General features: G+C 42.3%; 7 protein-coding genes across 10 annotated transcripts; 1 reads left to right on the plus strand and 6 right to left on the minus strand.

Moving 5' to 3' along the window:
* Positions 1-4,179: 4,179 nt before the first annotated feature.
* Positions 4,180-6,971, minus strand: LOC115665098 (uncharacterized). Of its 4 annotated transcripts, XM_056310903.1 has the most exons (7): positions 6,345-6,971; positions 5,886-5,947; positions 5,738-5,774; positions 5,556-5,633; positions 5,398-5,470; positions 4,667-4,706; positions 4,180-4,411 (listed from the first exon to the last, which is right to left on the minus strand). In XM_056310903.1, the coding sequence occupies exons 1-7, from the start codon at positions 6,788-6,790 to the stop codon at positions 4,362-4,364; spliced, it is 786 nt and encodes a 261-aa protein (XP_056166878.1). In that variant the 5' UTR covers positions 6,791-6,971; the 3' UTR covers positions 4,180-4,361. The 4 variants fall into 4 exon arrangements, 2 of the variants coding, with proteins under 2 accessions (XP_056166878.1, XP_056166877.1); XM_056310902.1 differs by lacking the exons at positions 5,738-5,774; positions 5,886-5,947 and having other exon boundaries at positions 5,548-5,633; positions 6,344-6,971; XR_008816451.1 differs by lacking the exons at positions 5,738-5,774; positions 5,886-5,947 and having other exon boundaries at positions 4,180-4,706; positions 6,344-6,971.
* An 891-nt stretch (positions 6,972-7,862) lies between these two features.
* On the minus strand, positions 7,863-13,872 carry LOC115665099 (protein unc-13 homolog). Its single transcript, XM_030586990.2, has 5 exons — positions 13,190-13,872; positions 11,314-12,180; positions 10,465-10,920; positions 9,422-9,611; positions 7,863-9,337 (listed from the first exon to the last, which is right to left on the minus strand). Exons 1-5 carry the CDS (start codon positions 13,763-13,765, stop codon positions 8,403-8,405), a joined length of 3,024 nt encoding a protein of 1,007 aa, XP_030442850.2. The 5' UTR covers positions 13,766-13,872; the 3' UTR covers positions 7,863-8,402.
* Positions 13,873-23,648: 9,776 nt separating this feature from the next.
* On the plus strand, positions 23,649-24,743 carry LOC115674477 (uncharacterized). The gene has a single exon (XM_030596868.1). The coding sequence runs from the start codon at positions 23,649-23,651 to the stop codon at positions 24,741-24,743; it is 1,095 nt and encodes a 364-aa protein (XP_030452728.1).
* A 3,580-nt stretch (positions 24,744-28,323) lies between these two features.
* On the minus strand, positions 28,324-72,333 carry LOC115674318 (carotenoid cleavage dioxygenase 8 homolog B, chloroplastic-like). The gene is made up of 8 exons (XM_056310802.1): positions 72,028-72,333; positions 53,672-54,415; positions 53,215-53,408; positions 51,917-52,067; positions 31,499-31,537; positions 31,235-31,337; positions 30,833-30,893; positions 28,324-28,432 (listed from the first exon to the last, which is right to left on the minus strand). Exons 1-8 carry the CDS (start codon positions 72,331-72,333, stop codon positions 28,324-28,326), a joined length of 1,707 nt encoding a protein of 568 aa, XP_056166777.1.
* Positions 72,334-90,328: 17,995 nt separating this feature from the next.
* LOC115674321 (uncharacterized) lies at positions 90,329-92,310 on the minus strand. The gene is made up of 5 exons (XM_056310759.1): positions 92,283-92,310; positions 91,813-92,007; positions 91,612-91,728; positions 91,450-91,516; positions 90,329-90,441 (listed from the first exon to the last, which is right to left on the minus strand). Exons 1-5 carry the CDS (start codon positions 92,308-92,310, stop codon positions 90,432-90,434), a joined length of 417 nt encoding a protein of 138 aa, XP_056166734.1. The 3' UTR covers positions 90,329-90,431.
* Positions 92,311-94,748: 2,438 nt separating this feature from the next.
* Positions 94,749-100,163, minus strand: LOC115674319 (carotenoid cleavage dioxygenase 8 homolog B, chloroplastic-like). Its single transcript, XM_030596677.2, has 6 exons — positions 99,858-100,163; positions 98,139-98,882; positions 97,653-97,846; positions 95,437-95,626; positions 95,198-95,300; positions 94,749-94,894 (listed from the first exon to the last, which is right to left on the minus strand). The coding sequence occupies exons 1-6, from the start codon at positions 100,161-100,163 to the stop codon at positions 94,749-94,751; spliced, it is 1,683 nt and encodes a 560-aa protein (XP_030452537.1).
* Positions 100,164-134,211: 34,048 nt separating this feature from the next.
* LOC115664313 (carotenoid cleavage dioxygenase 8 homolog B, chloroplastic-like) lies at positions 134,212-139,240 on the minus strand. The gene is made up of 6 exons (XM_030586257.2): positions 138,935-139,240; positions 137,185-137,928; positions 136,699-136,892; positions 134,901-135,090; positions 134,662-134,764; positions 134,212-134,357 (listed from the first exon to the last, which is right to left on the minus strand). The coding sequence occupies exons 1-6, from the start codon at positions 139,238-139,240 to the stop codon at positions 134,212-134,214; spliced, it is 1,683 nt and encodes a 560-aa protein (XP_030442117.1).
* Between the last annotated feature and the right edge of the window lie 4,939 nt (positions 139,241-144,179).

The raw sequence follows: 144,179 nt of genomic DNA on the forward strand, positions 1-144,179 counted from the left end.
AACGATTACGGTATTAAATTCACAACTAACCTAGACAATCATGGACCGACCGGGATATATAAAAATAAATAAATTGCAAAGTGCATGAATAGAAAACTTACTTTACCATGAACCATGGCAATCACAGAGACATACGCATGAGGAGTGAGGTTCGATTTCTATTTAGACTGGTTCAGCAAAATGAAATTAAAAGGGTGCCTGACCGTCGCAGTCTCGCGTTGGTGTCAAGTCCTTTTAACCTCGGCCAAATCGAAAGGAATATCTTATAGTCACGCGAATAGCGGCTAAAGATACTTCTTTACGATTTTTAGAAATAAATTTCGGGAAAAAGAAAGGCAACCTCTACATCGCGGGCTCGCGTTCGAGGTCGTATCTTTCTTAACACCATCCTAACATGCCTTATCGCGGCCCAGGTCCGGCAGCGTGGTTGTGTGTGCAACGGTGTAGTGCTAAATCATTAAAGCATGCACAACAAATTATAAACAATCAATTTGAACCTGCAAAAACAAATAACACCTTAATGTCAGGTTCATACCTGGAGTCCTTGCTGCCAAACAAAAATCATTTTGAACAGGATAAAATTTTTGGCCTAAGCCCACTTTTTTTTTTATAAAAAAACAACAAGTCCCCAGCGGAGTCGCCAGTCTGTCGCGACCGAACTCCCGAGCCCTCTTTTATCGAACATGCAAAGAGAAGGGGGGCTCGCCTGGTACGTGCTAAGTCTAGGTTCGGGACTTAACTCGGGCTCTCCCAAGCCCATACCATATCGCGACTTAGGGTTTAAGTTTTTAACATGCAAGTGGTTTATATCGAGGAGTCGCCACTAATCGATTTGGGGTGGGCCGATTAGAAACCCAAATAGGGTGATGGGAGAATCACCCTATTCCTACGAACCAGTGATTAACTAAATTCGGGGACTTGGTTACACTAGTTGGATAACTAATGCCCTTCCGGTACCATTTTACCCTATTCATTTCTGAAAACATTTGTCAGGCAATTTGGATTGATTTTAGGACCTTTCTCCTAATATGTGAGGTGATCAAGCGAGTGCATAATCAGGAACGATCAGCAGTCAGGAACACAGCAATTCATGCAGCCTAAGGTTCTAACCTTAACTAAGTCAGATGACATTCAAAAACACAACATTCATGCAATTGTATTAAAAACATGCATAATAATACAACGGTAATAAAAACTAACATGCAAATACTACAGCGCAACCTCAGGCTTGTCTAATTTAAATAAGACAAAAACTTACAAAATAATATCACATTAGATTAAAACAACAACAATATATCACATAAAATAAAAAAAAAAAAATTTTAAAAAAAAAATAAAAAATAAAAAAAATAAAAAAAAATAAAATAAAATACGAAATATTTTTTAAATAAAAAAAAAAATAAAAAAGAAGAAAGAAAAAGAAAGAAAAGAAAAAAAACTTTTTTTTTTTGAAATTTTTTTAAATTTTTTTTTTTAAAAAGCAGTAAAATAAAATAAAATAAAAATAAATAAAAAAAAAGGGATCCGGACCGGGTCGGAACCGACCCGGGTCAACGGATCCGACTCTGGCGTGCTGACTGGGTTGGATCGGCTGAACCGGCCTACTGGACCGACCCGGTCAATCTGATCCGACTCCTGTTGTTGACTCGGGCCTGATCGCCGAACCGGCCTACTGGACCGACCCGGTCAATCTGATCCGATTCTGCCGTTGTTGACCCGGGTCGGCTGGACCGACCCGAGTCAACAGATCCGACCCGGGGCGTTGACCGGGTCGGGTCAACTGAACCGGGTCAGGCCGAACCGGTGGGAGCAGCCCCCGTCGAAGCCAAAAACGGCCTCTCACCGGCCGACCTGCACGGCGCCGCCCCCAAATCGGCCTCCCGGGAGTAAAACCAAGCCTCTCCACCCACCGGGTCACCGTCCGACCGCTGTTCGCCGGCCGGCGACCAAAACAAAAACCGGTTTCATTGAGGACTTTTGTCGAACAGATGGTGTGCGCTTCCAAAAACAACAAATCCTGACCTGTTCCGGCGAACCGGAGGATTCGGGCGAATCAACCTACCTTCGGTGAGGACACACGGACGGCGGGGATGACGGTATGGGCGGGATTCGCGCGAAACGGCCGGCGCGAGTCCCGGCCATACCGAGCAGAAAAACAGAGCAAAACAGAGGCGGTTCGGGCCGGACTAAGAGCTCACCGTCGACGGCGCGTCTGGGGCTTTCCGGTTGATCGGGGGGCGACGGCGACGCGGCTGGGAACCTGCAAAAACCGACTTTCCCTTCTTTCTCTCTCAATTTTCTCTCTTTCTCTCTCAATTTTTCTCTCTCTGTTTCTCTCTCAATTTCGCCGACCGGGGCTCTCTCTCTCCCTCTGGCTATTTATAGCCGGACGACGGACGATGGCTTCCCTCTCCGTGGCGTCTGCGTGACGATGGCCTGCACCGGCCTAGGCTCCGCGAATTCCGCGGCCATAGGCCGGTGCAGAGGGGGTGTCAGTTCCGGGATGCAGAGGAGAGAACAGATAACCGAGAGAGAGGAGGGGATAAGGGCGAGCCGGGAAGATGGCGAGGACGGGACTGGCAATTAATGCCGGTCCGTCAGCGTGCCTCATCCGGCCCCGGTGCAGCCGGATAGCGACGCCGAGGAGGCGCCGCCGTGCGTCACGCCGGCTGCCGTCGAGCACGGTAGGCGAACAGGGGCGGCGAGAGCGACGGGGAAGAAGGAAGGAGGAGGGCCGGGCCAGGCCAGGCCCAGCCGGCGCGGAAGAAAGAAGAAAAAAAGAATGGGCTGGGCCGCGCGGGGAGGAAGAAAAGAAAAAGAAAAGGGAGCGGGCCGGGCCCGTGCGAAAGGGAAAAAAAGAAAAGGAAAAGGGGCCGGGCCCGGGGGGGGAAAAAGGAAAAAAAAAGAAATGGGCCGGGTCGGCCCAGCTCCGACCCGGCCCGACTCGATTTTTTTTTTTTTTAAATAAACTCTATAATAGACTCTATTAGTGCAAATGTACCTAATTTCTATATGCAATGCATTTAAATTGAAATATTTTTGTTTTAGGAATTAAAGAAAATTAATTCCTAAATTTTGTGCAATTAATTTTGGGCAAATTAAAAATAGGTGTCAACAGCGAGCAAGTACCTCTAGGCTAGCAGTGGCACTTCAATGCCATTGCTGTCCCGGGGGGACGCGAGAACCTCCCAACGTGCCCGCTCCACCCGAGCAACGGCAAGGATTCCATGACAACAATGACGAGACACAATAACCAGATGATTATTCGGAAACGCATATGGGCCGCCTTCCCTCTCCCCCAGGCAACGCCGACACCCCTCTCCACAATAAAACCCCTATAATGATGCCGCGCAAACTTCACAGGGACGAACATCCACTGTTTGGAAGACATTCGAAAACGAGTTCTCCCCGATGATACGAAATTGGCAGTGTGCACGATCTGCGAGACTAGGTAATTCGCCAAATTCAGTTGAATTTCCCTCTTTTTATGCTCACCTTATTCATTCTTTATAAAGACGGACTTTTGAATCCGTTGTCCACCCCTGAAATTTCCAATATATCAATCTCTTGTAATACTATCTCAATGAGTAAGGGTGAAGTAAAATTGCAATCTAACACGGAGATGGAGGGAATTGCTTTCTTCCGCCAGCATGCGCACCGCTATCATAATGAAATATCCGGATTCCACTTCAGTATTTATGGAAATATCCGGATGTCACACCATAGTCTCTCTTGCTCGAGTCGGCTTCATTAACAGTTCAACATCTACAAAGCCAAGAAGGCACAAAGAAAACTTCGTGCTTGAGCAGCCAAGAAAAGTAATCACTTGTCCGGGCTTACTGAGTTGCGATCTTTAAATAATGAGAACCCGATGCAACCCAGTCCTGGCTGACCCGTCCTAACAAAGTCATATGCCAATGAAGCCAACCTGAATGGTGGACGAGCATATCCGGCATACCATGCCCGTGATCGGCTCTAGATCGGAGTCGGTGGGTTTCGTTCTCCACCAACAGTTGTACCACGTTCAGGGCAATGCAATATTTCCTAATGAGTGACTCTGGCTGGTCACATCACTCACAACTTCACATTCAAGTGCCACAAGCATATACATTGAAGGAAGTTCTTGTCAAAGCTCATTTTCATATCAATTTTCATATCATTTTCATATCAATTTCTAACTGGTCGTCACAAAATAATGTGCAGAATGCAACAGTATGGACTGATGGAGGCTAGCCAAGACTCGTATTATCATGACCCATGCCAAATGCGACATGGATCAGAACCTCGAGACCATAATGGAGTGATGATCGAATCAGCCAACGAGTCAGAATTAGTTGTGTACTCCTCAGTTCTTCGGTACATCAAAGCAGGCGCAATTTTCCGGTAATCGAATCAACTGATGCCTTTGGTCCTGCTCAGAATCAGCAACAAATATACAGAGTGACAAAAAGGAAGAAAACAGGCTACTCTCTGGAGTCTAACTTTTATCATTTCCACCCTCTGGTTTTCGAAATTTTAATTGTATTGAAATTGGTCCCAATTGCTTCCTATGCCATATGCTCAGCATAAAACGGGCCGTTGCATCCAATTAGTAGCCTTTGGAGTACATTATAATAGAATGCCGTGGAACAAAGAGAGCTTTAAAAAATAAAATTGATGAGCATACCAGGTCCTATCGCAAGCACAGTCCTTGAACCAGCAGCTACCTGAACAACATATAGTGATGAGGACCTGATTCCTATATGCATCTTTGATGGAGATAAACTGTAATCCAGTATGAAAATTAAGTTGCAAGCGACGAAATGATATGAGCTTGAAGCAATTAGTTTAACCAACTTCAGAATATCAGAATCACGAAAGAGACATGATATTTCCTAAATTAAAGTGCTTTTGCACAACCTTGTATTTGCTTCCTTTCTTCTATTGAGGATAAAAGGCATGGAACAATAATATGCAGCCTTCGCTTCTATTGCCTATGTCCAAACTAGCAGATAAATTTGAAGGTATCTAGATTCAGCAACTCAGCCATATTCCTTAAAATACAGGGCATTAGCCTCCAAAACAAACGAGAAAAAACTTCAAGAGAAGATAAGCGGGAAATAAGAAATCAAAATTTTCAACATAAAAGGTACAGATGCATAATGGTGAAGTTGAACAATCCCACTAACCCATTATCACTTCTAGGTGAGATCCTTTGCATCAAATACCCTACTTGAGAAAACATCAAAAACTTAAAGGAGCTGAAACTATCGAATAATATGACTGCAGTAGTACAATATTTTGAGTATATTTATATGCTGAGCTCGTCTTTCAGAATATTTTGCAGTTGCCATCATGAAGCAGGTTATTAAGAAAGGTTCTTACACATGCCATAAGCAAGAACATGCATATGCATACCTGAGTTCTTCCAGCATCAGTGACTACAAAAGTTGGAAGGCCAGTGCTCTCAGCGGCTTCCCTTAGCTGATTCCTGGTGAAGAGCAAACCTCAATATTGAATAGCTCCAGCTTATAAGAGCAGTCTTTTGAGTACGAGAGAAAAATTCACCTGCTTACATTTCTTGTTGATTCTTGCATGTACAGACGATCTTGGGCTGCCCGCTTTGCTCCCACTGTCTTAAAAGAAACTGATCGCTACAAAAGAGAATGAATCATTAAAACCAACTTGTTGGCATTAAACAAAAATAGAAGTATTATTTGAGAGCAATTCTCCATAAAGTAAATTCTTCACAACCAACCTCTGCATCAGTTCTGCACACATCCCCATGGCAGCATCTATAAATTAGTCAGAAAAACAAGAGAAAAGACCGTTTTACGATTTCAATAACATCATCTGAAGGAGCACAAGTCCATTTCCCAGCATATTGTGAAATTAAGGTAACTCACGAGCACATTGAGATGCCACTTTTCCTGGTCCCATCTTCAGATCTTGCCTAACAACCAAAACCCGCCACAAGCATTTCAACCGAATTAGAGCAGACTATGTATAGACCAATCTTCGAGCTAGAATAAGTTTCCCCATTATCTCCGATTTTCCTTTTCCTTCATTGATAAACGAAAAAGTAGCGCCCCCGGACGACGTGCCCCCCCTCCCAACCAAACACCCACACATGACCCAAAAAAAAATTCAGCAAATTCTTTGAATGAATCAAAATTTATAGCAGCAATTCTATATCTTTCAAGCTTGGTGACCAAGATTTCAGAATCTCCTTAATCAACTTCCTGACATATCGAAGACTTTGATAATCTTTAGCCGCAAGAGACTACAGTACTAGCTTTTTTAGCTGGAACAAAAGAGAAGCTGTTGCAGCAATGTCTGATCACTAGAAGACTCAAATTACTACCATTTTAAGCTCTTGCTCGCTGTCACTCGAGACCAAAGACACCTCCTTGTGCTTTCCACGCAAAAGATTTCTCCTTCTAACGGGGTTTTTGGCAGGCTTTGTCAAATCCACGATCCACCCAAGAATGAAACCCATCACAAGGCCAGGAATGTAATTCTGGGGTCTGAAACTCGATCCCAACCATTCTTCCTCTTGCTTCTGCTTCTGCTGCTGCTCCAGTACGACACTTCTAAAATCATCAATCAGATACACCCAGAAAAAAAGAAAACATAATAAGAAGAAAACGAAAGCTTTGTCTAATTTGCAAAGGATGTGCATGAAACCCAGTCCAGTTTTGCTTAAAAAGATTAATGCTTTTGGCTGCATGGGAACTAATGAACACTGGGTTACGAAGAAAGACACCATCTGTTTTTTTTTTGCGTGGACTGGGTCTTGCTTCGTCTTCATGGAACTTCTCAGGACCAAAAAAACACTTTGGATGCTTCACCTTTGGCTGAGGTTGAGTAGAAGAGTCCAGCATTTGATTCCTCCGCGAGGTTGTCGACAGTAATAAGCGACAGGACAGTGAGTGATCAAACCGAAAGTGGAAGAGGAGAGATCGCAGGTCGAAGGTGAAGAAAGACTGAAGTCCGAGGACAGCCGAAACGACCTACCAACTAGTCGTTTTTTCGGTTTCTGCATGCCAGTAGATCTGGCGGCCCGACGGGCTTGGACAGTTCTTTTGAGCCCAATTCCAACTACCATATTTTATGGCAAATATGAATTTACTTTTAAATAAATAGAATTTTATAAGCATTTCCCTAATGATGGATAGCTTTCCATTTATCCATCTTATTCTCTAATTTTGAAATCTATGTAAGATTTTTTGTATATGTACATCTAAACGCATGATGCCCATGTTGGCAATATCGGGCCCGGTCCATGCTTTCATCCTAGGCAAGCCTAGGAAGGCTTGGGTTCAAAGAAGCACGCCCAACAATCAGGTCTACATATTTTAGATTCGAATCAAGAAACTTCATCATTTGATTGGTAACTTTCTAAAAGGCGTAAGCGCAAATTAGTAGTGTCATCAGCTTTGAAAGACCTTAAGATGTCTAAGTTCGTTCGTGTAACTCGAGAGGCTCAGAGATGCCATGATCACTCTTTAGTTTACTTGGTTGCGATTAGAGAATTTGATTCCACTCAGTGTTGCTGAATCAATTCACGTTTGAATATTTTCTCCATTTCACAAGCATTTAGTACGTAGGTGCACAAAAGTCCAACCACCAGCCATTTAAAATAAGACAGTTACACAAGCATGAACGATGTCTTCGGCCTAGGCAAAGACACAGGGAAACTGCACTTAAATTCAGTGTTATAATCACCTACACGAAGGACCTCACCTTAAGAAGATGAATATCACTTCGACTAGCAATTAGAATGCTTGGAATTGGAGCTAAATCAACTTTTTTAACGTTAATAATCACACATAAGATACAACTAGGACAGCAAAAACAAATGTGTCATTTGCACATGAGTCTGAAAATAAAGGCACTCATATTTACTATCACCAAGTAAAATGTTTCTAGTCTTCACATCAAGCATATTCAAAAGCTGCTTTACATACATATCAGTAACAAGCCCTAATCCATACTTGTCTTCGTCTTATACAGGTAAAATGGCTTAACACAGGAAATAAATGCTAAAATGAAGTAGGCTAGATAGAAAAGGGGCACCAAAGGGATACAACTCTCTCTTTTTTTCAATTTAACTTATACAAAAATGAATGATAAAGAATAATCCACCCCCACCTTCCCACGAATAGCCTCCCTCAGGTCAGTCCTCAGTCCTCCCAGTTGAATTCAGCAAAACAACCACTGCACCTGAACAAGGGCACTTCTTTCTAACATACATAGCTAACTTCAGAATATAACTCATCTGCTTGCTCAAGCATGACAGGTGGGACTCGAGCCAGAGTCGAGCGAAGCCATGATCGCAGCAAAAGAGGCATATGCTCTTCGGCCTGCCACCTGTTCAAAGAAAGACCGGGCTTTGATATCTTGCATTCGATTTATGGCGACTAGAGTTTCTTTGGAAGATTATAGGTTTTCTTCAGAAACTTGGAAGCTGCTTCATCGTTTCGGTAGCACAGAACACGAAGAAGCGTGTTTGGTTCGGTGGGGTTCCACTGTCCTGAAGTTGCTGGTAGTGGAAGCCTAGACCTAGCAGAAGACCCATAACTCTCGAGAGTGGCACGCCTGAAACGCTCAATAAGACTCTCTGTATCTGTTCGGAAAAGAAGTAGAATGCTTCTTGCAATGGTGGAAGCCTTATCGATCAATTCAGCAGGTAAACCATCCCCATTTGCCCAGAACAAGTCCTTCAGAGCTTTGAAATCGTCCTCTATTATAGGAGACTCCTGCTTAGAGAAAGCACGAGATGGACCTCCAGCAAGCAATACTAACAAGAACCCATCAAAAGAAGCTTTCATAACGCACGTTATAATGCGTGTCCGAACTCTTTCATGCACTGTGTCTGAGATGATCATCAAGTATTTCTCCAGCTCCTGAAGGAATGGCTCAATTCTAGAAGATGAAACTTCACCAACATAAAGACCATCCCAAAGGACATGGCTTAGATCATGGAATACGATTTTGTAGGCAACCGCTTCACAAAGCTGTTGGATGCCCTCCAGACAGGCAGGAGGCGAGAGTTCAAATTTCTTCCCAAGACCATTTGAAAAATCCTCTGTATTAGCAGACTCGGAGTTCCTTAGATGGGTGATTACTCTTTTTTCCACAACTTCCAACTGTAGCCATATTTGCTGCAAGGTATTTACGCGAAGACATAGCTGAGAAACTCCAAAAGAATTGTCACCATTCATTGTCGCGACCTGAGAGTTCCTCTTCTGGATACTCGGTGACTTGTCTTTCTTCTTCCCAAATCCTTGAAACTTGGATCCCATAGTACATCTGGTTAGTGCTGGCATTGTGGGAACATATGTATTTCTCGATCCTAAGAAGAAACGATAGACAATGGTCATGTTATAATATATCCTAATAATAAAGAACGTTATTTGTGAACTTGAGGTTTACTAACCACATCCAGATTTTGCCTTGGTTACATAATACTGAAGACATCTGTCAAGGCCAGTCATCAAGTCAGGAAGCAGTGCCGGATGCATCGGGATCGGAAGCTGGAAATATGCATCTAAAGTTTCGTCTATTAGCCGCAGCACTTCAACAGCAGACGGAGCAAATCCCTCTTTATTTGCTTGTGGAGTCCATGTCTACATCATCATCGGAAAGCAAGGCAAAACATGACATTAGAAGATGAAAAATGAACAAGAATGAAAGAATGCCAATGTTGGAATTTCAGTGTGTAGCAGGAAGCAATGAGTGGGGGAAAACTTTAATGCACATAATATATGAGGTTTAAAATGCTTGTGATAAATCTACAATAATAAATCACGTGATCCTAACAGTGAAATAGACACGTATCCATCGACACTCTCCTTGTTTCCCCTATTCCGGGTACCAGATGGGAGGGTAGGCAAGGGACTTAGGTTCATCACTCTTTTACTTTGAAAACTCTAAATGCACATATATGAGGTTTAAGCTGCTCGTGATAAATCTACAATAATAATAGATCACATGATCCTAACAGCAGTTAGACGCATCCATCTACACTCCCTCTTTCCCCTTTTACGGGTACCAGAGGGAAGGGTAGGGAAAGGACTTAGGTTCATAACTCATTTACCTAGTTGTTATTAAGTTGTCATCACTCGACAGTTACAACGCATTTATGCTTCTAAGAGATTGACAAAACATATCAAATTTAACGACTCGTACGAGATTGACAAATTCCCAGGCAACAGCAAATCACCTTTGGATAAGCCACTCATACGAGATTAACAGAACATATTAAAATTAACCTATATATAGAAGGAGAAAATTAGCGAAGTGCTGCTTCACATAGCAACAGTATGTCATATCTTCTACCAAGCAGTGATCTTACAAAATTGCGGCAATATTGAAGGAAGCAGCATCTTGCCATTCAAATGAACATTGTAAAGTCAAGATTCATCATTACTGATAATAGACCTAGCATCTGACAAGACTGATCCAAACTGCAAAGCATACCTCTTGTTGCAAATTCCTATCCACCCATTCCTTCAATCTGTCTATTCTTGTCTTGATCCATGCTTTGACCAGATTGGCTATTGCAGCTTCAGCCTCAAAAGGAGGCATCTCTCGGATTATTGCCTTCCCACCATCATCACAGTCCACAGAATCTTCAACAGCAATTTGCACCAGATCCTTTTCCAGCTTATCCGCTTCTCTCAGCACTAGAACGGCATCTGGGGTCAATTCAGTTAAACCAGATATCAATTGCTTTAGCTCATTTCCATAACAAGCATGAAGTGTGGCAACCGCAACCCCTGCTGCAAAAGGATGCCACTTCTTCAGTATGGGACTGAAAATCTTCTTCTCATTAAGTGCCAGTTCACCCACATCTTTTGCCAGGATTGCAAGCACTGGAAGAGGATTAGATTGGCCTTTTGAGGCTCTCCTGCTTGAATCTGCTTTCTCCATTATCTGTAATAGAATCAACACAGTTCATGTCACAGATGCACAAGAATACAGCCCTCCAAGTCAAAAGATTAAATATAAGCTCTGCGAAGATTTTCTTTTGTCTGACTCCATTTTTTAGCAATCAATATATATTGCTTCCAGGGGACGGTACAATTAGACTCTCTATGACTTCCTCTTACTATTGATATAATAAATTTCATCAATATCAAACAGCCAGCATCTCAAGCATGTGTGGTCAAAGTATCCTGAACTTAAGTCCAAGGTCTCCATGCCATGTCAGGTGACAACATAGTATAACTTTAGAACAATGGAAGATGATAGATTTTTATCAAATATCAGCCTTCTATGTATTGGAAATGCCCTGAAGCAGATTATAATTTATGTTATGAAACTTGCCTGAGCAAAAGCAGTGCGCAATGATGACCTAATGTAAGTATCGATCCTGCTGCGAGCTACATCAACTTCGGCTTTCCTCCTCCGGCGATACTCATTTGAAATATCTTCAACTAAAATTCTAGCTGCCACGACACCAAGAGAAACAATACCCTGCATTGTCTCAATGTTACCACTATCAAATGTGTCGTGATAAGCAAGAAGTCTTTTCTCTGCCCAGCCTAATATTGATGTCAATGTAGAGCTCAAAATCTTGGAATACTCTGGATCCTTTGTTGCTTTGGCATCTTTAGCAACTTCAGCAAGCACACTATCAGCAGCATAAAGCAGGTCCATTTCCACCTGTTCAGTTGCCACAAAACGGTGAAACAGAACCCACGTAAAGCAAATATTGTGCAGCATTTGATCGATTCCAAGGATTCCCCATGTCTTTTTTATCTGCTCCATAAGCTCATCCACTTCCTCTATGATAGAAGTTTCATCATTAACATCAAAGCAGGCTTCTAGAAGCATTTCATACAGTCGAAGATTCAGAGGAATCCCATCTGCCCAGTGACAAGAATCAAGAGACCCATCAATGGTTCTTGCAGCAAGAGAAGTCACAGCGCTACGAAGAACTTGCATAGATTCATTATTCCTCCCTGTTTCTAAGGGCCTATCAAATGCTGCATTAATTATTTGTCGGAGACGCTGTGCAGTCATGTTTGACTTGTCCAGTGGAACACGGGGATAAATAAGGAGACCAGCCTCAAGAACTTTAAGGGTTCTCTTCTGCCAGGCATCATATTCCTGTTGATCAGTAAAATCCGAATTCTTGAGCTGCTGCAATAATTCTAATGGTACAACCACTGACTCAATTCGCCGTCCGACCTGCAACAGAAAATAGATGCTTCAATATACGAGAATGTCGCTGGTCACATCGAAATATGGATGGAAAAGAGCTGTCCATATATCATTTGAAAAATACGCCCTATAGTCATAGATATGCATGTGCATGCCCATCTCTCCCAAGGAAAGGAAATCAAGATGAAGAGGATGGAAATAAATTATGGCTAAGTGACCAGAAATTATGAGCAATTATCATGCCCACATAATCACACTATGACAGCCAAAGCAATAGAAGATAAACAATTGATCAATCACCAAAGGAGCACATGTGACGCAACTTATCTTCCAATTAAAAAACCAGGACAAAGTCATGACAGACTAGAAGCAAACAAGAAGGCATTTGGTAAAACGCCGTCATATAGGACAAGAATTTTTCAACTGTTATTCTGTTAAACTATGTTTTTTCTTCCTTGAACAGTAGCTAAGCCTACATTACACGAAATAGTAATTAGTACCTAAGTAAATGAAAGAACGTTCAAAGAAAACCGGTGAAATACACAGATTCACAATGAGAAAAAAATCTGGTCTTCTAGTTTGTCAAAAAGGATGCTTGCTGAAACCGGAATATAGAAGCAAGCCCTCACACATTCTGTCTCGCCCGATGCAAAATCGAGTCTTTCTGCAAAATTTCAATTCCAACCGAAAGATCAGAGTACAAAACGATCGCAATCAAAATTGATGGACTCTTAAACCGACACCGGATCATCATATTCAATATTTCCACAAAACTACATGAGTAGCATGAGATAGTTACCAACGATCTCCATCACACCAAGTTCGCTAATTCAAGATTATCGCCGTAGTTTGACCAAAACAAAGAAGAACCATCAAAACTCCGGCCTATCACTAAAGACACCGAACACCAGATCAACCCAATTAAGCACAATCACACTCAAATCAGCCGCTGAAAAACACAATTCACACATCACTATCACCCACGAGCACACATTCAGAAAAAATGGCTGAAATTTCGAAAAATCCAAATTTTCACCTGCCCAGCTGATATCCTCAGAAGCGCTCTCCGAACCCTAGAATCCACACTCTCCGGGACCCTCATCTGATTCCTCATGAGCTCACCCACCGTCACCGCCCTCCTCGCCTTCGCGTGGCCCGAGCCCGAGCCAGAGCCAGAGCCAGAGCCAGAGCCCGACCCGGGGCTCTTCCTGGAGCCCGAGCCCGGGGACTTCAGCCCCAGCGCCCTCTTCATCTTGCTCGCGGCGGCCGAGGTGAGCGATCGCTGAAGCGCGGGGGAGCTCGGCGAGTTCGACGTGTTGCTGTGGGCCGGCGGCGAATCGGCGTGGGCCGCGGCGGCCGCGGAGGCGTGGGCGTGGGCGAGGGGCTTGGAGGCGGAGGTGCGGCACGCGGCGGCGAAGATCTCGAAAGCGGCGAGGCGGAGGTCGGCGTCGGTGAGGCGGGCGGCGTCGAGCTGGCCGAGCGGGGAGGGCAATGCGGCGGGGACGAATGCGGCGGCGGGGGCGGCGGCGGCGGGGGCGGTGATGAGGGGAGGGGGCTTGGAGTGCTCCCTCTTGGAGTGGCCGAGGGAGAGATCTCTGAAGAGGTGAGCCATTGTGGGCTGTAGAGAGAGAAAGAGAAGAGAGAGAGAGAGAGAGAGAGAGACAAGGAAGAAAGGAAGGTGGACTATTTACACAGACAGAAGAGTGAACAGGTCTAGAGATAGAGAGAGAGAGATGGGGGGAAGATGACGATGATCGAGGGTGTTTCCGTAATTTCGCTCGAATTTTAGATTATTCAGTTTTATAAAAAAAAAAATTGTTTTTTGTTTTTGGGGTGGTAGGATAGGACAGATTGAATCATGCAGAAATTTTGTTTATAATTTAGGCACATAAGAATTAGATAAATAAGGGATTAAAAGTCCAGATTTAAGGATATATTTAGAGGACGTCTATTTATTTATTTTTGATCTTTTACTCTCTCTTTTTTTCAAACGTCACGTTTTTTTTTTTCCAATTTGACTTTTATCTACCGCCAAACATCTAGAACTATTCAATATTTACAAAAGGGATGTATAAGGTTATACATTAATTTTTTGTTATTTTTCATTTAATTTTGAATAATGATATAGATTTCGATAGAAAGTCGATAAATCTGATTATTATTGTGCTTTCCTTTTCGTTCTCGTGCGATCAAATTCTCCGCTCCCTCGATCCGTGGAATTACACTTTTCTCTCTTATGATTTCTAATTTCGCTAAGTTGCCGAGATTGCACCTCTACCGTGCCGAATTTCGACATTTGATGTTGATTTAATGCCCTATTTACCAACTGAGCCCCACAGAGCAAAAGGGAAAAAGCGAAATGCAGTTGCTTTCGAGCTTGTCCAACTAGTCCATAAAACTATTCCATGACGACTTAAATGAAATTTCTTTTCCAAGTGTAGGAAATTGAAAAAAAAAAATAAGTGATTGAAGAGTGTTGATTGATTCCTCTATATTTATTTTAAACTTTGGTCTGCAAAAATCTCGGTCGTATTCAATTTCCTCGGTGGTGATAGGTTTCCATTCAATTTTCCTTTTTCATTCGGGACTATCGAAGCTCGTCCGGTGCGATGAAGCATCGTGTCATCAAAATTACATCTGAACACAAAGTAATTCACGAAGTGAAACCGCCTTACATCATTAAGAAACAAAAGGCACCTCTCTTGACCCATTACCACCCTAATTAGGTGATAAATCACAGTCAAAACATCTCTTAATTAATTTGCTTAATTTCCCTAAACTCTATCTTCGCCAAGACACTGTGATCACCTCACCAAGTTACCTTCCCATGGAAAATAATAGCTTAATAGTCACATCATATGATGAGATGGTGATGCTTGAGACACAAGGAACCAAAGAGCTCATTCGACAATTCATATCCCTAGGTTTATCTAGTTGCCTAAGTAGGTTCGGCACGCAATGAAAGTCAATCAAACAATGGAGATATCGGGGACATCTGATCCGACGTTCGAATAAAAGGGATTATGTCGATCACGTCCCCGAGACTCGCTCAAGGACGATTACTGATTACCCAATTAGAAGCGACCGGGCAATTCTCGAATTACATATCCGGCCAAAAAGCGAGACAGAAAAAAAAAAAAAAAAAAACCCAATTCGAAGACTTTCTTACCGTGGTAAAAGGTCAAGAGCATGAGAGGAAGTTCACCAGCTTGACACTCTCTCATCATGTGGACAAGACTTAGTGGGGCATTCAAGAGTGGGAATGAAAGCTGGAAATTCAAGGCTGCAGGCTGGTTGGGCAGATGTAAAAACTCCCTTGATTGGTGGGGACCAAAAGGACATTCTAAAATTATATATATTTATTGGAATTTAAATAAATATTAATCAATGACTCAATGGAATGGAGAGAGAGGGATTAAATTGGGATTCATTAATGAATTAATTAAGGGATTAAGTGAGAGATTAAGGAATGGGATTAAAAGGTCAAGAGCCTTCAGCTACAAGCAAAGTGGCTGTGAGAAGCAAAGAAACAGTCAATTCCTGGGAAATCATCAGCTCCTATATTTTATTTTTTTTATTTTTGTGTATTTTTACGTGAAGGAAAGGGAAATTATTGTTAACTTATTTTAATCGTTTTTTAAATTGAAAAAGAAAATCGCGGAACTTTGTTTTGGTGACGCTTGTCCTTTTGGGTGAACTGGAGAATCAGACGCGACAAGAGAAGATGGGAAGCTTCCCCACCCGTTCACTGTATTGTCGGCTCTCCTGTGCAAATAAAATGCATTGGTTAAAGCAAAACGTGTAATATAAATAATAATGTTAAAAAAAAAAATTCCCAAAATGGTACTACGTGATACATTCATCTCGAACTAATTTTTATCTCACAAAAAATATATATATGAAAAGATACTCCACGGCACATTTAAGCCGAATTAATTTTCTTTTCTTGAAAATTCTCAAACTAGTACCCACGACACGTTTACCCAACTAATTTTCGTTTCACAAAAAAATTCAAAATTAGTTACCTCGATGTAGAGTTACCCTCCATGAAAATGCGTACGTGTCAGCGCACGTGGATTTTCCATGTCATCCATTTTGCAGTCGTCTACCATGTGTATTAATGTGATTGCATTTTAACGGGATATTAGGTGGAATGTTAGCGAAGGGTGGATTTGGGTTGGGGTACCAGTGTAGATGTTTTTGTAAGATGAAAAATAATTTGGGGTAGACGTATCATGGGGTACCAATTGAAGATTTTGTGGAGAAGAAAATTAGCTTGGAGAAAATGTATCATGAAGGTACTAATTTGAGATTTTTATTAAGATAAAAATTAATTTTTGGGTAAAATTTTAAGCGGGAGTACCGGTTTTAAATTTTCTTGTGGTATTAAACCTAAAGAAAAAAAGTGTTTTCTATAAAATAAAATAAAAAGGTTCATCATTTTTTTTTTCGATTAGTGAAAACTTCGATAGTTAAACACATGTTAATTTACATGTTCAATGACAATTAAAGATTAACAAAAACAAAACCTTTCCACACATTGACAATTTCTCCATCCCTTCCTAGCATTTAAGCTGGCCAATACATTAATACTTCTAGATGATTAGCCATGTTTAATCACAAGAGAAAACGATAAAAAAAAAAAGAAATGCAAGATTAATTTAAATTAATCAAAGAACAAGTGTGTGCTCAAATTTACTAATATACCATTGAGCATGTGTATCCGATCGCGAGCCAATAGGTGGTATATTTAGGCCCCGTTTGGTTCAGCTTTCGGCCTAACATTGGTCAAATGTTAGCATTTGGAATGCCGAAAGCCTAAAGCTGGTTCTAACCAGATTTTGGGCTTTTGGCATTCCCCAAATGCTAAAAAAAAAATTTCCCTTCCCAAACGACCCTCACTCAAACTTTAATATTCCAGTTTTGCCCCCTTGTTATTGTTCATCTTCTTCACGAAAGAGTGCTCGGCGAGGACGGCCGACGACACCGGATCTGGACGGCGAAGGGCCGGCGAGGTCGTGCGATCCAGGCGATGGGCGCCTGAGGTCGCGCTACCGCCCAGGCGCCGTTGGCCTAGGTCGCACAACCCTAGGCGACTAGGCAAAGGCCGCCCGGGGTCGCGCGATCTAGGCCGACGACGCTTAGGCGGTCGCGCGACCTCAACCAACCGTCGCTAGATCTGGCTCGCCGGCGGTCGCTCGACCTCGGGCAATGGCCACCGGCGAGCCAGATCTGGCGCCGGCAGCCATAGCTTTTTTTTTTTTTAAATAAAAAAGGGTCCCAAAGCCTTTTGCAAGAAAAAATTAGCCAAATACTACTTTGGCCAAAGTAGCTTTATAAAGAATTTTTTACCAAACACAATTTATATTTCCTTAATGAATTTTAACTGAAAGATATTTACATTTCTCAAAATCCCTTCTCAAAATTGAACCAAACGGCACTTATAATGACCAACAAAGTTATGTAAACCGACATTATTGGCGTGGATAGTTTTTGCATAGTTAATGCACTGACAGTCGAATGATTTGGACAGCTGACTTTTGTGCATTTTCGTATAATTTAATGTTTGGAGATATTGAAATCGAAAGACAACGCACCCCCACATTATTGTCTTTCGACGACATTCGCATCGGCCAAAAACTCAAGGCGCATGTCGTTTTTGACGTGGCCTTTGTTGAATTGTCGTTTCGGGGTTTCCCCCTTGTCGTATGAGAGACGGCAACCCCGTGTTCGGACTCGGTCGGCGATCGAGACCGGCCGGGGCGATCGGCTCCTGCCCGCGTGCCTAAATAAGTGCTCGACGGGAGAATTGTCCGATTGGAAGATTGTGTCGGGTCTGTGTTGGTTACATTTGACATATAAGGAGTTTTTTTTTTTTACGTGTAGACATGGAGTCAATTCAGTCATTTTGGAATGGTTGTACCGAATGAGCTATCATGATCTAATATTGCAGTAGTTTGCGTCTCATTTGTAAACCAATCCACACAAAAAATTTCAAGTTGAACCAAAAGGGATCCGTTTATTGGAAGGAAAACTGTTTTCGAGAAATCATTTTTCGACTTTTCAGTGTTTTGATAAACGGAAAACTAAAGCGATTTACAGAAAATGTTTTTCGTGAATGTCGACACCTGAATTTTAGCAATCCGTTTAATCATTCAACGCATTAAAAACTAGGGGTCGATCGTGACCCCTCAACAAAAAAAAAAAGAAAATCGTATTTACATATTATGAGTATTTTTCATTATATAATAATAAGCCTAAATGAATTGCATTCCAATTGGACTCCAGATAATGGACCAACTCGAGCAAGGGAGGCTCCGATCTTAATTAGATTTTTAGGATTGAGCACACAAGTAACCCATCATGTTGGCCGAAAATTGCACTTGCGAGTTGCTACGCACGTGAGGTGTTCTGAACGAAGAAAGATTTACGAGCAATAAAAGCTATTATTCTTGAAAATTTTCAATTACACGAGGATTTGGTGTCATGGTCTTCATATTAGGCAAGGATCTTCTCTTAAGAAAACGAGAAGCACTAATCTTGGCCTCAATCTTTCCCCTACCGAATCATCCAATCTTCCGTCCACATCTATGCTTTCCGGCGCCGGTAATATTCCCGCAAGACGCCGGCATCCCCGACTAGACATGCTCCTCGCCGCGACGCCGACAGCAACAAGTCCCTGCTGCTGTCCCGGTGACGTTGCCCGCTTCTTGCCCATCACCTCTCGACGCACCGAGACGTTCCGCAAGCTCTGACCGATGTGATTGCCACGGTGTCGGGCGTGCTACAACACGGGCGTGCTAGAACGCGTCCAGCTAGCCCCTGCTCTTAATGCTGCAGCGGCCTTGGATGCAGCCCCAATTCATCCCCGGCAACACCCAGCAGCCACCGCGTCCGGCGTGCAACAGCGCACGACTTAACAGGTTCCTGGCTAGCACCGACGACCGTCACAACGCCGTCACGAAGTCCCGTGCTTGTTCGGCGATCCGGGCGAAGCTTTTTTTGCAGTCCCAACAGCGTCACGACCACCATCAACAACCCCGGAAATCTCCTGCACTCCTACCACCAGGTCGCTTCTATTAAGATTTAGAGCCGATTTGCATGTTCAGATTTCCTCCATTGGTTTATTCTTGTGCTCTGGATCTGCGCATTTTCTCAAATGGCGTCATGAAATATGCCGAGCCAAGTTGGAAAGATGAAGACTTTGATGTGATAGGGAAAGATGAAGACGCTGTTGCTCTTTTCAGCAACAAAAAATGACGAACAGGAGAGGAGAGATAAGGCTGTAGAAAATCGAGACAAGTAATTTGGACTTTCGTATACGAGAAACGTCACACGAATCCGATGGTGTGGTGCTCGGTAGCAATAGCTTTGACACTTAATAAAGGTACGAGTAAGGCGATACTGGTACATGCGTGTTGGATTGAGTCCAAATGTTGGGTCACTAAAATCGAATGTTTTTGTCTTCCCCGTTAATATTTTGCGAATATCAAGTCGCTTTAGATCGAATGGTCACACGTGATTTCATACTTGCATTTAGATCGCGTTGTTAATAAACCTGAAAGGATGCAAAAAATCACATCTTGGACATTGGCAATTCTAGATTGCTTTAATATTCAATAGTTACATTTGCATAGATCACGTCATTATTGCAACATCATCACATGCCCTATCATCATAATTTTCCATGTCATGTTAGATTGGTTCACAACAATTTTACTCGTCATTAGAACGTAGGTGCTTCCACGAGTTAGGGCTTTCATGTTTAGAATAATGTATATAATTCATATAGACTTAGATAGTTTATAATGTTCATCAATTATAAAAATCAAGTAAAAATGTCATCTGGGTCATATAGATTGCATATAGTTTTTATTAATACAATAATGAGCATGTTACACGTAACACATCATTTAGTGAGCAATTCAATTTAGTATTAATGTTTTGAAATCACATCATAGTTGCATCTCATGCATTGCATATAAATTAATTTTTATTAGAAAAGAAAAACCCAAAAAAAATTGAATGTCATCACATTTAGAAATAATGTTTAGATCATGCATACATCACATCATTGTTTGCTTGTTTAGTTAACATTTTGTAGAACTCATGTTTTTTTTGGTCGGAAAAACCCATGTTGCATTGGACGATAACAAATGCTTTGTTTTTGCTTACTCAACGCATCAAGGTTCTTTGAATCCCTTCGTAATTTATTTATTGCTTTGACTATTGAGTGTTAAATTCTTGACTAAGTACCCGCATGATCATTCTTCTCATGTTAGTGGCTTAAGGCTAAAATTGACCAAGACTGCTTGCAGAAAATATTTTTTGAGATAAAGATAATAGGTGCCGAAAGAGTGTTAGATTTATCTAGCGCAACCCATATCCATGAATCTTTGGTTTGCAGAAGTAGAGTGTTTTCCCACACTTTACTTGTGTTTATAGATTAGTGGATGCTCATAATTGAATTGAATTGCCAAGACCCGAAAGTTGTGCTTGGTATGGATTTTGGAGAGTCTGCACTAAGTCTTAGGGCTTATTAATCCATTAGTTTTCCTATTGGTGGTTTACCTATAGAAAGGTGGCAACAATGGACTGAAAATAATAAATTTAGATTAGAGGAAAATAACTTTTCCTTCGGGCAAGAATGAAATCACTTTCATTTAACCACATAACAAATGAAAACTAAGCATTTTCCTTAAAAACGATTTCCATGAAAATTATTTTCCTTTATCATGAAATTTTCAATGAAACATGAGTGTTTGTTTTGAGGAAAACTTCATGGTAAAGGAAAATATTTTTCAGGATATCATTTTTCCAGGAAACTGTTTTCCCTTTTCTGGTTAAGGAATTCATTTTCTTAACTTCGAGAATGCATATTTTCTTTGACCGTAAATGGTTTTTCATTGACTCATCATTTTCAGCAAACCAAACGCGTGAAAGTCCATACAACTAATTTGCAAAAAATTCTTTTTACTCAAATAAACACGCCCACTAACATGTTTCTTAATGTTCAAAACCCTGTTGTTTTATTATTTAGTTACTCTTGGGATCAAACCACAAATCCTCACTATAATCTAAGTATCAAGTAGAGGGGAGCATGATTTTAAGGTAGAACCTGAAACTTGAGAACCAGATCGGTGGGAACCTATTAGTTTCAAGGTGTGCAGAGTAGGTTCCGGGTTCTAAAGGGGTAATTATTTCGAGGGGTAGGTTTCAGGTTCTAAATAAATGGAACCTAGAACTTGAAATAAGTTTTTGTATTTCTCTTGGTATATATCTTTGCGTGATTTTGCGGTATTCCATGACGTTGGATGATAAGTGTATAATCTGGAATCACTAGTTTGAAATTCCATTTTATGACTGAGATTTTTACTCGTTAATGTTTCAGGTTCTTCGAGTGTCTAAATATAAGTTATGGTCAGTGGATTGTAGCGGCAAGTGACGGTCATTAAATGTGATGATTCATTGCAATCGTTCAATTAATAATATAAGTAGAATTGAGTAAATCCTGTAACCTATGACAGAGCAGGTTTCAAGTTGTAGGATATGCATGGTAGGTTTCAGGTTAAAAAAAAATTAAGAACCTGTTCCAATAAATAGGTTCCAGGCGAATCTGTACAAAACCTGAAATCGCTCCTCCCTAATATCAAGTAGAAGAGGATTGTGATTAGACCCAGCCGCATGATAGTTGATTATTTGTGCTTTGGGCCAAATCTACCTCTAGCTAATAGTGACACCTCTGCCTAATCCCACCTTGACCTTCTCGATTATTTTACCAGGTAAAGCCCTGCCCTTCATTAACCCGTATCCAACATTCCCATCTCAAAAGTGAATTTTTTTATCGTCTTCCATCCTGCTCTTTAACTGCAGCTGTCCACCAATCTTCTCATCCAGCCCCTTGATATCGCTCAAATCTCCAATGCACATCCAAGGGTAAGCACTGATTGTGGCCATACTTCTTAACCAATGCCAGAGTCTTCTTGAAGTTTCAGGGTTCGCATGCACCCCTTTAACTCTGTATTCAGCAGCACAGCTAGAGATTCGTATGTAGGTGTCAATGGAACTCTGATCGGCGTAAAGTCATTATTCCACCAAAGGACCAATCCTCGACTCAACCCAACAGGATCAACATAAAACATATTAGCGAATCTCATTATTCTTCTCACCATTTCCAACATTTTTTTGTTTACTATTTGTTTCCAGCAAACAAATGATGCTGGGATGATGTGTTTTGTCAAGGTAAAAAAGGTACCAAACTGTCGAGGACGTCCCCAATTCTTGGCAGTTCCGACAGAGGCCTATCATGGCCCTTGGGTGGCTGTACTAGGCCGGCCACCAGATCCACTCGCAGCAAATATAGCATCATCCAGGACAACTATATCAATCGAGTTCTCCTCATCCGTCGACAGTACGTGCTTCTTGCCTCTCCTCTCATTAGTACCCACACATTTTCTGGCCCTCCTTGCATACCCTTTTCTTTCCACGCTCTTACCTTCAAGCTCAACTTCCATCTTTTCTTCTTTTACAGCCTTCCTGTCTCTTCAGGGATAGGTCTTTGCATAGCTCTGATGAATGGAACAACGGCTCTCTCTCCCCCTTTTCCTTCCACTTCCTCCACTCTGCCAACTTCTTCCTTAGGTAGGAACTCTCCAATATACACTTGACCTGCACTCTCCACGCCCCCAGAACTACCGCAAAAATTTTAGATGAACGGCCGGATGAATGGATAGATTTATGGGCAGAAGGTGAGACAGCTGAGACATGCGAATGAGTTGAAGTGAGGGAATGAGTGCGTAGGGGATTTGATCAAAAGGAGGAGCCATGTGTTAGTATTTTTAGTGAGGAGGACCGAGTCAACAGCATCGGAATTGCACACCGGTTTATCATAAGATGGGAGCTCGTGGGGCTTGAGTTTTTTTCAGATGGAAGTGAAGAACATGGGGGAACCCACTTCTCATCTGAGACATGAGCCCACTTTTCAATGGAGCATGCACGGAAGGAGGCCGTCCACAGAAACGCTCAGGGTGGCGCCAAAGGGGCAAACTTCCCCATATGCTAGCTAGCGAGAGAGAGAGAGAGAGAGAGAGAGAGAGAGAGAGAGAGAGAGAGATGTGTGGTCAATACTCAAGAACTCAATAGGCAGAGAGCTGAACAGACTGTTTTCATTCACTTATGGTCTGGCTCGATGCGGTGGATTGCTTTTCAGAAAGATCAACTTTTCTTGGACGATGAACGTGCAAAGCTTTTTGGGTTTCTTGGCCTACAAGTGTATTTGTCTGCCCATTGCGGGTAGCGCTTCGTCGATACGCTAAGAGAGAAAAGGCGAAGGCCAGAAATGTTTTCGGTAACTATTCAGATTACTACGAGCAGAAAGGAGGGCACCACCCATATAAGAGCCTTTGCGAGAGCGCGCAATTCACCTTCTCGCTCGCTCTCGCTCAAGAATCCAGGAGGAGGGGGTGGAAAAAGCTACAGTACCAAGAAACCCAAGAATGTCCGTACTGGGTTTCGACGAGTTGAGCCTGATCCTTCAAAGGGTCCCCGACCCCAACGACCGGAAGGCGTTCTCCGAGGTCTGCAAGCAGTGGCTGCGGGTGGAGGGCCTGAATCGGTTCGCGATTAGGGTTCTTGAGCCCGATCTCCTGCGCCGATTCCTGCCCAGGTTCCCGAATTTGGTGCAGTTCGAGTGCTCCAAGCTGCTCACGGACGCCGATGCCGATTTCGTCTCGAGGACGTGCCGAAAGATCGAATCGTTCAACCTCAGCTACAAGCAGCCGCGCCACGCGTGCTGCGATTTCGGGGAGGCCTCTTCGGGTGTCGAGGACGTCGGGAGTGATGGGCTGTGCGCCGTGGCGAGCGGCTGCCCGAGGGTGTCGAAGGTCTTGTTGAGGAGGAGGAAGAATGTTGAGGACTCGGGGGTTGTATCGCTGGTCGAGCGTGCGAAGAATTTGAGGACTTTGGATTTGGGTTGGTGTAGTTTGATTACCGATCAATCTCTAGAGGCGATCGGGCGAGCGAATTGTATTCGCACCTTGAATTTGGAACATTGTTCGATGATTTCGGATTCCGGGTTGGCTTATTTGGCGAACGGGTCTTTGGCAAGAACTCTGAAGAAGTTGGTTCTTGCCGAATGTGACCAGATTACGGACAGTGGGGCTTCGGTGTTGCCGCGGTTCTGCTGTCTGGAGGAGTTGAATATCGCAGAATGCGGGCCGAAGGTCACCGATGATGGAGGAATGGCAATTGCTGCTATTAAATCCTTGAGGACGCTAAATTTGGCGTGGCTGATAAATGTATCTGACATCACTCTCTTTGCACTTGCTGAGAACTGTGAAAATTTGGTGTCGATTGATTTAACTGGCTGTGAGCTGATTAGTGGAGCTGGAATTCGTGCTTTCGAGAATCATTCTTGTTTGGAATCTCTGGTTTTGGCTAATTGTTATGGCGTTAACGTGCATGACATAGAGCAGACGGTGCTTGGATGCCAGTCTCTGCAGCATATTGTGCTTCAAAAAGGATTGGGAATGTGGATGCCGGAAGCAATGCGAGAGAACATCTGTAGACTATGCACGGTTGACTGGAAATGATGGAGATCTCATGATTCCGTAGATTAGCATAGTTCAATTGCTTATTTGCTAGTTCAAATCGATGCTGATTTCTTTTTTTGGACTATGTGAGCAAGCAACTGTACCATATGCGAGACTTTTCCTCCTTGTCTGCAATATACCTGCATAAAGTAATAGTAAATCTTTCCTATGTTAGTGCCCCGTCTTTTTGTGTGCTTGGGATGCATGAATTGTTTTCTGCGGGATAATGAAATGCTCCAAGACTTTGCAGAGTTGCTAACTATGTTGAAAAAAGTTTTCGTTGAGCATCGCGTGGTTGAATTGCTAAACGAAGATTATCCGTTCGTCTTTTCAGTTACATGAAGAGTTTGAACATATGCCAACTCCTTTTTATTTTTCACCGAATTTCACAGGTTTGCCTCTAGGCACAAGTTGGGAATTTTTAAGACTGTTCTACTTCGTGTAGTATGATCTTAACGCGTTTAAGAGTTTCTTTGGAAGAGTTTATAACTAACTTTGAGGAATTTGTTCCATGAGTTTTCAGGGAGCTTCTATCATTTCTTTACTTAAGCATTTAGTCATTTCTATCAACCAGATCAACATGTTACATCATACTGCTTCATTTCATCTCTGATTCAACAGTGGAAACAGTGACATAATAATACCGTTGATTGTATCAGAGAAATTCCTGAGTTTTCGTTGTTCGTGGAACTTGTCATGTGTCCAGATCCTTTGAATGATAAAATCCTGGAAAGCAGATTGGTAAATGTAGAATGTCTGTTTGTCTACCTCTTCAGACAGTTTCTTGATCTCCATGGATGTCCTTATCTGTTATTATGTGTTGGCTCTTTTGTCCAGTAAAGCTGTTGTAAATTGGTTTCTTTCTTATCCTCATTTGATCAATTCTTGTTTTACTTCTTTCTGGGTTGCGCACTAAACGAAATAGTTCCTTAGAGCACATCCTAAATTCAAATTAGAGAAGAGCTCAAATCTTTCTTATTGGTAAAGAGAGTTTAGGTCGGCAATGTATGGAGAGCCTTGTGATTTGTCATTGACATGTGTACATGCATCATTTTCTATTAACCAAAACACAAGCAATTGACTGTATACATCTTTCAGATGGAAATAAGTTTTCTTGCCTCTGCTGTGTGATGTTGGTATGCGAACTCTCGTGAATCATAAGTTTGTTTTGCGTGCTCTGTATTGCCTTTAGTTTTTGTTTTGCGTGCTCTGTATTGCCTTTAGTTTTTCTAGAGCATCTCATTATCATCGCAGATATAATCAAATTATGATGTACTTTGACATGGATGTCAGCCAGAAGAATCTTCTCTCTCTTTTTCCTTATTTTTCTTCCGTTGAATATAATGAGATTCCTGTTAGCACCAAAAGTTTTCATCTTCAGTATGTATGATGGTTATGGTTATGGATCAGTAAGCATTAGGGTTGAGAAATGATTTGTTAATCATTGAAGGGATGGATGAAAACCAAGGACAGCAATTTCGGTCTAATGTCCAATTTTCATTCACATTGTTAACAGTAACCACGATCAAGCTGATTACAGTAGGTTCAATTCATATAATGGTGCTGAAGATGTTGTGGAACCTTCTCCAATCTGAAGTTGTAGTGTGAAGATGGCAGAAGCTGACCAATGTTCAAGCTGGTTGTGTGATATTACTTCATGTGTCTGCTCGAAGGCGCTGGCTTGATTTTGCAGTAGCTTTTTTTGTACAATTTTGCAGAAGCTGACCACTAGTTGCACTGCTGACTGAAGTACAATTCTTCCTGCTATTCTAGCGGTCTCTTATAGATATGAGCTTTTCCTATCAATCTGATCCTTTGGCTTTGAAGATTCTATTTATCGTATTCTTTAAAGGAATAAGAAGTTGGAACTGATGGAGAGAATCACCGGGCAATTCAATCAAAGCAGCAGGAGGAGAAAAGACTGACTGTAACTAGTGGTGTGGGTGAGTTAGCTTTATTTTGTTTTTCCAGTTTTTTCAGTTTCCTCTGCCTTTGGTGACTCCTTGCTTTGGTTATTGTACTTTTAATGGTTTGAAACCTGGACCCTGAGCTTGTTGCGACTTCAGTATTAGCCTTTATCAATTCAAATTAGACTGCCAGATCAAGCATTGACATATTGGTGAACATGACACAAGTTGTTGCCGTTAATAACCTCAAGCATTTTGTTTTGCTAAAGGATTAGTGAAGAGTATAATTAGCTAAGAGGTCTATGGATTGAAAAATCTGAGGCATGGTCGAATCAGGCACTTTCTAAATCTAGCGCCCCCCATCCCCCCCGGCCTTGACCACTAGACCGACCTCTTAGGGTCAACTTGGCTCCTCTTGAAAGCAGAAAAACTTTTCCAAATGAAACAGTGCCTCGTTTTAAAATAAAGTTACGGTCAATTGCTTTTTTCCTTTTGTTGTATTGCACCATTTTTGAGTAGAATATCAAGATGTGCGTATTGTTGGGTTTCGGTGCAGGTAGATGATTGGTTTAATAGATTCCAACATTGAACTCATGTCCTGATTTTCCTTGAATGAGACGATACCATTTCGGTGTTCATGAACTAGAAGAGATGAAATCTGCATTTTCTCTTCACCTCCTCAAGATTCTCAGCATTAAATGGAGGCTTTTGCGGGTGTAAAAACTATTTCTCATAAGCTCGAGCCATCCATGCCAGATTCACGCTTGCTCTCATGAATGAAACTGAGACTAAAAGTTCAAGGGCGGCACTTGGCGTAAGCTGGCCCACTTGAAGGTGTGCTCAAACTGCTCCATGTCAAGGTAAACGCGTTACTGTTCTACAATAGCATAGTGTAGTATCAGCAACAGTAATAACAACAATCGTCATGCAACTATAATCTTGTCTGCTTCTTTTTTTCTTTTAATCGTATTGACTGAGAGAGATCCACTGCGCCTTGTTGACAGCCATGACTCTCTGTTTCTTCTTTTTTAATGTTTGGGGCTTCTTTCTCTGGGTTCATTCTGGGTTTCTTCTCCTCTTTCTTTCCTGTCTGTGCAGTACCAGAGAGAGAGAGAGAGAGAGAGAGAGAGAGAGAGAGAGAGAGAGAGAGAGAGGACTCAGCGTATTTTAGACTTTAGAGAGTTGGTTTGGTTGGTTTAAGGTTGCATGGAGAGGATCCGTTTCTGCCTTAGCGAAGACTTTTCGTGCCTCTTTGGCACCAACTAAGTTACAAGGTAGTGGAGTCTTCCTTAATTCTTCTGCAATGTTATGTTCATGCGTGGGAGATCTTGCGGGTGAAATTTGCTGGAGACAAAGATGCTAGGAGTTGGCTCTTCATGGCCATGGGTTGAGGACGATCTTGGAAAGTGATCTTTAAAGATTTGTCATCTTTCCTTCTTTCACGAGAATTGATACTTTTAGAACGAGAATATGAGTCAAGGGGTTCAGAGATTTATATGAACACAATTCAAATCTGCATCAACACTAGCAAGAATCATTTCCATAGATCTCAAGCTTTACGTCCATAGAATGAACTCACCACTAAGCAAATTCTACACGAACATATAGAACACAGATCGCCACCACTTCATCCTTGATCTTCACTCATAAACCAACACCCTCATGGAAGATCTTTACTTCTTTGGAGCCCAGCAACCATGGAAACCATAAGGAAGGCCATAAGGGAACTTCGCTCTAGCAATCTTCTCAAAAGTGGAGCCATTAAGGGCGCGTTTGGTAACGCTTCTGTTTCTCTATTTTTCTGTTCTTTTGTTCCCTGGAACAAAAAAAGAACAGAAATTCGTTTGGTAACGCATTTTATTTTTCTATTTCCCGGAATAGAAAAGTGGCCAAGAAATAGATTTGGAGCAGAAATAAGAAGTAGAAAAAATTTACTTCTTTGTTCCTAGAAATAGAAATAGAAATAGAAAGGTCCGGTCCTCAAGCTGCGACCTCAGCTCCTCCTCCATCCTCCGTCGTCTGCAAACCGTCTCAAAGCACCGGCCCGGTCCATTCTCGGCGGAAATAATAAAAAAATTACAAATAATTAATTAAATTATAAAAAATTCCAAAAATTCATAAAAATCAGAAAAATTCTCAGAAAATCCATAAAAATTTGCAAAATTCCGAAATTGAAAAAATTAAAAAAAAAATCATAAAAAGCTTTCTGGAAAATAAAACGAGAAATTTCGGGAAAGTAAAAAGTTTTAATAAACTTTTCCCCAAAAAAAAAAATAAAAAATTCACATAATGGCTTAGAATAAATTAAAAAATTCCGAAAATTCATAAAAATTAGAAAAATTTCAGAAAAATCCAATAAAAAATTAGAAAATTAAAAAATTCCCAAAATTCATATAAATCAGAAAAATTCTCAGAAAATCCATAAAAATCAGAAAAACTCAGAAAACCCTTAAATATTTGCAAAATTTCGAAATTGAAAAAATTAAAAAAATTTCATAAAAAATTTTCGGAAAAATAAAAAGAAACAGATTTAGGGAAAGTAAAAAATTTTAATAAATTTTACCCCAAAAAATATATAAAAATTCACATAATGGCTTAGAATACCTGTAGTCACCCACTTTGAGTGAAATTTAAATTTTTGAGATGACCAAGTGGTATTTTTGAAGATTCCTTAGTTTAGGGATTAAAAGGGGTTTTAAACCACTAAAAAGGATTAGACAAACCAATAAATCATGCTTATTGATTTTTTTTCACTTATAACTTGTACTTATAGTTAAATAAAAGATATAGATTTGAATGCAAAAAATTAGGAATAGAAATTTTGTGCAGTTACCAAACGCATTTCTGTTCTTTTTCTATTCCAGGATTATAAATTTTGTGCAGTTACCAAACACATTTCTGTTCTAGAAATAGAAATTTTGTGCAGTTACCAAACGCATTATTTTGCTCAGAAACTCTTCCAGGAAATAGAAATAGAAAAAACTATTTCTGAAAAGAAATTGTTCCCAGAAATAGAAACGTTACCATACGCACCCGCCGTATTTCTGTTTTTCCCATAAAAACTAAGGCTGTGAATGATAATTATTCTGTTTTTCTATTTCTGTTCCAGAAATAGGTTGGAACAGAAATCCGTTTGGTATCGCAATTCTATTTTCTATTTCTGGAACAAATTTTGGTTTCAGAAATAGATTTGAAACAAAAATCATAAGTTAAAATTTTTTACTTTTCTATTTCTGGAACAGAAATAAGAAGTTAAAATTCTTCTCATTGCTCGTCCTCGCTATTAGCTGGTCATCCACCCGCCGCCCATCGCCGCCTACTTGCCGGCCGTGGCCACCTGCCGCCATCGCCCGCCTCCGACTGCCGCTCGCCTCCCACTGTCAGCCGCCGTCCACCGGCCACCGTCTCTCGCTGCCGCCCGCCTCCCATCGCTCGCCACCGTCTCGTGCCGCCGACCTCCCTCCTCTCACAGCCACTTGCCTTCGACTGCCACCCACCTCCCACCATTGGCCATTGTAGGCTGTCGCTTGCTGTCCACCAGCCACCGCTCCCACCTCCCGCCGCCCTCCTCCTACCACCGCCCGCTTCCCGCCGCCGACTACTGCCTCACACCGCCGGCCGCACTCTTCCCGCCTCCCACCGCCGGCCACCATCTCCCACCACCAGCCTCCCTCCTCCCGTCGCCGCTTGCCTTCGACCGTCGCCCACCATCGGCCGCTGTGGGCCGCCACCCGTTGTTCACCGACCACTGCTCTCACCTCCTGCCGTTGCTTGCCTCTTGCCGCCGCTCGCCTCCTGCTGCTGTGAGCCACTGCCCGCCATCCAGCGGCCACCGTCTCATGCCACCAGTTGCCCTCCTCCCGCTGCTGCCTTCCTCCCATCGCAGGCCGCCTCCAGCTGCCATCCTCCGCATTGGCCGCATCGCCGTCCGCCGCCGCCTCCCCCCGCCATCCGCCTCTTGCCATTCGCTGTCACCGTCCGCCGCCTGCCCGCCGTCCACTCTCCAGCCACCCAAGAGGGAGAAATTTTGTGCCGTTATCAAACAAATTTCTGTTTCTGGAATAGAAATTTTATGTCGTTATCAAACGTGTTTTTTTGCTTAGAAACTCCTCTAGAAATAGAAATAGAAAAATCAATTTTTGGCCAAAAATTGATTTCTGAAACAGAATGATTGTCATTCACAGCCTAAGCAGCAATGCATACCCACCCCCTTTTTTCTCACTAATCATTGAGATCACCACACCTGCAAGTGCAACCCCAGCACACAGTTCTTCACAAAAGAGACTCGAGAAATTCTTTTTATGGAAAAAGTTTGCAAAATAGGAGAGTCAACTACAATGTGAGGTATGACCAAAAAAGAAAAAAAGAACTACAATGTGAGGCACTATAAAGGAAATTATTCAAGAAAAATCATTTCCCAGAATTGTGGGGAGACAGAATGTTATACATGTGTTAACCAAATATTTCGAGCAAGAGATATTGATGCCACCTCACTTCAAATGATGCAAAGAGATTTCGAATGTTTTGTCCTCAATTAAAGGCATTACGAGCATATGTTGCGATTTGGATTTTCTAAATTCTTACCATCATCTTCCTCGGTAGCCCTTGGCCTTGCAACGAAGAATGGTTCCGAGGGCACGGCGCCATCTACATGCCAATTCTTTGCCTTCTTCTGCACTAGATCTACCTGCCGAAACCTTTCACTTTCATTAACTTCTCATCATGAAAATCACTTGAAGATCATCTTCTACTTGCAAGTACGTAATGCAGCAGCTATATCTCCTTTGCACGACATCAGCTCATAATTATGCTATGGAAGCATGAATTTTGGGGACATGAACATAAAACCTTGGTGAGGGTGTTCGGGAAATTGCAAGGACGTCGGGCCTTACAAGCGTAGACAAATCTGTATTTTTTGCCCAAAAAGGCACTGTTGATATTGCAAAATTCGATGCCTCTCCCTTGTTCATTTGGGTCCAATGCTGTCTCCAACTTCCCATATGGACTCCCATCTAATGGTTATGTGAACCTCCCAACCCTGCCCAAATTGACCATCATCATCAAGGCTAACTTGAAAAGGGAAAGTAAATATGTTGATTCTGCAAATTGGCCTTTAGTGTGCCTCTCTTCCTTTGTTCATTAGGTGGGGTTTTGCAAATGGGGAGTTTGGAAAAGACCACTTTGTTCTGCTACGGAATGATTTTGAAGGTGATGGTGCAATTTGAATTTTTTTTTCCTTTTCTGTTTGTGAGCGATGATTCTATTCTCTTTCTTGCATAGGGCAGACTTCTAGAATCATTGTGGGGGATATAGATACCAATTTTTGCAAATTTAATGTTTATTTCAACTTAAAAAATACCCATTACTTTCCCTTCAAAACTTTGAAAGAAAAAAATAACAAACATTAAGTTTAAATTTCTATAATTATGAGATAACTATATATATGATTCTGCATTTGAATATTTGTTTTTTTTTACAAAATATTTCAAGGGAATCAATAAATATAACGTGCTACAAAAAAAGAAAGAAAGAAAAAGTAAAGTTGGTATCTAACAAAAAAGAACAAAAGGGCTATTATTGAAACTCATCAAATAGAAATGAGATATACATTAAAGAAAACGGGGTACCTTCTTTTAAAGAACCACTATACTACTTTCCTATGCATTAAAAACATATCGTGTGTATGTGAACAGGTATTATGAAGATAAAAAATTTGGCCCGGAATATCCAAATAATCATATATTTAATCGACCACTAATTTCCTTAAATCTACTTGCAGCTTCGATTTTCCTTCTATGTATATAGTATTTTCATTCTATATACGATTATCCTTATTTCAATAATCGAACGAAAATAAGCATATATGCGTAATTTTATGCGTGCACGGATTCTAAAGCTGTTTACAAAATACAAAACTAATTTCGGGAAGTATGTCTTGGCCTGCAAAGGAGGGAAGGTTTCGGAGGGTGAGCTTGTTGAGGATGAACCATGGAATATAGAGACACATAGTTTCTTATAATTCTCTCCCGAAAAAGGTACTATTGTTCATTGTTCTTGCCCAGGAACTTCTCAACAAAATGGTCAAGCAGAATGTAAACATAGACACATTTTAGAAGATATTACTCGCACTCTTAAAGTATCCTCCTCTCGTCTAGAGCAGTTTTGGGGAAAAGCTTGTCTCATTGCTGCATACTCTATCAACCATACCCCATCACCTGGGTAACATTTCTCCTTAAGAGCATTTATATGGTAGTGTCCCCAGTTATAGTCTTCTTCGAGTGTTTGGTCGTCCATGTTTTGTCCATCTTCTTCCACTTGAACACACGAAATTAGAACCTAATGAACGTTTATGTTGCTTCCTCCAGTATGGCATTGGGCGCAAAGGTTATAAATGTTGGGATCCTATCTCTAACCGTCTTTGTGTGTCTCATCATATTAATTTTGGGAACACAAGATGCTTTCATCTCTTCATCCTTTCAAATCATTGACTCATGTTCCTTTCTTCACCAACACTTCAGTTGATTTACTCCCCGGAAAAACCCAGAACTCCGTCCACTTGTGAACCTTTCTCTCCATCTTATTCTAACATTGATGCACGTCCTTCTGGCGATACCATCTCAGCAACTTTTGACATGTCTGCTCCATTTGTGGATTTTCCAGCAACAGACATTCCGTCATCCTCTGTCCGTAGTTCTACAAAATTAAGTCAACCTTCCGTCCGACTTTGCGATTACCATTGTTACTCTACCATTGCTTCTTTTTCAGAACCTCGCACTTATAGAGAAACTGGTACTAATCCTCTCTGGCAATAAGCAATGATAGATGAGTTGCAGGCCTTAAACAAATCTCATACATGGGATTTGGTTGATTTGCCTCTTGGTAAGTCTGCTGTCAGCCGTAGATTTGTATATAAGATCAAAACAAAGGCAGTTGTTAACATGGACCATTACAAAGCTCAGCTAGTAGCGAATTCCTTAATCAGGAATATAGAATTGATTATGAAGAGATTTTTGCTCCTGTTGCGCGTCTTACTTCTATCCACAGTCTTATTGCTGTTGCCATCGTTAAGCGTTGGTCTCTCTTCTAGATGGATGTTAAAAATGCATTCTTGAATGGAGATTTAATTGAGGAAGTTTATATGGTGCCTCCCCTTGGATAATCTCATCCTTCAAACAAAGTGTGCCGGTTACGTCGAGCATTATGTGGCTTGAAACAAGCTTCCCATGCTTGGTATTTCAAGTTTAGCTCAATCATGAAATCTCTTGACTTCAAATCTAGTCACTATGATCATGCTCTTTTTGTTCAACGCACTTTTTGCGGATGATGTGGTTATTACTGGCGATGAGCATATTGACATTTCAAAGCTCAAGCAATGTCTTAGTCAACAGTTTGAAATGAAATGTCTTGGGCGACTCAGTTACTTTTCAGGCTTGGAGATTACTTCAGACATTTCCCGGTTATTATCTTTCTAAAACCAAATATGCTATTAATCTTCTTTATCGAGTAGAACTCATTAACAACAAGCTCATTGTTTTTCATGAGCTCACCAAACACATTGAAATCGACTGTCATTTCATTTGGAATCATGTCTCTAATGGCACTATATGGCCCATCTCCACTTCATCTACTGATAGTTTCGTGAAGGCACATCTACCTGGGTATTCTAATCTCTTCTCCAAACTCCAGTTGACTTCTTCTAAGTCTCCTTGAGTTTGAGAGAGAATGTTAGAAATCATTGACAGATATCAGGAGATGTCCTTGATTAATTGTGATTGATTGTCTCAATATTATAGTATCTTATTACCTTTCTTATTACCCTAGATAATTATTCTGTAAAGCCTATAAGAAGGGTCTTGTACTTTTTGTTTAGTAACGAGTAGAATATTATTTTTCTCTTGTCCACAAATCTCAACGTTGGTGCATCGGGTGCAATTCTCACCTAGTGCACCCAATGGACCCCGTAGCAAAATAAATCCATCTCGCCATTCGCTAGTGTTCACCCAAGTGCCTCATTCGCGTCTGACCAAGCGCCACAATGGTTGAATTACGATGTTGTTGACACGTCGCAATGTCAAGCTTTTCTTTTTCATGGAGGTATTTTTTCTACGATGCGTGGACGCTTCTTCGAATAGTAACTTTCGATTAGCAAAGTCTGGCTTATTCCACTTGTTATAGCCATGTTAGCCATATCGGCTGCGTTTGTTCGGTTACTGTTTTAACAACAAAGTCAACCGTAAAGGATGCATGATGTTTGGCTCCAACAGCAAAGTCAACCGCAAAGGACGCATATTGTTGGCCTCCAATTCTTAACTATGCACTTCTCGTTTTGAGAAGACCATCACCAAACTCGCCGTTCTTAGACGAGTAACATACTAAAACCTTCTTGTCAATGGAAGCTTGGAACCACCACATTCGCCGCCTTGCCTCGGATCCGTTGAGCTCAATTTAATCGAAGATTTTGTGACATTGTTCAGATTATTTTTCAAACTGAAGTTGATTTGTTTCAACTCACCTTGCGTTTGAGGGGGAATGTTGGCGATATTAGGATATCTATTTGATTATACACATCTCTCAGGTTTATGCATATACTTCCTGTCGCGACCGACATCTCCCCGCTTTTTATCGGCAACATGCAAAAAAGGGGGTTTCGCCTGGTACGTGCTAAGTCTAGGTTCGGGACTTAACTCGGGCTCTCCCAAGCTCATACCATATCACGACTTAGGGTTTAAGTTTTTTAACATGCAAGTGGTTTATATCAAGGAGTCGCCACTAATCGATTAGGGGTGGGTCGATTAGAAACCCAAATAAGGTGATGGGAGAATCACCATATTCCTACGAATCAGAGATTAAATGAGTTCGGCGACTTGGTTACACTAGTTGGATAACTAATGCCCTTTCGGTACCATTTTACCCTGTGCATTTCTGAAACATTTGTCAGGCAATTTGGATTGATTTTAGGACCTTTCTCCTAACATGTGGGGTGATCAAGCAAGTGCATAATCATAGACGATCAGCAGTCAAGATAAATATGCAGCCTTAGGTTCTAATCTTAACTAAGTCAGATGACATTCAAAACACAACTCATGCAATTGTATTAAAACATGCATAAAAATACCACAATAAAATAAAACAACAAATATATCACATACTAAAAAAAAAATACGAAAAAGAAAAGAAAAATATTTTTTTAAATTTAAAAAAACAAATACGGAAGAAAAATAAAAAGAAAAAAATATTATTTTATTATTTTTTTAAATTTTTTTTAAAAAATAAAATAAAATAAAAATCGGGTTGGTCGGATCTGACCCGGGTCAACGGATCTGACCCGGGACGTTGACCCGGGTCAACAGACCCAACCCAGGGCGTTGACCAGGGTCGGGTCGGTTGATTCGGTTCGGGTCACCCCTGCGTGTACAAACACGCGGGGACGCCGGCGGAGCCAAAATTGGCCTTCCGCCGGCCGACCCAGGCCGCCGCCGACCGAGAACCGACTCCTGGAGAACATCACCAAGTCCCGCCGCCCACCTGGGTCGCCGTCTGACCGCCACTCGCCGGCCGGCGACCGAATTAAAAAACGGCATCTTTGAGGCATTTTGTCGAGCAAATGGCGTGCGTGACCAAAATAAATGGTTTTCGACCTACCTCGGGGATCCGGCGCACTCCGGCGACCTACCTTACTTTCGACGGTGACACACAGACCATAGGGGACGACGGTATGGGCCGGGATTCGTGCGAAACGGCCGGCACGAGTCCCGGCCAAACCGGGCATAGAAACAGGGGCGAACAGGGGACCCGAGGGGCTCACCGGTCGGCGGCGATTCTGGCGAGTCTCCGGCTGATCTGCGGGCGACGGCGTGACTACAGGGACCTGCAAACGCTCAAATCTCCTCTCTTTCTCTCTTTATTCTCTCTGTTTTCTCTCGGTTTCTCTCGGACTCTCTCTCTATTTCTCTCTATCTCTGTTTTTGCTTCAAATGGCCGACCCTCTCTCTCCTCTCTCTCTCTCTCTCTCTCTCTCTCTCTCTCTCTCTCTCTCTCTCTCTCTCTCTTTCTCTCTGGTTTTTATAGCCGGACGACGGAGCGTCTCGCTCCGTCACGTCGGCATGATGACTTGCACGCACTCGCCTACTTTGGCGGCGACTTTCGTGGCCACTTAGGCCGGTGCAGAGCAGGGGGGAGCTGGTCTGAGACGGGCAGAGAGGAACAGGGAGCTGAGAGGGAGGAGGAGATAAGGGAAGCCGGGAAAACGGGGAGGACGGGACTAGCCATTAATGCCAGTCCCGTTGGCGTGCTCATCCGGCCCTGCTCTGGCCGGATAGCGACAGTGAGGACCGGCGCCGCCGTGCGTCACGCTGCCGTCGCGAACAGGGGAGAACAGGGGAAAAGAAAGCGACCGGCGCGGGGGGAGAGAAAGGAAAAAAGAAAAAGCGGGCTGGGCCGGCGGGGGGAGGGGGAAAGAAAAGAAAAAGAAAGAAGAGTGGGCCGGGGCCCATGCAAGAAAAAGAAAGAAAAAAGAAAAAGGGCCGGGTCGGCCCGGCCCCGACTAGGCTCAACTCGAATTTTTTTGATTTTTTAAAAAACTCTAATAGGCCCTATTAATACAAATATGCCTAAATTCTATATGCAATGTATTTAAATAGAAATATTTTTTGTTTTAGGAATTAAAGAAAATTAACTCCTAAATTTTGTGTAATTAATTTTTGGGTCAATTAAAATAGGTGTCAACAGCTGCTCCTATTTGAAGGTGAGCTCGTAGAGTTTGAGCTCGCAGAGGTTACGTTCAAAGATAAAATAGCACCTAAATTTGGCCCATGCATGCTCAATGAATGTTATTTTTGGCGAGACTGGAGTCCCATTTTTATGTTGCGATATAAGATGATGCATGCTAAAGCAAATAAAAACATACCTGGGGCTACTTACCTTGCTGAAGGGTAGAGTAATTTCAGATAGTTGATATTGTGTGTCGAGGACCCGAACCTATCTTCGGTCGCCTTGACGTGGGGAAATGGTTTGTCTAGGACCCGAACCTTTCTTCGGTTGCCTTGATTGGGGAAATCGTTTGCCTAAAACCCGAACCTATCTTCGGTCGCCTTGACTGGATTTTGCTTTACCAAAGTACCTGCATCTCATAAGGGGTACCTAAAAAGACTTGATGTGAACAGAGGGGATTAATTCTATGCTCAGGAGGTGAACAAAGGGGTCAATCCAATGTTCAAAGGATGAACAAAAAGGTCAATCCAATATTCAGAGGGTGAACAAATGGGTCAATCCAATGTTCAGAGGGTGAACAAATGGGTCAATCCAATGTTCAGAGGGTGAACAAAGGGGTCAATCCAATGTTCAGAGGTTGAACAAAGGGGTCAATCCGATGTTCAAAGGGTGAACAAATGGGTCAATCCGATGTTCAGTTAGTGAACAAAGGGGTCAATCCGATGTTCAGAGGGTGAACAAATGGGTCAATCCGATGTTCAGAGGGTGAACAAAAGGGTCAATCCGATGTTCAGTTGGTGAACAAAGGGGTCAATCCGATGTTTAAAGGGTGAACAAATGGGTCAATTCGATGTTCAAAGGGTACCATAATAATCGTAGGTACATGGATTTTTGGAATCGGGCATAGGTAAAATGTACTTACCTGGGCACGTTCCTGCCTCTTAAGGGCATGTCTCCTGTCAGACAAGTTTTTTTGTGCAAAGACATACGCATTCATCGGAGAAATAGACAATTGAGGCTATTCTGGAATATCGTATGAAATATCTTGACCAACTAGTCAAGATGCTTTTCTTTTTCAAAGAAACACCATGTTTACCTTCTGGGTAGTTTGAAAAGAAATCTGATGAAATACCTGGGATTTCTTACCCGGAGGTTTAATGCATCATCTGCTGAATACCCGACCTTTTTCGGGGCATCTCTTTTGGGATGATAATGAGGGCTTCTCCAGCACCCGGACTTTCGTGTCCTATCACTGGGGGATTAAAACTCTGAGCTGTCAAAGACGATTAGCGCAAACATGCATGCATTCATCAATGATAAACAAGCTAGGCTATTTCAGAATGTGTATTTGAAAGTTCACGCATAATGATTTTTGCCATGTTTGCATCACCAAACATCCACCGAGGGTAATTATCAATTAAGACAATTTTCGCTTGCAAGGTGGTCTTCTCGAGATGTTGAACGAGGGACGTTCAGTCAGAAAGGACTTTCCACTCACTCTCATTGAAAAGGATTGTTTGTCCCGTCCATTAATGCGGGAACATCGAAAACACTCAGTCCGACCGCTATCATATCAACAAGAGTATGAGTTTTCTCGCAAGCGGTACGACGCTGTCAATCTGAGAGGTCTTCTTCAAGGTCGTAATATAGGCTTGGTCAATGGCTTAACAAAGGAGACTGTCCGAGTCAAGGTCATGAAAGAAAATATTTTGCAATTATCATCAGGTTTACAAGTCAAGAACCCTGCAAAACGAGATAGAAGTAGTCTTGCTCGCACTTCCTCGAGCATTGTTTATAAACATTTGAAATTCCACGTTAATTCAAGTACCCTAGTCAGAAGAGACTTCATGAGGGATGTAACGTGGGCTTGGTTTACAGGTTGAGGAACGAAATGATCGTTGGGCTCAAAAATGTGTGTGAGAGTGAGAATTGGTGATCATCTAGCATTGTCACCAGTCTTCTTCTCCACCGTCAGGATACTTCTGGAAAACTCCCTGGGTAATCTTGTGTTTTAGCTTCTTTGACAACTTTTTCTTAAGGAGCTTCTGTGTCAAGCATTTTCCTGGATACCATGCGATCTCTGTCCCAGTTGCTTTCTCAAGAATAGGTTCGTCTTCATCTATCATGTAGCAGATCTTTATCAAGACAGAGTTCTTAAAGTAGGAATTTGTATCGAAGAAGAACTCAAGTTTAAACCCTTTAGGGTCATCTATTCTACACCACTTAATAACTTTGAGGTATTTGAGAGCGCCTTTATCACGCTTAGAGATCTCCTCAGCTAAAACTTCATTGTTTTTCATAGCAGTTACCCATAAATTAGGGACTCCTTTCTCTTCATCTTTTTCATCGTTTTTCTTCTTCTCCTTCATGGGCATCGGCCTTGCTTTTACCAGGCACACTGCTTTTTCATGCCCCTAGTTTTCAACATTTTTTGCTGTTCTTTTGGTGTTGTCAGGACTAGCCTAAACAAGTTTGAGCAGAACAATATTATTAGGCTCTTGGAGTCTTCATCTTCATTTGGTACTTTGGACCATGATGCTCAAACTGTGGTGACTTTTGCCTTGCCCCGGTATGGGGGATGATCACCAACTGGGTTCGTACGAAATGAAATCGCCGGTTCAATTGGGCTAGCAAGGGATATAAGTGTATGAAATAGAAGAAGAATTGCTCTTCGTCATCTTAGGGTACTTAAATTATCGCGAGAGTTCATCTGCAATAAAAACATTCAAAGATTAATGCAAATGAGAGCAAGAAAATTTCTATTCATCTTTTCACCTTGTGCGAGCTGCAAGGTGAGCTGTTGCAGCTGATGATCATAAAATTTTTTAGATATTACGAACTCCTCATCCTTCTTGTCTTGCTCAGTTCCTAGGTGAAAACATCACTGTTATCAATAAGATGTTGGCATTTTGAATAGGCTTTAGTTTGCTGTTTCTCTCTTGAAAAAGCCCTTTTAGCCTCGACTGTTCAGCCGTCGATGGTGTGCTTGTCTTGGAGGACTCTGTTGAGGACCGCCGGATCCGTAAAGACGACGAGGTCGAAGCCAAGGGGGCGGTGACCGAAAAGGGGGGGACGCTCTTCTTGCTCCCTCTGAATTTGAATCCTCCCTGTGATGCTAATTTATCTCAAGCTGCCCCAATGTAGGGTGGTTCTTGACAGGGGTAATTTAAAAGGAACCTCCAAGTGTATGGGCTCAAATGGTCAAGCAAAGGATTAATGGTAGTGTATGGGGCAGAGAAATGAACTGCCTCTCGTCATTTTGGCTATCGTACCTTATGCGAGAAATCTCTTTACCTTATAGAAGTGAAACCTTTTCGCTCATCTTGCAAGAGTTTGGTATGTGAGAATGTGTATAGACTAAGGATTGCCTCTCATCATCCTGACACACCTCGTTCAATACATCGGAGCAGTTCGACACCATTCGTCAAATTGTCAAAATTTTCACAGGGAATTGGTGAATTAAACGGGTAAAATTACCATGCGAAATTCTTTCCAAAAGACATGCAATGCACTTGGGGGAGGGTTAAGCATTTATTTGCTTTAACATGCTTCATCTTTCTCTGTTTCTTTGTACTCTTATGAGAAAAGTTTTTAGGGAAAGAGATACTTACCTATGCTGCAATAGTAGGATAAACCTGCATGGTAATAAGAAAGACCGTGTTAATGAACGGCTCTTTGAGGGACAGGAATTGGGAACGATACAACAATACCCTTTGTGATTCCCTTCATTTGAAATTAAATTGACAACTCCTTGAGTTTCCTCGGATGTCGATAATTCCCTTCTGACAAAAAACATGAGCTTATGTTAGAAATGAGATAATTGAGGGTAAATTGAGAACGATACCAATTACCCTTCTTCCATTTTGCCTTCAAAGCTAGCAGAGTCTTTTCTCCTCTTTACTTTGTTCAGCCTTCTTTGTCTCAGTTTGCTCCTCCATACTCTTGGTCACGAAGCTCGAATGAAATCCTCTATAATTAGGGGTGCTTCCAAATAGAGGGTTCTATTGTCAGTGCATGCTGTGTCAATGCGGTTCCAGCATGTTGAGGAGTTTCTCGTGAATGCTCCGATTCTTGACTGCACAGGCATGTGCAATTGCTTGCATGGGGATCTTCACAGCAAAGCTAATTTCTGCTTTAAAGGTCTTTGACGGATATGGGCGTGACTGCCATCGAGACTTCCATGGTTGTCAGGATCGGCCTTGGCGCCATTTTGTCATGTGCGAAAACCTTTCCGGTTAGACTTGCCACTATGAGTGTTCTTTACTCAATTTTGTCCTATGTAAAAGGAAAAGATATGTCATTTCTATGCTAAAGTGGATGAACTTTAGGAACGAAATACATCCTTTTTGATGGACTGGGAGATCGCATGCCCCCTAGTCTACTCTTCCAATTAAGCACCTCTTCGTCATATTTCATTCGAGAGGTCCCAACATTGGTGCTCTATCCGGCTTGCTAGCACGTCAGAGTCTAGCATGCTCCCCAGTTCATTATCATGGAGTCAAGGAATGTTCAGCATTCTCTTTGACTCTCTGGGGCTGATATCACCCACTGGTAGTAATGAGATTTGCCCCATGTTTCATTTGAAGGTTGGATGCTCTTCGCTCGGACTGCCTCTATCAGATGAGTTGGTTCGTTATCATCACCAGGGTCTGATGTGCTCTTTAGTTTGTGTCATTTTCAAATGTCCCTTTCGTAATAATAAATCAAAAGGGAGGGCAAAAGGACACTATAAGTGCCATAACTTGTGTACGGAGATCACTTTGGTGCCATAACCTTTTTTCGGATCACTTTGGTGCCAAGTCGGAGGAAAAACGATCACTTAAGTGTCATAAGTTTTTTTTGGATCACTTCAGTACTAAAATTTTTGAAAAACGATCACTTAAGTGCTAAAATTTTTTAAAAACGATCATTTAAGTGCTAAAAATTTTGAAAAACGATCACTTAAGTGCCAATCTCCGGCGAGCCACGTCAGCTTCAGAAATTAATAAAAAAAACGCCACGTTGGATTTCCGACGAAAAATTGTGTACGGCACTGGAGTTGGCACTTAAGTGATCGTTTTTTTAAAAATTTTAGCACTTAAGTGATCGTTTTTCAAAAATTTTAGCACTAAAGTGATCCAAAAAAAACTTATGGCACCAAAGTGAGCGCCGTACACAAGTTATGGCACTTGTAGTGTTCTTTTGCCCAAAAGGGAGTATGCTCTGAGACACGAAGTGAGCGAGTTAGAAAGACAAACAGGGCTATGAGCATGCATGCTTTTTCACCACCGTTCTTTTTCGGTCCTTTTGAAAAATGATAAAACGTTTGTTTTATTTTCAAAAGCTTAGAGACAAGGAAGCATGAGGAAGCTCGGGCCTCAGAACACTTCCTTTACATGGCTGGATATCATCAATGGGCCGGTTTGGTATACTACCTCATGCCCTCAAAATATTATTTATTTACAATACACGGATTTACAACCTCAAAAGAGGGAGAGTTCAAAAAGACATTTCTTCCAGCAGAAATGACGACAAAAAACAAAACACAAGGATAGCCCATTTTCTAGGGATTCATGCAGAAAGGAAAAGAGGAATTCTACTCAAGCGGGCTTGCGCCCATTCCCTCCACCGGTCCTTCGTCTATTGCGCCGACGAAGAAATCTTCGAAATCATCATTCCAGGAATCCAGCTCATCAGCTCTTCTCTTTACTGGTGTTAGCTTTTCCATGTTGTCCCATCCACTAGGAATGCTATTCTGCTGGTCTTCATAAAAACTTGATGGCATCTGGTAGTCAACGTAATAGTCGAACTTGCCACCGGGCAGGCCCAGGGTATCCATAATTGCCTTTCCCTTGCGTGTCTTATCAGAAAGCTCAGGGGCAGCGGCACGAAGGCTAGGTACCACCAAGAGGTCATCTTCACCATGACACAACCATGGGGCATGAAAAGTAAATGCCCTAGCGTCCAGTAGGTCTTGAATTTTATTCTTCAGAGCGTCACAATCATCCAACGAGTGCCCGACCTCTCCTGAGTGAAAGTCACAAGATCTGGAGGGATCATAATTAATGAAGTACTCAGGAGTAGGGTGTTTTGGTCTCCTCGTGATCAGCCCCTTCTACAAAAGGATAGGGAATATCACATCCATGGATTTGGGAACTGGCGAGTATCGTCGTACATTGCCCTGCCACTGTAAGAGTTGGACGTCTCGCCAAGTCATGTCGAGAAGGGCTCCCGACGGCGGGTTTTCTTTGGGACGATTTACTTGGGTCATCTGCTCTTGATCGGGAAACGGTAGTGACACATCCGAGATTTGGCCAATGGTATCCATTAACGACGTAAGCAAATCCCGTAGCTCGTCTAACTGATACTGCAAACGTACAAGCAAATCAGGCGGGTTTGCACTGGCTTCTGAGGTCGAGTCTTCGTGTATGGCCCCTATAAAGATGTCGTCAAATAGGGTGACCACACTATCCAGCGTTTCTTCTCGTCCACAATCTTCCTCAATCGGTAGCTCATCTGGGTTCCGATGTCGGTCAACAACAACATTTACGGGAAGCAACGAGGAGCTCGGCTGACTTGAACATTCGGTAGGATGCTTAAACCCCTCAGCGGATTGTCCTTTCACGTGCCCCTTGTTGGCCTGCGGGTTTCTTTCGCGATACCCTAGACCAGCGTCAAAAGCGGATATGGCATTGATTCTGTTTTCATGTTCGGGCAGCGGGTTGTTTTGGACATTTGGCTTGGATGTCTGGAATGAAAATGCTTTGGTGTCAAGCAAGTTTTGGATTCGGTGTTTGAGGGTATAGTAGTCGTCCGTCGAATGTCCTATCTTGCCCATGTGATAGTCACATTTTTTGGACAGATCATAATTCGAAAAGCTTTCTGAGTTGGGACGTTTTGGCTCGGTAGAAAGCAGGTTTATCTTCTGGAGTATGGCCAGGATTTGAGAAGGGGATCCAGGCAACGGAGTGAATTGCCTTTTCTTATATTGCTTCGGAAGCTGGCGACTTGAAGTCGTCTGCTGCTCACTATTCACTTGGACCGTTCGGGAAGGATGAATAGTCTGGGTGTATGCAACGTTCTCATCTGTCAGGGATTCCTTCTCTTTTCTCGTGTTGAGTCTCCTGCTTGTGGAAGCGGGGTCTGTGAACCATCCGTCACGCAGTCCCATTTCAATTCGTTCGCCCACAGGAACAAGACGATTAAGAGATTCAACAGTGGCACCAACCAGGCGGTGTCTGTATTCATACGGAAGAGACTTAATGAACAACTTTACTTGTTCATGATCAGTGAGTTGTGGGGTAACCTGGACGGCCAAGTTTCTCCATCTGGTGGCATACTCCTTGAAGGACTCACTCTTCTTCTTTTCAGTGCGTTCCAGATCGTCACGAGTAAAGGTGACGTCAAGGTTGAATTGATATTGCTTGAGGAATGCATGAGCGGCATCATCCCAAGACTTAAAAGCATCCACATCTTTCGACATATACCATGTCAAGGCTGGTCCAGTCAAACTCGCTCGAAAGGTCTGAATCATGAGGGGTTCATTATCAACGTACTGGGTCATCTGCACATGATACATGTGCAAATGATGTATGGGGCATGAGGTACCATCATACTTCTCGAATTCCGGCATCTTGAACTTTTCTGGTACTTTGACCCGTTTGTATATAGACAGGTCAAGTGGGATAGCATGTTGCGGGCCTTGTAGCTGTTTCAGCATCTCCTCGACCTTTGCAAGACGTTTGTCCTGTTCTGTCATCGGTACAGCTTCAAGTTCAGGCTTTTTGACGGCAAGGGGAAGCGGATCGTCCTCTAGCGGGGGCATTTTGCTGTCGTTGACGGAGGCTTTGTCTTTTCCAGTAGACGGTGGTGGTAACACCACCTCAATTGCTGCAGGCGTGGGCGTGAGCTTGCCCTGAATGGATTCCACCTGCTTTGTGAGATTTTGGATTGCGTTGAGGACCAGCTTCATCTCGTCTTCCATGTTACTGAGACGGACGGTTTCTTCGGTTATTTTTTTGTAACTACCTGTGAAAACGCTGATATGAATGAGTATAATGCCCAATAAAGAATCATTCTATGACCTAGTCATATTATTATTACATATTTTCTTTATTTGCAAAGAAAAAAAACGAGAAAAAAGGTTTTTATTAATATTAACATTACAGGCGACGTCCCCGGGGTTCGAACCTCGGTCACCTCGGACCGTTACGCTGCATCCCCGGATACCACTGGGCCGAAGGCCACGGTGGTGTCATTAAGGGGCGAAAAAATTTATTTATATACTAAAAAGCGGTCCGAGTTATATTAACATTAGTACAACCCATAAACACTTTTAAAGAATAAAAACAAAGCCCCTAAACATAAATACTAGGAAAAAAAAAAGACATGGGCTTTTAACAAAAAAGGCGCCCTTCCTGGATGCTCATTCTATAAACGATGGGGAAGCTATAGTCTCTCGGAGCCGTTTATTTTCACGGACAAGCTCCGCAATAAGTGTATCTTTCGTCCCCACAGTCCTTTCGAGCTGGTCGATCTGTGTTTGGCGACTGGGCTTGTTGGGTACATCCGGGACTTTTGGCTGTAGATTTGCCGGGATTTGGTGATGTATGATGTAGAACAGAGAAGCATGGTGGACCTTTTCCTGCCCTTTCAATAGTCTAGGTACAAGTACATTCTCAGGTTGACATTCAATCCATATCCCCTGGATGGCATGGATTTCGCCAGAGTAATTGTAATTCAAGCGAGTGAATCGAACTCGAAACAAGTCTGTATTGAGAGGTGGCGGGATCTCCTGGAGGGCCCTATACTGGCGGGCTACCCGGTAGGGATAGTACGAAGTGACGCCTGATAATCCGAGTAGTGGAACAGGATCGTGAAACTGATGAGCATACCGAGCTTGACCCTCATGGAACCATTTAGCATGCCATAAGAAAGCTTTGAGATCGGGGTCTTTCAAAAAATTTACCCAGGTAGAGTAATCCTTATGAGGGGAATTATTTTTTAAAACCTCGAACCTTTGAATCGGATGCATAAAGTCATCAATTTCAAAAAGTTGCATGAGGTGCCCAAATCCTCTTAAATGAGATAAAAACCAGATTTGCAAAATTTCTAGGACGGCCCGCATGATTTTATCATCATTTTGTTTAAAACGGTTTAGAGACAAAAATGTTTCTGCCAGAACCGAATTAACATAACCCAAGCCGGTGTAAATTTGTATGGCCATATACGCAATCGAGGGGTTTATTGAATTTCTGCGATGGGGGAAAATGACACACCCAACAAAAGCAAGGATAAAAATTTTAGCTTTTTGGCTCATGGGTTGACTTTCAAAACGCTCATTTAAGAAAAATCAGGGGTAGGCATTGCAATGAGCTTTAACGACTCTTTTCACGGTGTTGCTATCGGTTCGCAAAAACTGGGATAATTCGGGTAGAGGGGACACACCCAAAAGTGGTTTGATGAGTTCAGATCCCAAAGGCTTTCCAATGACAACACTATACTCTTCCAGGGTCGGGGTCATCTCAAGCTTACCAAATATGAAAGTGGATGTTTGTGGGCACCAGAAATGTGCTAATGCTTGCATCATGCCAGAATGGATGTTGATTTTGAGCAAGGGGAGTAGGCGACCAATTCTTGCTTTGACATACTGTTGGCCATTTTGATCGAGTCGGTCCCACCATGCCAGAAGCTCTTTTTTAGGAGTAGGGATGAATTGGACATCAGCTCTTCCTATCGTATGTAGAATGCAATCAACGGGTGGCCTAACATTAACAAATCAAATGAATAAGTAGGCTGAATAATAAAATGAGAAGGGACAGAATATATACCTTTCCTTGAACCATGGCAATCACAATGACATGCACATGAGGAGCGAGGTTCGATTTCTATCTAGACTGGCTCAGCAAAATGAAGTTAAAAGGGTGCTTGTCCGTCGCAGTCTCGCGTTGGTGTCAAGTCCTTTTAACCTCGGCCAAATCGAAAGGAATATCTTATAGTCACGCGAATAGTGGCTAAAGATATTTCTTTACAATTTTTCAGAAATAAATTTCGGGGAAAAGAAAGGCAACCTCTACATCGCGGGCTCGCGTTCGAGGTCGTATCTTTCTTAACACCATCCTAAAATGCCCTATTGCGGCCCAGATCCGACAGCGTGGTTGTGTGTGCAATAATGTAGTGCTAAATCATTAGAGCATGCACAACAATTTATAAACAATCAATTCGCACCTGCAAGAACAAATAATACCTTAATGTCAGGATCATACCCGGAGTCTTTACTGCCAAACAAAAATCATTTTGAACAGGATAAAATATTTTGGCCTAAGTCCACTTAAAAAAATGCAAGTCACCAGCGGAGTCGCCAGTCTGTCGCGACAGACATCTCCCCGCTTTTTATCGGCAACATGCAAAAAAGGGGGTTTCGCCTGGTACGTGCTAAGTCTAGGTTCAGGACTTAACTCGGACTCTCCCAAGCCCATACCATATCGCAACTTAGGGTTTAAGTTTTTTAACATGCAAGTGGTTTATATCAAGGAGTCGCCACTAATCGATTTGGGGTGGGTCGATTAGAAACCCAAATAAGGTGATGGGAGAATCACCCTATTCCTACGAACTAGAGATTAAATGAGTTCGGGGACTTGGTTACACTAGTTGGATAACTAATGCCCTTTCGGTACCATTTTACCCTGTGCATTTCTGAAAATATTTGTTAGGCAATTTGGATTGATTTTAGGACCTTTCTCCTAACATGTGGGGTGATCAAGCGAGTGCATAATCATAGACGATCAGCAGTCAAGATAAATATGCAGCCTTAGGTTCTAATCTTAACTAAGTCAGATGACATTCAAAACACAACAACTCATGCAATTGTATTAAAACATGCATAATAAAAATAACATGCAAAATACTACCGCACAACCTCAGGCTTGTCTAATTTAAACAAGAAAAAAACATGCATAATAATACCACAATAAAATAAAACAACAAATATATCACATACTAAAAAAAAAAATTTCTTACAAAAAAAATAATAATAAATAAATAAATACGAAAAAGAAAAGAAAAATATTTTTTTTAAATTTAAAAAAAATACGGAAGAAAAAGAAAAAGAAAAAGAAAAAAATATTATTTATTATTTTTTTAAAATTTTTTTAAAAAAAAATAAAATAAAATAAAAACCGGGTTGGTTGGATACGAGTCGGGTCGGATCCGACCCGGGTCAACGGATCTGACCCGGGTCAACGGACCCGACCCAGGGCGTTGACCTGGGTTGGGTCGGTTGATTCGGGTTGGGTCACCCCCGTGTGTACAAACACGAGGGGACGCCGGCGGAGCCAAAATTGGCCTTCCGCCGACCGACCCAGGCCGCCGCCGACCGAGAACCGACTCCTGGAGAACATCACCAAGTCCCGCCGCCCACCTGGGTCGCCGTCCAATCGTCGCTCGCCGGCCGGCGACCGAATTAAAAAACGGCATCTTTGAGGCATTTTGTCGAGTAGATGGCGTGCGTGACCAAAATAAACGGTTTTCGACCTACCTCGGGGATCCGGCACACTCCGGCGACCTACCTTACTTTCGACGGCGATACACAGACCATAGGGGACGACGGTATGGGCCGAGATTCGTGCGAAACGGCCGGCACGAGTCCCGGTCAAACCGGGCATAGAAACAGGGGCGAACAGGGGACCCGACGGGCTCACCGGTCGGCGGCGATTCTGGCGAGTCTCCGGCTGATCTGCGGGCGACGGCGCGACTACAGGGACCTGCAAACGCTCAAATCTCCTCTCTTTCTCTCTTTTTTCTCTCTGTTTTCTCTCGGTTTCTCTCGGACTCTCTCTCTGTTTCTCTCTATCTCTGTTTTTGCTTCAAATGGCCGACCCTCTCTCTCTCTCTCTCTCTCTCTCTCTCTCTCTCTCTCTCTCTCTCTTTCTCTCTGGTTTTTATAGCCGGACGACGGAGCGTCTTTGCTCCGTCACGTCGGCATGACGACGGCCTGCACCTGCCTACTTTGGCCAGCGACTTTCGTGGCCACTTAGGCCGGTGCAGAGCAGGGGGGAGCTGGTCTGAGACGGGCAGAGAGGAACATGGAGCTGAGAGGGAAGAGGAGATAAGGGAAGCCGGGAAAACGGGGAGGACGGGACTGGCCATTAATGCCAGTCCCGTCGGCGTGCTCATCCGGCCCTGCTCTGGCCGGATAGCGACGGTGAGGAGCGGCGCCGCCGTGCGTCACGCTGCCGTCGCGAACGAACAGGGGAAAAGAAAGCGACCGGCGCGGAGGGAGAGAAAGGAAAAAAGAAAAAGCGGGCTGGGCCCGCGGGGGGGGGGGGAAAGAAAAGAAAAAGAAAGAAGAGTGGGTCGGGGTCCATGCGGGAAAAAGAAAGATAAAAGAAAAAGGGCCGGGTCGGCCGGGCCGACCCGACCCAACTCGAATTTTTTTGATTTTTTTAATATTTATTTTTGATTTTTTTAAACTCTAATAGGCTCTATTAATACAAATGTGCCTAAATTCTATATGCAATGTATTTAAATAGAAATATTTTTTGTTTTAGGAATTAAAGAAAATTAACTCTTAAATTTTGTGTAATTAATTCTTGGGCCAATTAAAATAGGTGTCAACACTTCCTTTGATAGTTCATATCCTTGATTGATTATATTTGAAATTATATTTATCTTAAATAGTTATCTAGTAAAACCTATAAATAGGCTTGTGTACTATTTATCAATATATTGAAATTCCTCTCTTCTGCGTATTATTATTATTCTTAACTGTTGTATTTCTAATTATTTTATACGGTGAAATAGCTGAGTGAAGAATTCAAAGATTTGATCACACGTAATCTTCATCTATTGGTACATTACAAATCGCACTCTTTGAAGATTATGTTTGGAAGGTATCTAGAGGAAGTCAAGATTAATCCTGATAATTTATAGTTTGTGAATTCTTCTCCTTGTATCACGAGAATTGATACTTTTAGTACAAGAATGAGTCAAGGGGTTCAAAGATTTAGGCTCCGTTCGTTTGCCGGAAAATATTCTCCTTTTGGAAAATATTTTCCCGGAAGTCATTTTCCTGAAAAATGTTTTCCTGGAACACAATTTTCTGGTGTTCGGCGACCGCCGATCCGGCGGCGTCCGGCGCGGCGGCGATCGGCGATCGGCGGCGGTCGCCCGAGGTCGGCGGCGGCGGCCGGCGACCGCGGCGACGGCGGCGCAGCGGCGGCCAGCGACCGGCAGCGGCGGCGGGCGGCGCGGTCGGGGCGGCGGCCGGCGGCGGTGGCGGCCGGCGACGGCGGCGGCGGCCGGCGGCGGTGACCGGCGATCCACTTCCTCTCCCACGGAAAACATTTTCCCTCCCATGGGCAATTTTGCCTTCACTTTGGGGGAAAATGATTTCCTCTTTGTGAAAAGAGGAAAATCATTTTCCTCAAAACAATTAAGGATTTGGGGGTGGGGAAGGAAAATGTTTTCCCACGGAAAACATTTTCCGCCCCCGAACACCGGAAAATGCGGAAAATGTTTTCCAGAAAAATATTTTTCCGGAAACGAACACAGCCTTATATAAACTTGACATAGTGTGGATCATGATGAAATATATCTACTCGAAGTCTTGAACCATAAATACACAACTCAAATCTGCATCAATACTAGCAAGAATCATTTCCATAGATCTCAAGCTTTGCGTGCATAGGATGAAGTCACCACTAAGCAAATTCTACAATATACATCACTGACCACCACCACTTCATCCATGATCTTCACTTCTTGACCAATTCCCCCATTGAAGATCTTCACTTCTTTGGGAGCCGGCGACCATGGAGACCATAAGAAAGGCCATAAGGGAACTTTGCTCTGGTAATCTCCTCAAAAGTGGAGCCATCAAGCAGCAATGCACACCCACCTCCAATTTTTCTCACTAATCATTGATATCACCACACCTGCAAGTGCAACCCCAGAACACAATTCTTCACAAAAGAGAATTGAGAAATTCTTTTTATGGAAAGTTTTCAAAATAGGAGAGTCAACTACAACTTGAGGTATGACAAAAACAAAACTACAATGTGAGGCACTAGAAAGGTAATTCTACAAGAAAAATCATTTTCCATAATTGTGGGGAGACAGAATGTTATACATGTGTTAACCAGACATTTCGAGCAAGAGATATTCATGTCACCTCTCACTTCAAATGATACAAAGATATTTTGAATGTTTTGTCCTCAAATAAGGCATAATGAGCATATGTTGCGATTTTAATTTTCTAAATTCTTACCGTCATCTTCCTCGGTCGCCCCTGGCCTAGCAACGAAGAATGGTTCCGAGGGCACAACGCCATCTTCGTGCCAATTCTTTGCCTTCTTCTCCACTAGATCGACTTGCCAAAACCTCTCACTTCATCAACTTCTCATCAAGAAAATCACTTGAAATCAACTTCTTCTTGCAAGTAAATAATGCAACAACCATACTCCCTAGCACTGGCACCACATCCCTATAATGCTATAAAAGCATGAATTTGAGGGACAAGAATATAAACCTTGGTGAGGGTGGGGGGGGGGGAGGAGAGGAATTGCAAGGGCGTTGAGCTCCACAAGCATAGACAAATCTGTATTTTTTGCCCAAGAAGGCATTGTTGATCTTGCAAACGTCGATGCCTCTCCCATGTTCATTTGGGTCCAATGCTGTCTCCAACTTCCCATATGGACTCCCATCTAATGGTATCGTGAACCTTCCAACCCTGCCCAAATTTACCAACATCACCATCACCACCATCATCAAGGCTTACTTGAAAAGGAAAGTAAATATACTGATTCTGCAAATTGGCCTTTAGTGTGCCTCTCTTCCTTTGTTAATTAGGTGGGATTTTGCAAATCGGGAGTTCAAAAAAAGACCACTTCCATTGTTGATCTTGCAAACGTCGATGCCTCTCCCATGTTCATTTGGGTCCAATGCTGTCTCCAACTTCCCATATGGACTCCCATCTAATGGTATCGTGAACCTTCCAACCCTGCCCAAATTTACCAACATCACCATCACCACCATCATCAAGGCTTACTTGAAAAGGAAAGTAAATATACTGATTCTGCAAATTGGCCTTTAGTGTGCCTCTCTTCCTTTGTTAATTAGGTGGGATTTTGCAAATCGGGAGTTCAAAAAAAGACCACTTGGTTTCTGCTAGAGAATGACTTTGAAGGTGATGGTGCAATTTGAAATTTTTGTCTGATTGTGAGCGATGATTCTAGGCTCTTTATTGCATCGGGCAGGCTTCTACCATCATTGTGAGGGATACAGTCACCAATTTTTGCAAATTTAATGTTTAGTTCAACTTAAAAATACTCGTTACTTTCCCTTCAAAACTTTGAAAGAAAAAATAATAAACATTAAGTTTAATTTCTATAGTTATGAAATAACTACACATATGATTCTGCATTTTAATATTTGTTTCTTTTGCAAAATATTTCAAGTGATTAAATAAAAGTCAAACATAATGTGCTACAAATAAAGAAAGAAAAAAGTAAATTTGGTACCAAACACAAAAGGGCCATTAATGAAACTCGTCATATAGAAACGAGATATATATTAAAGAAAACGGGGTTCCTTCTTTTAAAGAACTACTATATTATTTTCTTATGCATTGAAAACGTATTGTGTGTGCGTGAACAAGTATTATGAAGATAAAAAATTTGGCCTGAAATATCCAAATAATCACATATTTGATCTACCACTAATTTCCTTACATCTGCTCGCAGCTTCGATTTTCCTTCTATGTATTTAATATTTTCATTCTTTACAAGATTATCCTTATCTCAAAAAATTGACCGAAGATAAATATAAGCGCAATTTTAGGCGTGCGTGGACTCTAAAGTGGTGTACGAAAAACACACCTAGCATTGGGAAGTACTTCTTGCCCGGCAAAGGAGTGAAAGTTTTGGAGCCTGAGTTTCTCGAGGATGGTTCTGTCCGCGTTATGCTCGCAACAATCGGCGATCACGGCCACGACTCGCCCATCTTCGTCCGTCTCTTCGTATGCATTGATGAAGTGAAACGTCACGTACAAAGGAACCTCCACACTTGCCACCTTTTTCATGCAAGAGAAGAAAGATAAAAAATTCTTGTAATATTCATTTTTTATATACAAAAAGGGCATGTCTGGACCGTAAAATTAGTAAAAACGCATATCAATGATAATTAGAAAAGAACATACTTCGAGAAAGTTACATATTTCGAATAGAAATATGCATATTTTCGAAAGCACGGACAATGATTCTAAGTTATTGCCTCTACGGCACTCTTCAACATTGTGTTGCACGAAATGAATTTTGAGAGATATAGGAAACTTACGATTTTGCCACTGGCTTTACACATAACTTGCACGCACCCTTTGGATTCTGGGTGCCACTCGAACGCGTACAACGGACTGGGCTCGGCCTTGGGGATGCTTTTGACGTTGTACCTCAAGGGCATCTCCGGCACGACGATGTAGTGCTCGGTGATGGCAAACGAGTGGACCCAACCGGGTGTGGGGCCGCCCCGGCACTCCACCCTTCCGATCACCTTCCGCTCATTCGATCCCCGCTCCATCCTCACTACAGTGTACCCCGGGTTGATCAGGTCGGGCAACACCGCCAGAAATTCGGTATCAGTCGCGATCGGATGAGCGGATTGTAACAGATCCCCCACGGAGTCGGTGTACTCGAACTTCCCTAAGGTCTCAAGTGTGGTTGGGTCGATCATTATCGACCCCTTTTGCGTCTCGGTTAGACAACTCACTTGTCCATCTCCAAGCTTGATGATTCCTGTATTGACATTATCAGTCAGTGACGCCCCAGAAATCAAGCCAGCAAGTTCGCCAATGTAGGATAGGAAATTGTCTGCCTTAGGGAACTCGGAGAATTCTTGGTAGATTAGCTTATTATGCTTCATTGCGGCCTTGTATGCTTCGGATTCGATCTGGCGGTGGCCTGCGATTAATCTTCCGTTCTCGAACTGCAGCTTTACCACCATGGCGTAGCCATCAAAGAGGTGGCCGAAGTTGTAGTCTCCGACATGCCATAGACCGGGACCATTCCTTAGATAAATTCCGTTCTACATATGATTAAATCAACTAATCAGATTCTCTAATCAATAGAAAACACCGGAGCTACTAATTCCAATGCATTTGTCATGTACAATAAGTATACATGAGACTGTAGTGTTAATGATATTATACTCTGAATTGTTGGGGTGTGATTCATACTCTCCAGCGACTAAACAACACAGTGAGCGGGCAGGGGTCCGAGGGGGCCGCCCCGGCGAGGGTTGTAGGGGCAGCGCCCCCGAGCCGCTGGGGCAACACCCTCGAGCCGTTAGAGGGTTTTTATTATTTGAGCCCAAAAGTTTCCTATTTTGAATAGATTTCCTAATTGAATGATTTCATAATTGGAGTAGGTTTCTTAGAAAGAGGTTTCTTATTTTGAATCAAACTATTGCCTATTATATTATCTTTCTCTTGTAATCGAGAGATGTAACAGTGATGTGCGATGTGCTAATTATAGTGGAATCTTGAGCTGAACGTAGCCCTAATTTAAGGGTGAACCAGCATAAAATATCGCGTCTCAAATTCTCTTTCTCGCTTTTACTCTATATTTTTTTCGTGATTGTGTGACGAATCCTAACACGAACAATGTATAAAAAACCTTTAAACGTTGTATTTATAATTATTTTATATGGTGGAATAGCTGAAAAGAATTTTCAAAGATGTAAGATCACACGTAATCTTCATCTATTGGTACATTACAAATCGCACTCTTTGAACATTATGTTTGGAAGGTATCTAGAGGAAGTCAAGATAAATCCCGATAATTTACAGTTTGTGACTTCTTCTTTTTCTCTTTTTTGTGCTAGGTAAGTCGGCGACTTCTATTCGAAAATGGAAAAATTTCTCCAGAAATAGTGTTATTCATTTAAGTAAAAGGAAAATCATTTCATATGTGGAAGTAAATTCAAAAAATAGAACGTCATGATGTAAACACTATTTATGGAGATCTTTCACAGGCAGTGCTGACACAACAAAGTTCCTTAATCTTCTATGTCTAGCGTAATCGATTAATAAGATTTACAATTAACATAATTTGGTTAGTGCAACATGAAAAGAAAATAACATTTATACATTTACGTCAAAGGGATATCGTTTCAAATGTGGAAGTAAATTTGAAAATTAGAATGCCTAATCTAAATGCTCTTTATGGAGCTTTTTTTTTGGGCAGTGCGAACACAAAAAAAAGTTCCTTAATCTTTAGCGTCTAGCATAATTTACTAATAAGATGTACAATTAACGCAAATCAACCGGGGGTACTATATTGCCTTGCGGGTTGATTCGCATTAGCGGTTGTACAGTAGGAGTTTGACCTCCTTTTCGTCATCCCAGGTGCGGGAGGCTACTATACCTGTCTACCCGGAAATAGCCGGCCGAAACCGACGTGGAGTTTACCTTCCCTACCCGGAAGCCCCCATGTTCCCTCCATATATTTTTCTTCCTTGGAGAGAGGGAATACGGAGGAGTTTGTGAGAGATCACTCCAGTTGAAATGAGAAGTCACAAACTTCCCACCTCCACTGAGGTGTTCCCTCCCTTTATCCCCCTTGAGCCTTTCAAGGTCCTGTTCAGAGACCTATGATCTAAACACTATTTATGGAGATCTATCATAGGCAGTGCCGACACAACAAAGTTCCTTAATCTTTGATGTCTAGCATAATCGATTAATAAGATGTACAATTAACATAATTTGGTTAGTGCAACATTGTTGACACCTATTTTTAATTTGCCCAAAATTAATTGCACAAAATTTAGGAGTTAATTTTCTTTAATTCCTAAAACAAAAATATTTCAATTTAAATGCATTGCATATAGAAATTAGGCACATTTTGCATTAATAGGGTCTATTAGAGAAGATTAATTAAAAAAAAAAAAAATTTCGAGTCGGGCCGGGTCGGGCTGACTCGGCCCTTTTCTTCTTTTTGTTTTTTCTTCTTTTCCTCCCCGCGGGCCCAGCCCGCTTCTTTCTTCTTCCTTTTCTTCCGCCCGCGCGGCTGGGCCTAACCTGGCCGGGCCCCTTCTTCTTCCTTCTCCCCCCGTCGCTCTCCTTCCCCTGTTCGCCTCTGTTCGCGACGTCACGCCGACGCACGGCGGCGCCGCTCCTCGCCGTCGCTATCTGGCCAGAGGAAGGCCGAGAGAGCACGCCGACGGGATTGTCATTAATTTCCAGTCCCGTCCTTTCTGTTTTCCCGGCCTCTCTCTCCCCCCTGTTTGCCTCTGTTGCCTCGCTGAACCGGACCCCCCTGCTCTGCTCTGCACCGGCCTGCCATGGCCACGAAAGTCGTGGGGTGGCGTAGGCCGGTGCAGGCCATCGTCATTGCCGATGCAACGGAGCCGGGGGACGCCGCCTATAAAAGCCGAAGAGAGAGAGAGAGAGAGGCCCCGATCGGCCGTTTTGAGATATAGAGAGAAAAACAGAGAAAGGGCGAGACGGAGCGAAACAGAAGAAACTGAGAGCTCTTCCGGCGGCCACCGCGCCTCAGCCATCCATCCCCGCCGCCGAGCCGACGGCGGCGATACAGAGCGAGAGAGAGAGAGAGAGAGAGCCCCCGGTCGGCGAAACAGTGAGAGAGAGAACAGAGAGAGAGTGAGAATATAGAGAGAGAGAGAAAGAGCAAACCGAGTGTTCGTTGGAGCAAGAAGGAGAACCAGCAGCGTCGCCGTCGCCCACGGAGCAGCCGGAAGGACACCCAGACGCGCCGTCGACCGGTGAGCCCCCGGCCGAGAAGCCCCTCTGTTTTCCCCTGTTTTTTAGCGTGGTTAGGCCGGGACTTGCGCCGGCCGTTTCGCGCGAATCTCGGCCCATACTGATAACTCTATAAAAATAGAGTTATTTTATCTACTCTAGGTAATAAATAATGCAATATTTGTTAGAATATATTTGGATTTCCTTTTATTTACTTAATTTTTCCTTGTTTATGCAGAATATTGAGATATGGAGAAAATAAGGAAAATATGGCAAAAAGAAGGAAAGGAATATGCAACCCAGAGAAGAGTTAGAAGGTGGATATCACATTGGGAATTCTGCGATTTATTCCCTAATTTTATACGAAAAAGAAGCAATTGCCTTGTGAGAGGAGTCTTGGATGTTATCATATAAATATGATAACTTGGGGGAACATGGAGTTTTTTTAGATCGTTTTTGTTTTCAGTGTTCTGAGAGTTTTTCAAGTATTTTGAAGAGAAGACAAAAGTGGTGACAGAATTCTTGTTCTTTGATTCAAGATGTTTGGTTTAATTTCTATTGTCGTTTCTTCTTCTATTATGTTCTAATTTTCTTTGTTAGAGCTACGATGTAGCCTAACCATGATGATATGAATTTCATGCTTTTTATGCTTTGCAAGTAATTTCATTCATGTGAGTTATATATTATTGTGCTTAATGCGTTTAGGTGACTGGCCACCACTTGAATGATCCGATGTGCATGTTTGAGACTGAAAAGTAATAATATGCAATTGCCCCTTATAATATATAACCATGAATTAAATGTGGATAGAAATATACCATGTTATTTGTGTAGCTTTCGGTGATAAGGTGGTCTAAAAGATTCATTGTAAACCGGGAATATTCACAGATTTTAATGCGCTTATGTTTATTTAAATTCACATAGAAATATAGTGAATTGATAAACTGAGTAGGTTTGCTATACCTAGAGATAGGATAGTAAATAGACTAGGAAATTCCGCTATCACATGTTTGATATTGTTCTTGTATGCATAATGATCCGAAATTCATATCTAGTGGTTATGGTGAAATCGGATGCTCTAACATATTTTACGATTGATTATCGCCTTTAGTTTATAAAATTTCGTTTTTAAAAATTGTCAATTTTTATTTGTTCTCAATTATATTTTGATCAGTTAGATAAATTTTAGAATTAGTCCATTTTTAATATTTAATTGGTTTATTATCATCAATCTCTGTGGGACGATACTCTTCTCATCATTATATTACTTGTTCAACATGTTCGTTGACACGTGCAGAATTTTACGAACACATACCGTCGTCGGTCCGGATCCCTAGTCGCCGTCGAAGGTGAACCCAAGCCGCCGGAGTCGACCGGATCGCCGGAGGAGGTCGGAATCCCTCGTTTTTCCACGCACCCGCCAGGCGTTCGACGAAATGCCTCAACCAGGCTGGTTTTTGTTTCATCGCCGGCCGGCGAATGATGGTCCGACGGTGGCTCAGGTGAGTGGCACAGCCCACAGGCGGTCCTAGTCGGGCGATTTGGGGGCGGCGCTGGCCTGGGTCAGCCGGCGGACGGCCAATTTTGGCCTCTCCGGCGCCCCCCTCCCCGCGGGTCTGTATGTTCGGGTCGGATTCGACCCGAATCAACAGATCCGACCCGGGTCAACGCACGGGTCGGATCCGTTGACTCGGGTCGACTCCGACCGACCTGGATTAACAGATCCGACCCGGGTCAACGCCCGGGTCGGATCGGTTAACCAGGGTCGGTTCCGACCCGATCCGGCGCCCGGGTCGGATCTGTTGACCCGGGTCGGTTCCGACCCGATCCGGATTGACCGATCTGACCCGGGTCGGTTCCGACCCGGTCTGGATCCGCGACCCAACCCGTTTTCATTATTTATTATTATTTATTAAATTTTTTTTATTAAACAAAATTTTAAAAAAAATTTTTAGAAATTTTTTTTCCGTATTATTATTATTATTATTTTTCCTTAAAAAAATCAAAAAAAATAATAATAAAATATTTTAAAAAAAATTTGTGTGATATATTCTAAAATTTTAATTTATTGTAGTATTATTATGCATATTTTTGTCTTGTTTAAATTAGACAAGCCTGAGATTGCGCGGTAATATTTCGCATGTTATTTTTATTACCGTTGTATTGTTATGCATGTTTTTAATATAATTGCATGAGCTGTTGTGTTTTTGAATGTCATCTGACTTAGTTAAGATTAGAACCTTAGGCTTCATGAATTGTTGTGTTCCTCACTGCTAATCATTTCTGATTATGCACTCGCTTGATCACCTCACATGTTAGGAGAAAGGTCCTAAAATCAATCCAAATTGTCTGACAAATGTTTTCATGAAATGAACAGGATAAAAAGGTACCGAAAGGGCATTAGTTATCTAACTAGTGTAACCAAGTCCTCGAATTCAGTTAATCTCTGGTTCGTAGGAATAGAGTGATTCTCCCATCACCCTATTTGGGTTTCTAATCGACCCACCCCAAATCGATTAGTGGCAACTCCTTGGTATAAACCACTTGCATGTTAAATACTTAAACCCTAAGTCGCGATATGGTATGGGCTTGGGAGGGCCCGAGTTAAGTCCTGAACCTAGACTTAGCATGTACCAGGCGAGCCCCCTCTTTTTTGCATGTTCGATAAAAAAAGGGCTTGGGAGTTCGGTCGCGACAGACTGGCGACTCCACTGGGGACTTGTTTTTTTTTAAAGTGGACTTAGGCCAAAATTTTTATCCTGTTCAAAAATAATTTTTGTTTGACAGCAAGGACTCCAGGTATGATCCTGATATTAAGGTGTTATTTGTCTTGCAGGTTCAAATTGATTGTTTATAAATTGTTGTGCATGCTTTAATAATTTAGCACTACACTATTGCATACACAACCACGCTGCCGGACCTGGGCCGCAATAGGACATTTTAGGCTGGTGTTAAGAAAGATACGACCTCGAACGCGAGCCCGCGATGTAGAGGTTGCCTTTCTTTTCCCCGATATTTATTCCTAAAAATCGTAAAGAAGTATCTTTAGCCGCTATTCACGTGACTATAAGATATTCCTTTCGATTTGGCCGAGGTTAAAAGGACTTGACACCAACGCGAGGCTGCGACGGTCAGGCACCCTTTTAATTTCATTTTGCTGAGCCAGTCTAGATAGAAATCGAACCCCACTCCTCATGTGTATGTCATTGTGATTGCCATGGTTCAAGGAAAGGTATATATTCTGTCCTTTCTCATTTTATTATTCAGTCTACTTATTTATTTGATTTGTTAATGTTAGGCCACCCGTTGATTGCATTCTACATACGATGGGAGGAGCTGATGTCCAATCCGTCCCCGCTCCTAAGAAAGAGTTTCTAGCATGGTGGGATCGACGAGACGAGGGATACGCTTATTGCAGAACTTATCCGTGAAAATAAGCGGCTCCGAGAGACTGTAGCTTCCCCATCGTTTATAGAATGAGCATCCGGGAATGCCGCCATTTTTATTAAAAACCCCGTCTTTTATATTTCCCTGTATTTATGTTTAGGGGGTTTGGTTATCTCCTGTAAAAATGTTTATGGGTTGTACAAATGTTAATATAACTCGGGCCGTTTTTTATGCTTTAAATAAAATTTTTTGCCCCTTAATGACACCATCGCGGCCTTCGGCCCAGTGGTATCCGGGGATGTAGCGTCACGGTCCGAGGCGACCGGGGTTTGAACCCCGGGGATGCCGCCTGTAATACTAATATTAATAAAAACCCTTTTTGCTTATTTTTTCTTTGCAAATAAAGAAAATATGCAATAATAATATGACTAAGTCATAGAATGATTCTTTATTGGGCATTATACTCATTCATATACGCGTTTTCGCAGGTAGTTACAAAAAATGGCCGAAGAAAACGTCCGCCTCAATAACATGGAAGACGAGATGAAGATGGTCCTCAATGCGATCCAAAATCTCACAAAGCAGGTGGAATCCATTCAGGGCAAGCTCACGCCCACGCCTGCAGCTGTTGAGGTGGTGTTATCACCACAGTTTACTGGAAAAGACAAGGCCCTCACCAGCGATAGCAACATGCCCCCGCTAGAGGACGATCCGCTTCCCCTTGCTGTCAGGAAACCTGAACTTGAAGCTGTACCAATGACAGAACAGGATAAACGCCTTGCAAAGGTCGAGGAGATGCTGAAACAGCTACAAGGCCCGCAACATGCTGTCCCACTTGACCTGTCTATATACAAACGGGTCAAAGTACCAGAAAAATTCAAGATGCCGGAATTCGAGAAGTATGATGGTACCCCATGCCCTAGACATCATTTGCACATGTATCATGTGCGGATGACTCAGTATGTTGATAATGAACCCCTCATGATTCAGACCTTCCAAGCGAGTTTGACGGGGCCAGCCTTGATATGGTATATGTCGAAGGATGTGGATACTTTTAAGTCTTGGGATGATGCCGCTGATGCATTCCTCAAGCATTATCAATTCAACATCGACGTCACCTTTACTCGTGACGATCTGGAACGCGCTGAGAAGAAGAAGAGTGAGTCTTTCAAAGAGTATGCCACCAGATGGAGAAACTTGGCCGCCCAGGTTACCCCACAACTCACTGATCATGAACAAGTGAAATTGTTCATAAAGTCTCTTCCATATGAATACAGACACCGCCTGGTTGGTGCCACTGCTGAATCCCTTAATCGTCTTGTTCCTGTGGGTGAACGAATTGAAATGGGATTGAAATGGGATTGCGTGAGGGGTGGTTTACAGACCCCACTTCCACAAGCAAGAAACTCGGCATGAAGAAGGAGAAAGAACCCCTGACAGATGCGGATGTTGCATACACCCAAACCGTTCGTCCTTCCCCAATGATTCAGATGAGTAGTGGACAGCAACTGGCCTCAGGCCTCAAGCCGCCCCAAAGGCGAAATAACAAAAAGCAGTTCATGCCACTCCCTTTGCCTATGTCTCAGATCCTGCCTATTCTTCTGGAAAAGAGGTTGCTTGCTAAAAAGCCAAAGCGTGAAAATCCTGAGCGTTTCCCCAACTACGATCCCTCCAAGGCATGTAACTATCATTTGGGTGAAATGGGACATTCCGTCAATGACTGTGCTGTCTTGAAAAATAAGGTCCAGAAATTGCTGGATGCAAAGATGTTTTCATTCCGCAACGCACCACCTAATCAAGCAGAAGGCACATATGTTGTCATTGAGTAAACTGTAGACTCAATTTTCCTTCTTTAGCATAGAGGCATATTTAATAGTTTGAATCCTCCTATGTAGGAGCTTTTCTTGCTTTCTAAAGTCCTAGTTGTTTTCTAAGATTCCTAGTTTTCTGAATTTGTAATTATGCTTGGAATTTTAGTATTGCAATTTCCATTCCAACAAATGTAATTCGCCTGAACTATTCAAAAGAATTACAAATGTTTTGTTTTGAGGGCCTGAGGAAGTATTCCAAACCGGCCCGTTGATGATATCCAGCCACGAAAAGGAAAGTGTTCTGAGGCCCGGGCTTCCTCATGCTTCCTTGTCTCTAAGCTTTTGAAAATAAAACAAACGTTTTATCATTTTTCAAAAGGACCGAAAAAGAACGGTGGTGAAAAAGCATGCATGCTCATAGCCCTGTTTGTCTTTCTAACTCGCTCACTTCGTGTCTCAGAGCATACTCCCTTTTGATTTATTATTACGAAAGGGACATTTGGAAATGACACAAACTGAAGAGTACATCAGACCCTAGTGATGCTAGCGGACCAACTCATCTGATAGGGGCAGTCCGAGCGAAGATCATCCAATCTTCAAATGAAGCATGGGGCAAATCTCATTATTACCAGTGGGTGATATCAGCCCCAGAGAGTCAAAGAGAATGCTGAGCATTCCTTGACTCCATGATGAGCGAAACATCATTTCGTACAAAATTCGGGGGCAGATCAAGAAAAGATTACTCCTTTTGAACAAAAAAGGTATGTCTTATTCCTTAACAAATTTTGAAAATGACATTCTATCCCTTTTCTTTTGCAGATAATGAACTGGGGACCATGCTAGACTCTGACGTGCTAGCGAGCCGGATAGAGCACCAATGTCGGGACCTCTCGAATGAAACATGACGAAGAAGTGCTTAATTGGAAGAGTAGACTAGGGGGCATGCGATCTCTCAGTCCATTAAAAAGGGTGTAATTCGTTCCTAAAGTTCATCCACTTTAGTATAGAAATGACATATCTTTTCCTTTTACAAAGGACAAAATTGAGTAAAGAACACTCATGATACAAGCAGCTGGAAAGGACTTTGCATATGACAAAATGGCGTCAAGGCAGATCCTGACAACCACAGAAGTCTCAATGGTAGTCATGCCCATGTTCGTCAAAGACCTTTAAAGTAGAGATTAGCTTTGCTGCGAAGATCCCCATGCAAGCAATTGCACATACCCTGTGCATGTCAGGAATCATATGATTCCCGAGAAACTCCCCGACGTACCGGAGCCGCATTGACACAGCATCCGCTGACAATAGAACCCTCTATTCGGGAGCACCCCTAATTATAGAGGATTTCATTCGAGCTTCGAGACCGAGAATATGGAGGAGCAGACTGAGACAGAGAAGGCTTAACAAAGTAAAGAAGAGAAAAGACTCTGCTAGCTTTGAAGGCAAAATGGAAGAAGGGTAATTTGTATCGTTCTCAATTTACCCTCAATCCTCTCATTTCTAACATAGGCTCCTGTTTTTGTCAGAAGGGAATTATCAACATCCGAGGAAACTCAAGGAGTTGTCAATTTAATTTCAAATGAAGGGAATCACGAAGGGTAATGTTGTATCGTTCCCAATTCCTGTTCCTCAAAGATCCGTTCATTAACACGGCCATTCTTATTGCCTTGCAGGTTTGCCTCGCCGCTACTGCAGCGTAGGTAAGTATCTCTTTCCCTTAAAACTCTTTTTTAAGAGTTGAATGAATCAAAAGAAAGGAAACATGTTAAAGCAAATAAACGCTTAACCTTCCTCCAAGTGTATCGCATGCCTTTTGGAAAGAATTTTGCATGGTAATTTTACCTGTTTAATTCACCAATTCCCTGTGAAAATTTTGACAATTCGACGAATGGTGTCGAACTGCTCCGATGTATTGAACGAGGTATGTCAGGATGATGAGAGGCAATCCTTAGCCTATACACATTCTCAAGTACCAAATCCATGTAAGATGAGCGAAAAGGTTCCACTTCTACAAGGTAAAGGGGCTTCTCGCATAAGGTACGGTAGCTAAAATGACGAGAGGCAGTTCATTTCTCTGCCCCATACACTACCATTAATCCTTTGCTTGACCATTTGAGCCCATACACTTGGAGGTTCTTTTTAAATCACCCTTGTCAAGAACCACCCCACATTGGGGCAGTTTGAGGTAAATCAGCATCACAGGGAGAATTCAAATTCAGAGGGAGCAAGAAGAGCGTCCCTCCCTTTTGATTACTGCCCCTGTGACTTCGGCCTCGTCGTTTTCACGGATCCGGTGGTTCTCGAAAGAGTCTTCCAAGACAAGCACACCATCGACGGCCGGACAGTCGAGGTTAAGAGGGTTTTGTCAAGAGAGGAGCAGCAAACTAAAGCCTGTCCAAAATGTCAATATCTTATTATAACAGTGATGTTGTCACTGAGCAAGACAGGAAGGATGAAGAGTTTATAATATCTAAAATTTTCTATGATCATCACCTGCAGCAGCTCGCACAAAGTGAAAAGATGAATAGAAATTTTCTTGCTCTCATTTGTATTAATCTTTTAGTGTTTTTATTGCAGATGAACTCTTACAATAATTTAAGTGCCCTAGGATGACGAAGAGCGGTTCTTCTTCTATCCTATACACTTATATCCCTTGCTAGCCCAATTGAGCCGGCGATTTTATTTCGTACCAACCCAGTTGGTGATCATCCCCCACACCGGGGCGAGGCAAAAGTCACCACAATTTGAGCATCAGGGTCCAAAGTACCGAATCAAGATGAAGACTCCAAGAGCCTAATAACATTGTTCTGCTCAAACTTGTTTAGGCTAGTCCTGACAACACCAAAAGAGCAGCAAAAAAATGCTGAAAACTAGGGGCATGAAAAAGCAGTGTGCCTGGTAAAAGCAAGGCCAATGCCCATGAATAAAAAAACAAAGAAAAAGAAAAAGGAGAAAAAGAAAAACGATGGAAAAGACGACCCCAAAGGGTTAAACTTGAGTTCTTCTTCGATACAAATTCCTACTTTAGGAACTCTGTCTTGACAAAGATCTGTCACATGATAGATGAAGACAAACCTATTCTTGAGAAAGCAATTGGAACAGAGATAGAATGGTATCCAGGAAAATGCTTGACGCAGAAGCTCCTCAAGAAAAAGTTGTCAAAGAAGCTAAAACACGGGATTACCCAGGGAGTTTTCCAAAAGAGTCCCGACGGTGGAGAAGAAGGCTGGTGACAACGCTAAAATGATCACCAATTTTCACCCTTACACACATTTTTTAGCCTAACGATCCTTTCGTTTCTCAACCTGTAAATCAAGCCCACGTTACATTCCTCATGAAGTCTTTTCTGACTAGGGCACATGAATTAACGTGGAATTTCAAATGTTTATAAACAACACTTGAGAAAGTGCGAGCAAGACTATTTCTATCTCGTTTTGAAGGGTTCTTGACTTGTAAACCCGGAGATGATTGCAGAATATTTTCTTTCATGGCCTTGACTCGGACAGTCTCCTTCGTTAAGCCATTGACCAAGCCTACATTACGACCTTGAAGAAGACCTCTCAGATTGGCAGCGTCGTACCGCTTGCGAGAAAACTTATACCCTTGCGGATGTGATAACGGTCAGATTGAGTGTTTTCGATGTTCCCGCATTAATGGACGGGATAAATAGCCCTTTTCAATGAGAGCGAGTGGAAAGTCCTTTCTGACTGAGGATCCCTTGTTCAGCATTTTGAGAAGTCCACATCCCAAGCAAAAATTGTCTTGATTGACCCTCGGTGGATGTTTGGTGATGCAAACATGGTAAAATCATTATACATGAACTTTCAAATACACATTCTGGGATAGCCTAGCTTGTCTATCCTTGATGAATGCATGCATTGCGCTAACCCTCTTTGACAGGTAAAATATCCTCAAAGACTCAAAGAACATATGACCTTTGGAGCGTCTCCAAAGATGTCACAAAAAATTTCTTCCGTTCCCCAAGTGGAATTGACACAGCATGCTTTTGCAGCTCAGAGTTCTAATCCCCAATGATAGAACACGAAAATTCGGGCGCTGGAGAAGCTCTCATTATCATCACAAAAGAGATGCCCTGAAAAAGGTCGGGTATTCAGCAGATGATATATCAAACCTCCGGGTGAGAAATCCCAGGTATTTCATCAGATTTCTTTTCAAACTACCCAGAAGGTAAACATGGTGTTTCTTTGAAAAAGAAAGGCATCTTGGCTAGCTGGTCAAGATATTTCATACGATATTCAAGAATAGCCTCAATTGTCTATTTCTCCGATGAATACGTATGTCTTTGCACAAAAAACTTATATGACAGGAGACACGCCCTTAAGAGGCACGAACGTGCCCAGGTAAGTACATTTTACCCATGCCCGGTTCAAAAAATCCATGTACCTACGATTGTTATGGTACCTCTTGAACATTGGATTGACCCTCTATTCACCATGTACCTACGATTGTTATGGTACCCCTCCTGAGCATGGGACTGACCCCCCATGTTCACATCAAATCCTCGGGCGAGGACCCCCAGGTGCTCATCGTTTGAGCATTTTCAAAACCTGCTGGCGAGGACCCACTAGGCAAACCAACAAATCCTCGGGCGAGGACCCCCAGGTGCTCATCGTTTGAGCCTTTTCAAGACCTGCTGGCGAGGACCCACCAGGCAAACCAACAAATCCTCGGGCGAGGACCCCCAGGTGCTCATCGTTTGAGCCTTTTCAAGATCTGCTGGCGAGGACCCACCAGGCAAACCAACAAATCCTCGGGCGAGGACCCCCAGGTGCTCATCGTTTGAGCTTTTTCAAGACCTGCTGGCGAGGACCCACCAGGCAAACAATCAAATCCTCAGGCGAGGACCCCTAGGTGCTCATTGTTTGAGCTTTTTCAAGACCTGCTGGCGAGGACCCACCAGGCAAACAATCAAATCCTCGGGCGAGGACCCCCAGGTGCTCATCGTTTGAGCCTTTTCAAGACCTGCTGGCGAGGACCCACCAGGCAAACCATCAAATCCTCGGGCGAGGACCCCCAGGTACTTTGTCAAAGCAATCTCTAGTCAAGGCGACCGAAGAAAGGTTCGGGTCCTAGACAAACAAAATCCAGTCAAGGCGACCGAAGAAAGGTTCGGGTCCTAGACAAACCATTTTTCCCGTCAAGGCGACCGAAGATAGGTTCGGGTCCTCGACACACAATATCAACTATCTGGAATTACGCTACCCTTCGGCAAGGTAAGTAGCCCCAGGTATGTTTTTATTTGCTTTAGCATGCATCATCTTATATCGCATCATAAAAATGGGATTCACGATCTCGCAAAAAATAGCATTCATTGAGCATGTATGGGCCAAATTTAGGTGCCATTTTATCTTTGAACGTAATCTCTGCGAGCTCACCTTCAAAGAGGGGCAGCTGTTGACACCTATTTTTAATTTGCCCAAAATTAATTGCACAAGATTTAAGAGTTAATTTTCTTTAATTCCTAAAATAAAAATATTTCAATTTAAATGCATTGCATATAGAAATTAGGCACATTTTGCATTAATAGGGTCTATTAGAGAAGATTAATTAAAAAAAAAAAATTTCGAGTCGGGCCGGGTCGGGGCCGGGCCGACCCGGCCCTTTTCTTTTTCTTTTTCTTTCTTCCCCGCGGGCCTCGGCCGTTTTCTTCTTTTTGTTTTTTCTTCTTCCCCTCCCCGCGGGCCCAGCCCGCTTCTTTCTTCTTCCTTTTCTTCCGCCCGCGCAGCTGGGCCTAACCCGGCCCGGCCCCTTCTTCTTCCTTCTCCCCGTCGCCGTCCTTCCCCTGTTCGCTCTATTCGCGACGTCACGCCGACGCAGGCGGCGCCGCTCCTCGCCGTCGCTTATCTCGGCCGAGAGGAAGGCCGAGAGAGCACGCCTGACGGACCGGCATTAATTGCCGCTCCCGTCTCTCTATTTTCCCGGCCTCTCTCTCCCTCCCTGTTCGCCTCTGCTGCCTCGCTGAACCGGACCCCCCTGCTCTGCTCTGCTCTACACCGCCCTGCCATGGCCACGAAAGTCGTGGGGTGGCGTAGGCCGGTGCAGGCCGTCGTCATTGCCGACGCAACGGAGCCGGGGGACGCCGCCTATAAAAGCCGAAGAGAGAGAGAGAGGCCCCGATCGGCCGTTTTGAGATGTAGAGAGAAAAACAGAGAAAGAGGGAGACGGAGCGAAACAGAAGAAACTGAGAGCTCTTCTAGCAACCACCGCGCCTCAGCCATCCATCCCCGCCGCCGAGCCGACGGCGGCGATACAGAGAGAGAGATAGAGAGCCCCCTGTCGGCGAAACAGTGAGAGAGAGAACAGAGAGAGAGTGAGAATATAGAGAGAGAGAAAGAGCAAACCGAGTGTTCGTCGGAGCAAGAAGGAGAACCAGCAGCGTCGCCGTCGCCCATGGAGCAGCCGGAAGGCCACCCAGACGCGCCGTCGACCGGTGAGCCCTCGGCCGAGAAGCCCCTTTGTTTTCCCCTGTTTTTTAGCGTAGTTAGGCCGGGACTTGCGCCGGCCGTTTCGCGCAAATCTCGGCCCATACCGTCGTCGGTCTCGATCCCTAGTCGCCGTCGGAGGTGAACCCAAGCCGCCGGAGTCGACTGGATTGCCGGAGGAGGTCGGAATCCCTCGTTTTTCCACGCACCCGCCAGGCGTTCGACGAAATGCCTCAACCAGGCTGGTTTTTGTTTGATCGCCGGCCGGCGAACGGTGGTCCGACGGCGGCTCAGGTGAGTGGCACAGCCCACAGGCAGTCCTAGTAGGGCGATTTGGGGGCGGCGCTAGCCTGGGTCAGCCGGCGGATGGCCAATTTTGGCCTCTCCGGCGCCCCCTCCCCGCGGGTCTGTATGTTCAGGTCGGATTCGACCCGATTCAACAGATCCGACCCGGGTCAACGCACGGGTCGGATCCGTTGACTCGGGTCGGTTCCGACCGACTCGGATTAACAGATCTGACCCGGGTCAACGCCCGGGTCGGATCCATTGACCCGGGTCGGTTCCGACCCGATCCGGATTGACCGATCTGACCCGGGTCAACGCCCGGGTCGGATCCGTTGACCCGGGTCGGTTCCGACCCGGTCCGAATCCGCGACCCGACCCATTTTCATTATTTTATTATTATTTTTAAAATTTTTTTAAAATTTTTTGTATTAAACAAAAATAAAAAAAAAATTTAGAAATTTTTTTTTCCGTATTATTATTATTATTATTATTATTATTATTATTATTATTATTATTATTATTATTTTTCCTTAAAAAAATCAAAAAAAATAATAAAAAAATATATTTTTTAAAAAATTTGTGTGATATATTCTAAATGTTTAATTTATTGTAGTATTATTATGCACATTTTTGTCTTGTTTAAATTAGACAAGCCTAAGATTGCGCGGTAATATTTTGCATGTTATTTTTATTACCGTTGTATTGTTATGCATGTTTTTAATACAATTGCATGAGCTGTTGTGTTTTTGAATGTCATCTGACTTAGTTAAGATTAGAACCTTAGGCTGCATGAATTGTTGTGTTCCTGACTGCTAATCGTTTCTGATTATGCACTCGCTTGATCACCTCACATGTTAGGAGAAAGGTCCTAAAATCAATCCAAATTATCTGACAAATGTTTTCATAAAATGAACAGGATAAAAAGGTACCGAAAGGGCATTAGTTATCTAACTAGTGTAACCAAGTCCCCGAATTCAGTTAATCTCTGGTTCGTAGGAATAGAGTGATTCTCCCATCACCCTATTTGGATTTCTAATCGACCCACCCCAAATCGATTAGTGGCAACTCCTTGGTATAAACCACTTGCATGTTAAATACTTAAACCCTAAGTCGCGATATGGTATGGGCTTGGGAGGGCCCAAGTTAAGTCCTGAACCTAGACTTAGCACGTACCAGGCGAGCCCCCCTTTTTTGCATGTTCGATAAAAAAAGGGCTCGGGAGTTTGGTCGCGACAAACATGAAAAGAAAATAGCATATATACATTTACGTCAAAGGGATATCACTTCAAATGTGGAAGTAAATTCAAAAATTAGAATGTCTAATCTAAACGCTCTTTATGGAGATTTTTTCGGGTAGTGCGAACACAAAAAAGTTCCTTAATCTTTAGCGTCTAGCTAGCGTAATTTACAAATAAGATGTACAATTAATGTAATTTGGTTAGTGCAACATGAAAAGAGAACTAGCATATGTATTTATAGTTAGTGGCGGAGAGACAAAACAGCTTTGATTAGTTTTGTCTACACGCACAAACCCAGTAAAATGATAACTTTAAGTGATGTTCATAATTAATCATAATGGAGGGTGTTCCATCATCTAATGAATTGTGATAGGCTTAACTTACACCAAGGGTAAGTTTAGGGGAAAAGTGCCAAAAAAGTCCTAAACCTTTTGTATTTGTGCCAATTTAGTCCTAAACCTTTTTTTGGTGCCAATTCAGTCCTAAACCTTTTGCATTTGTGCCAATTTAGTCCTAAACCTTTTTTTGGTGCCAATTGAGTCCTAAACCTTTTGCATTGATGCCAATTCAGTCATAAACTTTTTGTCTTTGTGCCAATTCAGTCCTTCCTGTCAATTTTGGCCGGATTTTGATGATGTGGATGTCGACCGGCTAGTGGCCGGTCACCGACGCTGACGTGGACAACTTTAATAATATTTTAATATATTTTTTGAATTTTTATTAATTTTTTTCTTTTCTTTTTCTTTCCTCTCCCCTCCCTCCAGCCGGTCGCCGAACCGGCGACCGGCCAGAGGCCAGAGGTCGGCGCCGGCGAGGCTCGCCCACGCTGGCCACTGGCAAGGGTCGCCCTCGCCGGAGGCCGCTAGCGAGGGCTTGAACCTCGCCATGGCTAGGCGAGGCTCGACCTCGCCGGATCTAGCGAGGTTGAGCCTCGTCGGCGGCTGGGCGAGGCACCACCTTGCCAGATCTGGCGAGGTCGGGCCTCGTCCAGACATGGCAAGGCTCACCTTCGCCGCCGCTGGCGAGGGAGAGCCTCGCCGGCGGTTGGGCGAGGCCCGACCTCACTAGCTGGCAAGGTCGGGCCTCGACCAGAGCGAGGCCGCCCTCGCCAGTGGCTGGCATGAGCGAACCTCGCCGGCGTCGGCCTCTAGCCTCTGGCTGGTCGTTGGTCCGACGACCGGTTGGAAGGAGGGGAGAGAAAAAAAATTAATAAAATTTCAAAAAAATATTAAAATATTATTAAAGTTGTCCAAGTCAGCGTCGGTGACCGGCCGCCGACCGGTCGGCGTCCACGTCAGTAAATCCGGCCAAAATTGACCAGAAGGACTGAATTGACACAAAGAAAAAAGGTTTAGGACTGAATTAGTACTAATGCAAAAGGTTTAGGACTGAATTGGCACCAAAAAAAGGTTTAGGACTAAATTGGCACCAATACAAAAGGTTTAGGACTTTTTTGGCACATTTCCCGTAAGTTTAGATAATATATGAAAAGAACTTAGTGACAAAGATCTTTCAATCATTTCCTCGTACTTCTTCCTTGTCGTTTGTTTGATTGAAACAAAAGAAAATTGGATAAAGCTGCCCTTTTATTTAGCTAGACTTTGGACAAACAAATAAACAATTTTCCTTTTCAATTCAAATTCTGGCATATGGAAAGATTAAAACTAGCAGAATGGACAAGAAACATGATTAGGGGATGTGAAAAGATATGATTCTTATCACATGCATGCAAAAACATGACTGAGAGATTACAGAAAATCACACACAAACTCACCAGCCAGAGAGGTATCTCTCCTTCGACTCCCAACTCGCCCTCCCACCAGTGTTGCGGGATGCTCGTCCACGAGATGTGATTCCGGCCGCCCATTGCTTCTTTCCCCGTTGACGGTTTAGAGACGATCGGGGCCTGGTTTGCAACGTTCGCGATGGTTAGTTCTCGAAGGTCGCCTCGTGCGTTCCTCCCGGGCAAATTCTTATTTCCAAGACCAAACCAGTCTTTCAAATGATCAAAGCTTTTGGAAGATGCTTTGATAGAGTGCGAAACATAGTTTGGCCTAGCTATGAAGTTTATCGAAGCCATAGTAGAACAAACAGAGGGCGAAAGGAGTTGAGAGAGAGAGAGAGAGAGAGAGAGAGAGAGAGAGAGAGAGAGAGAGAGAGAGAGAGAGAGAGAGAGAGAGAGAGAGAGAGAGTTTATTCGACGGCTTATCTAAGAGAAGTGAGTGCGAAGACGTGCATATATTGTGTGTCGGCGTCCGAGGAGCCATACATATAAATATGCATTATTGATGTGGGAATCTTGATCAGTGGAATACCATTCCACTAGACGACGTGGTGTTGCGTTTTTACGGGCGGACACAATTTCTTCTCGTGGGTTAAACACAGAAATGAGGAAAGACATTTGCATTAGGTAGCTAGTTTACGATGACAAGGGCAATGGCACAAGCCTAGAGGTGTTCAATGTAAAAGGTCATGACCTGAGAATAGTGGGTGGCTGAGAGAGAGAGAGAGATTGGCAGTGGAGATGGAGACGCCCTTGACGCAATGAAGGAGAAGGGTAATGGACTAAGGGGGTGTTTGGTTCAGCTTTGGGAAGGGGCTTTGAGCCTCGAAAGCCCCTTCCCAAAATGCTGGGGTGTTTGGTTCAGCATTTGGCCAATGCTAGCATTTCAAATGCTGAAAGCCCAAAACTGGTCCGGACCAGCCTTGGGCTTTCAGCCTTTGCCAAATGCTACTGTTCATCTTCTTCAGCGAGGGAGGGCGACCGGCACCTGGATCGCGCCTGCGAGAGGCCGGCGAGGTCGCACGACCCAGGCGACGGCTGCCGGAGGTCGCGCGATTGCCCAGGCGCCGCCGGCCTGGGTCGCGCGACCCAGGCGACGGTCGCCTGAGGGCGCATGACCTCAGGCGGCCGTCGCTTGGGTCGTGCGACCCCCGCCGAGGGTCGCCTGGCCTCGGGCAACCGCCGGCGATGGCAGATCTGGCTCGCCGAGGGTCGCCTGACCTTGGGCGACGGCCGCCGATGCCAGATCTATCTCCGGCTCCGGCGATAGGTAGGTTAGTTTTTTTTTTAATAAATAAGATAATTCTCAAAGTCCATTTGCAAAAAAATTCACCAAACACTATATTTTGGCCAAAGTAGCTTTACAAAATATTTTTACCAAACATCATTTGCATTTTCCCAATGAGCTTTTACCCAAAGGTATTTGCATTCCCCCAAGTAGCATTTTCAAAGTTGAAACAAACAGGCCCTAAGTGCTACGATCATGGAAGAGAAGGGCCAAAATTCAAGGATCAAATTGGACATTGAGCCAAAGTTTTGAATGATAACTGGGTTTGATCCAAGACACTTTAAGATAAAAATTTTATTTTCATAAGAGTTAATACAACGAAAAACCCCAAACTAGTACACTTGTGACAAATTTATCTCAAACTAATTTTTTTATCACAAAAAACTCCAAATTGGTATACCCCTGATAATTTTACCCTCTGTTAATTTTCGTTAAATTTTACCGTCAAATTTCTGAGTTGGATGACACGTGACAGTCGATGGGTTTACTGGTTTGGGGTTTTAGCCTCCATCTATCACAGGTGTACCATTTTGTAGTTTTTCGTGATATTAATCCAATTTAATAGAGGATAAATTTGTTATAAATGTACCAATTTAGGATTTTTGGTGGTCAAAAAATTAGTTTAAGGTAAATCTGCCACATGTATACTAGTTTGAGATTTTTTATGATAAAAAGAATTAATTTTGGATAAATTTATCACAAGTGTATTAATTTGAAGTTTTTTGTGATATTAACCATTTTCATAAATCAATTATTTTGATTTCGAGTCAACGATCAGACCACCATTGGGGATAGAAAATTTTCAACTTGAATGGTTTCTCACCACTACAAAAAAACAAGGGATTAGCGACGAATTTTGCGACGAAAAATTTGGCAAAATCCGTCGCTAATCGAATTTGCGACGAAGTTAGCGACGGAAAAAATTCCGTCGCTAATACGACGTCGCAAAATTTTGCGACGGAAAATTTCAATTTTCGTCGCTAAATTGTGACGGAAAAAAATTCGTCGCAAATTAGCCACGAACTTTATTCGTCGCAAATTAGCCACGAACACTATCCGTCGCAAAATTCGCCGCAAATTAGCCACAAACTTTATTCGTCAAAAAATTCGTCGGAAATTTCGTCTCAAATAATTCGTCGCAAATTAGCCACAAACTTTATTCGTTGCAAAATTCATTGCAAATTAGCCACGAACTTTATTCGTCCCAAAATTCGTCGCAAATTAGCCACGAGCTTTATTCATCGCAAAATTTATTAGTCGCAAATTAGCCACAAACTTTATTCGTCGCAAAATTCGTCACTACTTATTCGTCGTAAATTAGCCACGAACTGTAATGGTCGCAAAATTTGTCTCTAAATATTCGTCGCAAATTTTATACCATTTGGGCCATCAAATCTTGTCCATAGCAATAGCTACGCATTAATGAACATCATGTAATATATTCAAAACAATCAAAGGACACGAGACAACCATAGATTCCGCTTCAGAAATAGAAAACGAACAAACCAGACACAATGTCATATAATTGAAAAATATAACTGAAGGAAAGACGCTAGTCCGCAAAAAATAATGATATATGCAAAGTTGCAAAGTTTGACATGATTCTATTTGATATTCAATCTTATAATACATTCAAAACATTCAAAGGAGGAGGGACAATCATAGATTCTGCTTCAAAAACGAAAAATCAACAAGCCAGACACAAGATTGGGCAGCTTTGGTACTTGGCAGGACACCAGAAGCAGTCACTTTTGTCGACACCTGATGAAATGTGGATACATAAATAAAGATATTCAATCAGTCCAGAATATAAAAGAAGCGTTTATGCATGGATGTGGAACTAGGTATAAAAAAACAAGTAAGAGGGTTAACAAAAAAACGTTTCAGGACGAACATCAATGTTCTTACATATGAATATGAGTCAACTTTGATATCTACTGTAGTTTTTCACCCTTGTAAACCGTATTTCTGTCACCTAGGAAAAATTAGATCATTCTCCAAACAACATTCAATAGTTTAATGACTTAGAGAGGTGAATTACCAACACCAATTCCTAGGAAGAGAGGACTCAAAGTCAATTAAGGCATATATTTCTACAATGTTCAAATATCATGATTTTTTGTAACAAGCATGTCATCCTAGGATCTCTAAATTTTCAGTTTTTCGCAAGCAAAGAACCTAGTTGTAAGAAAGTTGTGCACAAAAAGTAATTGTAGGGCAGGAACATATTGGGTGAAACTGCACTTATGGCACAAAAGATTGTGAAGCAAGCTTACCTCTGATTTTGGGAATTTTAACTAGAAAGGACTGAGAAAATCATTATCATCATAATCAATCTTAGCATCATTGTGTCGCTCATCATTGTGCCCATCACCTATTGGATTGGCTGGAGGTACAGGCGGAACCTCATCGTGATGGAGGTTGAGGTGTCGCATAACGATTTGCATTTGTTGTTTCAAGTCATTTATTTCTTCGTCCTTCTCTACAAGTACATTTTTCAGTTGGTTCAATTCTTGGGTCATTTGCTGCTCAAGTCGTGTCCTCCTTGGGACAGCCGTATTGGATGATGAAGTTGCAGCATGATTCGTCATGTATACCCTTGACAAGGATCTCATCCCAAATATTTTTCCTTTTTTCATCCCACCCGTTGCCTCCACCCATAATGCCATACTGTCAACTGATGGCTCAGATGCAGCAACACCATCACCACCACTAGCATTGCTCATTAAAAGTTCATCATATTTTTCCTACATTAACAATATAAATGAAAATAAAATAACTTCATATATATAACTACCATAAATATTAAAAGCATTCACGATTTTCATTCTAGTTTCTATAAAGTCCAAAGTATAACCTTACGTACCTTAATAGCTTTTGCTCGATCGCTAGTCCATGTCTTATCTTTTTTTTGAAATGTGCGTTCAAATATAGCTGCAAATGTCGGTTCCGTCCCCAATTCATGTGCCTACAAAATGTGAACATGAGTAATTGAATTAAATTAACTTATAACTTATTTAACAGACTTACCATTCGTTTTCGATGCTCTCCAATGTTGATAGAGCCCTCAGCATATGTGGCAGACCCTTCACTAGAACTAGAAGATCGATTCTTTTTATTTTGCTCACTGATTTTCTGATTCTTTTCAGTTTCCCAAATTCTGTTAATTTCCGTCCAATTGTCAGCTGTAATGAAAGCCGGCTTCACTTGCTTGATCTTCGCTCTATTCATCACATTTCGTATGTGATCACTGACTTTCTTCTTAAAAATTCTTCTCACTTCATTCTCTTCCTCTTCATCCCACCTGAACTTCCGCTGCAATCAATACAAAAACAACTGAAAGTTATTATGATGGTCACATATCCATTACCATGCACCAAACAATTCGGCGATAGATTTTGTAAAGTTCATCTCGGGGAAAATATCTGGTCCCTTTAGTACCTAAAACTAAAGAGTTGTTCTGGTCCCTTTACATCATTCTTGACCATCAATATACTACACCGAACTTAGTTGGTGAGAAAATAGAATATCTAAAACTTACCTTGAACTCATTCCACCACAAATCTTTCACTTCTTGTGGAGCATTGCTGTAATTAATATACTGCCCCATCCAATAGTTTTTAACTATTTTATTCAGTTCCCTCACAACAAACGTAGCATCCGTGAATCTGCAAACATACGGTTATTGTGCAACATCGACAATTCAGTTGACATCCATATCTAAAATCATAAATATTACATATACTTAAAAAAATGAAGTACTTACGAATCTCCAAATGGACATATCATGAATCAGTTATCTTCTTCACCTGTGTTTCCTCATTATTCGATTGTTGCGCTGAATAATAAGGTGGAACGGAAGGATATGGATCTAAAGGAGATGGAACTGAAGGAGATTCAGTTCGCATGTGTCCAAGTCTCCTAACATGTTCTTGAGTGTTGGAGGAAGGGCCAACGTGTCCATATTGTCCATCAGCATATAATGGTTGAGGGTTAGATGAAAAGGCATGGGAAGAGGAAAGGGACGGGGACGAGGACGAGGAAGGGGTTGGTCTTCTATGCATGCGACCTCCACGTTTATACTGTCAAGTAGGAAGGTTAGGCAAATATGTAAAAAAATATGAACACATATTACGGACACATAATAACGTACATGACGAAGCTTACCATTTTACTTCAAAAGCAGAAAATGTATCCTCTTAATTAGCCAATGCCGAGTGTTTATGACGTGCAATTTCCTACGAACAAATATACTATGAATCGCACTCATTTTGATATCAAACATCAATATATGATCACGATATGCCATGCTAAGCCAACAATAGCCATAATTAACCACACGATCCACTTTCAAACCACACGATCATTCATCAAGTACAAGATCAACCATGAAACATCAATTTCAGCCACATGATCTTCGTTCTCGGGCACATGATCATCAATCAACCCACACGATCGGGCCATAGTTAACCAATCAGCCACAATTAAGCAAATCAATCACACGATTAAACTAATTAACCATACGATTGGCATTAAACAACTAAGGGTGCGAATGATAACCATTCTGCTCCAGAAATCAAATTGTTGCCAGAAATTGATTTCTGAAGGAGAAATATGTTGGTAAAACATGACTAATTCTATTCCAGAAATTGCTTTCTGGAACAGAACTCTGTTTTGATTTATTGATTTTTTTTGCACTTAAAAAATTTTAAATTTTACTCAAAGTCGGTGGCCAAAGGTATTATAAGCCATTCTGTGAAGTTTTGAAATTTTCGAATTTTTTAATTTTTTTTGGGCACCTAAAAAAAGTAAAATTTCTGCCTAAAAGTGAGTGGTCACAGGTATTCTAAACTATTATATGAAGTTTTGAAATTTTTGATTTTTTAAATTTTTTTGGGCACCTAAAAAAATTTAAATTTCACTCAAAGTGGGTGACCACAGGTATTCTAAGCCATTCTGTGAAGTTTTGAAATTTTTTATTATTTTTTAATTTTTTAATTTTTTTGGGCACCTAAAAAAATTTAAATTTTACCCAAAGTGGGTGGCTACAGGTATTCTAAGCCATTCTGTGAAGTTTTGAAATTTTTTATTTTATTATTATTTTTTTGGGCATCTAAAAAAATTTAAATTTCACTCAAAGTGGGTGGCCACATGTATTTTAAGCCATTTTGTAAAGTTTTGAAAATTTTGATTTTTTATTATTATTATTATTTTTTGAGCATCTCAAAAAATTTAAATTTCACTCAAAGTGGGTGGCCACAGGTATTTTAAGCCATTTTGTATAAAAAAAAATTCACCAAATTTCATATTTTCCCAAAATCTGACTTTTTTTTTATTTTCTGGAAATTTTTATGAATTTTTCTAGAATTTTTCAATTTTTATGCATTTTCTGAAAAAACGCTTAATCAACCATACGATCGTCATTCTGTTCCGGAATGCATTCCATGCACACCCTAATCAACCACACGATCGTTATTGAACGCTTAATCGACAACATAATCGACAAATTAACCAGGCGAATATCGATCAAAGCCACATGCAATCCTGAAATCGGCCATAACTTAGCCAACCAATCCGACACTAAACAATCCCTAAACAAGTCCGATTAATACCCATTATACTAGGTAATGTTTAGGGAGTCGCTTACTTGGTTCAAGGCCAAGAAAAATCAAACAATAATAATATTTTGGCCGGTCGGCCAGTGGCGGGCTTGGTGCGGGTGCAAGTGGCTGCTAGTCGGCTAGGCGCTCGGCACGGCGCTCGGCCACGGCCGGGTGAACGACGGTGAAGCCGGGCGGCGACGGCGTCGGGCGGCGGCTGGACGGTGACGGCTTCGGGCGGCTACTGAGTGGTGACGGCGACGACTACGAGCTCGGGCGAGGCTGGGCGGTGACGGCGTCGGGCGGTTGCTGGGCAGCGACGGCGACGGCTACGAGCTCAGGCGACTGCTGGGCGGCGACGGTGTTAGGCGGCTACTGGGCAGCGACGGCGTCGGGCGGCTGCGAAGTCGGTGACGGCGTTGGGCAGCTGCTAGTCGCCGACGACGTCGAGCGGCTGCTCGGCGACGACGGCGACGGCGACGGCTACGAGCTCGGGTGGCTGCTCGGCGGCGATGGCGTCGGGCGGCTACTGGGCGGCGACGGCTACGAGCTCGGGCGAGGCGCGCGGTAATAACAACAACAATAATGATAATAACAATAACAATAATAACAAGAACAATAATAATAATTATGACAACCAAAATAACACATGTCGCAATAATAATTACACATCATTAGTGTTTTGTCACAAAAATTTTAATCTTCATGTTCGTCTACGTCTTCGTCTTGATCTGCATTTTCGTTCTCGTCTTGATCTTGATCTTCTTCATGAGCATCATCTTCATCATCTGTCTCAAAATCAGATTCTGTACCATCTTCTATATTTAATTCGCAAATTTCAGTTGGATCCACATCTGTCATTGCTCCACATGGATCTCGTAAAGTTGGAATGTTATATTCCTCAGTTTCAACCGTGTTACGAACTTACTCTTGTTGATAGGCTCTATCCTTCCGGTGTTCCTCGATTTTTCTCCGTGCTTTGATTTTACATACAGCCCACCAATCAGCTTTGTCACGTTTCAAACTAGGATATGATGCATAACATACTTAAATTGCTTATTGTGCCAAGACAAATGGTTCATATTTCATATATCTTTTCTTGTGATTTATTTCAACCAAATTAAACTTCGTATGCACCTTCATTTCTTTGACGGGGTCGAACCACTTGCACTTAAATAACACAACCCACATCATTAATGGTCCAGGATACTCTATCTCTATGATTTCATCCAACAAGCCATAAAAATCATTTTTTGAACTGCCACTATTGAATGACCGAACAGACACACTACTATTCATTGTGGCTTTTCCCATTCCATATTCATGAGTGTGAAAATTATATCCATTTATGAAATATGCTGGCCAACTTCGTACTCTTAACTGTGGACCCCATGACAGATGATATAGCAATCCTTGCTCTCCAAGTTCATCATGATTATTGTGAACCTAAGGTTACACACGCAAAGTCAATAATATATATTTTAATAAATGATGTATAAAATATTAATAATTTGGTTTTGGTCCATAGGCAACTTACATATGTTTTGAACCATGCTGCAAATTGTTCATCGCACAAACGGTCAAACTCATTTGGTGGTAGTCCATACATTGAAGTTTGGAAAATCCTAGTAATAAATACCATTTATATATTAGCAAATATTTGCACACAATACATATATTTGCAAATTTACACTTACTCGAAGTATGGCTCGACTTCTGGGCAATTCAGTAAAATATATGTATGGGCTGCATGCCATTCTTCGCCTGTTAAGTAACGAAACTTACATGCGCTGCTTGGTCGACCCAGATAATTGAAAATAGAGAATACTTTGCAATTGGGATCAATGGGGCCCTCATCATTTCTGCGTGCTCTCCGCCTCTTGCACTGCACGTGCGGCTCAAAATAGTATGATGCAAATGTTGTCACTTCTTCCACAATATATGCATTACAAATTGAAGCTTCAACACATGCCTTAGTCTTCACTTTTTTCTTCAAATGATATAAGAATCTAGTTGCAATAGAAAGAAGCTTTTCGGAACATAATATATAATAAAGTAATTTGAACTTTATTTTAAAAAAAAAATTTACCTCTCAAATGGATACATCCATCGAAATTGGACGGGACCTGCAACTTTGGCCTCATAAGGCAAGTGAAATAAGAGATGCTCCATCGAATAAAAAAACGATGGAGGAAATATCATTTCTAAGTTGCAAAGAATAATTGGAATATCTCTCTCTAGTTTCTCCATGTGTGATGCTTTTAACACTGTCGAGCAAATATCATGCAGGAAATTGCTTAACTCTGTAATGGCGCCCCATACAAAGCTCGGTAGAACTTCCTTGAAAGCTATTGGAATTAGTCTTTCCATAAATATGTGACAATCATGACTCTTCAAATCTGTCAACTTGCATTCATTCAAATCAACACATCTCCCGAGGTTCGAAGCATATCCATCAGGAAACCGTACAGATTTCAACCATTGACAAACAACTCGCCTCTGCTCCTTTTCCAATGTATAAACTGCTTTTGGTTTTAGTCCCCTGCTGCTTGCATCCACATCCAGTGTTGGCCGATCACAAATATCTCTTATATCTTTTCTTGCGTTCAAGTTGTCTTTTATTTTTCCGGTGACATCCATCACAGTATTTATGACATTGTCGAAAACATTCTTTTCTATATGCATGACGTCAAGATTATGATGAATAAGATGGGCCTTCCAATATGGTAGATCCCAAAATATACTGCGTTTTGTCCACTTATGTGTACTTCTGTACGCAATAGTCATGCCGTGAGGATTCTGAACAACCGACGGAAAGTCCTGCACCCGCTCCCAAATTTGATCGCCGGTCAACCTCAATGGTGGAGGTGTTCTTTCAGTCCTATTCTTGATGAACTCTTTTTTATTCCTTCTGAATGTATGATTTATCGGTAAAAATTGTCTGTGACAGTCAAAATAGCTGGGCTTCTTTCCATGTTTTAATCTAAATGACTTTGATCTCTCGAAACATATCGGACATCCTAAGATCCCAGCTGTACTCCATCCAAATAACATTCCGTAAGCTGGAAAGTCATTTATCATCCAAAGAAGAGCAGCCTTCATTACAAATGTTTGATCGGTAGAAACATCATATGTAAGGACACCTTTATCCCATAGCCGTTGTAACTCTTCAATCAATGGTTGCATATAAACATCTATTAACTTTTTCGGATTTTGCGGGCCAGTCACGATCAATGTCAAAAATATATAAGGTGTCTTCATGCATATACCAGGTGGAAGATTGTATGGCGTTAAGATAACTTGCCAACATGAATAACTTTTTCATGATTTCCCAAATGGGGCAAATCCATCAGCACAGAGACTTAACCTGATGTTTCGAAACTCTATCGCAAACTCAGGGTATGTTTTATCAGAATGTTTCCATGCCTCTGCATCTGAAGGATGACACATTAGACCCTTTTCTGTTTCATGATTTGCATGCCAAGTCATGTGTTCAGCAGTGGCTTGAGACGCATAAAGCCTTTGCAATCTGGGGATTAAGGGCAGAGAAAATATTTGATTGCATGGTCTACGCTTTTGATTACGACCTTGCCTCCTGTTAATCTTGTACCTAGGTTGGCTATAGAATTTGCAAGATTATGCATTTTCATCATCTCTCCAATATAACATACAACCCCTACTACATACATCAATCCTTACAACCGGAAGACCTACGTTATCCACTAGCTTTTTCATATCGTAATAATCACTTGGCATGATGTTATTACGAGGCATTGTTTCCCGCATTACTTCAACAAAAGAGTTGAAGCAATCCGCAGACACATTATGCTCTGCCTTGATATTTAACAGTCTTGCTGTCACTGATAACTTAGTGTGGTTGTCACAACGTGCCCATAAAGGTTCATCTGCTGCTTTCAATACTTCCCAGAACTGATTAGATGAAAAAGTTCAATTACACACATTCTCATCAAAATCCGTTACTCCTATCTTTTCCAATTGTGATGCATGACTAGTACCCACTTGTTCAAGTGTAGGAGTAAAATTAGTACTTGCATGGTTCGATTCTGAAACAAAATTCTGACCAGCTGCATTAATCACCATCCTCTCTTATGGGTTCAATTGGTCATAATAGCTACATTCTTCCCTAACTAAAAATTGGTCACTTCTTCTATATCCTTCATCAGATATAAATGGTTCACCATGGTAAGTCCAATTATAATAATTCGGAGCAAACCCAAAGCTACAAAGATGTTCTCTAACTTTATCACACACATTAAATTTACCATTACTGCACTTTTTATACGGACACCTTAACTTATTTCCATCCATGAACTCATATTTACTACTAGCAAAGTCTAAAAATAGTTTCAACCCAGTACGAAACTCATCGGTCAATCCTCGACGTCTAGATAAGTTCTTATTATACATCCAAGCCCTGTCTCTTTGCATTGTGTCTGTATAAAATAAAAAAATCTCGTAAAATATTAAAACTATCATATCTACTGTTCTTAATTAAAACCATAAAATTATGAAAATTAAAATTTTGTTTTTGACGCAACAATTACTTTGAAATTGAAAAAAATGAAAAAATTACCATGTAAAGAAGACTTACCCAAATATTTGACTAAAATTTTTGTAATAGAAAGTGGTCAATTTGATGAGAATTGCAACGTTCACTTGGATTGCGAGACCTTAAAATGGACACGTACCTAAAAAAAAGAAAAATCACTTAAGATTCATTTTTTAATATATTTTTATTTTTTTCAAATTTTTTTAATTTTTTTCCCCTTATATTTTTCTCCGGTCGTCGGTCCGGCGACCGTCGACCAACTGAGGCCGGCGAGTTTGACCTCGCCGGCCATGGGCGAGGCCGCCAAGTGTGGCGGTCGACCTCGCCGTCGCCCATATCTGGGTGACGACGAGATCTGGGCGACGGCCATGGGGGGAGGCCGAGCGGCCTCGTCGACCATGGGGCGAGGCCGCTCGGCCTCGCCCAGATCTAGGGGAGGCCGAGCGACCTCCCCCAGGCGTGGCAGTCGACCTCGCTGGCCATGGGGCGAGGCACCCGGTCGACCTCGCCGTCGCCCAGATCTTGGCGACGGCGAGGTCGACGGCCATGGAGGGAGGCCGAGCGCCTCGCCCCATGGCCGGCGAGGTCTCGCCGGTTGCCGGACCGGCGAAGATGTTACAAAAAACTAGTCAATAAAATAAAAAAATTCGAATCCAGCGATGAATAGTTTTGCGACGAACCGTATTCGTCGCTAATTAGTCACGAAATTAGCTACGATACTTACCGGTAGAAAAGCTTTACCGAAATTGATTTCTGCGCGCACGGATAGGTTTATTGAGAGAAACGAAAGAGGGAGAAGGCGGGAGAAAAGCGGGGGGAGGGGGGAGATATGAGGAATCAGTACAGAGAGTGAGAAATTGACGGGTGGGGTGGATATCACGAAAGTTATTTTCCGTCATAAATTACAAATTAGCGACGAATCCGTTTTCGTCACAAAATCCGTCGCAAATTAGCGATAAATTTTTTATTCGTCGCAAATTAGCGACGAATTTTTTATTCGTCGCAAATTAGCGACGGTAAAAAAATCCGTCGCTACTTTCGTCACATAATGGTAAATTTCGTTGCATAAATTAGCGACGGAAAATAACTCCGTCGCTAATTCCGTCGCTAATTTGCGATGGAATTAGCGACGGATTAATTTTCCGTCGCTAATTTGCGACGAATTTTCATTTCGTGGCAAATTCCATCGCAAATTAGCGATGGAAAATTTTCGTCGCTAATTTGCGACGGATTTATAAATCCGTCACAAATTAGCAACGAAAAATTCCCCATCGCAAATTTCCGTGGCAAAATCCATGTTTTTTTGTAGTGCACGTATGCTGTCTTTTTCTTTTCGAAGTACGATTCAAAGCCCTTGCGCCGAGTCTCGAATGGTTTCTTACGTTGTTTGGAATTTTTTTTTCTTTGTTTGGAATTTGGTTGGATACTAGTTTGCTTGGCTGGGCTTCGGGTTTATTGCATTGCAATTTTAGGGTTTCTATTAAAATTGGTTTTGAGAATTACTATTTCTTTGAACTTTTCATCATATCCTACTCTCTATAGGGTTTTCTCTTTATCATGTCGTATGCTTGGTGCCTCGAAAGGAACTGAAGGTCATGAATCAAAGGGAAAAACAGCAAGCGGCCGATACGGCTGGCTTTGCCAACTAAAAGAGTAACTAGAAGAACACGGCCAATGCGGCTGGCGTTGTAATAGCAAGTAACCAATGCAACTGACTTTGCTTTCAAAATAGTTACTGGATGACGCGGCCTATATGGCTGGCGCTGTAATAACCAAGCTGAGAATTGGAGGAAAACATCAAGCGACTAATACGACTCGCTTTGCTGATGGAACAACAACTCAATGGTGCGTCATCAGATGACAAGGCTCTGCAGACTATGCAACAACATTGCAATCCGAAATTGGCGATCAGACGGGATGAATGATGTTGAAATCAACGTTGACTGGAGAATATTACGACTTATTGAAAAAAAAAAAAGACAAGAAGCAAAATTAGCTTCAGATCTGCACTTGGGGGTACACCGATGCACTTCGGTATCGACTAGCTTTGATACCAAGTTAAGAATAAGAATGTGGAACAAATAATTGTGAAACTTTCTATATCTTTTCGTATATCATGCTGATGATTGTATCAATTTGTTTATAAGTTTTATGAGTTGACTATCCAAACTAACATATATTAATCAAGACATGCATTCGACCAAAAAAAAAAATCAAGACGTGCACAATAAAAAGTATCCACACAATTTTGAGAGATACAAAAAATCAAAAGAAATATTCTAATTATCTCTAATATAGAAAAATATCTTGAAGAATTATCTTATTTATCTCTAACATAGATGACATATTTTGCACTATTGCAACAGTGTAGGCGGCCTGATTAGTTAGTCACAATCACCTAGTTACAGAAAATACTTAATTTCCTGCTAATCAGAAATTTACAGCTTCATTAGCGTATGAATGCGCAGGGGCAGGTTCTTTTTCATCGAGTATTGCTGATGTCGATATGTCAAGAGAGGAGAGATTCAGCTGCGCAAAAATATATATTGAACATGCATTATCATGTGAAAATGTCATTTCAGCCTCTACGGTTTTTAATGGCAAATGAATCCAAAAAGGACACATCATCGTTATGATTTCGAAGCACACACGTAGAACAGGTGAATATGTTTTAATGGTTTCATACTCAAAACTGTTCCAACGTCCAAATCGAATTTAAAAAACTTAATTAAGCATGTGTGCCATGTGACTTGTTCCAATTTTTGTAATGAATGTGTGCTTCTTCGAGCTACTTGACTGAATACATACTAATGGAAATTTGTCATTTTAACTGTGCCAAATACTTTGCTCTGATCTCTCTGTCTGGTAAGAGTTTTCGTCTATCCATGGTGATAGCAATCCTCAAGAAACCCTAAAAGACTCACCTTTTCCTTTCCAATGAAGAAACCCCGCGAATCTGGTCTCTTCCTATACCACTCTCACCTCAAGAAACCCTAATACCACTCCTACAAACACCCAACTCTAAGAGAAGAACTCCATGTTTCTTCTTCCCCAACTCTACGATCCCATCCCCCACCCAAAAACTAAAACCTCTAGAAAACAGAACAAAAATCCTCATAGATCAGTAGCAATCCGTCTCACACACAGCATTTACTCAACCTACTTCTTAGGTAACCCACAAATGACGTAAAACCCTGTGGATTCTGCCCTCTCCTCCACTCAACTTGCGTTTGGAAAGCTAGAGCTCCCTTCATCCTGTAAAGTCCAGATCGCAGTAAAAACAACGTGTTTGGTAGCAGGATTATGCCGCAAGCTGGTGAAATCTACTGAACCAACCCATTCAGGTCAGTTGCAGGGATCTTGGGCCTCTCCTTTGGCTGTGCTAGTGTGTCTTCTTCTTGGCTGAGCTGGTGTCTTGAAGGGCGGTAATGAGTGCGAAACAGCTGCATATTAACACAAGAATGGAAAAGGAGTTAGAAAAGGAGCGTAGGATGGCGATGCTGTGCAAAAGAATGGGGCAAATGTGGACTGAAAAGTTCGTAGCTAACGTGTTTGAAGAAATTCCTGAGGAGAAATGGAGAGCTTGTAATCGGATTTTGCTGGGGAAAATCTACTCGAGGCCTACTGTGAACTTGCAGGCCCTCTTATCCACAATGAAGAAGGCATGGAAAACGGAACATGTGGTGTGCGAACCACTACAATCGAGTATCTTATCGTTCACATTCAAAACAGAAGCGGATTTGGAAAAAGTGCTCGAAGCTAGCCCATGGTGCTTCTCCGGCAACTTTGCTTATCCTACAAAAACTTCAACCTAAGTTACCTATACATCGACATGTCTTTACCCACTGTGAATTCTGGGTGCAAGTGCATGGACTACCGATACTTCGCATCACGGAAAAAACTATGATGGAGGTGGTAGGAAAGATAGGCAATGTGGTGGAGTTGAGAATTGATAACAAAGAGGAAAGCCCATGCAAGGTGGGTAGAGCGCGAGTGCTTTTAGAACTAGCCAGTCCTTTATGGCCAGGAGCTATTGTAAATTTTGATGATGGTGATCAAGTGTGGGTAGATTTTAAGTACGAACGGCTTCCCTACTACTGCTATTCTTGCGGAAGGATAGGTCATTTCGCCACAAACTGCGAGGAAATTCCCTATAAAGAACCAAGACCAGGGGAAGACGGATGCGGGAATTTCGGCTATTGGTTGAAAGCAGAAGCACGGGAAAATAGCCCGTTCTGGAAGTTATACAATGAGGAAGTAGATAAACTAGAGGAGGAGGAAACAGCCCCAGAAACACCAATATTGGATGTAAACAGGGAGATCCCAACCCCTACTGAAGACTATGGTATGCAAAGGGTAAACCCTATGGATTGTCAACTGTCAAAATTCTCCAAAGCAAAAGGAAAATGGATAATTGAGGAGTTGACAACAGAAAAAGGTAAAAGTGCTAAAGTTACCCAGCCTCTACTATTAGAATCACCAGGGTTGGTAGCTTATTCCAGAGGTACATCCACCTCATATAAGAATGGTCGGAAAGGCCGTATTCCCTCAGCAACCAAGAAAATCAAGAAGGCGAAACAGCTGAATCTACAGAGGATTGACGCGAAGGCTATAGATGAGACACTTCTCCTTGATGCCCCCATTCAGGTTGATGTGGGAACCCAAGAATGGGCTTTGGTGGCTAGCCCTAATAAGCCACCGAGGGATAGATGAAAGTATTGAGCTGGACCTGTCGGGGACTGGGCTCTACCCCGACGTTCCAGCACCTCTGAGCCTTAATGGCTCTTGATAGGCCCAATTTGGTGTTCCTCATGGAAACCAAGAATAAAAGAACAGTAGTGGATAGGTTGAAACAGCAGCTCCAGTTCAGCAAAGCAGTTATTATTGATCCTATTGGCACAGCAGGGGGTTTGGCTCTTATGTGGGAAGAGGAGATATCGGTGGAAATACAGGACTACTCGAAGGAATTGATTGACATAACATGTAGGGACCCCACTTGTGGAATCCGAATGAGAATATCATTTCTTCATGCATCTACTGAGTTCCAGGAACGATTACAATTATGGCAAAAGTTACGGGCTATTCATCGCAATAACACTCTTCCATGGATTTGTATGGGTGATTTTAATGAGGTCTGTTATTACTGGGAAAAGGCTGGTGGACGAGGGGCTGAGAATCATAGAATGGTGGCCTTTCGGGAAATGATGGACGATTGTTCTTTAATGGATATGGAAAGCAAGGGATGCGCATATACATGGTCAAACAATAGAGAAGGGGATGCATTGGTGAGAGAACGACTAGATAGGGCAGTCTGCAACCTAGAATGGCGAGTAGAATTCCCAAGTGCAGAGGCCTATGCTTTACCAGCCATAGGTTCTGATCATAGTCCGTTACTTATAACAATGCACCCAAATAACAACAAGAGGAAAAAGGAGTTTCGGTTTGAGGCTTTTTGGGTAGAAGACCCGGAATGTAAGAAGGTGGTTAGAAAGGCTTGGCATGATAGGTCCTGCCCCCATGGAGACCTAAGGGGGAAATCGAGGAAGGTGGCTAGTGCATTGGGGACTTGGAGCAAAAGAAAATTTTCCAATGCTCGCAAGCAAGTTGAGTGCTTAATGAAGAGACTAACCGAGATAACAAATAACCCTAGCGGGTCTGGCTTTAGGGAGGAATCGCAGCAACTCAAAGAATGCATAGAGAGTTTATGGAGGCAAGAAGAGATGTACTGGAGCATGAGATCCCAGATAAATTGGCTAAAGTGGGGGGACAAAAATACCAAATATTTTCATGCCACAACGATACAAAGAAGAATACGTAACCGAATATCAATGCTGAAAATAGAAGAAAATCAGTGGTGCCGTGACCCTGAAGTCTTAAAGCAGCACATTGGGCAATTCTACCGCTCCTTATACACAACTGTGGGGCCCAGAAACTACCAACCGGTGCTTGATCAATGTCCCAACCTTATCCATGATGAGATGAACATGGCCTTAATGAAAAAGGTGACAAAAGAGGAAGTGCAAGAAGCAGTGTTTCAAATGGGAGCAACTAAGGCACCTGGTCCGGATGGTCTAAACGGGCATTTCTATCATCAATACTGGTCTGAAATCCAGCAAGATGTAGTCGACATGGTGGACGGCTTCTTCACTACAGGCACTTTCGACCCCTCCCTTAACTTGACCCAAATTGTATTAATTCCAAAAATAGCCAGCCCGGAGAATATTTCATAATTCAGGCCAATAAGCTTGTGCAACTTCAGTTACAAGATTATTGCAAAAGTTATGGCCAATCGTCTCAAACCATGGCTCCCTGAGATTATTGCGATAGAACAAAGTGCTTTTGTGGGTGGCAGACAAATACAGGATAATATCCTGATCGTCCAGGAGATGCTACACCAACTCCGAATCCGAAAGAGAGAAAAGAAAGTCCAGGCGGTTCTCAAACTTGATATGCAAAAGGCCTACGATAGAGTTGAATGGGACTTCCTATGTGACTGCATGAGGACAATGGGATTCTGCGAAGAATGGGTACAACGGGTAAAACAATGTATCTCTACAGTGACTTTCAGCGTGAAAATGAATGGAGAACCACTCCAACAATTTCAGCCATCCCGAGGGATAAGACAGGGAGACCCACTATCACCATATCTCTTTATCATAATGGCTAATGTATTATCTTCACTTATGAACAGGGCAATTTCAAATGGCAGCCTGCGAGGAATCAAACTAAATAGATGGTGCCCTACGATCTCCCATCTACTACTTTCGCAGATGATGCAATCTTCTTCCTTGATGGCACAATTAAAGAATGCCAAAGCCTGTCCAATATTTTAAACCAATACTGCTATGCTTCGGGGCAGGCAATAAATCTAAACAAATTGGGCATCTTCTTTGGACCAAACTGTCCGCTGCTATTAAAGGAGAAGATGGCGGATGAGCTACGGGTCCCTATTATTGACAAAACAGGTAAATACTTGGGAATTCCTTCCGACTGGGGACAATCAAAGAAACAGATGTTTGCTTGGGTCTTAGCGCGTGTCAACTCGAAGCTGGAGGGTTGGAAAGAGAAACTGATTTCTAAAGCGGGAAAGGAGATCCTCATCAAGACAGTGGTCCAAGCACTTACACAGTATGCGATGTCTGTTTTCAAAATTCCGATTTCAATTTGCAGATCAATTGAGAGAAGAATCGCTTGTTTCAAGTGGAAACAAAATGTTGAGCGTAAAGGAATCCAATGGAGGAAATGGGAGTCACTAAAAACAAGGAAAGATGAGGGAGGACTAGGATTCAGGGACTTAGTGGAGTTCAATAAGGCGATGCTAGGGAGACAAGCGTGGAAACTAATACAAGCACCTCAAAACCTATGGAGCCAAGTTATGAAGGGAATATATTATCCACAGGGTGAATTCTGGCATGCTGGAAGGGGCAGCCGCCCTTCATGGGGGTGGCAAAGCATATTAACTGGGAGAGAGGTAATTGAATCGGATGTGAGATGGAGAGTGGGAGATGGCAAAAGTATCCGAATCAGGGAGGACCTTTGGCTACCTAGTGGCCGCATCGGCGGCCCGGCGAATCAACATGACCCTAAATATGTAGAGGAACTAATTGAACCAGTGACTCAAGACTGGAACCTAGTGAAGCTAAATGAACTTTTTGAGCAAAGGATAGTCCAGGAGATCCTCGCCATCCCGCTAAGCATCGATTCACATAGGGACAGTCAAGTGTGGACAGGTAACAGCACGGGCTTATACTCGGTCAAAAGTGGCTATAACAGATTGTGCTCCCAGTCAAAAAAATTTAACGCCAACCTGGCGTCAACATCATATCAGCCTCCTAAGAACCTATGGACTCGCATATGGCAGATTCAGCACTACCCGAAAATTCGCTTCTTCATATGGAGTGTATGCAACAACGCTCTCCCAACGAAGGAAAACCTTTACAAAAGAAGACTCGTACCCGATCCATTGTGTCCGATGTGTAAGAACGCTCCTGAAACGCTCGAACATCTCCTCCTTCTGTGTGACTGGACAAGGGAAATATGGTTAGATTCAAACATTAAGCTGAAGACATCAACGGAAGCAGTCACTCGAATGGATAAATGGCTCGCAGAGAACCTACCTTCCCAAGTAGGGTCAAAATCGGGTGGAATTCTGGCCGGAGTGCTCTGGCTCATCTGGAAAGAACGGAACGCGAAGGTTTTCCGGAACAGTAAACCACGACCACGGGGAGTAATAACTGAAGCAATTAGCGACCTCAATCTATATGAACACTGGAACCAAAAGGAGGGGAAACAGAGGGAAAGTGAAGAGAGAGGCTTACCAATTGAGGGATGGTCACCACCTCCATCGAGCTCGTGGAAATTGAACGTCGATGGATCGTGGTGCAGTGAATCGCGGCAAGGAGCGGTGGCTGGAATCTGCAGAGACCATCTTGGGCGACTGGTAGGAGGCTTCGCGAAGAAAATCGTCGCTTCGTCCGCCCTCGCCGCCGAAACACTAGCCTTGAGGCGGGGCGCTGTTCATGAAAAGTCGAGAGGAAGCTTCGCCACGCATCGAACGAAGGAAGCGTGCGATAGAACGAAGAAATCTAGTGAAAAATTGAGTCAGACTGTACTTTGCTGGAGAGATACATCACGGGTTGGGCCGAAGCTCCATGGGCCATCCAAACATTAATCAAAGATTGCACAAACCTCTTGGGCTGCTTAGAGGGTGTCTCAGTAACTTCTTGTTCGAGAGAAGAAAACCGGGCTGCGGATTGGGTAGCGAAAGCCCACCGGAACGATTCATTACCTATGAACTGGCTATCTACTATCCCCATTTCTCTATTTTCTTTGTTATGTAATGACATGGGACCATGCTATGGTAAACTTACTTTTTAGTAATGAAAGAAGTATTTATCGACCAAAAAAATACTTTGTATAATTCAGTATGTGACTAGATTTTTTTCATAAGTTACTCCGTCAATTTTTTTTTTTATATTATGCTTCGAGTTTGAGCCCGTGTGTGAGATTTGACTTGAGTAGAGGGTGTACCCTTTTTTTATTTAATAAATACATATATTTACTTGTGGAGTTAGGAGGTTGGTCGGAGGTTCCGACTCCCTTCAGCCGTAGTCACACAAAAGGAAAAGAAAAAGGTGGAGTTCTGTTAGCCACACACATGAACGGGAACAAATGGTGATCTTTTTGTGCAGAGACTTTACGGGGAAATTATGAAGAAAGTCTTAAACATATTAGACTCGTGTCAATTCATTTTAAGCCTTTCAATTTGATTAATCAAGTTCTAAACCTTTTGATCATTTATCAATGTAGTCCATTTGGCTAATTTTGGCTGGAAATCCTGATGTGGACACTAATGGTCCTACGTGGCATAATCAATACTAACGTGTATAATTTTTAAAATTTCTTATAATTGTTTCCTTTCACTTATGGCTAGTCGCTGGCCATCGCGTCTGCAAGCAATGGCTGGTGAGGACAAGCGCTAGTGAGGCCCCCCTCCCCAGATCTGGCGAGGGGAGCCCTCGCCGGCACTCACCCCCACCCAGGCCAAGGCGGCCTCATCCTCGCTAGAGGGCTCTCATCGGTGCTTGCCATCACTCACGCGGTGCCAGCCATCGTTAAAAAAACAGAAGAAGAAGAAAGAAATCGAAAGAAATCCCATCTCTGTCTCTATCTCTTCTCTCTCTTGCTTTTCGATTTGCTGCAGATATCCACTTAAAATAAATCCACCGAATTTGTTGCTCCCTTCAAGCCTTATCCGAATTTTGCAAATAACCGTGATTTTGGCTTTTACAAATTGGTGAATCTTTTCCAACATCCCACGGAATCCTATTTCAAGATTGAGATTATGGCCCATTATATTCAAACTCTTTGCCCATTGGATTGTTAATATGTAAAAGAGCAAGCCTTAAATGCCATCAGCATGCGAATGCAATATCCATGGACTGACATCGAACCCAGGTCCGATTTTTTCTTTAATGAAAGCTGCATTTTCTGGCCACCTCCTCAAGATTCATAGCATTAAAATGGAGGCTTTTGCGGATGTTGAACTATTATTTCTCATGTACACGTATCGTAGTCAAGCCACCCATGCCGATTTCACCCTCGCTCTCATGGACGGAGGCTAAAGTCCATGAGTGGAACTCGGCGTAAGCTGACCCACCTGAAGGTGTGCTCAAACTTCTCCGAGTCAGGGCAACATCGTTGCTGGTCTACAGTAGCATGATGAAGAGGGGAAGAAGCTCTAACGGAAGCATCCAATCGACCATTAGCAACAGTAATAACAACAACTGTCATGCAAGTGTAATCATGTACGCTTCTTTTCGGAGTTGATCCGTTTCTGCCGTAGCGAAGATGCTTCGTGCCTCATGCTCGATCCCCGATGTGAGTTAAATCATGGACACCAGCTAAGTTACGACATAGTTGGCAAAAGAAAAGGGACAAAAAATGTAGCGGGGTCTTTCTTAATTCTTCTGCTATTACATGTTTATGCGAGGAGATCTCGCAGGTGACATTTGCTACAGAACATTTTAGGAGTTGGCGCTACATGGCCAGGGGTTGAGGAGGATCTTGGGAAGTCATCTTTAAATGTTCCGTCACATTCCCTTCTTTCACGAGAATCGAATCTTTTAGGACAAGAACATGAGTCAAAAGTGTCCAAAGAATATGTTAAAAAACTGCAGATGAGGTTTCCACATTTTGTATGGTTTGTTTAGGTCGCGCGATTTGGTTTTGGCTTGCGTGTTACATAGTCCAGGAGGTTAGTAATTTGAGAAGAATCTTTGCTAGCAGGACAGCCTAGTTGTTAAAAAAAGGAGACTTCCCTGCTTCACCAAATCATTCAAATTTTCGTTTAGCCCCGATAGGAAGAACAACCACAAATAAGTTCTCTTTTGTTTATAGGTACATTTTTCTATATAAATACAATTTCACATCTGGTATAAACAGGATTTGCAACACTGAAGCTATTATAACCATCATAGCACTAGCAAGAACCATTTCACATATCTCAAGCTTAACATGCATAGAATGAATTCTACTTCTCTCACCACTAAGGAATTCTACACAAGACATAGAGAACACTGACCACCACTTCATCCATGGTCTTCACTATGTCTACGAGACTTATCCATCAACGTTGTACCCACAGAGGGTGGACTTCAAATGACCAACCTTAAGTCAAGACACAACGAGTGAAATAATAGGTTGATCAAAGTGTTTTGATCAATTAATTAAACAATACCCTGATGGGAGATCTTTATTTCTTTGGGACCCAGCAACCATGGAGACCATAAGGAAGGCCATAGGGGAACTTTGCTTTGGCAATCTCCTCAAAAGTGGAGCCATCAAGCAGCAATGCATACCCATCTCCATTTTTCTCACTAATCATTGAGATCACCACACCTGCAAGTGCAACCCCAGCACACAATGCTTCACAAAAGAGAATCGGGAAAACAAAACAAGGGGAAAAAAAAATTTATGCCAAAAATTTTCAAAATGGGAGAGTCAACAAAAATGCGAGTGACTAGAAAGGAAATTATTCAAGAAACAAATTTTTCTGATTTGGGTGCTTCAAATATACATGTGTTATTTCGAGCGTGAGATAATCATAACCCGTCATATGATGCAAACGATCACGTTGAATGTTTTTTCAGCAAATAAGGCATAATGAGCATATGTTTCGATTTAGATTTCCTAAATTCTTACCATCATCTTCCTCGGTGGCCCCTGGCCTACCCACGAAGAATGGTTCCGAGGGCACGGCGCCATCCTCATGCCAATTCTTCGCCCTCTTCTCCACTAGATCAATCTGCGAAAACCTCTCACTTCATCAATTTCTCATCAAGAATATCACAGTAAATTTATACAACAACTATGTCTCCCTAGCATGGCACCACATCATAATAATGCTAAAAGCATCAATTTGAGGGACATGAATATAAAACCTTGGTGAGGGTGTTGGGGAAATTGCAAGGGCGTTGGGCTCCACAAGCATAGGCAAATCTGTATTTTTTGCCCAAGAAGGCAGGGTTGATGCTGCACATGTCCATGCCTCTCCCATGTTCATCTGGGTCCAATGCTGCCTCCAACTTCCCATATGGACTCCCATCTAATGGTATTATGAACCTCCCGACCCTGCCCAAATTTACCATCATGGTCACCATCGTCCTCGTCAAGGCATACTTGAAAAGGAAAATAAATATTTTCATGTATTTAAGGATCTTGGCCTTTAGAATACCTCTCTTCCTTTGGTTTTTTTTTTTTGGTCGAAACCTCTCTTCCTTTGTTAATTAGGTGGGATTTTGCAAATTGGGAGTTTGAAAAAAAAAACAAAACCACTTAGTTTCAGCTAGAGAATGATTTTGAAGGTGATGGTGCAATCTGAGATTTGTTCTTTTTGTCAGCAATAATTCTGGGCCCGTATAATTGTCTAATATCTGGGCAACTATGCTCTTTCTTGCATCGGGCAGGCTTTTACAATCATTTTGATGGATATAGCTACCAATTTTTTCAACCCTAATGTCTTAGTTCAACTTAGAAAATACTCATTACTTTCCCTTCCAAATTTCGGGAAAAGAACACTACAAGTGCCATAACTTGTGTACGGCGCTCACTTTGGTGCCATAAGTTTTTTTTGGATCACTTTAGTGTTAAAATTTTTGAAAAACGATCACTTAAGTGCCAACTCCGGTGCCGTACACAATTTTTCGCTGGAAATCCGACGTGGCAATTTTTTTATTAATTTCTGGAGCTGACGTGGCTCGCCGGAGATTGGCACTTAAGTGATCGTTTTTCAAAAATTTTAGCACTTAAATGATCGTTTTTAAAAAATTTTAGCACTTAAGTGATCGTTTTTAAAAAATTTTAGCACTGAAGTGATCTAAAAAAAAAACTTATGACACTTAAGTGATCGTTTTTCCTCCGACTTGACACCAAAGTGATCCGAAAAAAAGTTATGGCATCAAAGTGATCTCCGTACCAAGTTATGGCACTTATAGTGTCTTTTTGCCTCCAAATTTCGAAGGCAAAGTTAATGAATATCAAGTTTCAATTTCTATAATTATGAATTGTAATATTTGTTTGTTTCAGACAAAATTTCAAGTTAAATTCAAGTCAAATTTAATATGCTACGGAAAAGCCAAAAAAAGAAAAGAAACTGAAGCCGATACCAAACACAAAAGAACAAATGGGCCATTATTGGGACTCATCATATCGAAACGAGAAAAGGGGAACAAAAGATTTTAATCAGCAAGAGGACGCTCATCATGATGCCATTCTACTACTTTTCGTATTGATTAAGGATTTGTCTGCCATTATACCATTCAAAAGAGGGTACAAGTCGCTAATGTTTATCTGCCATTCACTCCTAATGTAACTACAAACACATTAATAATTATTTTCACTTATTTCCAACTATGTACGAATTAGAAAGTTTGAAGACAACGCCGGTCTTCGTATGAAGGTATGCCCTCCAAAGTTTCAAGAGGGGACGAATATGACTACCAGGAAGAAAACCCAAGTCTCAGAAAGGGACCAAAAAAATTTATATTATTTTGGAAACGATAGAAGTTAAATTATGCTAACAAAGACTCAATTATGTATTAAATGACCTCAAATTAAAGGTAATTAATTAATGGAATAAGAAGACAAAAGTCGAACTCATGTTGGGTTTCGTTGGACTTCGTATAAGATGCTAGCCAAGTATGTAAACCCTAAAACAACGTGAAAAATAATTTAATAGGAGATAAAGTTACTGACACGTACGATTATTTACATGCGGAGTTAATTAAAAATTGCTATACATGGATTTTTCTTTTTATAACAAGTTCCTTCATTGCATTGGCGAATTCACAATACGAATAAATACTAAAGAAAATAGGGTCCCTTCTTCTAAAGAACTGCTATACTATGTTCTTATGCCTTGAAACATATTATATGTACATGGACAAGCGTTATGAAGATGGAACAGTTAGCTAGAAATATCCTGAGTAATCACATATCTAATCGACCACTAATTTCCATTTCCCACCTTCTATTTATCTAGTATTCTCGATCTTTATGCGATTATCATTATCTCAACAAATCGAATGATGGTAAGTACATGTGAATACGTACGAATTTGTGCGTGCGCGGATTCTAAAGCAGCATACAAAAAACACACCTAGCATCAGGAAGTACGTCTTGGCCGGCAAAGGAGCGGAGGTTTTGGAGCCTGAGCTTATCGAGGATGGTCGTGTCCGCATTGTGCTCGCAACAATCGGCGATCACGGCCACAACTCGCCCGTCTTCGTCCGTCTCTTCGTACGCATTGATGAAGTGAAACGTCACGTACAGAGGAACCTCCACACTTGCCACCTTTTTCCGTGCAACCCAATAGAAAAAACAAGACATCCTTGTCATATTCATAGTTTTGATAAACTATGTTGGAAATTATATACAAAGAAGGCATGTTAGCCGGTGTCCAGGGGACACCAATTATGACGGCTAAAATTTTAGTGAAGAAAAGAACATATTTCTAGAAAGTTACATATTTCAAGTAAAGATATTCATATTCTTCAAAAGCATTATAAAGATTCTTGGTTAGTGCCTTGAGAACACTCTGAAATTTTGCTGCACAGAATGAATCTGGAGGGAGATGGATTCTTACGATTTTTCCACTGGCTTTACACATGATATGCATGTACCCTTTGGACTCGGGGTGCCACTCGAACTTGTACAATGGAGTGGGCTCGGCCCTGAGGAGGTTTTGCGCGCAGTACCTCAAGGGCATCTCCGGCACGACGACGTAGTGCTCCGTCATGGGGAACGAGTGGACCCAGCCAGGTGCCGGGCCGCCCCTGCAGTCCACCCTCCCGATCACCTTCCTCTCGTTCGATCCCGGCTCCATCCTCACCACCAAGTAGCCCGGGTTGATCAGGTCGGGCAGCAGCGTCAGGAATTCGGTGTCGGTCACGATCGGATGGGCAGAGTGTATCAGACCCCCTAAGGAGTCGGTGTACTTGAACTTCCCTAAGGTCTCGAGCGTGGTTGGGTCGATCATTATCGACCCCTTCTGCGTCTCGGTGAGGCAAACCACTCGTCCGTCTCCGAGCCTGATGACGCCTGTGTTGGCGTTATCAGTCAGCGATGCCCCGGAGAACAAGCTAGCAAGCCCGCCAACATAGGATAGGAAATTGTCTGCCTTAGGGACCTCGGAGAATTCTCGGTAACATAGCTTGTTGTTCTTCATCGCGGCCTTGTATGCTTCCGATTCAATCTGCCGGTGGCCGGCGATCAACCGCCCGTTCTCGAACTGCAGCTTCACCAACGTGGCGTAACCGTCGAAGAGGTGTCGGAAGTCGTAGTCTCCGACGTGCCATAGACCGGGACCATTCCTCAGATAGATTCCGCTCTGCATATGATCAAATCAACCAATCACTCTCCCTAACCAACAGAAAACACCGGAGCTACTTCCAATGTATTTGTCGGGTACGATACGTTTGCACGATACTATAATGCCAGTGATATTATACTCATTTCAGTACATCAGAAATCTGTAACATTCGTACCATCCTAATAATTTTATAGGGTGGAACAGCTGAGAGAAGAAGAATTTTCAAAGATGGGTAAGATCATACGAAATCTTCATACGTTGGTACACTACAAGGAATATAATATAGACGAGGACAAGAAACAAGGAATGATAAAATTGGGGCAAGGGATATTCTTCGTTTGATCTTAACTTAAAAATATCTCACTCTTTGATAAATATATTTGGAAGGTATCTTGGGATAGTCGAGATAAACCCCGAAAATTTGTAAATTGTGACTTTTTCGTTGTTGTTGTTGTTGTTTTGTTTTTTGCTAGGTAAGTCTATGGCTTTTATACTCCCACACCGTCGACAATATTATTTAATCTTTAGCATCTGAATGCACAAATCCTTTGCGCTTCGATAAGCCTCTCCCTTCTAGTGATGTAAAATTACTTGAATAGCGTAGTTTACTAATAAAGTTGTAAAATGAAAGTAATTTGGATAGTGCAACATGAATAGAAAGACCAGCATATGCATTTATAGTCAGTGGTGGAGACACAAAATGGCCTTGTGCTACACGCACAAACACAGTATAATGGGATAATTTATAGTGTTATGTGACTGACTTAATTAAGTGAGGTTAACAATTAATTGTGATGGAGGGCGTTCCACTATTTAATTTATTGTTATAGGCTTCATCTTTGGCTAGACTTTAAACAAACAAAATAATTTCTTTTCTTTTTTTTTTCCTTTTGGGGCATATGGCAAGATGAGAACAAGCAGAATGGAGAAGAGATTTAGCTTAGGGGACGCGAAAAGATGATTGAGAGATCGTAAAAAATCAAACAGACTCACCAGCCAGAGAGGTAGCTCCCCTTCGACGGCCAACTCGCCCTCCCACTGGTGTTGCCGGACGCTCGTCCAGGCAACGTGATCCCGGTCGCTGACGGCTTCTTTCCCCGGCGACGATCGAGAGACGACCGGGGCCTGGCTAGCGACGTTTGTGATGCTGAGCTCTCGAGGGTCGCCTCGCGAGGTCCTCCCGGGCAAGTTCCTGTTTCCAAGAGGAAACACATCTGTCAAATGATCAAAGCTTTTGGAAGATGCTTTGATGGAGTGCGAAACACAGTTTGGACTGGCTAAGAAGTTTATCGAAGCCATAGCAGAACCAACAGAGAGCAAAAGGAGTTGAGGGATGGAGAGAGAGAGAGATTATGGAATGGCTTAGCTAAGAGGAGTGAGTGCTGAGACATATAAATGGTGTCTGTGGGTGTGTGAGGAACTATATATGGAATCTTGATAGGTTGAATACTGTTAAAGGAAGAAAATACTCAGCAAATATTTGTTACCTTTTGTATCTTATCTGTTAAGGGAAGAAAATATTTAGGGAATATTTGTTATTATGTTACCTTTTGTATCTTATCTGTTAAGGGAAGAAAATATTTAGGGAATATTTGTTATGATATTATCTTAAGTATCTTATCTCTTAGAGTCCTTTATATACATTGTATTTGCAACACAATGATGTACAGAAAAAAGAGCAATAAAATTTTCTTCTCTAAAACGTAATTCTTCTTTTCAAGTTGGTATCAGAGCATCTTTGGCGAAAGCCTCACCGATCCATGTCTAAAGAAACATCATCTTCTGCACCGACGTTGTCATCAATAGCCTCGAATAACCCCACTCTAATGTCACCACCAAGTATTGGGGAGAAGCTAACCGGGACGAACTTTCCGATCTGGAAAACACAGATCTCACCATATTTTTGCGCTGCCCGCTTGCTGTCCATTTTGGACGGCACCGAACCTCAGCCGGAGGAGACTGTCAAGGAGATTGCAGCAGGAGGGGCTGTTACGCAGATGACCAATCTAGCGTTTGAAAATTGGAAATTTCGAGAGTCCATTGCCTTGGTTTGGATCCTTAATTCGTCGACCGCTCCGATAGTTGCCCAATTGACGAGTCACACATCCGCAGCAAGTGTTTGGAAGTATCTTGTGGACTCGTATGCCGCTCAATCAACTGCGCGCGCGTCTGCTTTACGGCTCCAGCTTCAATCACTCTCAAAAGGCCACCGATCCGTCACAGAATTCCTACAAGAAGCCACCAGTCTCACGGACCAGTTAGCTGCTATTGGTGAGCCTTTTATCTATTAATGAATATCATACTCAATTGTTTCGTTGTTTGGGTGCTGAATTTCAGGGTCTCGACACCGCAATTTCCATTTTAACTCAAACCGGGTCTTTGACAAAGGACCAACTTCATGCCTTAATTCTTAATCACGAGGGAAGGCTAGAGCTAGCGTCGGTAACAAATAATCAGCCCCCACCGGCGGCTTTTTAGACCAGCCAAGGACTGCCTTCTTCTCGGCAGACCCGTCACAGTTCCAACAACTACCATGCAGATTTTAATCAATCTGGGAATTTTTCTAGAATATCCCATGGCCGTGGCTCGCATTATGGAACTGGAAATCGCGGGAGATGCCGCAACGGAGGAGGCTCATTTTGTCAGCTTTGTGGCAAGCAAGGCAATAGGGCCAATACATGTTATCATTTTGTTGGATCAGTTCAGCCCGTACAAGCCCACTTGACGGGTCCGGACTCACTGCCATAGTATTTACCGCCATCAAGTCCGCCCTCTGCTCTCACATCTTCAGCGTGGTTTGTTGATTCAGGTGCTACACATCACGTTATGGACAATTCTGCAGGACTTACAAGCGTTAATCCATATTCAGGTCAAACTCAGCTTGTTGTGGGTGACGGCGTCTCCTTACCGATCACCCACACAGGTACACTCGTGTCCTCTTCTCCGTCATTTATACTTTGTCAAATTTTAGTCGTACCTGGAATCACTAAAAACTCACTTTCCGTGTCTCGATTTGCACTTGATAACCATTGTGTTTTCCAATTCGATTCTAACTCTTTTATTGCCACGTCTATTAAAAATGGTCAGGAAATCCTCCGCGGAGTACTTGACAATGGGCTTTACCGCGTCACCCTTCCGTCCTGCTGTAACAGTCTCAACATTAGCTCTGGGATCCATTGCAACTCCAACACCCACTCCAGGGTTTTCTACCACTCTAGCACCCATATCAATGTCCTCTACGGCTCTAGCTCTAGCACGACCTCTACCTCTTATTCCTCTTCCAGCACCCCTTCTTGGGACTCTTCCTACTCCTCTTTCTTCGCTGCTCATTATATCAGCTTTCTACTACTCTCCTACCTGCTGTAAGTCCATACGAGACCTAGGCCAACTACACTAGTCCAAGCCCTAGGCACAAAACTCGACAACCAGCATTCAACAACCAACAACCCACCATCAAATCAATCACCTAACATCAAGTCAACACTACTATGCACTCAACAGGGTTCTCGCACTCACCTCAAGTCCTGCCGCACCTTCGGCTCAACCATCATTATAACCACAATAAATCACTCAGCAATCACAGGCCCGTACTCACAGAACATGCATAACTAGCATAAACATGCAATCTACAAAAGGCTCCCTAACCGACTACCCCGAAGTCGTCGCTTCTTATCACTCCAGGTCTCGACCTTACCGATATCGAGCTAACCTTGCTCTAATACCAATTCAAACGGGGATGTCATGCCCCGAACCCAATCGAGCTCGCGACATCCCGCTACAGGTCAAATTTGTTGCGACGTCCCAGGAACGTCGCCGACCCAACCCACATCAAAGGCACATGCGGAAATGGATAATAAAAACCTTGGACAAAAAAATGACGACAACGGGGTAGAACATCAGAACATTCAAACAACAACCTAATCATACAAACATTTTATTACAAATATAAATACAGACGAACATCCTCAGCCACCGACTTAATAAAAATATCAGGGGTCTGGTTAACCTAACTTCACTATAGGTCTACCCAAAACTACACAACCCCTAAAATACCCTAGGGAAAAACCTAAGGATCGCCCTTCTCCATTCTGTTCCTAATTCATCTGGCTCTATCCTCTGGAAATCTCTTGGGCATCGCCTGCGAATCCTCCGGCACCATGGCTGCTCTTCGTACTTCAAAAAGAGGAAGCGGGCTCCCTGGGTTTACGACTGGGGGTCTGAAAGTGGTGGTTATACAACCATGAGACGAATCTCAATAAGTGTACAACCCAAACCCCACGTAGACACTCATGTACCGCCAGACAGAAAACACGCATAACACACGATAATCAATCAAACTAACAACCACACACGACCCTACCTGGAATCCATCATACACGTCCCTGCACGTTAGACAATAACACAGCCAACATATCGCAGCAATGATTCACAGACGCGCACGTGCCTCAATTATAAGATAAAACTCACTTGGGCACGTCCCATACCGTGCCTAGTAGTTTTTACCCCATAATTAAGCATCACATCACGCGATACAAACACACTTGCACACTGACTCACACCACGCATCCCTTTCGCAAACCTCGCACCTCAAGCCAAATTCCCGCTCATCCTCAACTTTTCCACCACTACCGAGCCCGCATAAAACGCATCAGGCCAACGGTCTTCTGACCTCATCAGGCATCGACACCCCGTCGGGCCAGGCATCGTCACCTCGTCAGGGACGGCATCGTCCCGCGTAAACGAACATGCCTCAGGACGGAATCCTACCTCTCCCTTTCCTTAATTACCGTGCCCGCGTAAAACGCATCAGGCCAACGGTCTTCTGACCTCGTCAGGCATCGACACCCCGTCGGGCCGGGCATCGTCACCTCGTCAGGGACGGCATCGTCCCGCGTAAATGAACACGCCTCAGGACGGATCCTTTCCAACCAATCCTACATTTTCATATCCTCGTTCCACTCAAACCACACTTACACACAGCCAACAATCGCACGGCCAAATATACACACCTCACACAAATACATAGCCACGCACCAATTCACATCTCACGTACACTTCACAAACACACGTTCTCGTCACACAAACACCACACGATCACCCATATCCGAACATTACTTCAATGCACCCAAATCAGTTACTACATGGCCTAACCATTCACACATGGCAATTCATGAACAAACCACACATTAGCCGTACAAGGCCCAATTAAACCTCAATAGACAGCCACTAATCAGTCCGAGAGAGAGAAAAACCTAGAATATACAAAATCGGGTCCAAACTGGGCAGTTGCACAGTGACAGAAATTCATTTGAAATAAATGGTAAATTAATTCCAAAAATTATGAAATTTGGATATGTTGTAAAAAACATCTCGATGAACATTTTCCGTGAAGAACTAGAAACCCAGTTCTAACCGTAACCACCTCGTTTTGACACTCAAAGTCGGACAAAATCCGATTCGCTCGGACAGCCCCTCAGGCCATCAAAATACAACTCATTCAGTATCCAAATCATTTTGGAAAGTCTTGAAATTTTTATATGTTATATCGAAAAATGTCCCCAACAATTTTTGTGAAGGAAGTATTTTGAAAATAGGCCTGGAAAAATTTATAAAAATTCGAACAGATCAGAAGGTCGGGTGAACAGTAAATCGGGCAGTTTTGTTTCGGTCCAAAGATGGACTTCTGAATGGCCTCAAATGATTTCCAAAAATTCCCAAATTAAAGTATGTTATACTTCAAGATGTTGGGAGCAACTTTCATGAAGAAAACTTCCTCAAATTCGGCCCCCAAAATTCTCCACAAAAATAGTAAACCGGACGGGTACAGTAGTCACAAATCCGAAAATCACACCAAATCACACGAATTCAACCCGTAATCGTTCCGTATCATCACGGCTCTATCCGAACCTCCCAAACCTCATATTTTCAGTCTCCAAATCATTCCATAATAACCAATTTCTAGCCCATATCTGAAACCCAAAACAGCCACTTAATTCACCCTAAACCGAGCCCTAAACGAGCCTAGCAATACCCGAGGTCCTAGGCGATATTTGGGGAGGTCACTTACCTAAGAGAAACAGGGCAACTCGGCTGGACAGGGGCAGGGACAGCCGGAAGGGTCTACACTATGTAATATTATCCGCTTTGGGCCAATTGACCCTCACGGCTTTAAAACGCGTTACACAGAGTAGAGAACCCAAGCTTTATAAACTAGCCCAGGACTCCCCCCCTAAGCAATGTGGGACAAGAGACATGCCCCCCTTTGCCATCCTAGAAGCCTGCCAGGAGCCGCTCCTTGTCCAGGCCCTCTGGCCCCGGCGACCACTCCCCGCCCTCGTCGGACCGGGTCGTTACATTCTCCCCTCCTTCGAGCACAGCGTCCTCGCTGTGGCCCCACACGCGGTAGGGAGTCGGCTCTGATACCATTTGTAAGGACCCGGGGTCTACACTGTGTAATATTGTCCGCTTTGGGCCCACTGACCCTCACGGCTTTAAAACGCGTTACACAGAGTAGAGAACCCAAGCCTTATAAACTAGCCCAGGACTCCCCCCCTAAGCGATGTGGGACAAGAGACATGCCCCCCTTACCATCCTAGAAGCCCGCCAGGAGCCGCTCCTTGTCCAGCCCTCCGGGCCCCGGCGACCACTCCCCACCCTCGTCGGACCGGTCGTTGCTGAAGAAGAAGCAGCAAAGAACGGCGCCGGTGACCAAGCAGGCGAGCGGCTGAGCTGCCTTGGGCGGGTGGCTGGCCGGTGGCAAATGGGCGGCTGAGGGCGGCGTCCAGGTCGTATGGACCAGGGGAGGACGGCCAGAGGTGGCTCGGCGGCAACGGGGCTGATTGGAACAGTAAAACCGAGAGAGAAAGAGGGATAAGCGGACGGTTGGGCGGACGGAAAAGAAGAGGAGCAGCGGCGGGCGGCTGGGCTGGGCAGCGACCGGCGGCGGCAAGCTGGTGGCCGGCCAAGGTGGGTTCACGCACGGGTGAGGAGAGAGAGAGAGCAAGCCGATCGGTGGGGAGGGGAGGTGATGAGAGAGAAAACGTGAGGGAAAATGAGAAAGGAGAGAGAGAAAGAGGGAGAGAGAGATTTCGGGTGAGGGAGAGAGAGTCTTGGCCGAATGGGGAGTGAGGAGAGAGAGTGGCCGGTCCAAGGGTGGTCAAATATTGGGGCTGGTGGCGCCAATTGTCGCGATCCTACGCGATCTTCCCATTTTGCCCTTGATCCAACGGCCCTCGTTGGTCTTATCCAAATAATTAAAGGGCATTTGAGTCTTTAGGTCCAATAATTCAGTTGATAAGTACTCTTAATTATTCCAAATATTTTTTCAAAATTCGGAACTGAAAACGGCCCAGGGGCAAAATGGTCATTTTTTCGGTCTCAAGTCGAAATTCCATTTTTCACCCATACCAACCCCAAATGTGTGTGGCCAACATAATATGGCGTCGGAATCGCGAAAATAGCTTCTTAAGCCCTCGTAAATCGACTGCAAAGTCCTGGGGATTAAAATAATATTATTTTTCACTTCCTAGCCAAAATTCCAATTTTTGACCGAAACCACTCCAAATATGCGTGGCCACCCCAAAATGGCATTGGCCTCGAAAAATAACCTCATACGGCCTCAGAATCAATGTCGGGGTTCAGAGGGGCAAAATCGTAATTTTCCCGGTCCCGAACCGAAATCCATTTTTTTGCAAAAATGGGTGGCCCCAAGGTTGGTCAAGCCAAAAACGTCATCGGCCGCTCAAAATTGACACTTTCAAAATTCTCGATTCCCGGGCCCAAATTCCAAGAAATGACTAAAATCGAACAACCACGACTTTAGCTTATCTCTTGCTAACGGGTGGTTCATTAGGATTACGCGCTCTCGACCCGTGACAGACACTAAGTCAAATCACGTTTAAGTTTGCTCGAACCAAGGCGACCTCGATTGTCATATAATTGCGAGGGTCTGTCGCTAGTTCCCTTCGGACCCGATCAATCAAATAGACCGGTCTCTGTTGGCCCAAAACATTCCCTCGACAATCCTTATGGTTGAAGGTCGAACCAAGGTCAAGTTCTTTGGTCGTACAAACTAAATCCCGTAATAGCCCTACCCCTAAGGTTAGCATCCCGTGAATGCGCATTTCCGGGTGAGATCTCACTATAGTGCATTGATCAATATTCATTTCCTAAATCCCGGGAAAAGAATCGAAAATTCAGACTGTTACACCTGCCACTCTTCCACACCTTCTGCGTCAGTTGCTTCCCTCACTCTATGGCATAACCGCTTTGGACATGCCACCACCGACCGGCTTGTGCATCTTCTCAATTCATCCAACATTAGCTTTAGTCATCCTTTATCTTCAGTTTGTACAGCGTGTGCTATGAATAAAAATCACCGCCATAGTCATTATCCTACTTTGTCTAGGTCAAAACATCCTTTGGAATTAATTCATTTTGATATTTGGGGTCCCTCTCCTGTTATTTCATTCAACGGCAATAAACACTATATTTGTTTTATTGACGATTTCTCGCGTTTTACTTGGTTCTATTCGTTCTCATCTCGCAGTTAATTTTGTTCCATTTTTAAAGCCTTTCACAAACTTGTTGAAAATCAACTTAACTGCAAAATTAAGTCTATACAGAGCGACGGAGCACCTGAATTTGTCACATCTACCGAATTTGTCCAATACATTAGAGAGCATGGCATTCACCAACGGATTTCTTGTCCTTATGCACCATATCAAAATGGGACTGCGGAACGAAAACATCGACATATAGTCGAAACTGGATTGACTCTTTTTCATCAAGCTTCTGTTCCACCAGTATTTTGGGAGTTTGCTTTTGAAACAGCGGTTTACTTGATTAACCGCACGCCAACACCAGTCATTGATAATATTTCACCTTGGGAGGCTTTATTTCACACTAAACCCGATATTACGCATTTACGTGTTTTTGGTTGTGCAGTATATCCATTTCTTCTCCTTTACTCGCCCCATAAGCTTGCACCAAGATCCAAGGTTTGCATCTTTATGGGCTATCCTCCGGGATATAAAGGATATCGCTGCTATTGCCCCAAGGATAAGCGTTTTTATGTTGTTACGGATGCCATTTTTGATGAGGCCATCTATCCTCTTGTTGCCACACCAAACTCCTCTCAAAATGTCTCAACACCAACAAGTGTGGAACTATTTTTGCCTGCTGATTTGTCCCTATCATCCTCGACACCTGCTGGACCACCTGAGTCTCCGAGGGTTTCCCCATCAAATCTGGATGTTCCACTTGTTGACACCACCGACACTGCAACTGAACCTGTTGAGGTACCACAAGAAACTCTTGCCACGGTATCAGCATCATTTTCACATCCTATGACGACCCGCCTTCAAGATGGGACCATAACTCGTCGCACTTTTAAAAGAAATCACACCTCGGCTCTTGTGGTTCAGTCCAGTATTCCTGAAGAACCCACTTGTTTTTCCAAGGCTGCAAAGGATGAGAAATGGCAGCTCGCAATGCAGTCCGAATACAAAGCACTAATGGAGAATGGCACATGGGATCTTGTTCCGCTTCCTGCTCATGCTCGACCCATCGGATGCAAATGGGTGTATAAAATTAAAATCCGCTCCGACAGAACTATTGAACGATGTAAAGCAAGATTGGTCACCAAGGGTTTTCATTAACAAGAGGGTATCGATTACACCGACACGTTTAGTCCAGTGGCCAAGCCCGTTACTATACGCACGGTCTTATCTTTGGCATATTCTCAACATTGGTCCATTCGACAATTGGATGTCTCTAATGCGTTCCTACACGGATTACTTGACGAGGAAGTTTATATGACTCAACCGCAAGGTTTCATTGATGCGAGTAAGCCCGACTATGTTCGTCGCCTTCGACGCTCGTTATATGGTCTTAAACAAGCGCTTCGCGCTTGGTACACCCGCTTGAGTTCCTATTTGTGCGACTTGGGATTTGTCATATCCAAGGCCGACACCACCTTGTTTGTCAAACACACGGCTGATTTCACCATTTACTTATTGGTGTATGTTGATGACATTATTTTAACCGGTTCCCTGAATGCTCCATTACATGATCTCATGCAATCCCTTCACTTGGAATTTGCTATCAAGGATTTAGGGGACATTCATTATTTTTTGGGGATTGAAGTGCTTCGTACCAACGATGGGTTACATCTTCACCAGGGTCAATTTGTGAGGAAAATACTAAAAAATGCTAATATGCAATCTGCCAAACCCGCTGCTACTCCTACCAATTCCGTGGAACCAGACACGGTTGCTTCTCATGAGCCACTTGCGGATCCATTTCAGTTTCGAAGCATTGTGGGAGCACTTCAATATCTCACTCTTACGCGGCCCGATATTGCATATGCGGTGAATTCAGCTTGTCAACATCTTCATGCCCCCACTATGGCCGATTGGCAGGCCGTGAAACGCCTTCTGCGTTACTTGGCTGGTACGGTCTCGCATGGTCTTCTTTTTACTCGAGCGGTAGCCACTAAGCTCCATGCATTTTCTGACGCCAGTTGGGCGGGCGACCGGACGGACCGTCGCTCCGTTGGTGGGTTATGTGTCTATCACGGACCCAATCTCATCTCTTGGTCATCTCGCAAGCAACGGACCGTGGCTCGTTCCAGCACCGAAGTAGAATACAAATGTCTTGCAGATACAACGGCGGAGTTAATGTAGCTTGAATATCTTCTTCGGGATCTTCATGTGCAACCACCCGAGCCACCAACTCTTTGGTGCGATAAGTTATCCGCCATCTACTTATCTGCAAATCCTGTGTTTCATGCTCGAACTAAACATGTGGAAATTGATTATCATTTCATTCGGGAACGCATTACTCGGAAGCAATTGGTAGTCCGCTACATTTCTACCGAAGAACAAAATGCTGATATCTTCACTAAAGGCTTGCCTACCCGCCGGTTTCTTCAATTGCGGTCCAAGCTAATGGTTCACCCTCACCATTAGCTTGCGGGGATGTTAAAGGAAGAAAATACTCAGCAAATATTTAGGGAATATTTGTTATTCTGTTACCTTTTGTATCTTATCTGTTAAGGGAAGAAAATATTTAGGGAATATTTGTTATGATATTATCTTAAGTATCTTATCTCTTAGAGTCCTTTATATACATTGTATTTGCAACACAATGATGTACAGAAAAAAGAGCAATAAAATTTTCTTCTCTAAAACGTAATTCTTCTTTTCAAGTAATACCATTCCACTAGAGGACATGGACTTAACAAGCATGATTTTAGGATAATATATGTAAATACATATTGATGCAATCTATATACATATTGATTTAGTACGTCTAGGCGATTGTGCCATTGCCCTTCTCATTATAAGCTAGCTAGCTAGCGTATAACTACTACCAACACTGGGAAGACTATCAAAGAAATTGGTTTTCCTTATTTCTATGTTTAACCCGTGAGAAGATGTTTATTATACCTCCTTTACACAGTGCTTAATAAATATAAATAAAACATTTATTTCTGATTCTACATATCACATCTCGGGAAAAGAACACCAAAAGTGCCAAAAGTTGTGTACGATGCTTACTTTAGTGCCAAAATTTTTTTCGGATCACCTAAATGCCAATTCCGGCTAAATTGATCACGTAGCATTTATAATAAAATATTTTAATATGACTTGACATTTTTTTTTTTAAAATTCAGTCCACATGGACATTCAAAACAACATGATATCCTGAAGTGATCGTTTTTTAACAACGACTGGTACTGAAGTGATAGCTTCAAACAAAATTTGGCACTTAAACGATCACTACTTACAACTTTTAGACGACGTTGTTTATGAGTTATTTGCTGACTAGGCATGCCGGCGAATCATGTAGGACAAAGAAATTAATAAAATATTGTCATGTCGGATTTCCGACAATCCAGATCGAAGTTAACACTTAAGTGATCGTTTTTTTCTCTGATTTGGTACTTAAGTGATTCGAAGAAAACTTTTGACACTAAAGTTAACGTCGTACACAACTTTTGACACTTCTAGTACCCTTCTCCCATCACATCACATCATGTATTGTTCTGTGCCACATTTTTAATGGAAGGTCTATCTAAGATTGGGTCCAACATGCGTTACCCAAGTTTGTACCTTTGATTGATTAACCAAAACCATTCTAAAAATGTCGTGTAGGAGGACCTTCCATGAAGTTAGATCGAAAATATGATCTAGATTAATTCCATTTTTTATTTTGTGTGTTAAGATGCGAAGAGCTGCATTGAGAAGGACTATTTCACATTTAAACTTTGAACTCTGGTGCTATCTTTATAATTGAATGTGTGGTCGTTTATTCTAAAAAGTTTTAGCCAGCAGAACAGTTCAGACATCTTGACACATGATACTGGAGCTCATCAATTTAAAAAACTACCATAATGAATCTAAGTTTCAGAGCTTTCGTACTTGAACTGCCTGCAGCCAATTCAGCAATCTCCGCTGGACATTTTTGTTGATAGGGTTTATCAATAAATAAGTAAATCAACAGCCGATTTCGCACGAAAATGCTCATAGAAGTATTTTGTGATCAGAGATGATATGAAAGCAGAAGATTACAACAGATGAAGAAAATGAATCAAGTGCTGTACCTCAATGACCAATAGTTGGATGAGTTGGCTCGTCTGTCTGCATAATGACACTGCCGTCCTCATAGTTATTGAATGAATCTTGCGACATACCTGCTTGAGTAAGGTATAAACTCAACAGTAATGGCCTGAAAATTCGTCCTATCTGGCAAGGCAGGATAAGGGGCATTGAGCTTAACCATGAGTTCCTGATAACATGACAACTTCAGGATCATGCAGAGGAATTCACTTGATTAATGGCCAGTCATTTGGGCCACTTATGGATACCAAATCACCCAGAGGGAGTTGGATGCCGATGTGTTAAGAAACTAGAAATGCGTCATTTACGGACAATCTTATCTGCAGCTCAACATTTTCATCCCTTCTTCATAACTTTTCCAAGTAGAGGACAATTTTTTTCGGGGTCACTATGACCTATTCGCTCTCATAACCTATCTCTTTCTCTTGGATTTTTCCAACTCTCCGGAGAACTGCCGCTAACTTGTCATCATCCTTTCCCATGCGAGTCGAATCGAGATTAGAGAGCAAGAATATAAGCTGCAAGCCTGCAATGGAATAGGGGTTTCCGAATACTGTCAAGACGTCCATTAAAACCGCCCAGTCCATTTGCCAAAAGATTAACGTTGCATAATGTAGGTACACAAATTAATGTTTCCTGTGAAGATAGAGACGATGCATAGAGATAACATTAACAAAGCGAATTACTAACCTTTATCAATGGAAATTGCATGATGTTAGATGTGTTCCACGACTTAAGAAAAATCCAATATCTATAAGTCAATTAGACAGCACAGGATACATAACTATTTTTTAGGATAGCTCTTGGAAAATGGTTAAAGGTGCTTTGGTTGTAGCACGGGGTACAATGTTAGGAACACTATACATGACTAAGAGCAGTAGAGAAACAGTAGCAGTTGCTGAGTCGGAAGCTGATCCCAAATTGTAGCACCACAAGCTTGGACACATGAGCAAAAAAGGTATGAAGGTATTAATATCAACTACCTGATCTGAAATCCATAGATATTGGTCTATGTGAGGATTGCATTCTGGACAAGTAGTCGGTTTTTCGTAGATTGGGAGAGAACCAACCGAAGAGAAGGATGCCGCAGTGTTATGGGTGTTGATGGAGATTCAAGTTGAGATTATTAGTGTAAAATTATACCTGAATCAAAGAAGAGCAAACATAATATTGAGCTCACATGTGAGGGGGACATTGTTGAGAGAGTTAGAAAAGCCTCATATCGGAGAATTAGTGTGGTATGGAATAGTTAATATATTTTAGTTGACCCATAACTCATTGATTAAAGCTTTGAGTGAAGCTAGGCCAACTGGATATATTAACGGACTCGGACTTGGATTTTCTCTTGGTGATCTCCCTGTTTTGTCGTGTGCTAACAGACAAGATAAACTCAAGTTAAACAACCGGTTAGGAATTTAGCAAGTTCCTCATGGTCTTGATCCCTTTTCAAATGGTATCGAGTCACTGCACGATGAAGCATGGGAAAGCTGATGGAGGGATCGTCAGATGATCCTTTCTTCTACATTTATCAGCAATCCACACCGAAATCAATCTATTAATTCTCAGAAAACTTTCTGAATCTTAATACGATCATGTCCTTGTGATCTCTTTATTTAGAAGTACTGCGTAGTTGTCAGTCTCTAGATCTTGAACTATGGTTGCAAGAAAGCGAGTACATACTTTAGTGGCCATATTTGAAATGGACTGTTTTGCTCGCAAAATCACACAAAAAGCAAACCCTAGATGGAAATTGCTAAGATAAACTGGCGTATCATATTTACCTCATATTTTTATGACTCTTTTACACTTGGTAATAGTGAATCACCGTAAAGTCGTAAAATATTATCACAATGTGTTAAGATGCTTATTTTTTACTTAATTATGACGACACGTTATAATACGGTACGGTACAACTGAAATACCCTATAAGTGTCCAACCCTAAAGTGGCAAAGTTTTGAATAGACCTTCAAAGAAAGTTAAAACCAAAATCAATTTACAATCCTTCATACTATTTCAAGGAAGAGTACATATTCCAAATACGTTTACTAAAAGTCTGAAGATTGATAAAATATTTTATATGATGATCATGTTAATAACGCTATAACACTATACTCACACGTCTTTGTGGATTTGAAACTCGATTACAATATACTATGTAGTAGATCATCTTTTAGGCTCATGTTATTCGAATCTTTATTCATATAGCCATTCCACAAGGTGCTCAAAATTGCATCAAGCATATTCTTAGGCGGCTAATAGCACTACACTATACGAAATATAGTCGAAAACACTTTGTTTTTACTTACACTCATCCTCGACTAAAGTGATCAAAGCAAAGGTGAGAAAGCAGACCTAATAACATAAAAAAAATACATTGGCATGGTGAATTTAGCCGTCCAAAGTGGAGGAGACACAAAGCATCCTTTGGTTCGTCCATTGCTATTCCGAGGCAATAATGGCGTTTCCCATCGAGAGAATGCTTTTCATGATGATCTTTATTTAGTCCACCCAACTTCTTAGTCCCATACCCCTTTGGGAAAGTGAGGGGGAGTCTTTAATCAATTCTGAAATTCCCGCTTTAAAATATTTTATCTATTTATTTGTGATTTTTTTAGGGCCACTAAATAGCTGAGAGCCTGGTAACCGGCCAAATAGTGCCTGATTCTATTCTTTTGTTTTCGGGAACAAAAAAAGGACAGAAATCCGTTTGATAAATTTTTTATTCCTGGGCACAAATTTGTTCTTAGAATTAGTTTTGGAATAGAATCAATAACAAAAAAAAAGTTGATTCTTGATTCTAGGAACAAAAATCAGAAATGGAAAAGAAATTTCTTTTTTCTTCTTCTTATTCTTTCTTGGCCTGTGGCCGATGGCCAGCAATCGGCCACAGGCCGAGGCCGGCAAGGGTGAGGGCTACCCTCGCCGGATCTGGCAAGGGTCGCCCTCGCTAGACCCTCGCCCAGGTCGCAAGCGGCGAGGGCTGGACCCTCGCGGCCTGGGCGAGGGTCGCCCTCGCCGAACCCTCGCCAGATCCGGTGAGGGTGGGGGAGGCCCTCGCCGGCCCTGGCCATGGGCCAAGGAAGGAGAAAAAGGAAAAAAAGAAAAGAAAAAAGGGAAAAAAAAGAAAGAAATATTAAAAAATTCAAAATATTATTATTAAAAAAAATTTTGTCTTGTTACTAAATGCATTTATGTTATTTTTCTATTTCAGAAATAGAAATTTTGGATAGTTACCAAACGCCTTCAAATCCTTAGAGATTATTTCTCAGAATGGAATAAAAAAAATTTATTTCAGAGCAGAAATTATTTTTGGAAACAAAATGGTTACCAAACGCACATTTATAGTACCCTTTTTGGGTCCACCTTGTTTGCCACATATAGCTCCCCCTTTCTTTTCAAAATGATTTTATCAATTTAATTTGTGCCTCCACATCGTGAACGGAAGTCATAGGCCTTATGACAATCTCGTCTGCTCAAAATTACAAGTTTTTCAGATGTTTTTTGCCCCTGCCTTTTTCTAATAATACAAGTTGCTTCTATCTTCTCGCTTAAACTTCAGTCCATTGCAGTCGAATGTTCCCTAGATTTCTTAATTTCAATCAACTACAAAAACCAATGGGATAAAAAGAGAGGCAGCAAACTATTATCTAATTATCGAATCCCTAGAAAGTCAATCTAATTTGTAAGCCAGTTCCGATTAAGAGATACAAAGTCTCAGTTTCTCGGGTTCGATTCTTGTTCGATGCTTGTACTCTTCTAGGGTTAGATCACGAGTTTTCCCTAGTAATTGTACCAGACGGACCACCCTTTGATTGGATGAAGAGCTAGATCGAGTCCGATGCCCAAATGCTAATTTAGAAAGTTACCCAGTCCCAAAAAAAAAAAAAAGTATGAAAGAAGACACGATTCGTCGACGAAGCATGATCGAGTATTCTTTTGACTATGTATTATCGTGCGAGTGGCCAGCAACTTGTTTATTCTAAACGAAGATTCTTAAAAATGAGGGAAGCGCTATCATTAAAGCCCAACTTCCATTATGAATATTACTCATAAACAACATTTAAATTCGCCCCATTGATCTCCAACCGGTCACGTCAGTGACGGAGACTGCTAAGAAATTGTCCAAAGAAATCACGACCCTCGTAATTGCTCCGGTCGCTTCATGCCTCGGTTGATTCCCACAGAATACAAAATCAAATGGTTCGGACATGGCGGACAAAATTAGGGTTTCCCACAACAAGGCGATACTTTCCTTAATTTAATTAGGTGTCCAATCCCATGATCAAGAATGTGGACTGATGATGGGAAATGCTGATATGCTGACGCACTCCTCATGTGTAACATTTGCCACTTGGGTAATTGGTCATTGGAACGTACATTTCGCAATTTGCTTAGTTTCAACGTGATGGAGATGGCGAAGAAATTCAAGAGACGTTTCCTAGAAGATCCAGGACAAATAAGCAACCGATTAATTTTGTTTTTATTTCCCTTTTTCTTAATTTCAAAAGGGTGCTTTCAAATCTCAAATCCTAGAAGAATACAAAATAGCTTGTGGTTTTTGGAGAATTGTCCAATCACTAGATGATGCTCTTAGTGACAAAGATCTTTTGATCATTTCCTCGTACTTCTTCCTTGTCGTTTGTTTGATTGAAACAAAAGAAAATTGGATAAAGCTGCCCTTTTATTTAGCTAGACTTTGGACAAACAAATAAACAATTTTCCTTTTCAATTCAAATTCTGGCATATGGAAAGATTAAAACTAGCAGAATGGACAAGAAACATGATTAGGGGACGTGAAAAGATATGATTCTTATCACATGCATGCAAAAACATGACTGAGAGATTACAGAAAATCACACACAAACTCACAAGCCAGAGAGGTATCTCTCCTTCGACTCCCAACTCGCCCTCCCACCGGTGTTGCTGGACGCTCGTCCACGTGATGTGATTCCGGCCACCCACTGCTTCTTTCCCCGTTGACGGTTTAGAGACGATCGGGGCCTGGTTTGCAACGTTCGCGATGGTCAGTTCTCGAAGGTCGCCTCGTGCGTTCCTCCCGGTCAAATTCTTATTTCCAAGACCAAACCCGTCTTTCAAATGATCAAAGCTTTTGGAAGATGCTTTGATAGAGTGCGAAACATAGTTTGGCCTAGCTATGAAGTTTATCGAAGCCATAGTAGAACAAACAGAGGGCGAAAGGAGTTGAGAGAGAGAGAGAGAGAGAGTTTATTGGACGGCTTATCTAAGAGAAGTGAGTGCTAAGACGTGCATATATTGTGTGTCGGCGTGCGAGGAGCCATACATATAAATATGCATTATTGATGTGGGAATCTTGATTGGTGGAATACCATTCCACTAGACGACGTGGAGTTGCGTTTTTACGGGCGGACACAATTTCTTCTCGTGGGTTAAACACAGAAATGAGGAAAGACATTTGCATTAGCTAGCTAGTTTACGATGACAAGGGCAATGGCACAAGCCTAGAGGTATTGAATGTAAAAGGTCATGACCTGAGAGAGAGAGAGAGAGAGAGAGAGAGAGAGAGAGAGAGAGAGAGAGAGAGAGAGAGAGAGAGAGAGAGAGAGAGAGATTGGCAGTGGAGATGGAGACACCCTTGAGGCAATGAAGGAGAAGGAGCGGGAGAGAGAGAGAGAGAGAGAGAGAGAGAGAGAGAGAGAGAGAGAGAGAGATTGGCAGTGGAGATGGAGACACCCTTGAGGCAATGAAGGAGAAGGAGCGGGAGAGAGAGAGAGAGAGAGAGAGAGAGAGAGAGAGAGAGAGAGAGAGAGAGATTGGCAGTGGAGATGGAGACACCCTTGAGGCAATGAAGGAGAAGGGTAGTGGACTAAGTGCTACGATCATGGAAGAGAAGGGCCAAAATTCAAGAATCAAATTGGACATTGAGCCAAAGTTTTGAATGATAACTGGGTTTGATCCAAGACACTTTAAGATAAAAATTTTATTTCCATAAGAGTTAATACAACGAAAAACTCTAAACTGATATACTTGTGACAAATTTACCCAAAACTAATTTTTTTACCATGAAAAACTCCAAATTGGTACACCCCTGACAATTTTACCCTCTGTTAATTTTTGTTAAATTTTACCGTCAAATTTCTGAGTTGGATGACACGTGATAGTCGTTGGGTGTACTGGTTTGGGGTTTTAGCCTCCATCTATCATAGGTGTACCATTTTATAGTTTTTCGTGATATTAATCCAATTTAACAGAGGATAAATTTGTCACAAATGTACCAATTTAGGATTTCTGGTGGTCAAAAAATTAGTTTAAGGTAAATCTGCCACGTATATACCAGTTTGAGATTTTTTATGGTAAAAAAAATTAATTTTGGATAAATTTGTCACAATTGTATCAATTTGGATTTTTTTTTTGTGATATCGTTGACACCTATTTTAATTTGCCCAAAATTAATTGCACAAAATTTAGGAGTTAATTTTCTTTAATTTCTAAAACAAAAAAATATTTCTATTTAAAGGCATTGCATATAGAAATTAGGCACATTTGTATTAATAGGGTCTATTTAGAACTTAAAAAAAATTCAAAACTTAAAAAAAAAATTCAAAATTTAAAAAAAAAAAATTCCGAGTTGGGCCGGGTCGGGGCTAGGCCGACCCGGCCCTTTTCTTTTTTCTTCTCTTTTCCCCGCGCGGGCCTAGCCCGCCTTTCTTTTTTCCCTTTTTCTTCCCCGTGCGAACCCGGCCCGGCCCAGCTCCCTTCTCCTCCTTCCTTCTCCCCCGCCGGCGATCGCTTTCTCTTCCCCTGTTCTACCCTGTTCCCGGCTGCAGAGTGACGAACGGCGGCGGACATCTCACCGTCGCTATCTGGTCAGAACAGAGCCGGGGGAGCACGCCAACGGGACTGGCATTAATGGCCAGTCCCGTCCTCCCCGATTTCCCGACCTCCCTTATCTCCTCATTCCTCTCTTCTCCCTGTTTCTCTGTCCATCTCAGAACCGGCCCCCCCTACTCTGCACCGGCCTAAGTGGCCACGAAAGTCACGGGCCAGAGTAGGCCGGTGCAGGCCGTCGTCAGCGTGCGTGAGCAAGTGAGACGCGTCGTCGTCGGCTATAAAAGCCGGACAGAGAGAGGGAGGCCGGTCGGTCCGTTTGAGCAAAAAAAAAACACAGAGAGAGAGAGAGAAACTAAGAGAGAAGGAGAGATTGAGTGCAAATTTTCTGGTTTTTTGGCTTACAGGTAGAAAAGCACTTCTGTAGGAGTTCCCCCTGACGAGCCAAAGCCGCCGTTGATCCACGAGCTGACGTTCCCGACCGGTCGGCCATTTGAGAGAGAAACAAAGAGAGAGAAAACAGAGAGACAATAGAGAGAAAAGAGAGAGAAGGAGGACGGGTTTGTGTGTTTTGCAGGTCCTATTAGCCTCGTTGTCGCCCACAGAGCAGCCGGGAATCCCCCAGACACCTCAGCCTTGGTGTTGCCCTGTTCGCCCCGGTTTTTATGTCCGATTTGGCCGGGACTCGCGCGGCCGTTTCGCGCAAATCCCGGCCCATACCGTCGTCCCCTAGGGTCTGTGTGTCACCGTCGAAGGTAAGGTAGGTCGCCGGAGTACGCCAGATCCCCGAGGTAGGTCGAAAACCGTTTGTTTTGGTCACGTACGCCAGGTGTTCGACGAAATGCCTCAACGAGGCCGGTTTTGATTCGATCGCCGGCCGGCGAGCAGGCGGTCGGACGGCGACGTAGGCGGGTGGCAAAGCTTGGTGGTGATCCCCAGAGGCTAAATTTTGATCGGCGCCGTTCTGGGTTGGCCGGTGGAAGGCCAATTTTGGCTCCGCCGGCATCCCCTCATGTTTGTGCACGCTGGGTTGGTGTTCAACGAAATGCCTCAACGAGGCCGGTTTTGATTCGATCGCCGGCCGGCGAGCAGGCGGTCGGACGGCGACGTAGGCGGGTGGCAAAGCTTGGTGGTGATCCTCAGAGGCTAAATTTTGATCGGCGCCGTTCTGGGTTGGCCGGTGGAAGGCCAATTTTGGCTCCGCCGGCATCCCCTCATATTTGTGCACGCTGGGTTGACCCGACTCGGATCAACCGACCCGACTCGGATCAACCGACCCGACTCGGATCAACCGACCCGACTCGGATCAACCGACCCGACCCGGGTTAATGCCTTGGGTCGGATTTGTTGACCAGGGTTGGTTCCGACCCGGATCAACTGACCCGACCCAGGTTAACGCCCTGGGTCGGATCCGTTGACCCGGATCGGTTTCGGCCGACCCGGATGAGCTGATCCGACCCGGGTCAACGCCCTGGGTCGGATCCGACCGACCCGGATCCGCAACCTGACCCGGTTTTATTTTATTTTATTTTATTTTATTTTATTTTAAAAAAATTAATTTAAAAAATTAAAAAAAATTAATTTTTTTTTCTTTTCTTCTTCCGTATTTTCCTTTTTTTTCTTTCTTTTTTAAATTATGTGATATATCTGATGTTTTAATTTATTGTGGTATTATTATGCAATGTTGTTATAATTATATAAATTGCCATGTTTAAATTAGATAAGCCTATAGGGTTATGCATTGGTATTTTGCATGTTGTTTTTATTACTGTTTTGTTATTATCATGCATGTTTTTAATTAAAATATAATTGCATGAACTGTTGTGTTTTGAATGTCATCTGACTTAGTTAGGGTTAGAACCTTAGGCTGCATATCTATTTTGACTGCTGATCGTTTATGATTATGCACTCGTTTGATCACCTCACATGTTCGGAGAAAGGTCCTAAAATCAATCCAAATTGCCTGACAAATATTTTCAAAAAATGAATAAGGTAAAAAGGTACCGAAAGGGCATTAGTTATCCAACTAGTGTAACCAAGTCCCCGAACTCTTTTAATCTCTGATTCGTAGGAATAGGGTGATTCTCCCATCACCTTATTTGGGTTTCTAATCGACCCACCCCAAATCGATTAGTGGCGACTCCTTGATGTAAACCACTTGCAGCTTAAAAACTTATACCTTAAGTCGCGATATGGTATGGGCTTGGGAGAGCTCGAGTTAAGTCTCGAACCTAGACTTAGCGCGTACAAGGCGAGACCCCCTTTTTTGCATGTCGATAAAAAAAAACGGAGGTTGGTCGCGACAGACTGGCGACTCCGCTGGGGAATTGATTTTTTTTAAAAGTGGACTTAGGCCAAAAAAAATTTTTTTTTACCTTGTTCAAAAATAATTTTTGGTTTGGCAGCGAGGACTCCAGATATGACCCTGACATTAAGGTATTATTTGTTCTTACAGGTTCGAATTGATTGTTTATGAATTGTTGTGCATGCTTTCCTGATTTAGCACTACACTGTTGCACACACAATCATGCCGCTGGACCTGGGCCGCGATAGGGCATTTTAGGATGGCGTTAAGAAAGATACGACCTCGAACGCGAGCCTGCAATGTAGAGGTTGCCTTTCTTTTCCTCGAAATTTCTTTCTAAAAAATCGTAAAGAAATATCTTTAGCCGCTATTCGCATGACTATAAGATATTCCTTTCGATTAGGCCGAGGTTAAAAGGACTTGACACCAACGCGAGACTGGGACGGTCAGGCGCCCTTTTAACTTCATTTTGTTGAACCAGTCTAGATAGAAATCGAACCTCACTGCTCATGTGCATGTAATTGTGATTGCCATGGTTCCCGGTAAAGTAAGTTTTCTATTTCTGCACTTTGCAATTTATTTATCTTTGTATATCCTGGTCAGTCCATGATTAGTCTAGGTTAGTTGTGGATTTAATACTGTGGCCGTTTTGGAAGAAATAGTTGCTAAAACTTTTTCTGAATATTTACTTCCAATTCATGCCCTTATTTTTATAAGTACATTACAAATCACTGTTCTCCCATGCGATTTCTTGTCGTTTTCAAAAAAGGAGAAAATTGTATATAAATAAAAAAAACTCACCTCGGTAACACTACCGGCGCTTCGGCCCGGTGGTACCCGGGAGTGAAGGTGGTCCAAGGCGACCGGGGTTCGAACCCCGGGGACGCCGTTGTAATGAATATATAAATAAAAACCTTTTTTGCTTCCCTTATTTTTTGCAAATAAAGAAAATACGTGATAGACAGATGCAATACTAGACTAAGTCATGGACTAATCATTTATGAGATTTTATACTCATTCGTTGCCATTTTTTTTAACAGGTAATTACGAATTATACCAACCCGCCAAGTAAAAATGGCTGAAAAAGATATGACAACTCGTGTGGCGGACATGGAGACCGAAATGAAGCAAGTCTTCGCCTTTCTTCGACAACTCTCGAAACAAGTGGAACATCTGTCAGTCCGCTTAGACCAACTCACCATGACTCCGCTTCGCTATCCAAGACCAGGGGTGATGATTCAAATGAAGCCCTCCAGTGTCAACCAAAAGGGTAAAGATGTCATAGTTGACAATGTCCACGAGTCCCCTGATCCTAAGGAATTGAGCACCCTATGCCCAAAGTTCATGCAACGTGAACAATACAAACCCGGTATCCCTCCATCACAAAAGCGAAAACAACCGGAGACAGTTCACTCCACTCTCAGGACCTCCGTCTCAGATGCTGGCAATACTTCGGAAGAAGGGATTGCTCTCCACTGAACCAAAGCAACCTAATCCTGAGAGCTTTTCAAACTACAATCCGTCTAAAAAGTGTGATTATCACATGGGCGAGGTGGGGCATTCAACTAATTGGTGCTATACTCTTAAGCACTGAATTCAAAACCTGCTGGACACCAAGACTTTCTCATTCCATACTGGTGAAGGGAATGAGTGCAAGCCCGCTTGAGTAGAACTCCTCTCATCCTTTTGCATGAATCCTTAGAAAAGGAGTCATTCTTGTATTTTGTCGTCATTTCTGCAGGAAGAAATGTCTTTTTGAACTCCCCTCCCCTGAGGTTGTAAATCCACTTATTGTAAATAAATAATGTTTTGAGGGCTTGAGGAAGTATCCCAAACCGGCCCGTTGATGATATCCAGCCATGTAAAGGAAAGTGTTCTGAGGCCCGGGCTTCCTTATGCTTTCTTGTTTCTAAGCTTTTGAAAATAAAACAAACGTTTTATCATTTTTCAAAAGGGCCAAAAAAAGAACGGTGGTGGAAAAGCGTGCATGCTCATAGCCCTATTTGTTTTTCTAACTCGCTCACTTCGTGTCTCAGAGCATACTCCTTTTTGATTTGTTATTACAAAGGGGACATTTGGAAATGACACAAACTGAAGAGCACATCAGCCCCTGGTAATGATCGCAGACCGACTAATCCAATAGGGACAGTCCGAGCAAAGATCAGCCAACCTTCAAAATGAAATGTGGGGCAAATCTCATTACTACTAGTGTGAGATATCAATTCCAGAGAGTCAGAGGGAGTGCTGAGCATTCCTTGACTCCATGATAAGCGAAACATCATTTCGTACAAAAGTCGAGGACAGATAAAAAAAAATTACCCTTTTTAAAGGATAAAGGTATGTCTTATTCCTTAACAAATTTTGGAAATGACATTCCATCCCTTTTCATTTGCAGAGGATGAACTGAGGAGCATGCTAGACTCTGATGTGCTAGCAAGCTGGATAGAGTGCAAATGTTGGAACTTCTCGAACGAAACATGACAAGATACTAAAAGGATGTATCTCGTTCCTTGTCCTAGCCCAAGTTTGTGCAAACAACTAATGTGTTTTTTTTTCTTCAAATGGAGGAAGCGTTTAGTTGGGAGAATAGACTAGGGGGCATGCAATCCCCTAGTCCATCAAAAAGGGTGTATTTCGTTCCTAAAAGTTCATCCACTTTAATATAGAAATAACACATCCTTTCATTTTATATAGGACAAATTTGAGTAAAGGTCCAATACAAGCAGCTGGAAAGGACTTTGTATATGACAAGATAAAGTCAATCCTAATCCTGGCAGTCATGGAAGTCTCGACGTTTTGCTGCAAAGATCCACATGCAAGCAATTGCACATGCCTTGTACAGTCAGGAAGCAGAGGATTCCTGAGAGTATCCTCAACATGCCAAAGATCAGGAGCACCAGAAGCACTCCTGATTTTTGTTGTAATTCTATGACTGTCCACCAGCCAGAATGGCTTGTACATGTCACGAAAAGAAGTACGGTCAATCTTCTGAGCACACCGCGCAACAGGAATTGTCAACATCCGAGAAAAGCTTAAAGAGTCATTAGCTTAATCTCAAATGAAGGGAGTCACGAAGGGTAATGTTGTATCGTTCCCAATTTCTATCCCCCAGAGAGCCATTCATTAACATGGTCTTTCTTATTACCTGGCAGGTTTGTCTCGCCGCCATTGGAGTACAGGTAAGTATATCTTTCCCTAAAAACTCTTCTCATAAGAGTAGAAACAAACAAAGAAAGAGAAAACATTTAAAGCAAATGGATGCTTATTTCTCCCCCAAGTGCATCGCATGTTTTTTGGAAAGGAATTTTGCATGGTAATTTTACCTGTTTAATTCACCAATCCACTGTGAAAATTTTGACAATTCGACGAATGGTGTTGAACTGCTCCGATGTATTGAACGAGATGTGTCAGGATGATGAGGGGCAATCCTTAGTCTATACACATTCTCACGTACCAAACCCTAGCAAGATGAGCGAAAAGATTCCATTTCTGCAAGGTAAAGGGATTTCTCGCATAAGGTACGGTAGCCAAAATGACGAGAGGCAGTTCATTTCTCTGCCCCATACACTACCGCTAATCCTTTGCTTAGCCATTTTGAGCCCTTACACTTGGAGGTTTCTTTCAAATTACCCCTGTCAAGAATCACCCCACATTGGGGCAACTGGAGGTAAGTCGATATCGCGAGGTAAGAAAAATGAATAGAAATTTTCTTGCTCTCACTTGCATCAATCTTTGAGTGTTATTATTGCAGATGAACTCTCACGATGATTTAAGTGCCCTAGGATGACGAAGAGCAGTTCTTCTTCTATCCCATACACTTATATCCCTTGCTAGCCCAATTGAGCCGGCAATTTCATTTCGTACGAGCCCAGTTGGTGATCATCCCTCACACTAGGGCAAGGCAAAAATCATCACAGTTTGAGCATCATGGTCCAAAGTACCAAATGAAGATGAAGACTCTAAGAGCCTAATACTATTGTTCTGTTCAAACTTGTATAGGCCAGTCCTGACAACACTAAAAGATCAGCAAAAAATGATGAAATCAATGAAGACTAGGGGCATAAAAAAGTAGTGTGCCTGGTAAAAGCAAGGTCAATGCCCATGAAGAAAGAATAAACAAAAGAAAAAGAAGAAGAAGAAAAACGATGAAAAATATGAAGAAAAAAGGAGTCCCTAATTTCTGGGTAGCTGCTATGAAAAATAATGAAGTTTTATCTGAAGAGATCTCTAAGCGTGATGAAGGTGCTCTCAAATACCTCAAAGATATTAAGTGGTGTAGAATAGACGACCCCAAAGGGTTTAAACTTGAGTTCTTCTTCGATGCAAATCCCTACTTTAAGAACTCTGTCTTGACAAAGATCTGTCACATGATAGATGAAGACGAACCTATTCTGGAGAAAGCAATTGGGACAGAGATCGAATGGTATCCAGGAAGATGCTTGACGCAGAAGCTCCTCAAGAAAAAGCTGTCCGAGAAGCCAAAACACGGGATTACCCAGGAAGTTTTCCAAGAGAATCCTGACAGTGGAGAAGAAGACTGGTGACAATGCCAAGATGATCACCAATTCTCACCCTTACACACATTTTTGAGCCAAACGATCATTTCGTTCCTCAACCTGTGAACCAAGCCTACGTTACATCCCTCATAAAGTCTCTTATGACTAGGGCACTTGAATTAACGTGGAATTTCAAATGTTTATAAACAACGCTCGAGGAAGTGCGAGCAAGACTACTTCTATCTCGTTTTGTAGGGTTCTTGATTTGTAAACCTGGAGATGATTGCAGAATATTTTCTTTCATGGCCTTGACTCGGACAGTCTCCTTTGTTAAGCCATTGACCAAGCCTGCATTACAACCCTGAGGAAGATCTCTCAAATTGGCAGTGTCGTACCGTTTGCGAGAAAACTCAGACCTTTGTTGATGTGATAACGGTCAGATTGAGTGTTTTCGATGTTCCCGCCTTAATGGTCGGGACAAACAACCCTTTTCAATGAGAGTGAGTGGAAAGTCCTTTCTGATTGAAGGTCCCTCGTTCAGCATCTCGAGAAGTCCACCTTGCGAGCGAAAATTGTCTTGATTGATAATTACCCTTGGTGGATGTTTGGTGATGCAAACATGGCAAAATCATCATGCATGAACTTTCAAATACACATTCTGGAATAGCCTAGCTTATCTATCCTTGATGAATGCACGCATGTTTGCGCTAATTGTCTTTGACAGGTAAAATATCCTCAAAGACTCAAAGAACATATGTTCCCCGAGTGGAATTGACACAGCATGCTTTTGACAGCTCGGAGTTTTAACCCCCAATAATAGAACACGAAAATTCGGGCGCTGGAGAAGCCCTCATTATCATCCCAAAAGAGATGCCCCGAAAAAGGTCGGGTATTCAGCAGATGATGCATCAAACCTCCGGGTAAGAAACCCTAGGTATTTTATCAGAATTCTTTTCAAACTACCTAGAAGGTAAACCGAGTGTTTCTTTGAAAAAGAAAAACATCTTGACTTGCAGTCAAGATATTTCATACGATATTCTAAAATAGCATCAGTTGTCTATTTCTCCGATGAATGCGTATGTATTTGCAGGAACGTGCCCAGGTAAGTACATTCTACCCTTGCCCGGTTCCAAAATTATGAATTCTTTTCAAACTACCCAAAGGATAAACCAGGTGTTTCTTTGAAAAAGAAAAGCATCTTCACTCGCAGTCAAGATATTTCATGTGATATTTTAGAATAGTCTTAGTTGTCTATTTCTCCGATGAATGCGTATATCTTTGCACACACAAAAAAAAACTTGTCTGACAGGAGACATGCCCTTAAGAGGCAGGAACGTGCCCAGGTAAGTATATTCTACCCATGCCCAGTTCCAAAAATCTACGTACCTATAATTGTTATGGTACCCTTTGAACATCGGACTGACCCCTCTGTTCACCAACTGAACATTGGATTGACCCCTCTGTTCACTATGTACCTACGATTGTTATGGTACCCCTCCTGAGCATGGGACTGACCCCCTCTGTTCACATCAAATCCTCGGGCGAGAATCTCTAGGTGCTCATTGTTTGAGTCTTTTCAAGACCTGCTGGTGAGGACCCACCAGGCAAACCATCAAATCCTCGGGCGAAGACCCTCAGGTGCTTATTGTTTGAGTCTTTCCAAGACCTGCTGGCGAGGACCCACCAGGCAAACCATCAAATCCTCGGGCGAGAACCCCCAGGTGCTCATTGTTTGAGTCTCTCCAAGACCTGCTGGCGAGGACCCACCAGGCAAACCATCAAATCCTCGGGTGAGGACCCTAAGGTGCTCATTGTTTGAGTCTTTCCAAGACCTGCTGGTGAGGACCCACCAGGCAAACCAACAAATCCTCGGGCGAGGACCCCCAGGTGCTCATTGTTTGAGTCTTTCCAAGACCTGCTGGCGAGGACCCACCAGGCAAACCATCAAATCCTCAGGCAAGGACCCCCAGGTGCTCATTGTTTGAGTCTCTCCAAGACCTGCTGGCAAGGACCCACCAGGCAAACCATCAAATCCTCGGGCGAGGACCCCCAGGTACTTTGACAAAAGCAATCCCCGTCAAGGCGACCGAAGATAGGTTTGGGTCCTAGACAAACCATTTCCTCTCGTCAAGGCGACCGAAGACAGGTTCGGGTCCTCGACACACAATATCAACTATTTGGAATTACTCTACCCTTCGGCAAGGTAAGTAGCCCCATGTATGTTTTTATTTTCTTTAGCACACATCATCTTATCGCATCATAAAAATGAGACTCCAGTTTCGCCAAAAATAGCATTCATTGAGCATGCATGGGCCAAATTTAGGTGTCATTTTATCTTTGAACGTAATCTCTGCGAGCTCAAACTCTGCGAGCTCACTTTCAAAGAGAGGCAGCTGTTAATACCTATTTTAATTTGCCTAAAATTAATTGTACAAAATTTAGGAGTTAATTTTCTTTAATTCCTAAAACAAAAAAAAATATTTCTATTTAAATGTATTGCATATAGAAATTAGGCACATCTGTATTAATAGGGTCTATTTAGAACTTAAAAAAAATTTCAAAACTTAAAAAAAAATCAAAATTTAAAAAAAAAATTTCGAGTTGGGCCGGGTCGGGGCTGGGCCGACCCGGCCCTTTTCTTTTTTCTTCTCTTTTCCCCGCGCGGGCCCAGCCCGCCTTTCTTTTTTCCCTTTTTCTTCCCCGCACGAGTTGGGCCCGGCCCGGCCCAGCTCCCTTCTCCTCCTTCCTTCTCCCCCGCCGGCGATCGCTTTCTCTTCCCCTGTTCTACCCTGTTCCCGGCTGCAAAGTGACGAACGGCGGCGGCCATCTCACCATCGCTATCTGGTCAGAACAGAACCGGGGGAGCACGCCAACGGGACTGGCATTAATGGCCAATCCCGTCCTCCCCGATTTCCCGGCCTCCCTTATCTCCTCCTTCCTCTCTTCTCCCTGTTTCTCTGTCCATCTCAGAACCGGCCCCCCTGCTCTGCACCGGCCTAAGTGGCCACGAAAGTCACGGGCTAGAGTAGGTCGGTGCAGGCCGTCGTCAGCGTGCGTGAGCAGGTGAGACGCGTCGTCGCCGGCTATAAAAGCCGGACAGAGAGAGGGAGGCCGGTCAGTCCGTTTGAGCAAAAAAAAAACAGAGAGAGATAGAGAAACTGAGAGAGAAGGAGAGATTGAGTGCAAATTTTCCGATTTTTTGACTTACAGGTAGAAAAGCACTTCCATAGGAATTCCCCCCGACGAACCAAAGCCGCCGTTGATCCACGAGCTGACTTTCCCGACCGGTCGGCCATTTGAGAGAGAAACAGAGAGAGAGAGAGAGAGAGAGAGAGAGAACAGAGAGAGAATAGAGAGAAAAGAGAGAGAAAGAGGACAAGTTTGTGTGTTTTGCAGGTCCTATTAGCCTCGTCGTCGACCACAGAGCAGCCGGGAATCCCCTAGACACGTCGTCAACCGGTGAGCTCTCTCTCGGCCTCGGTGTTGCCCTGTTCGCCCCTGTTTTTATGTCTGGTTTGGCCAGGACTCGCGCCGGCCGTTTCGCGCGAATCCCGGCCCATATCGTCGTCCCCTAGGGTCTGTGTGTCACCGTCGAAGGTAAGGTAGGTCGCCGGAGTACGCCGAATCCCCGAGGTAGGTCGAAAATCGTTTGTTTTGGTCACGTACGCCAGGTGTTCGATGAAATGCCTCAACGAGGCCGATTTTGATTCGGTTGCCGGCCGGCGAGTAGGCGGTCGGACGGTGACGTAGGCGGGTGGCGAAGCTTGGTGGTGATTCCTAGAGGCTAAATTTTGATCGGTGCCATTCTGGGTCGACCGGCGGAAGGCCAATTTTGGCTCCGCCGGCGTCCCCGCGTGTTTGTGCACGTGTGGTTGACCCGACCTGGATCAACCGACCCGACCCGGGTCAACGCCTTGGGTCGGATCCATTGACACTGGGTCGGATCCGACCAACCCGGTTCCGCAACCGACCCGATTTTATTTTTATTTTTATTTTATTTTTTAAAAAAAAATTTATTAATTAAAAAAATTAAAAAAAATTAAAATTTTCTTTTCTTTTCTTCTTCCGTATTTTCCTTTTTTTTCTTTCTTTTTTAAATTATGTGATATATCTGATGTTTTAATTTATTGTGGTATTATTATGCAATGTTGTTATAATTGTATAAATTGCCATGTTTAAATTAGATAAGCCTATAGGGTTATGCAGTGGTATTTTGCATGTTGTTTTTATTACTGTTTTGTTATTATCATGCATGTTTTTAATTAAAATATAATTACATGAACTGTTGTGTTTTGAATGTTATCTGACTTAGTTAGGGTTAGAACCTTAGGCTGCATATCTATTTTAACTGCTGATCGTTTATGATTATGCACTCGTTTGATCACCTCACATGTTAGGAGAAAGGTCCTAAAATCAATCCAAATTGCTTGACAAATATTTTCAAAAAATGAACATGGTAAAAAGGTACCGAAAGGGCATTAGTTATCCAACTAGTGTAACCAAGTCCCCGAACTCTTTTAATCTCTGGTTCGTAGGAATAGGGTGATTCTCCCATCACCTTATTTGGGTTTTTAATCGACCCACACCAAATCGATTAGTGGCGACTCCTTGATGTAAACCACTTGCAGGTTAAAAACTTAAACCCTAAGTCGCGATATGGTATGGGCTTGGAAGAATCCGAGTTAAGTCCCGAACCTAGACTTAGCGTGTACCAGGCGAGACCCCCTTTTTTTGCATGTCGTTAAAAAAAAACGGAGGTCGGTCGCGACAGATATTAACCAATTTCATAAATCATTTATTTTGATTTCGAGTCAACGATCCGACCACCATTGGGGATAGAAAATTTTCAGCTTGAATGGTTTCTCACGTATGCTGTCTTTTTCTTTTCGAAGTACGATTCAAAGCCCTTATGCCGAGTCTCGAATGGTTTCTTCCGTTGTTTGGATTTTTTTTTTCTTTGTTTGGAATTTGATTGGATACTATTTTGCTTGGCTGGGCTTCGAGTTTATTGCATCGCAATTTTAGGGTTTCTATTAAAATTGATTTTGGGAATTACTATTTCTTTGAACTTTTCATCATATCCTACTCTCTATAGGGTTTTCTCTTTATCATGTCCTATGCTTGGTGCCTCAAAAGGAACTGAAGGTCATGAATCAAAGGGAAAAATAGCAAGCGGCCGATACGACTGGCTTTGCTAACTAAAAGAGTAACTAGAAGAACGCGGCCGATGTGGCTGGCGTTGTAATAGCAAGTAACCAGTGCAGCTGACTTTGCTTTCAAAATAGTTACTGAATGACGCGGCCTATATGGCTGGCGCCGTAATAACCAAGCTGAGAATTGGAGGAAAACAGCAAGCGACTGATACGACTGGCTTTGCTAATGGAACAACAACTCAATGGTGCGTCCTCAGATGACAAGGCTCTGCAGACTATGCAACAACATTGCAATCCGAAATTGGTTATCAGACGGTATGAACGATGTTGAAATCAACGTTGACCGGAGAATATTACGACTTATTGGGAAAAAAAAAAAGACAAGAAGCAAAATTAGCTTCAGATCTGCACTTGGGGGTACACCGATGCACTTCGGTATCGACTAGGTTTGATACCAAGTTAAGAATAAGAATGTGGAACAGATAATTGTGGAACTTTCTATATATTTTCGCATATCACGTTGATGATTATATCAACTTGTTTATAAGTTTTATGAGTTGACTATCCAAACTAACATATATTAATCAAGACATGCATTCGACCAAAAAAAAATCAAGACATGCACAATCAAAGAATATCCGCACAATTTTGAGAGATACAAAAAATCAAAAGAAATATTCTAATTATCTCTAATATAGATAAATATCTTGAAGAATTATCTTATTTATCTCTAACACAGATGACATATTTTGCACTATTGCAACAGTGTAGGCGGCCTGATTAGTTAGTGACAATCACATAGTTACAGAAAATACTTAATTTCCTGCTAATCAAAAATTTACAGCTTCAATAGCGTATGAATGCGCAGGGGTAGGTTCTTTTTCATCGAGTATTGGTGATGTCGATATGTCTAGAGAGGAGAGATTCAGCTGCGCAAAAATATAATTGAACATGCATTATCATGGGCAAAAGGACACTATAAGTGCCATAAGTTGTGTACGGAGATCACTTTGGTGCCATAACTTTTTTTTGGATCACTTTGGTGTCAAATCGGAGGAAAAGAGATCACTTTAGTGACTCCGGCCAAAATTCCGGCCAAAAAAAGAGCTACGTCAGATTTTCGGCGAGTCACGTCAGATTTCTGGTGAGCCATGTCAGCATCGGAAATTAATAAAAAAAGAGCCACGTCAGATTTCCAGTGGTCATGTCAGCATTGGCACTAAAGTGATCGTTTTTCAAAAAAGTTAGCACCAAAGTGATCCGAAAAAAAGTTATGGCACAAAAGTGATCTCCGTACACAATTTATGGCACTTATAGTGTCCTTTTGCCCATTATCACGTGAAAATGTCATTTCAGCCTCTACGGTTTTTAATGGCAAATGAATCCAAAAAGGACACATCATCGTTATGATTTCGAAGCACACACGTAGAACAGGTGAATATGTTTTAATGGTTTCATACTCAAAACTGTTCCAACGTCCAAATTGAATTTAAAAAACTTAATTAAGCATGTGTGCCATGTGACTTGTTCCAATTTTTGTAATGAATGTGTGCTTCTTCGAACTACTTGATTGAATACATACTAATGGAAATTTGTCATTTTAACTGTACCAAATACTTTGTATAATTCAATATGTGACTAGATTTTTTTCATAAGTTACTCCGTCAAATTTTTTTTAATATTATGCTTCGAGTTTGAGCCCGTGTGTGAGATTTGATTTGAGTAGAGGCTGTACCCTTTTTTTATTTAATAAATACATATATTTACTTGTGGAGTTAGGAGGTTGGTCGGAGGTTCCGACTCCCTTCAGCCATAGCCACACAAATGGAAAAGAAAAAGGTGGAGTTCTGTTAGCCACACACATGAACGGGAACAAATGGTGATCTTTTTGTGCAGACTTTACGGGGAAATTATGAAGAAAGTCTTAAACATATAAGACTCGTGTCAATTCATTCTAAACCTTTCAATTTAATCAATCAATCGAGTTTTAAATATTTTGATCATTTATCAATATAGTCCATTTGGCTAATTTTGGCTGGAAATCCTAATGTGGACACTAATGATCCTACGTGGCACAATCAATACTATCGTGTATAATTTTTAAAATTTCTTATAATTGTTTCTTTTCACTTATGACTAGTCGCCGGCCATCGCTTCCGCAAACAATGGCTGGTGAGGACAAGCGCTAGTGAGGCCCCCCTCCCCAGATCTGGCAAGGGGAGCCCTCGCCGGCACTCACCCCCACCCAGGCCAAGGCGGCCTCATCCTCGCTAGAGGGCTCTCATCGGTGCTTGCCATCACTCACGCGGTGCCAGCCATCGTTAAAAAAACAGAAGAAGAAGAAAGAAATCGAAAGAAATCCCATCTCTCTGTCTCTATCTCTTCTCTCTCTTGCTTTTCGATTTGCTGCAGATATCCACCTAAAATAAATCCACCGAATTTGTTGCTCCCTTCAAGCCTTATCCGAATTTTGCAAATAACCGTGATTTTGGCTTTTACAAATTGGTGAATCTTTTCCAACATCCCACGGAATCCTATTTCAAGATTGAGATTATGGCCCATTATATTCAAACTCTTTGCCCATTGGATTGTTAATATGTAAAAGAGCAAGCCTTAAATGCCATCAGCATGCGAATGCAATATCCATGGACTGACATCGAACCCAGGTCCGATTTTTTCTTTAATGAAAGCTGCATTTTCTGGCCACCTCCTCAAGATTCATAGCATTAAAATGGAGGCTTTTGCGGATGTTGAACTATTATTTCTCATGTACACGTATCGTAGTCAAGCCACCCATGCCGATTTCACCCTCGCTCTCATGGACGGAGGCTAAAGTCCACGAGTGGAACTCGGCGTAAGCTGTCCCACCTGAAGGTGTGCTCAAACTTCTCCGAGTCAGGGCAACATCGTTGCTGGTCTACAGTAGCATGATGAAGAGGGGAAGAAGCTCTAACGGAAGCATCCAATCGACCATTAGCAACAGTAATAACAACTGTCATGCAAGTGTAATCATGTACGCTTCTTTTCGGAGTTGATCCGTTTCTGCCGTAGCGAAGATGCTTCGTGCCTCATGCTCGATCCCCGATGTGAGTTAAATCTTCGACACCAGCTAAGTTACGACATAGTTGGCAAAAGAAAAGGGACAAAAAATGTAGTGGGGTCTTTCTTAATTCTTCTGCTATTACATGTTTATGCGAAGAGATCTCGCAGGTGACATTTGCTACAGACAACATTCTAGGAGTTGGCGCTACATGGCCAGGGGTTGAGGAGGATCTTGGGAAGTAATCTTTAAATGTTCCGTCACATTCCCTTCTTTCACGAGAATCGAATCTTTTAGGACAAGAACATGAGTCAAAAGTGTCCAAAGAATATATTAAAAAACTGCAGATGAGGTTTCCACATTTTGTATGGTTTGTTTAGGTCGCGCGATTAGGTTTTGGCTTGCGTGTTACATAGTCCAGGAGGTTAGTAATTTGAGAAGAATCTTTGCTAGCAGGACAGCCTAGTTGTTAAAAAAAGGAGACTTCCCTGCTTCACCAAATCATTCAAATTTTCGTTTAGCCCCGATAGGAAGAACAACCACAAATAAGTTCTCTTTTTTTTATAGGTACATTTTTCTATATAAATACAATTTCACATCTGGTATAAACAGGATTTGCAACACTGAAGCTATTATAATCATCATAGCACTAGCAAGAACCATTTCACATATCTCAAGCTTAACATGCATAGAATGAATTCTACTTCTCTCACCACTAAGGAATTCTACACAAAACATAGAGAACACTGACCACCACTTCATCCATGGTCTTCACTAAGTCTACGAGACTTATCCATCAACGTTGTACCCACAGAGGGTGGACTTCAAATGACCAACCTTAAGTCAAGACACAACGAGTGAAATAATAGGTTGATCAAAGTTTTTTGATCAATTAATTAAACAATACCCTGATGGGAGATCTTTATTTCTTTGGGACCCAGCAACCATGGAGACCATAAGGAAGGCCATAGGGGAACTTTGCTCTGGCAATCTCCTCAAAAGTGGAGCCATCAAGCAGCAATGCATACCCATCTCCATTTTTCTCACTAATCATTGAGATCACCACACCTGCAAGTGCAACCCCAGCACACAATGCTTCACAAAAGAGAATCGGGAAAACAAAAGAAGGGGAAAAAAAATTTATGCCAAAAATTTTCAAAATGGGAGAGTCAACAAAAATGCGAGTGACTAGAAAGGAAATTATTCAAGAAACAAATTTTTCTGATTTGGGTGCTTCAAATATACATGTGTTATTTCGAGCGTGAGAGATAATCATAACCCGTCATATGATGCAAACGATCACGTTGAATGTTTTTTCAGCAAATAAGGCATAATGAGCATATGTTTCGATTTAGATTTCCTAAATTCTTACCATCATCTTCCTCGGTGGCCCCTGGCCTAGCCACGAAGAATGGTTCCGAGGGCACGGCGCCATCCTCATGCCAATTCTTCGCCCTCTTCTCCACTAGATCAATCTGCGAAAACCTCTCACTTCATCAATTTCTCATCAAGAATATCACAGTAAATTTATACAACAACTATGTCTCCCTAGCATGGCACCACATCATAATAATGCTAAAAGCATCAATTTGAGGGACATGAATATAAAACCTTGGTGAGGGTGTTGGGGAAATTGCAAGGGCGTTGGGCGCCACAAGCATAGGCAAATCTGTATTTTTTGCCCAAGAAGGCAGGGTTGATGCTGCACATGTCCATGCCTCTCCCATGTTCATCTGGGTCCAATGCTGCCTCCAACTTCCCATATGGACTCCCATCTAATGGTATTATGAACCTCCCGACCCTGCCCAAATTTACCATCATGGTCACCATCGTCCTCGTCAAGGCATACTTGAAAAGGAAAATAAATATTTTCATGTATTTAAGGATCTTGGCCTTTAGAATACCTCTCTTCCTTTGTTTTTTTTTTTTTTGGTCGAAACCTCTCTTCCTTTGTTAATTAGGTGGGATTTTGACCCAAAAAAAAATTATTAGGTGGGATTTTGCAAATTGGGAGTTCGAAAAAAAAAAACAAAACCACTTAGTTTCAGCTAGAGAATGATTTTGAAGGTGATGGTGCAATCTGAGATTTGTTCTTTTTGTCAGCAATAATTCTGGGCCCGTATAATTGTCTAATATCTGGGCAACTATGCTCTTTCTTGCATCGGACAGGCTTTTACAATCATTTTGATGGATATAGCTACCAATTTTTTCAACCCTAATGTCTTAGTTCAACTTAGAAAATACTCATTACTTTCCCTTCCAAATTTCGAAGGCAAAGTTAATGAATATCAAGTTTTAATTTCTATAATTATGACTTGTAATATTTGTTTGTTTCGGACAAAATTTCAAGTTAAATTCAAGTCAAATTTAATATGCTACGGAAAAGCCAAAAAAAGAAAAGAAAGTGAAGCCGATACCAAACACAAAAGAACAAAAGGGCCATTATTGGGACTCATCATATCGAAACGAGAAAAGGGCAACAAAAGATTTTAATCAGCAAGAGAACGCTCATCATGATGCCATTCTACTACTTTTCGTATTGATTAAGGATTTGTCTGCCATTATACCATTCAAAAGAGGGTACAAGTCGCTAATGTTTATCTGCCATTCACTCCTAATGTAACTACAAGCACATTAATAATTATTTTCACTTATTTCCAACTATGTACGAATTAGAAAGTTTGAAGACAACGCCGGTCTTCGTATGAAGGTATGCCCTCCAAAGTTTCAAGAGGGGACGAATATGACTACCAGGAAGAAAACCCAAGTCTCAGAAAGGGACCAAAAAAATTTATATTATTTTGGAAACGATAGAAGTTAAATTATGCTAACAAAGACTCAATTATATATTAAATGACCTCAAATTAAAGGTAATTAATTAATGGAATAAGAAGACAAAAGTCGAACTCATGTCGGGTTTCGTCGGACTTCTTATAAGATGCTAGCCAAGTATGTAAACCCTAAAACAGTTTGAAAAATAATTTAATAGGAGATAAAGTTACTGACACGTACGATTATTTACATGCGGAGTTAATTAAAAATTGCTATACATGGATTTTTCTTTTTATAACAAGTTCCTTCATTGCATTGGTGAATTCACAATACGAATAAATACTAAAGAAAATAGGGTCCCTTCGTCTAAAGAACTGCCATACTATGTTCTTATGCCTTGAAACATATTATATGTACATGGACAAGCGTTATGAAGATGGAACAGTTAGCTAGAAATATCCTGAGTAATCACATATCTAATCGACCACTAATTTCCATTTCCCACCTTCTATTTATCTAGTATTCTTGATCTTTATGCGATTATCATTATCTCAACAAATTGAATGATGGTAAGTACATGTGAATAGGTGCGAATTTGTGCGTGTGCGGATTCTAGAGCAGCATACAATAAACACACCTAGCATCAGGAAGTACGTCTTGGCGGGCGAAGGAGCGGAGGTTTTGGAGCCTGAGCTTATCGAGGATGGTCGCGTCCGCATTGTGCTCGCAACAATCGGCGATCACGGCCACAACTCGCCCGTCTTCGTCCGTCTCTTCGTACGCATTGATGAAGTGAAACGTCACGTACAGAGGAACCTCCACACTTGCCACCTTTTTCCGTGCAACCCAATAGAAAAAACAAGACATCCTTGTCATATTCATAGTTTTGATAAACTATGTTGGAAATTATATACAAAGAGGGCATGATAGCCGGTGTCCAGGGGACACCAATTATGACGGCTAAAATTTTAGTGAAGAAAAGAACATATTTCTAGAAAGTTACATATTTCAAGTAAAGATATTCATATTCTTCAAAAGCATGATAAAGATTCTTGGTTAGTGCCTTGAGAGCACTCTGAAATTTTGCTGCACAGAATGAATCTGGAGGGAGATGGATTCTTACGATTTTTCCACTGGCTTTACACATGATATGCATGTACCCTTTAGACTCGGGGTGCCACTCGAACTTGTACAATGGAGTGGGCTCGGCCCTGAGGAGGTTTTGCGCGCAGTACCTCAAGGGCATCTCCGGCACGACGACGTAATGCTCCGTCATGGGGAACGAGTGGACCCAGCCAGGTGCCGGGCCGCCCCTGCAGTCCACCCTCCCGATCACCTTCCTCTCGTTAGATCCCGGCTCCATCCTCACCACCAAGTAGCCCGGGTTGATCAGGTCGGGCAGCAGCGTCAGGAATTCGGTGTCGGTCACGATCGGATGGGCAGAGTGTATCAGACCCCCTAAGGAGTCGGTGTACTCGAACTTCCCTAAGGTCTCGAGCGTGGTTGGGTCGATCATTATCGACCCCTTCTGCGTCTCAGTGAGGCAAACCACTCGTCCGTCTCCGAGCCTGATGACGCCTGTGTTGGCGTTATCAGTCAGCGACGCCCCGGAGAACAAGCTAGCAAGCCCGCCAACATAGGATAGGAAATTGTCTGCCTTAGGGACCTCGGAGAATTCTCGGTAACATAGCTTGTTGTTCTTCATCGCGGCCTTGTATGCTTCTGATTCAATCTGCCGGTGACCGGCGATCAACCGCCCGTTCTCAAACTGCAGCTTCACCAACGTGGCGTAGCCGTCGAAGAGGTGTCGGAAGTCGTAGTCTCCGACGTGCCATAGACCGGGACCATTCCTCAGATAGATTCCGCTCTGCATATGATCAAATCAACCAATCACTCTCCCTAACCAACAGAAAACACCGGAGCTAATTCCAATGTATTTGTCGGGTACGATACGTTTGCACGATACTATAATGCCAGTGATATTATACTCATTTCAGTACATCAGAAATCTGTAACATTCGTACCATCCTAATAATTTTATAGGGTGGAACAGCTGAGAGAAGAAGAATTTCCAAAGATGGGTAAGATCATACGAAATCTTCATACGTTGGTACACTACAAGGAATATAATATAGACGAGGACAAGAAACAAGGAATGATAAAATTGGGGCAAGGGATATTCTTCGTTTGATCTTAACTTAAAAATATCTCACTCTTTGATAAATATATTTGGAAGGTATCTTGGGATAGTCGAGATAAACCCCGAAAATTTGTAATTTGTGACTTTTTCGTTGTTGTTGTTGTTGTTGTTTTGTTTTTTGCTAGGTAAGTCTATGGCTTTTATACTCCCACACCGTCGACAATAGTATTTAATCTTTAGCATCTGAATGCACAAATCCTTTGCGCTTCGATAAGCCTCTCCCTTCTAGTGGTGTTCAATTACTTGAATAGCGTAGTTTACTAATAAAGTTGTAAAATGAAAGTAATTTGGATAGTGCAACATGAATAGAAAGACCAGCATATGCATTTATAGTTAGTGGTGGAGACACAAAATGGCCTTGCGCTACACGCACAAACACAGTATAATGGGATAATTTATAGTGTTATGTGACTGACTTAATTAAGTGAGGTTAATAATTAATTGTGATGGAGGGCGTTCCACTATTTAATTTATTGTTATAGGCTTCATCTTTGGCTAGACTTTAAACAAACAAAATAATTTCTTTTCTTTTTTTTCCTTTTGGGGCATATGGCAAGATGAGAACAAGCAGAATGGAGAAGAGATTTAGCTTAGGGGACGCGAAAAGATATGACTCTGATCACATGCATGCGCAAACATGATTGAGAGATCGTAAAAAATCAAACAGACTCACCAGCCAGAGAGGTAGCTCCCCTTCGACGGCCAACTCGCCCTCCCACCGGTGTTGCTGGACGCTCGTCCAGGCAACGTGATCCCGGTCGCTGACGGCTTCTTTCCCCGGCGACGATCGAGAGACGACCGGGGCCTGGCTAGCGACGTTTGTGATGCTGAGCTCTCGAGGGTCGCCTCGCGAGGTCCTCCCGGGCAAGTTCCTGTTTCCAAGAGGAAACCCATCTGTCAAATGATCAAAGCTTTTGGAAGATGCTTTGATGGAGTGCGAAACACAGTTTGGACTGGCTAAGAAGTTTATCGAAGCCATAGCAGAACCAACAGAGAGCAAAAGGAGTTGAGGGATGGAGAGAGAGAGAGAGAGAGAGAGAGATTATGGAATGGCTTAGCTAAGAGGAGTGAGTGCTGAGACATATAAATGGTGTCCGTGGGTGTGTGAGGAACTATATATGGAATCTTGATAGGTTGAATACCATTCCACTAGAGGACATGGACTTAACAAGTATGATTTTAGGATAATATATGTAAATACATATTGATGCAATCTATATACATATTGATTCAGTACGTCTAGGCTTGTGCCATTGCCCTTCTCATTATAAGCTAGCTAGCTAGCGTATAACTACTACCAACACTGGGAAGACTATCAAAGAAATTGGTTTTCCTTATTTCTATGTTTAACCCGTGTGAAGATGTTTATCATACCTCCTTTACACAGTGCTTAATAAATAAAAATAAAACATTTATTTCTGATTCTACATATCACATCTCGGGAAAAGAACACCGGAAGTGCCAAAAGTTGTGTACGACGCTCATTTTAGTGCCAAAATTTTTTTTCGGATCACTTAAGTGCCAATTCCGGCCAAATTGATTGCGTAGCATTTATAATAAAATATTTTAATATGACTTGGCATATTTTTTTAAAAAATTCAGTCCACATGGACATTCAAAACGACATGACATCCTGAAGTGATCGTTTTTTAACAACGACTGTTACTAAAATGATCACTTTAAACAAAATTTGGCACTCAAACGATCACTACTTACAACTTATAGACGACGTTGTTTATGAATTATTTGCTGATTGGGCATGCCGACGAACCATGTAGGACTAAGAAATTAATAAGATATTATCATGTCGGATTTCCGACGATCCAGATCGAAGTTGATACTTAAGTGATCGTTTTTTCTCTGATTTGGTACTTAAGTGATTCGAAAAAAACTTTTGGCACTAAAGTGAATGTCGTACACAACTTTTAATACTTCTAGTGCCCTTCTCCCATCACATCACTTCATGTATTGTTCTGTGCCACATATTTAATGGAAGGTCTATCTAAGATTGGGTCCGACATGCGTTACCCAAGTTTGTACCTTTGATTGATTAACCAAAACCATTCTAAAAATGAAGTGTAGAAGGACCTTCCATGAAGTTAGATCGAAAATATGATCTCGATTAATTCCATTTTTTATTTTGTGTGTTAAGATGCGAAGAGCTGCATTGAGAAGGACTATTTCACATTTAAACTTTGAACTCTGGTGCTATCTTTATAATTGAATGCGTGGTTGTTTATTCTAAAAAGTTTTAGCCATCAGAACAGTTCAGACATATTGACACATGATACTGGAGCTCATCAATTTAAAACAGTACCATAACGAATCTAAGTTTCAGAGCTTTCGTACTTGAACTGCCTGCAGCCAATTGAGCAACCTCTGCTGGACATTTTTGTTGATAGGGTTTATCAATAAATAAGTAAATCAACAGCCGATTTCGCACAAAAATGCTCATAGAAGTATTTTGTGATCAGAGATGATATGAAAGCAGAAGATTACAACAGATGAAGAAAATGAATCAAGTGCTGTACCTCCATGACCAATAGTTGGATGAGTTGGCTCGTCTGTCTGCGTAATGACACTGCCGTCCTCATAGTTATTGAATGAATCTTGCGACATACCTGCTTGAGTAAGGTATAAACTCAACAGTAATGGCCTGAAAATTCTTCCTATCTGACAAGGCAGGATAAGGGGCATTTAGCTTAACCATGAGTTCCTGATAACATGACAACTCCAGGATCATGCAGAGGAATTCACTTGATTAATGGTCAGTCATTTGGGCCACTTGTGTATACCAAATCACCCAGAGGGAGTTGGATGCCAATGTGTTGAGAAACTAGAAATGCGTCATTTACGGACAATCTTATCTGCAGCTCAACATTTTCATCCCTTCTTCCTAACTTTTCCAAGTAGAGGACAATTTTTTTCGGGGTCACTATAACCTATTCGCTCTCATAACCTATCTCTTTCTCTTGGATTTTTCCAACTCTCCGGAGAACTGCCGCTAACTTGTCATCATCCTTTCCCATGCGAGTCGAATCGAGATTAGAGAGAGCAAGATTATAAGCTGCAAGCCTGCAATGGAATAGGGGTTTCCGAATACTTTCAAGACGTCCATTAAAACCGCCCAGTCCATTTGCCAAAAGATTAACGTTGCATAATGTAAGTACACAAATTAATGTTTCCTGAAGATAGAGACGATGCATAGAGATAACATTAACAAAGCGAATTACTAACCGTTATCATTGGAAATTGCATGATGTTAGATATGTTCCACGACTTAAGAAAAATCCAATATCTATAAGTCAATTAGACAACACAGGATACATAACTATATTTTAGGATAGCTCTTGGAAAATGGTTAAAGGTGCTTTGGTTGTAGCACGGGGTACAATGTTAGGAACGCTATACATGACTAAGAGCAGTAGAGAAACAGTAGCAGTTGCTAAGTCGGAAGCTGATTCCAAATTGTAGCACCACAGGCTTGGACACATGAGCAAAAAAGGTATGAAGGTATTAATATCAACTACCTGATTTGAAATCCATAGATATTGGTCTATGTGAGGATTGCATTCTGGACAAGTAGTTGGTTTTTTGAAGATTGGGAGAGAACCAACCGAAGAGAAGGATGCCGCAGTGTTATGGGTGTTGGTGGAGATTCAAGTTGAGATTATTAGTGTAAAATTATACCTGAATCAAAGGAGAGTAAACGTAATATTGAGCTCACATGTGAGGGGGACATTGTTGAGAGAGTTGGAAAAGTCTCATATCGGAGAATTAGTGTGGTATAGAATAATTAATATATTTTAGTTGACCCATAACTCATTAGTTAAAGCTTTGAGTGAAGCTAGGCCAACTGGATATATTAACGGACTCGGACTTGGATTTCCTCTTGGCGATCTCCCCATTTTGTCGTGTGCTAACAGACAGGATAAACTTAAGTTAAACAACCGGTTAGGAATTTAGCAAGTTCCTCATGTTCTTGATCCCTTTTCAAATGGTATCGAGTCACTGCACGATGAAGCATGGGAAAGCTGATGGAGGGATCATCAGATGATCCTTTCTTCTACATTTATCAGCAATCCACACCGAAATCAATCTATTAATTCTCAGAAAACTTTCTGAATCTTAATACGATCATGTCCTTGTGATCTCTTTATTTAGAAGTACTGCGTAGTTGTCAGTCTCTAGATCTTGAACTATGGTTGCAAGAAAGTGAGTACATACTTTAGTGGCCATATTTGAAATGGACTGTTTTGCTCGCAAAATCACACAAAAAGCAAACCCTAGATGGGAATTGCTAAGATAAACTGGCGTATCATATTTGCCTCATATTTTTATGACTCTTTTACACTTGGTAATAGTGAATCGCCATAAAGTCGTAAAATAAATATCACAATGTGTTAAGATGCTTGTTTTTTACTTAATTATGACGACACGTTGTAATGCGGTACGGTACAACTGGAATACCCTATAAGTGTCCAACCCTAGAGTGGCAAAGTTTTGAATAGACCATCAAAGAAAGTTAAAACCAAAATCAATTTACAAACCTTTATACTATTTCAAGGAAGAGTACAATATATTCCAGATACGTTCACTAAAAGTCTGAAGATTGATAAAATATTTTATGTGATGATCATGTTAATAACGCTATAACACTATACTCACACGTCTTTGTGGATTTGAAACTCGATTGCAATATACTATGTAGTAGATCATCTTTTAGGCTCATGTTATTCGAATCTTTATTCATATAGCCATTCCACAAGGAGCTCAAAATTGCATCAAGCATATTCTTAGGCGGGTAATAGCACTACACTATACGAAATATAGTCGAAAACACTTCGTTTTTATGTACACCCATCCTCGACTAAAGTGATCAAAGCAAAGGTGAGAAAGCAGACCTAACAACATTAAAAAAATACATTGGCATGGTGAATTTTGCCGTCCAAAGTGGAGGAGACACAAAGCATCCTTTGGTTCGTCCATTGCTATTCCGAGGCAATAATGGCGTTTCCCATCGATAGAGTGCTTTTCATGATGATCTTTATTTAGTCCACCCAACTTCTTAGTCCCATACCCCTTTGGGAAAGTGAGGGGGAGTCTTTAATCAATTCTGAAATTCCCGCTTTAAAATATTTTATCTATTTATTTGTGATTTTTTTAGGGCCACTAAATAGCTGAGAGCCTGGTAACCGGCCAAATAGTGCCTGATTCTATTCTTTTGTTTTCGGGAACAAAAAAAGGACAGAAATCCGTTTGGTAAATTTTTTGTTCCTGGGCACAAATTTGTTCTTAGAATTAGTTTTGGAATAGAATCAATAACAAAAAAAAAGTTGATTCTTGATTCTAGGAACAAAAATCAAAAAATGGAAAAGAAATTTCTTTTTTCTTCTTCTTATTCTTTCTTGGCCTGTGGCCGGTGGCCAGCAATTGGCCACAGGCCGAGGCCGGCAAGGGTGAGGGCTACCCTCGCCGGATCTGGCAAGGGTCGCCCTCGCTAGACCCTCGCCCAGGTCGCAAGCGGCGAGGGCTGGATCCTCGCGGCCTGGGCGAGGGTCGCCCTCGCCGAACCCTCGCCAGATCCGGTGAGGGTGGGGGAGGCCCTCGCCTGTGGCCGGCGAGGGCCGCGACGCCCTCGCCGGCCCTGGCCATGGGCCAAGGAAGGAGAAAAAGGAAAAAAAGAAAAGAAAAAAGGGAAAAAAAAGAAAGAAATATTAAAAAATTCAAAATATTATTATTAAAAAAAAAATTTGTCTTGTTACTAAATGCATTTATGTTATTTTTCTATTCTAGAAATAGAAATTTTAGATAGTTACCAAACGCCTTCAAATCCTTAGAGATTATTTCTGATAATGGAATAAAAAAAATTATTTCAGAGCAGAAATTATTTTTGCAAACAAAATGGTTACCAAACG

Source organism: Syzygium oleosum, unplaced genomic scaffold (assembly GCF_021117445.2).
Source record: "Syzygium oleosum isolate NSW1041296 unplaced genomic scaffold, Sole_v2.1 Sole_v2.04, whole genome shotgun sequence".
NCBI classification, from domain to species: Eukaryota; Viridiplantae; Streptophyta; class Magnoliopsida; order Myrtales; family Myrtaceae; genus Syzygium; species Syzygium oleosum.

What these genes read in the sequence shown, in the direction of transcription:
- LOC115674319 (XM_030596677.2), bottom strand. Translation starts at nt 100,163, where the DNA reads ATGGCTTCGATAAACTTCTTAGCCAGTCCAAACTGTGTTTCGCACTCC. An exon ending in GGGAGCTACCTCTCTGGCTG is followed by an intron (nt 98,883 to 99,857) that starts GTGAGTCTGTTT and finishes GATCATATGCAG; the next exon opens with AGCGGAATCTATCTGAGGAA. An exon ending in GGCCACCGAGGAAGATGATG is followed by an intron (nt 94,895 to 95,197) that starts GTAAGAATTTAG and finishes TTGCACTTGCAG; the next exon opens with GTGTGGTGATCTCAATGATT.
- LOC115665099 (XM_030586990.2), bottom strand. Translation starts at nt 13,765, where the DNA reads ATGGCTCACCTCTTCAGAGATCTCTCCCTCGGCCACTCCAAGAGGGAG. An exon ending in ATAGGAATTTGCAACAAGAG is followed by an intron (nt 9,612 to 10,464) that starts GTATGCTTTGCA and finishes ATGATGATGTAG; the next exon opens with ACATGGACTCCACAAGCAAA. An exon ending in CAAGGCAAAATCTGGATGTG is followed by an intron (nt 9,338 to 9,421) that starts GTTAGTAAACCT and finishes GTTTCTTCTTAG; the next exon opens with GATCGAGAAATACATATGTT.
- LOC115674477 (XM_030596868.1), top strand. Translation starts at nt 23,649, where the DNA reads ATGTCCGTACTGGGTTTCGACGAGTTGAGCCTGATCCTTCAAAGGGTC.
- LOC115674321 (XM_056310759.1), bottom strand. Translation starts at nt 92,310, where the DNA reads ATGGGGATAGTAGATAGCCAGTTCATAG. An exon ending in AGTAGATAGCCAGTTCATAG is followed by an intron (nt 92,008 to 92,282) that starts GTAATGAATCGT and finishes TTTCATGAACAG; the next exon opens with CGCCCCGCCTCAAGGCTAGT. An exon ending in TTTTGACCCTACTTGGGAAG is followed by an intron (nt 91,517 to 91,611) that starts GTAGGTTCTCTG and finishes TCCCTTGTCCAG; the next exon opens with TCACACAGAAGGAGGAGATG.
- LOC115674318 (XM_056310802.1), bottom strand. Translation starts at nt 72,333, where the DNA reads ATGGCTTCGATAAACTTCATAGCTAGGCCAAACTATGTTTCGCACTCT. An exon ending in GAGAGATACCTCTCTGGCTG is followed by an intron (nt 54,416 to 72,027) that starts GTGAGTTTGTGT and finishes AATCATATGTAG; the next exon opens with AACGGAATTTATCTAAGGAA. An exon ending in GTAAAGCCAGTGGCAAAATC is followed by an intron (nt 53,409 to 53,671) that starts GTAAGTTTCCTA and finishes TGCATGAAAAAG; the next exon opens with GTGGCAAGTGTGGAGGTTCC.
- LOC115664313 (XM_030586257.2), bottom strand. Translation starts at nt 139,240, where the DNA reads ATGGCTTCGATAAACTTCTTAGCCAGTCCAAACTGTGTTTCGCACTCC. An exon ending in GACGTACTTCCTGATGCTAG is followed by an intron (nt 135,091 to 136,698) that starts GTGTGTTTATTG and finishes AAATTTGGGCAG; the next exon opens with GGTCGGGAGGTTCATAATAC. An exon ending in TCCCCAACACCCTCACCAAG is followed by an intron (nt 134,765 to 134,900) that starts GTTTTATATTCA and finishes AGGTTTTCGCAG; the next exon opens with ATTGATCTAGTGGAGAAGAG.
- LOC115665098 (XM_056310903.1), bottom strand. Translation starts at nt 6,790, where the DNA reads ATGAAGACGAAGCAAGACCCAGTCCACGCAAAAAAAAAACAGATGGTG. An exon ending in TGTGCAGAACTGATGCAGAG is followed by an intron (nt 5,634 to 5,737) that starts GTTGGTTGTGAA and finishes TCTCTTTTGTAG; the next exon opens with CGATCAGTTTCTTTTAAGAC. An exon ending in TGTGCTTGCGATAGGACCTG is followed by an intron (nt 4,412 to 4,666) that starts GTATGCTCATCA and finishes GATTCTGAGCAG; the next exon opens with GACCAAAGGCATCAGTTGAT.